Source organism: Mytilus galloprovincialis, chromosome 7, assembly GCF_965363235.1.
Source record: "Mytilus galloprovincialis chromosome 7, xbMytGall1.hap1.1, whole genome shotgun sequence".
In the NCBI taxonomy this organism is placed as follows: Eukaryota; Metazoa; Mollusca; class Bivalvia; order Mytilida; family Mytilidae; genus Mytilus; species Mytilus galloprovincialis.
Genome location: NC_134844.1, coordinates 15,243,283 through 15,382,036, shown reverse-complemented (window position 1 = coordinate 15,382,036; position 138,754 = coordinate 15,243,283). Strand labels below are relative to the sequence as shown.

The following is a 138,754-nucleotide window of genomic DNA, read 5'->3' as shown; positions in this document are numbered from 1 at the left end:
CACATAGTCACCAAATTTTGAATTATTTAGTGAAAGAACATCATCTATATAGCGGAAAGTAGAGTTAAAGGATATTGCAACAAATCATGACACGACTCCAAAATAATCTTAGTCTAGTGATACCCAATCTATCAGAAGACATTGACAGGGGGCGCTTCCTCGTTCACCGAACGCAAATGCTCTACCGACTTCTTGTAGATATATTTATATAGAGGTTGATGCCAGCGGACTTTCTGGAAAGAAATCGACCAGTGATGAAACTGGAAGAAGTGAATAAAAATTGAACATGCTAGCTTAAAGTTTAGTTTCTGATATGTTTAATTTGTGGACTGAAAAAAAATGCTGTCTCCTGATTTCATTGACATCTTACTTGGACATTAAATCTGTTTTTTGTTGACACGATGTTAACTGATTTAGACATGTTAGAAACTTTGAACCTAACGGACGATTATATATTTTTTATATTATGTTTAATTATTATGCTGACTTTAACGCTTCAAACGAATTAAATGCTTTCTTATATAAACCAGGTTGGAAAATCTTCTGGAACACATGTTCAATGCAAATATTAGTAAAAAGAAGGCTTCATATAATATCTTTTACTGATTTTTGCCTCGAAGAAAGCATATTTTTTTAATGCCTATTTCATCCTGTTGAGGCGACAAAGCTAGCACATGAATTAAACATAGTCCAAACGTTTTAATCCACCATTTTCTACATTTGAAAATGCTTGCACCAAGTCAGGAATATGACAATTCTTGTCCATTCGTTTTTTATGTGTTTTGTCATTTGATTTTGCCATGTGATTATGGACTTTCCGATTCGATTCTCCTCTGAGTTCAGTATCTTTGTGATTTTACTTTTAACATATACATATACTGTAACAGATACGAACCATGAATAAAACAAAGTAAAACCAGAAGTCCATTACAAGACTAGTGGTGGACTTCTGGTAAAACTCAATGTATTATGGTGCTCAACGTGCAGTATTTAATCTGTGTTTTCATACACCCGTCTAGGGTTATTGCCCCATTAAAACAATCTCAGTCTATTTTTGAATGTTCGAGCCTATTAGCCACTTATCAGGCGCAAATCCAGTCATTTTTAAAAGGCGGTTCCAACACTTTTTAGTTTAAATAGAAAGAGGGTTCAAACCATATGTCCCAATACACAAACATAAGTAATCAAACAAATAATGGAAGTTCAACCCTTGGCACCTCTCCCTTTTCCGCCACTGACTATTATGTGATTATTATTATGTTACATGTATATGAAATAAATTAATGCTTACAAAACTTCAAGAAATTTTGGTCTTCAATGTCTTTAACTTCGTACTTTATTTGCCCTTTTTAACGTTTTTGGCTCCGAGCGTCACTGATAAGTCTTTTATTGACGAAACGTAAATACAAAATTTAATCCTGGTATCAATGAAAACCTTACTTTGGCGCAAAATTATAAAAATGCTGTGTAATTCTAAGGGACAATGCTTAAAATTTGGCTTTTTACGAATTGGGAAGGTTGAAATCATCATGTTTTTAAAAGAATTTGGCCGATATCTTAAGAAAGCAGGTAAGTTAAAAGTCATTTAAAGGGAAACTTCGCAAAAAAATCAAAAATTGATATTATGTTCATTCTGTATAAAAATGCTCAAATTCATAGATATTTAAGTTTTATTCCGCTAGATAAGCGATCACCATCGATTTAAATTTAGAGTATCAATTCTCTGCGTTCGGCCATTTTGTCTTCTTTCCCGATTAAAAACAACGATATGTCTATAAACCACAAAGGAACACAACGACAGTAACCGATGTAGTCGTAATTGCGTGTCGATATCTTGTCACTCGTACGGTTGTTTTATCCGACTAACTAACTTGATACGGAAAATATTCTTATTTATTTTTAATTACCATGGTCTGTTGTTTTTAAACTGTTAATATTGGAATTAGGTAAAAAGTCAAAGTTGAAATCATAAATAAGTGTTCCGTGAAAATTGTTTTCGAAAATCTAATTTGTTCATAATTCTTTAAAGTAATAAACTTTTTTCAAATAAATTCTGATCTTCCCTCATCTGATCACCAGCATGGCTAAAGGTATTACTTCCAAAGGTATTGTGAGGTGTGTGAGGTGACACGTCCAGGTATTCAAGCGATTTCCTGTCGGGCTTGCAAGTTCATGCATCGTTTCACTTCTGCAGGTATTGTATCAGTGTACACGGCCGATAACTTATAACTTTCCATTTTGAACTATCAGATGTATAATATACAAGTCTGTCTTACTTGTCATTACTAAACTCATACGCTTGTTTATAAATAACATTTCTGGTGTAAAGAATATTATTATAATATAAAAATATAAATAATACCCAAAAAAAATAAGATTTGATGAAATTAAAATCTATTTAAATATTTTTTTCCAAGGGTGAATTTGGGAAAATGTAATATATACTCGTTGTCAATAGTGAAGGACAGAGTGGAACATACCAGAAATATTGATTTAAAAAATTAACGCACTTGTCGACGATTCATTTATGCGACTGGGTAGAAAGTTACAGAACTATAGCGCAATTTAAAATATATACATGTATACATTGAACATAAGAAAAAAATATATATTTTGAATAAATTGGGGTAAAAGTTTTGTAAATAGACTAGTCCACGTATGCCAACAGTATGTAATCATCGAATGTCGATAGACTATTGTATACCAAAAGAAGAAGAAGAAGGGAACCAATTTGATTTAAATACAGGTCGATGTATAACTTGCTTTGGTTCATCGAAGTTGTGGACATAGTAAAATCAAAGATTGTTCTCGAACAAAGGAAGAAATTCGTCATCACAATTGTTATATATGCCACTCGGCGGGACGGACACTAATTATAAAAATAAATTGCTTGTCCGCTAAATAGGGGTATTCTTGTCAGATAAAAGACTTTTAGTTATATTAAAACAATAGGGAAATATGACATTAAATTGGTTCTGTCTTTTTTTAAACATCGTTAAAAAGATGTGTGTCTAAGGTGAACGCCACAAGAACCCTGTAATACTAGTACGAGAGTATAGCATGTAAACATTCCTTCTCAATAATATGGTTGTATTGGAAATCTTTTCATACAGATTGACAACTCATGGTCCGATATGCATGTAATATTTGCCACACGACGCCCATAGTTCTTTCTACCATCATCATCTTATTCTTTAATATTGCTGTTAACATCGATGGTTCACACCCAAACAAAATGGGAGTGATGTATCTTCAGAGCTTCTCCGTGTTATAACTTGTGAATCTTAATATATAGACGAAATTTCGGTATTGAAATGAATCTACATCTCACAAACAGGATTTTGAGTAATCCCCTAACGAACCAATATAAACGTATGGCAAGATATAACCATGATTGAAGGAATTTAGTTTTTGTCAGACGCAAGAACTCATCACTATCATAAACGTATACGTATATATGCATGCAGTTTCAAATATCAAGAACAAGCGGTCGATGTCGATAGTCCGTTTTCTAACTGTTCAGAGTTAGACATGTCACTTGTTCATTCTTGGAAGCCTTCATATTCCGCGTCCAACGATTGGAACTCTTTCTGGTTGTGTTGACTATATATGCTTGTATGGTTATTCTGTCGTTCATCTGTACAAGTGGTTGCATTTCCTCTCCTTTCCCAACAAACAAACTAACGAAACGCTACTAGTCTGCTTTCTCTGGAGCTCATCCTCAATGGCGCTTATACGTCAGGAAACTTACAGGTATACTAATAATGATTGTTTCAAGAAAAACGATGTAGAGACGAACTATTCTAGTTTCGTCAATATCAGTTATGCATGACTAAAATATAAGTTTTATTACAACAACTGTATTTGGTCTCGAATGTATGTTAACTAATTAATGTGTTTTTATAGACTAGCTCAAATCCTCATCCAAATAATATAATCTATATGTAATAATCGTTTCCTACCACACCGAGATTTAATGCCAAGCGGTAGACATATTTATGGGCGTCAAGTTGGTTACCTATTCCCTATTCCCTATTCGTTGCCTATTCGTTACCTATTCCCTATTCCCTATTCGTTACCTATTCGTTACCTATTCCCTATTCCCTATTCGTTACCTATTCGTTACCTATTCCCTATTCCCTATTCGTTGCCTATTCGTTACCTATTCCCTATTCCCTATTCGTTACCTATTCCCTATTCCCTATTCGTTACCTATTCGTTACTTATTTGATTTTTAATATCCTTCCCCCTTTTTAATTATGGCATGGAATAGTTTAATATGGCTGCCGTTACCATGGAAACGGCACAATTGTGAAAAAAATGAGCTTTTGGTTTTTGGTGAACTGTTTGGATATGCTTCAACTCAGAATCATCATATTTTAAAACAATGTAGGTGCCCACTATATACAGGTGTTGGATGATTTTGGCGATCATTGGAACTACTATGTTGCCATGGAAACTACACCAAAATTTTCAAAATTCTCAAAATGCTCAAAACTTCATGAAACTTCACAGTAATGATGAGCAACATTGGAGTTGGAATTTCCAAAATAGGTCTTGTTACCATGGAAACAATGCAAAAAGGTCAAAAATTTCAAAAATAAGAATTTTCCGCAAACTGGATGAAACTTTACAGGAATGGTAACTGGCATAGGCAGAGTTGGATTTGAAGTTAGAATTTTCAAAATGGCCGCCGTAACCATGGAAACAGCAAAAATATCAAAAATTCAAAATGTTCAAACTTAATGAAACTTTGCAAAAATGTTACTAGACATCTGTAGATGCTCTCTTTGACTTTGGAATTGTCAAAATGGCTGTTGCTCACCTGGTAATAGGGGGAAGGGGCGCCTTCCGTTATTGCTAGCAATTACAAATCTAGTTGTTAATAGTCTTACATATGGTAATAGTTCTGAATTGGTTGAGGTAAAATGATCTTTTTATGACCTATTTATATGTGTTTGTGCTCAACCGATCCTTTTACTTCATGTTCGATACGCATTTGTTCCTTACTTGTTTTTTATACGTTCTACCTTTTAACTGCTTTATGTCCGTATGTTTGAAGATGGATCTTGGTTCGACGGGATGAAATCACCGTGTTAGCGCTTGCGTAAAAACGAAGATGTGGTATGATTACCAATGAGACAACACTCCACATTAGACCAAAATGACACAGAAATTATCAACTATAGTTCACTGTACGGCCTTCAACAATGAGCATAGCCCAAACCGTGTAGTCACCTATAAAAGGCCCAGACATGACAACCTCATACAATTCAAACAACAAAACTGACGGCCGTATTTCATATACAAAAAAATAAACGGAAATATGTAACACAAAAACAAACGATAACTACTTAATTTCAGGCTCTTGTCTAGGGACAGGCACATACTTACATAATGTGGTAGAGTTGAACATGTAAGCAGGGTGTACATCGTTTCGGAGCATGCTATTACCTTGTTTAATTCGTTCCATCACTCGCTTATAATTCGCTTATAATACGTGTATCTTACGTTGCACCTTTTAAAACATGATTTTCAATTGTTTTGTTGTCTCTGGTGGAAGATTTGGGCTCTTAGAGGTGATATAACTCTATAAGTGCATTTGTATCCGTTCCAGCGGTCGGATAATACCCTGTTAAATATTCGTTACTAATTCGCTTTTAAAAAGTTTGTTGTACGTTGCACCTTTTAGAAAAGGATTTCCAATTGTGTTCATATCTCTGGTGGTAATAATGTGTTCTTATAGATGAAATACCCCTATAAGCGCATATGTACTCGTTCCAGCGATCGGTTAATACCCTGTTACCTATTCGTTACCTATTCACTTATAGTACGTTTGTTGTACGTTGCACCTTTTAGAAAGGATTTTCAATTAAATTCATATCTCTGATGGTAACAATGTGTTCTTAGAGATGAATGACCCCATTAGAGCGCATGTACCCGTTCCAGCGCTCGGTAAATAACCTGTTACCTATTCGTTACCTATTCGCTTTTAATGCGCGGGGTATACGGTGCACCTTGAAATAAATCGTTTTTTAATTGTGTTCAGGTCTCTGGTGGTAAGAATGTGTTCTTAGAGATGAAATTACCCTATTAGCGCGCATGTACCCGTTCCAGCGCTCGGTTAATACCCTGTTACCTATTCGTTACCTATTCGTTACCTATTCGCTTATAATACATTTTTTATACGTTTCACCTGTTAGAAAAGGATTTTCAATTATGTCCAGGTCTCAGACGGTAACAATGTGTTCTAAGAGATGAAATGACCTCATTAGAGCGCATGTACCCGTTCCAGCGCTCGGTAAATAACCTGTTACCTATTCGTTACCTATTCGCTTTTAATGCGCGGGGTATACGGTGCACCTTGAAATAAATCGTTTTTTAATTGTGTTCAGGTCTCTGGTGGTAAGAATGTGTTCTTAGAGATGAAATGACCCCATTAGCGCGCATGTACCCGTTCCAGCGCTCGGTTAATACCCTGTTATCCATTAATTACCTATTCGTTACCTATTCGCTTATAATACATTTTTTTATACGTTTCACCTGTTAGAAAAGGATTTTCAATTATGTCCATGTCTCAGGTGGTAACAATGTGTTCTTAGAGATGAAATTACCCTATTAGCGCTCATGTACCCGTTCCAGTGCTCGGTAAATAATCTTGTTACCTATTTGTTACCTATTCGCTTTTAATGCGCAGGGTATACGCTGCAACTTGAAATAAATCGTGTTTTAATTGTGTTCATGTCTCAGGTGGTAACAATGTGTTCTTAGAGATGAAATGACCCCATTAGAGCGCATGTACCCGTTCCAGCGCTCGGTAAATAACCTGTTACCTATTCGTTACCTATTCGCTTTTAATGCGCGGGGTATACGGTGCACCTTGAAATAAATCGTTTTTTAATTGTGTTCAGGTCTCTGGTGGTAAGAATGTGTTCTTAGAGATGAAATGATCCTATTAGCGCGCATGTTCCCGTTCCAGCGCTCGGTTAATACCATGTACCTATTCGTTACCTATTCGTTACCTATTCGCTTATAATACATTTTTTTATACGTTTCACCTGTTAGAAAAGGATTTTCAATTATGTCCATGTCTCAGGTGGTAACAATGTGTTCTTAGAGATGAAATGACCCCATTAGAGCGCATGTACCCGTTCCAGCGCTCGGTAAATAACCTGTTACCTATTCGTTACCTATTCGCTTTTAATGCGCGGGGTATACGCTGCACCTTGAAATAAATCGTGTTTTAATTGTGTTCATGTCTGGTGGTAACAATGTGTTCTTAGAGATGAAATAACCCCATTAGAGTGCATGTACCCGTTCCAGCGCTCGGTAAATAACCTGTTACCTATTCGTTACTTATTCGCTTTTAATGCGCGGGGTATACGGTGCACCTTGAAATAAATCGTTTTTTAATTGTGTTCAGGTCTCTGGTGGTAAGAATGTGTTCTTAGAGATGAAATTACCCTATTAGCGCGCATGTACCCGTTCCAGCGCTCGGTTAATACCCTGTTACCTATTCGTTACCTATTCGTTACCTATTCGCTTATAATACATTTTTTTATACGTTTTACCTGTTAGAAAAGGATTTTCAATTATGTCCATGTCTCAGGTGGTAACAATGTGTTCTTAGAGATGAAATTACCCTATTAGCGCTCATGTACCTGTTCCAGCGCTCGGTTAATACCCTGTTACCTATTCGTTACCTATTCGCTTATAATACATTTAATTTATAATACATAATACGTTGCACCTGTTAGAAAGGGATTTTTAATTCAGTTCATATCTCTGGTGGTAATAATGTGTTCTTTTAGATGAAATACCCCTATTAGCGCGTATGCACTCGTTCCAGCGCTCGGATAATACCCTGTTACTGATTCGTTCCCTATTCGCTTTTAATGCGCGGGGTATACGGTGCACCTTGAAATAAATCGTTTTTTAATTGTGTTCAGGTCTCTGGTGGTAAGAATGTGTTCTTAGAGATGAAATTACCCTATTAGCGCGCATGTACCCGTTCCAGCGCTCGGTTAATACCCTGTTACCTATTCGTTACCTATTCGTTACCTATTCGCTTATAATACATTTTTTTATACGTTGCACCTGTTAGAAAAGGATTTTCAATTATGTCCAGGTCTCAGACGGTAACAATGTGTTCTTAGAGATGAAATGACCCCATTAGAGCGCATGTACCCGTTCCAGCGCTCGGTAAATAACCTGTTACCTATTCGTTACCTATTCGCTTTTAATGCGCGGGGTATACGGTGCACCTTGAAATAAATCGTTTTTTAATTGTGTTCATGTCTGGTGGTAACAATGTGTTCTTAGAGATGAAATTATCCTATTAGCGCGCATGTACCCGTTCCAGCGCTCGGTTAATACCCTGTTACCTATTCGTTACCTATTCGCTTATAATACATTTTTTTATACGTTTCACCTGTTAGAAAAGGATTTTCAATTATGTCCAGGTCTCGGACGGTAACAATGTGTTCTTAGAGATGAAATGATCCCATTAGAGCGCATGTACCCGTTCCTGCGCTCGGTAAATAACCTGTTACCTATTAGTTACCTATTCGCTTTTAATGCGCGGGGTATACGGTGCAACTGGAAATAAATCGTGTTTTAATTGTGTTCATGTCTGGTGGTAACAATGTGTTCTTAGAGATGAAATGACCCCATTAGAGCGCATGTACCCGTTCCAGCGCTCGGTAAATAACCTGTTACCTATTCGTTACCTGTTCGCTTTTAATGCGCGGGGTATACGGTGCACCTTGAAATAAATCGTTTTTTAATTGTGTTCAGGTCTCTGGTGGTAAGAATGTGTTCTTAGAGATGAAATTACCCTATTAGCGCGCATGTACCCGTTCCAGCGCTCGGTTAATACCCTGTTACCTATTCGCTTATAATACATTTTTTTATACGTTTCACCTGTTAGAAAAGGATTTTCAATTATGTCCATGTCTCAGGTGGTAACAATGTGTTCTTAGAGATGAAATGACCCCATTAGAGCGCATGTACCCGTTCCAGCGCTCGGTAAATAACATATTACCTATTCGTTACCTATTCGCTTTTAATGCGCGGGGTATACGCTGCACCTTGAAATAAATCGTGTTTTAATTGTGTTCATGTCTGGTGGTAACAATGTGTTCTTAGAGATGAAATTACCCCATTAGAGCGCATGTACCCGTTCCAGCGCTCGGTAAATAACCTATTACCTATTCGTTACCTATTCGCTTTTAATGCGCGGGGTATACGCTGCACCTTGAAATAAATCGTGTTTTAATTGTGTTCATGTCTGGTGGTAACAATGTGTTCTTAGAGATGAAATGATCCCATTAGAGCGCATGTACCCGTTCCAGCGCTCGGTAAATAACCTGTTACCTATTCGTTACTTATTCGCTTTTAATTGCGCGGGGTATACGGTGCACCTTGAAATAAATCGTTTTTTAATTGTGTTCAGGTCTCTGGTGGTAAGAATGTCTTCTTAGAGATGAAATGACCCTATTAGCGCGCATGTACCCGTTCCAGCGCTCGGTTAATACCCTGTTACCTATTCGTTACCTATTCGTTACCTATTCGCTTATAATACATTTTTTTATACGTTTTACCTGTTAGAAAAGGATTTTCAATTATGTCCATGTCTCAGGTGGTAACAATGTGTTCTTAGAGATGAAATTACCCTATTAGCGCTCATGTACCTGTTCCAGCGCTCGGTTAATACCCTGTTACCTATTCGTTACCTATTCGCTTATAATACATTTAATTTATAATACATAATACGTTGCACCTGTTAGAAAAGGATTTTTAATTCAGTTCATATCTCTGGTGGTAATAATGTGTTCTTTTAGATGAAATACCCCTATTAGCGCGTATGCACTCGTTCCAGCGCTCGGATAATACCCTGTTACTGATTCGTTCCCTATTCGCTTTTAATGCGCGGGTTATACGCTGCACCTTGAAATAAATCGTTTTTCAATTGTGCCCATGTCTCTGGTGGTAACAATGTTTTCTTAGAGATGAAATGACTCTATTAGCACGCATGTACCCGTTCCAGCGCTCGCTTTATACCCTGTTACCTATTCGTTACCTATTCACTTATAACACGTTTGTTGTACGTTGCACCTTTCAGAAAAAGGATTTTCAAATGTGTCCGTGTCTCTGGTGGTAACAATGTGTTCTTAGAGATGAAATGATCCTATTAGCGCGTATGTACCCGTTCCAGCGCTCGATAAATACCCTGTTACCTATTCGTTACCTATTCACTTATAATACGTTTGTTGTACGTTGCACCTTTTAGAAAAGGAATTTTAATTCAGTTCATATCTCTGGTGGTAATAATGTGTTCTTTTAGATGAAATACCACTATTAGCGCGTATGTACTCGTTCCAGCGCTCAGTTAATACCCTGCTACTTATTCGTTCCTTATTTGCTTTTAATGCACGAAGTATACGTTGCACCTTGAAATAAATCGTTTTTTTAATTGTGTTCATGTCTCTGGTGGTAACAATGTGTTCTTAGAGATGAAATGACCCTATTAGAGCGCATGAACCCGTTCCAGCGCTCGCTTAATACCCTGTTACCTATTCGTTACCTATTCACTTCTAATACGTTTGTTGTATGTTGCACCTTTTAGAAAAGGATTTTTAATTGTCTCCATGTCTTTTTATGGTAACAATGTGTTCTTAGAGATGAAATTACCCTATTAGCGCGCATGTACCCGTTCCAGCACTCGGTTAATACCCTGTTACCTATTCGTTACCTATTCACTTATAATACGTTTGTTGTACGTTGCACCTTTCAAAAAAGGATTTTCAATGGTGTCTGTGTCTCTGGTGGTAACAATGTGTTCTTAGAGATGAAATGATCCTATTAGCGCGTATGTACCCGTTCCAGCGCTCGATAAATACCCTGTTACCTATTCGTTACCTATTCACTTATAATACGTTTGTTGTACGTTGCACCTTTTAGAAAAGGAATTTTAATTCAGTTCATATCTCTGGTGGTAATAATGTGTTCTTTTAGATGAAATACCACTATTAGCGCGTATGTACTCGTTCCAGCGCTCAGTTAATACCCTGCTACTTATTCGTTCCTTATTTGCTTTTAATGCACGAGGTATACGTTGCACCTTGAAATAAATCGTTTTTTTAATTGTGTTCATGTCTCTGGTGGTAACAATGTGTTCTTAGAGATGAAATGACCCTATTAGAGCGCATGAACCCGTTCCAGCGCTCGCTTAATACCCTGTTACCTATTCGTTACCTATTCACTTCTAATACGTTTGTTGTATGTTGCACCTTTTAGAAAAGGATTTTTAATTGTCTCCATGTCTTTTTATGGTAACAATGTGTTCTTAGAGATGAAATTACCCTATTAGCGCGCATGTACCCGTTCCAGCACTCGGTTAATACCCTGTTACCTATTCGTTACCTATTCACTTATAATACGTTTGTTGTACGTTGCACCTTTCAAAAAAGGATTTTCAATGGTGTCTGTGTCTCTGGTGGTAACAATGTGTTCTTAGAGATGAAGTGACCCTATAAGCGCATGTACCCGTTCCAGCGCTCGATAAATACCCTGTTACCTATTCGTTACCTATTCACTTATAATACGTTTGTTGTATGCTGCACCTTTTAGAAAAGGATTTTTAATTGTCTCCATGTCTTTTGTGGTAACAATGTGTTCTTAGAGATGAAATTACCCTATTAGCGCGCATGTACCCGTTCCAGCGCTCGGTTAATACCCTGTTACCTATTCGTTACCTATTCGTTACCTATTCACTTATAATACGTTTGTTGTACGTTGCACCTTTCAAAAAAGGATTTTCAATGGTGTCCGTGTCTCTGGTGGTAACAATGTGTTCTTAGAGATGAAATGACCCTATAAGCGCATGTACCCGTTCCAGCGCTCGATAAATACCCTGTTACCTATTCGTTACCTATTCACTTATAATACGTTTGTTGTACGTTGCACCTTTTAGAAAAGGATTTTTAATTCAGTTCATATCTCTGGTGGTAATAATGTGTTCTTTTAGATGAAATACCCCTATTAGCGCGTATGTACTCGTTCCAGCGCTCAGTTAATACCCTGCTACTTATTCGTTCCTTATTTGCTTTTAATGCACGAGGTATACGTTGCACCTTGAAATAAATCGTTTATTTAATTGTGTTCAGGTCTCTGGTGGTAACAATGTGTTCTTAGAGATGAAATGACCCTATTAGAGCGCATGAACCCGTTCCAGCACTTGTTTAATACCCTGTTACCTATTCGTTACCTATTCACTTATAATACGTTTGTTGTATGTTGCACCTTTTAGAAAAGGATTTTTAATTGTCTCCATGTCTTTTGTGGTAACAATGTGTTCTAAGAGATGAAATTACCCTATTAGCGCGCATGTAACCGTTCCAGCGCTCGGTAAATACCCTGTTACCTATTCGTTACCTTTTCACTTATAATACGTTTGTTGTACGTTGCACCTTTCAGAAAAGGATTTTCAATGGTGTCCGTGTCTCTGGTGGTAACAATTTGTTCTTAGAGATGAAATGACCCTATTAGCGCGCATGTACCCGTTCCAGCGCTCGATAAATACCATGTTACCTATTCGTTACCTATTCACTTATAATACGTTTGTTGTACGTTGCACCTTTTAGAAAAGGATTTTTAATTCAGTTCATATCTCTGGTGGTAATAATGTGTTCTTTTAGATGAAATACCCCTATTAGCGCGTATGTACTCGTTCCAGCGCTCAGTTAATACCCTGCTTCTTATTCGTTCCTTATTTGCTTTTAATGCACGAGGTATACGTTGCACCTTGAAATAAATCGTTTTTTAATTGTGTTCATGTCTCTGGTGGTAACAATGTGTTCTTAGAGATGAAATGACCCTATTAGAGCGCATAAACCCGTTCCAGCGCTCGTTTAATACCCTATTACCTATTCGTTACCTATTCGTTACCTATTCACTTATAATACGTTTGTTGTATGTTGCACCTTTTAGAAAAGGATTTTTAATTGTCTCCATGTCTCTTGTGGTAACAATGTGTTCTTACAGATGAAATTACACTATTAGCGCGCATGTACCCGTTCCAGCGCTCGGTGAATACCCTGTTACCTATTCGTTACCTATTCACTTATAATACTTTTGTTGTATGTTGCACCTTTTAGAAAAGGATTTTTAATTGTCTCCATGTCTCTGGTGGTAACAATGTGTTCTTAGAGATGAAATGACCCTATTAGCGTGCATGTACCCGTTCCAGCGCTCGATAAATACCCTGTTACCTATTCGTTACCTATTCACTTATAATACGTTTGTTGTACGTTGCATCTTTTAGAAAAGGATTTTTAATTCAGTTCATATCTCTGGTGGTAATAATGTGTTCTTTTAGATGAAATACCCCTATTAGCGCGTATGCACTCGTTCCAGCGCTCGGATAATACCCTGTTACTGATTCGTTCCCTATTCGCTTTTAATGCGCGGGTTATACGCTGCACCTTGAAATAAATCGTTTTTCAATTGTGCCCATGTCTCTGGTGGTAACAATGTTTTCTTAGAGATGAAATGACTCTATTAGCACGCATGTACCCGTTCCAGCGCTCGCTTTATACCCTGTTACCTATTCGTTACCTATTCACTTATAATACGTTTGTTGTACGTTGCACCTTTCAGAAAAAGGATTTTCAAATGTGTCCGTGTCTCTGGTGGTAACAATGTGTTCTTAGAGATGAAATGATCCTATTAGCGCGTATGTACCCGTTCCAGCGCTCGATAAATACCCTGTTACCTATTCGTTACCTATTCACTTATAATACGTTTGTTGTACGTTGCACCTTTTAGAAAAGGAATTTTAATTCAGTTCATATCTCTGGTGGTAATAATGTGTTCTTTTAGATGAAATACCACTATTAGCGCGTATGTACTCGTTCCAGCGCTCAGTTAATACCCTGCTACTTATTCGTTCCTTATTTGCTTTTAATGCACGAGGTATACGTTGCACCTTGAAATAAATCGTTTTTTTAATTGTGTTCATGTCTCTGGTGGTAACAATGTGTTCTTAGAGATGAAATGACCCTATTAGAGCGCATGAACCCGTTCCAGCGCTCGCTTAATACCCTGTTACCTATTCGTTACCTATTCACTTCTAATACGTTTGTTGTATGTTGCACCTTTTAGAAAAGGATTTTTAATTGTCTCCATGTCTTTTTATGGTAACAATGTGTTCTTAGAGATGAAATTACCCTATTAGCGCGCATGTACCCGTTCCAGCACTCGGTTAATACCCTGTTACCTATTCGTTACCTATTCACTTATAATACGTTTGTTGTACGTTGCACCTTTCAAAAAAGGATTTTCAATGGTGTCTGTGTCTCTGGTGGTAACAATGTGTTCTTAGAGATGAAATGATCCTATTAGCGCGTATGTACCCGTTCCAGCGCTCGATAAATACCCTGTTACCTATTCGTTACCTATTCACTTATAATACGTTTGTTGTACGTTGCACCTTTTAGAAAAGGAATTTTAATTCAGTTCATATCTCTGGTGGTAATAATGTGTTCTTTTAGATGAAATACCACTATTAGCGCGTATGTACTCGTTCCAGCGCTCAGTTAATACCCTGCTACTTATTCGTTCCTTATTTGCTTTTAATGCACGAGGTATACGTTGCACCTTGAAATAAATCGTTTTTTTAATTGTGTTCATGTCTCTGGTGGTAACAATGTGTTCTTAGAGATGAAATGACCCTATTAGAGCGCATGAACCCGTTCCAGCGCTCGCTTAATACCCTGTTACCTATTCGTTACCTATTCACTTCTAATACGTTTGTTGTATGTTGCACCTTTTAGAAAAGGATTTTTAATTGTCTCCATGTCTTTTTATGGTAACAATGTGTTCTTAGAGATGAAATTACCCTATTAGCGCGCATGTACCCGTTCCAGCACTCGGTTAATACCCTGTTACCTATTCGTTACCTATTCACTTATAATACGTTTGTTGTACGTTGCACCTTTCAAAAAAGGATTTTCAATGGTGTCTGTGTCTCTGGTGGTAACAATGTGTTCTTAGAGATGAAGTGACCCTATAAGCGCATGTACCCGTTCCAGCGCTCGATAAATACCCTGTTACCTATTCGTTACCTATTCACTTATAATACGTTTGTTGTATGCTGCACCTTTTAGAAAAGGATTTTTAATTGTCTCCATGTCTTTTGTGGTAACAATGTGTTCTTAGAGATGAAATTACCCTATTAGCGCGCATGTACCCGTTCCAGCGCTCGGTTAATACCCTGTTACCTATTCGTTACCTATTCGTTACCTATTCACTTATAATACGTTTGTTGTACGTTGCACCTTTCAAAAAAGGATTTTCAATGGTGTCCGTGTCTCTGGTGGTAACAATGTGTTCTTAGAGATGAAATGACCCTATAAGCGCATGTACCCGTTCCAGCGCTCGATAAATACCCTGTTACCTATTCGTTACCTATTCACTTATAATACGTTTGTTGTACGTTGCACCTTTTAGAAAAGGATTTTTAATTCAGTTCATATCTCTGGTGGTAATAATGTGTTCTTTTAGATGAAATACCCCTATTAGCGCGTATGTACTCGTTCCAGCGCTCAGTTAATACCCTGCTACTTATTCGTTCCTTATTTGCTTTTAATGCACGAGGTATACGTTGCACCTTGAAATAAATCGTTTATTTAATTGTGTTCAGGTCTCTGGTGGTAACAATGTGTTCTTAGAGATGAAATGACCCTATTAGAGCGCATGAACCCGTTCCAGCACTTGTTTAATACCCTGTTACCTATTCGTTACCTATTCACTTATAATACGTTTGTTGTATGTTGCACCTTTTAGAAAAGGATTTTTAATTGTCTCCATGTCTTTTGTGGTAACAATGTGTTCTAAGAGATGAAATTACCCTATTAGCGCGCATGTAACCGTTCCAGCGCTCGGTAAATACCCTGTTACCTATTCGTTACCTTTTCACTTATAATACGTTTGTTGTACGTTGCACCTTTCAGAAAAGGATTTTCAATGGTGTCCGTGTCTCTGGTGGTAACAATTTGTTCTTAGAGATGAAATGACCCTATTAGCGCGCATGTACCCGTTCCAGCGCTCGATAAATACCATGTTACCTATTCGTTACCTATTCACTTATAATACGTTTGTTGTACGTTGCACCTTTTAGAAAAGGATTTTTAATTCAGTTCATATCTCTGGTGGTAATAATGTGTTCTTTTAGATGAAATACCCCTATTAGCGCGTATGTACTCGTTCCAGCGCTCAGTTAATACCCTGCTTCTTATTCGTTCCTTATTTGCTTTTAATGCACGAGGTATACGTTGCACCTTGAAATAAATCGTTTTTTAATTGTGTTCATGTCTCTGGTGGTAACAATGTGTTCTTAGAGATGAAATGACCCTATTAGAGCGCATAAACCCGTTCCAGCGCTCGTTTAATACCCTATTACCTATTCGTTACCTATTCGTTACCTATTCACTTATAATACGTTTGTTGTATGTTGCACCTTTTAGAAAAGGATTTTTAATTGTCTCCATGTCTCTTGTGGTAACAATGTGTTCTTACAGATGAAATTACACTATTAGCGCGCATGTACCCGTTCCAGCGCTCGGTGAATACCCTGTTACCTATTCGTTACCTATTCACTTATAATACTTTTGTTGTATGTTGCACCTTTTAGAAAAGGATTTTTAATTGTCTCCATGTCTCTGGTGGTAACAATGTGTTCTTAGAGATGAAATGACCCTATTAGCGTGCATGTACCCGTTCCAGCGCTCGATAAATACCCTGTTACCTATTCGTTACCTATTCACTTTTAATACGTTTGTTGTACGTTGCATCTTTTAGAAAAGGATTTTTAATTCATTTCATATCTCTGGTGGTAATAATGTGTTCTTTTAGATGAAATACCCCTATTAGCGCGTATGCACTCGTTCCAGCGCTCGGATAATACCCTGTTACTGATTCGTTCCCTATTCGCTTTTAATGCGCGGGTTATACGCTGCACCTTGAAATAAATCGTTTTTCAATTGTGCCCATGTCTCTGGTGGTAACAATGTTTTCTTAGAGATGAAATGACTCTATTAGCACGCATGTACCCGTTCCAGCGCTCGCTTTATACCCTGTTACCTATTCGTTACCTATTCACTTATAATACGTTTGTTGTACGTTGCACCTTTCAGAAAAAGGATTTTCAAATGTGTCCGTGTCTCTGGTGGTAACAATGTGTTCTTAGAGATGAAATGATCCTATTAGCGCGTATGTACCCGTTCCAGCGCTCGATAAATACCCTGTTACCTATTCGTTACCTATTCACTTATAATACGTTTGTTGTACGTTGCACCTTTTAGAAAAGGAATTTTAATTCAGTTCATATCTCTGGTGGTAATAATGTGTTCTTTTAGATGAAATACCACTATTAGCGCGTATGTACTCGTTCCAGCGCTCAGTTAATACCCTGCTACTTATTCGTTCCTTATTTGCTTTTAATGCACGAGGTATACGTTGCACCTTGAAATAAATCGTTTTTTTAATTGTGTTCATGTCTCTGGTGGTAACAATGTGTTCTTAGAGATGAAATGACCCTATTAGAGCGCATGAACCCGTTCCAGCGCTCGCTTAATACCCTGTTACCTATTCGTTACCTATTCACTTCTAATACGTTTGTTGTATGTTGCACCTTTTAGAAAAGGATTTTTAATTGTCTCCATGTCTTTTTATGGTAACAATGTGTTCTTAGAGATGAAATTACCCTATTAGCGCGCATGTACCCGTTCCAGCACTCGGTTAATACCCTGTTACCTATTCGTTACCTATTCACTGATAATACGTTTGTTGTACGTTGCACCTTTCAAAAAAGGATTTTCAATGGTGTCTGTGTCTCTGGTGGTAACAATGTTTTCTTAGAGATGAAGTGACCCTATAAGCGCATGTACCCGTTCCAGCGCTCGATAAATACCCTGTTACCTATTCGTTACCTATTCACTTCTAATACGTTTGTTGTATGTTGCACCTTTTAGAAAAGGATTTTTAATTGTCTCCATGTCTTTTTATGGTAACAATGTGTTCTTAGAGATGAAATTACCCTATTAGCGCGCATGTACCCGTTCCAGCACTCGGTTAATACCCTGTTACCTATTCGTTACCTATTCACTGATAATACGTTTGTTGTACGTTGCACCTTTCAAAAAAGGATTTTCAATGGTGTCTGTGTCTCTGGTGGTAACAATGTTTTCTTAGAGATGAAGTGACCCTATAAGCGCATGTACCCGTTCCAGCGCTCGATAAATACCCTGTTACCTATTCGTTACCTATTCACTTATAATACGTTTGTTGTATGCTGCACCTTTTAGAAAAGGATTTTTAATTGTCTCCATGTCTTTTGTGGTAACAATGTGTTCTTAGAGATGAAATTACCCTATTAGCGCGCATGTACCCGTTCCAGCGCTCGGTTAATACCCTGTTACCTATTCGTTACCTATTCGTTACCTATTCACTTATAATACGTTTGTTGTACGTTGCACCTTTCAAAAAAGGATTTTCAATGGTGTCCGTGTCTCTGGTGGTAACAATGTGTTCTAAGAGATGAAATGACCCTATAAGCGCATGTACCCGTTCCAGCGCTCGATAAATACCCTGTTACCTATTCGTTACCTATTCACTTATAATACGTTTGTTGTACGTTGCACCTTTTAGAAAAGGATTTTTAATTCAGTTCATATCTCTGGTGGTAATAATGTGTTCTTTTAGATGAAATACCCCTATTAGCGCGTATGTACTCGTTCCAGCGCTCAGTTAATACCCTGCTACTTATTCGTTCCTTATTTGCTTTTAATGCACGAGGTATACGTTGCACCTTGAAATAAATCGTTTATTTAATTGTGTTCAGGTCTCTGGTGGTAACAATGTGTTCTTAGAGATGAAATGACCCTATTAGAGCGCATGAACCCGTTCCAGCACTTGTTTAATACCCTGTTACCTATTCGTTACCTATTCACTTATAATACGTTTGTTGTATGTTGCACCTTTTAGAAAAGGATTTTTAATTGTCTCCATGTCTTTTGTGGTAACAATGTGTTCTAAGAGATGAAATTACCCTATTAGCGCGCATGTAACCGTTCCAGCGCTCGGTAAATACCCTGTTACCTATTCGTTACCTTTTCACTTATAATACGTTTGTTGTACGTTGCACCTTTCAGAAAAGGATTTTCAATGGTGTCCGTGTCTCTGGTGGTAACAATTTGTTCTTAGAGATGAAATGACCCTATTAGCGCGCATGTACCCGTTCCAGCGCTCGATAAATACCATGTTACCTATTCGTTACCTATTCACTTATAATACGTTTGTTGTACGTTGCACCTTTTAGAAAAGGATTTTTAATTCAGTTCATATCTCTGGTGGTAATAATGTGTTCTTTTAGATGAAATACCCCTATTAGCGCGTATGTACTCGTTCCAGCGCTCAGTTAATACCCTGCTTCTTATTCGTTCCTTATTTGCTTTTAATGCACGAGGTATACGTTGCACCTTGAAATAAATCGTTTTTTAATTGTGTTCATGTCTCTGGTGGTAACAATGTGTTCTTAGAGATGAAATGACCCTATTAGAGCGCATAAACCCGTTCCAGCGCTCGTTTAATACCCTATTACCTATTCGTTACCTATTCGTTACCTATTCACTTATAATACGTTTGTTGTATGTTGCACCTTTTAGAAAAGGATTTTTAATTGTCTCCATGTCTCTTGTGGTAACAATGTGTTCTTACAGATGAAATTACACTATTAGCGCGCATGTACCCGTTCCAGCGCTCGGTGAATACCCTGTTACCTATTCGTTACCTATTCACTTATAATACTTTTGTTGTATGTTGCACCTTTTAGAAAAGGATTTTTAATTGTCTCCATGTCTCTGGTGGTAACAATGTGTTCTTAGAGATGAAATGACCCTATTAGCGTGCATGTACCCGTTCCAGCGCTCGATAAATACCCTGTTACCTATTCGTTACCTATTCACTTATAATACGTTTGTTGTACGTTGCATCTTTTAGAAAAGGATTTTTAATTCAGTTCATATCTCTGGTGGTAATAATGTGTTCTTTTAGATGAAATATCCCTATTAGCACATATGTACTCGTTCCAGCGCTCAGTTAATACCCTGCTTCTTATTCGTTCCTTCTTTGCTTTGAATGCACGAGGTATACGTTGCACCTTGAAATAAATCGTTTTTTAATTGTGTTAATGTCTCTGGTGGAACGGGTACATGAGCGCTAATAGGGTAATTTCATCTCTAAGAACACATTGTTACCACCTGAGACATGGACATTATTGAAAATCCTTTTCTAACAGTTGAAACGTATAAAAAAATGTATTATATGCGAATAGGTAACGAATAGGTAACGAATAGGTAACAGGGTATTATCCGAGCGCTGGAACGGGTACATGCGCGCTAATAGGGTAATTTCATCTCTAAGAACACATTCTTACCACCAGAGACCTGAACACAATTAAAAAACGATTTATTTCAAGGTGCACCGTATACCCCGCGCATTAAAAGCGAATAGGTAACGAATAGGTAACAGGTTATTTACCGAGCGCTGGAACGGGTACATGCGCTCTAATGGGGTCATTTCATCTCTAAGAACACATTGTTACCGTCTGAGACCTGGACATAATTGAAAATCCTTTTCTAACAGGTGAAACGTATAAAAAAATGTATAATAAGCGAATAGGTAACGAATAGGTAACGAATAGGTAACAGGGTATTAACCGAGCGCTGGAACGGGTACATGCGCGCTGATAGGGTAATTTCATCTCTAAGAACACATTCTAACCACCAGAGACCTGAACACAATTAAAAAACGATTTATTTCAAGGTGCACCGTATACCCCACGCATTAAAAGCGAATAAGTAACGAATAGGTAACAGGTTATTTACCGAGCGCTGGAACGGGTACATGCGCTCTAATGGGGTCATTTCATCTCTAAGAACACATTGTTACCACCAGACATGAACACAATTAAAACACGATTTATTTCAAGGTGCAGCGTATACCCCGCGCATTAAAAGCGAATAGGTAACGAATAGGTAACAGGTTATTTACCGAGCGCTGGAACGGGTACATGCGCTCTAATGGGGTCATTTCATCTCTAAGAACACATTGTTACCGTCTGAGACCTGGACATAATTGAAAATCCTTTTCTAACAGGTAAAACGTATAAAAAAAATGTATTATAAGCGAATAGGTAACGAATAGGTAACGAATAGGTAACAGGGTATTAACCGAGCGCTGGAACGGGTACATGCGCGCTAATAGGGTAATTTCATCTCTAAGAACACATTCTTACCACCAGAGACCTGAACACAATTAAAAAACGATTTATTTCAAGGTGCACCGTATACCCCGCGCATTAAAAGCGAATAAGTAACGAATAGGTAACAGGTTATTTACCGAGCGCTGGAACGGGTACATGCGCTCTAATGGGGTCATTTCATCTCTAAGAACACATTGTTACCACCAGACATGAACACAATTAAAACACGATTTATTTCAAGTTGCACCGTATACCCCGCGCATTAAAAGCAAATAGGTAACGAATAGGTAACAGGTTATTTACCGAGCGCAGGAACGGGTACATGCGCTCTAATGGGGTCATTTCATCTCTAAGAACACATTGTTACCGTCTGAGACCTGGACATAATTGAAAATCCTTTTCTAACAGGTGAAACGTATAAAAAAATGTATTATAAGCGAATAGGTAACGAATAGGTTACGAATAGGTAACAGGGTATTAACCGAGCGCTGGAACGGGTACATGCGCGCTAATAGGGTAATTTCATCTCTAAGAACACATTGTTACCACCAGACATGAACACAATTAAAAAACGATTTATTTCAAGGTGCACCGTATACCCCGCGCATTAAAAGCGAATAGGTAACGAATAGGTAACAGGTTATTTACCGAGCGCTGGAACGGGTACATGCGCTCTAATGGGGTCATTTCATCTCTAAGAACACATTGTTACCGTCTGAGACCTGGACATAATTGAAAATCCTTTTCTAACAGGTGCAACGTATAAAAAAATGTATTATAAGCGAATAGGTAACGAATAGGTAACGAATAGGTAACAGGGTATTAACCGAGCGCTGGAACGGGTACATGCGCGCTAATAGGGTAATTTCATCTCTAAGAACACATTCTTACCACCAGAGACCTGAACACAATAAAAAAAGCGATTTATTTCAAGGTGCACCGTATACCCCGCGCATTAAAAGCGAATAAGTAACGAATAGGTAACAGGTTATTTACCGAGCGCTGGAACGGGTACATGTGCTCTAATGGGGTCATTTCATCTCTAAGAACACATTGTTACCACCAGACATGAACACAATTAAAACACGATTTATTTCAAGGTGCAGCGTATACCCCGCGCATTAAAAGCGAATAGGTAACAGGTTATTTACCGAGCGCTGGAACGGGTACATGCGCTCTAATGGGGTCATTTCATCTCTAAGAACACATTGTTACCGTCTGAGACCTGGACATAATTGAAAATCCTTTTCTAACAGGTGAAACGTATAAAAAAATGTATTATAAGCGAATAGGTAACGAATAGGTAACGAATAGGTAACAGGGTATTAACCGAGCGCTGGAACGGGAACATGCACGCTAATAGGGTAATTTCATCTCTAAGAACACATTCTTACCACCAGAGACCTGAACACAATTAAAAAACGATTTATTTCAAGGTGCACCGTATACCCCGCGCATTAAAAGCGAATAGGTAACGAATAGGTAACAGGTTATTTACCGAGCGCTGGAACGGGTACATGCGCTCTAATGGGGTCATTCATCTCTAAGAATACATTGTTACCATCAGAGATATGAATTTAATTGAAAATCCTTTTCTAAAAGGTGCAACGTACAACAAACGTACTATAAGTGAATAGGTAACGAATAGGTAACGAATAGGTAACAGGGTATTAACCGATCGCTGGAACGAGTACATATGCGCTTATAGGGGTATTTCATCTATAAGAACACATTATTACCACCAGAGATATGAACACAATTGGAAATCCTTTTCTAAAAGGTGCAACGTACAACAAACTTTTTAAAAGCGAATTAGTAACGAATATTTAACAGGGTATTATCCGACCGCTGGAACGGATACAAATGCACTTATAGAGTTATATCACCTCTAAGAGCCCAAATCTTCCACCAGAGACAACAAAACACATGAAAATCATGTTTTAAAAGGTGCAACGTAAGAAACACGTATTATAAGCGAATTATAAGCGAGTGATGGAACGAATTAAACAAGGTAATAGCATGCTCCGAAACGATGTACACCCTGCTTACATGTTCAACTCTACCACATTATGTAAGTATGTGCCTGTCCCTAGACAAGAGCCTGAAATTAAGTAGTTATCGTTTGTTTTTGTGTTACATATTTCCGTTTATTTTTTTGTATATGAAATACGGCCGTCAGTTTTGTTGTTTGAATTGTATGAGGTTGTCATGTCTGGGCCTTTTATAGGTGACTACACGGTTTGGGCTATGCTCATTGTTGAAGGCCGTACAGTGAACTATAGTTGATAATTTCTGTGTCATTTTGGTCTAATGTGGAGTGTTGTCTCATTGGTAATCATACCACATCTTCGTTTTTACGCAAGCGCTAACACGGTGATTTCATCCCGTCGAACCAAGATCCATCTTCAAACATACGGACATAAAGCAGTTAAAAGGTAGAACGTATAAAAAACAAGTAAGGAACAAATGCGTATCGAACATGAAGTAAAAGGATCGGTTGAGCACAAACACATATAAATAGGTCATAAAAAGATCATTTTACCTCAACCAATTCAGAACTATTACCATATGTAAGACTATTAACAACTAGATTTGTAATTGCTAGCAATAACGGAAGGCACCCCTTCCCCCTATTACCAGGTGAGCGACAGCCATTTTGACAATTCCAAAGTCAAAGAGAGCATCTACAGATGTCTAGTAACATTTTTGCAAAGTTTCATTAAGTTTGAACATTTTGAATTTTTGATATTTTTGCTGTTTCAATGGTTACGGCGGCCATTTTGAAAATTCTAACTTCAAATCCAACTCTGCCTATGCCAGTTACCATTCCTGTAAAGTTTCATCCAGTTTGCGGAAAATTCTTATTTTTGAAATTTTTGACCTTTTTGCATTGTTTCCATGGTAACAAGACCTATTTTGGAAATTCCAACTCCAATGTTGCTCATCATTACTGTGAAGTTTCATGAAGTTTTGAGCATTTTGAGAATTTTGAAAATTTTGGTGTAGTTTCCATGGCAACATAGTAGTTCCAATGATCGCCAAAATCATCCAACACCTGTATATAGTGGGCACCTACATTGTTTTAAAATATGATGATTCTGAGTTGAAGCATATCCAAACAGTTCACCAAAAACCAAAAGCTCATTTTTTTCACAATTGTGCCGTTTCCATGGTAACGGCAGCCATATTAAACTATTCCATGCCATAATTAAAAAGGGGGAAGGATATTAAAAATCAAATAAGTAACGAATAGGTAACGAATAGGGAATAGGGAATAGGTAACGAATAGGTAACGAATAGGGAATAGGGAATAGGTAACGAATAGGCAACGAATAGGGAATAGGGAATAGGTAACGAATAGGTAACGAATAGGGAATAGGGAATAGGTAACGAATAGGTAACAAATAGGGAATAGGGAATAGGTAACGAATAGGCAACGAATAGGGAATAGGGAATAGGTAACGAATAGGGAATAGGGAATAGGTAACCAACTTGACGCCCATGACATATTTTAGGTACTAATTAAGTAATTAAATGAACAATATTATTGATAACAATAATTAATCATTAATGTGCAAAGATTAAAAAACAACAGTAGTTTTTCTTTATTTGTACGTATTATATTCCGCTTCGGTAGAGTTATCTTCAAATAGTTTCAGATATTAATCAATACATGGGTTTCAAAAGTCTAAATGTAAGTATTCTCGTACATTTGTTTGCCTAATAAAGACAATCAAAATGCTTTGGTAAAGCTATTTCTAATTTCTAAGTTCCCCTTTTTTATGAGACATAAATCAAGGACAAGAGGTGTATATCATTTCATTCTGACACATGAATTAAGTTTCCCGTCTTTAACCGAAAATTGTTTATTTTTTAGTAAATTAATTTATTTGAATTCAAATAAATAATAGCACCAAATATAATTAAATAATTCCACGGCGATCTATTTTCATTTGTCACCAACTCGAATATGTATTTTAAATGTGTGTATTAAATGCTCCCTTGTTTTATAATCCACTGATCCGAATAGACAGTCACACCTGGCAAGGTGTGCACTAGAGGCGTAGTTAACATGATACCGAAGTGCAAATAACAATTTACCTTTCAACAAGCCATCTAAGAGTTTTGCCACAGAACCGTGAATACACACATCGTATAAACCTAGTCATAGCAGAGACAGTAAAAGGTCAATAAGAGTACACCAACATATTGTCTTTACAGATTATTGTACTTTAATTTGTCTACCTTATCAGTCCGAAAATGCATTAATTAAAAATAAATTTATAACTTTTTGTGTTGTCTAAAAAATTAATTTGAATATAGACGTTTAACATAGAAAATTTATCTCATGAATATGTACAATTGCACGTCTGTGCGTTTTATCTTCTTATTATCGGCTGGTTATTAGATAAAGCAGAAGTCATCGACGCGCTTACGATTACGTTAAAATATGATTAAAAACCAAGACTTTTAATGATTGTATTTTAAATCCCGGCATGCAAAAACCAGGAGAAAACGTCACGGCCTACAGGAAGTTGTTAATATTTTTTCATTGATTATTGAATTTCTCCTTTATTACTGCAATTATAGCGATAAAACTTTGTGAATATATATATTATGTCATAATGAACATATTTAAACCATAAGTAAAAAATCGTGAATTTTCCCTTTAACTTTAAAATTCAATCTACAAGGTGTTTTCCTATATGCGAACAAATGATGAACAATATGTTCTTGCATATGTATTTCTGTTTTGAATCTTGCTATTTCACGATTTTCCGTCATTTTATATGATCTTATATAGCAATTATACTATCATTACGCTTCCGATTTTTAATTTCAAAAGGCCGAAAGATTTCAGAGTAGACAATGTCCATTTGTACACGGACAGAAACCTAAAAACATGTACAATTCACCTATATGCGAAAAAAATGTTCATTCGAGATAGGTATTGGCATATTGGCATTTTAATTTAAGGGGCTTATATAATCCTATTGTAATGGCTGCCGTTATGATAAGGCAAAATGGCTGCTATGCAAATTAGCAAATTACCCCAAATTTTGCCATATGACATTTCACAAAATAGGAAATATATAAATTTATGTAACAAACGAAGAAAATACATCAATAAATTAAGAAATAAGTTAATAAGGTACATTTCCTAAATCGAGAAATGAAGAAATTCATGTTACGGATAGAAAAAGCGCATGTTACAAATAAAGAAATTACATTTTACAAATAAAGAAATTTATTTTACAAATGAAGAATTGAATAATTATAGCGGATATTCCCTTCCATAGATCAAGAGATCATAAGATCTCGCGATCCACAGGGGTCAATTTAACCATTTTGCTTCTTAGTGTTTATGATCTGAATCGTAGTCAAAAAGATTACATTGTTTCAAGAACATTTTCAGGTTTAATTTGATAAGTTGAAAATATATTTCAATCATTATCATGGTGAATCATAAACGAAGGGATGGTCAGTTTCTAGTTCGAAAACAATCTACAACGCCATGGCAAATATATATTAAACATAAACTAAAACAAACTAAAACTTAATGTCATCGTAACCTTTGACAATGACATTATGAATTCAATCAATTTTAATCTCCCTACCTGGCATTATTTTAAAAAAAAATTGATACAGGAATTGTTTTTGTCCGAAACCAAATCCAAAAAAGGTAAAGCAGTGATGCTATCTAACAAAGCTGTAATATCGTTACCTGAATGGGTGTACATTCACCAGCTATTGTTGTAAATCCGACAATGTCCGAAAAGTATATTGTAGCTTTCTCAAATGATTCAGCTTTAACAGGTTTACCTAGCTTTAGATCTTCTGCCACCCTCCTGAAATATTAATTTAACTATAAACAGTCTCATTGATTTAATTTTACATCACACAAATATTAAATTTATTAACCTTTGATTGGTAACTAAATAATCTGAAGGCTTAAAAATGATATATACCGAATGTCTAGCTTTAATTCATAACGCAGCAGTTTTGATTCCTGGTATGTTAGATTGGCTGGAAAGGTGTTCTTATTGTCAGTATTTTTACACTGAATGGTTCAGTTTTAAATTCTTATATTTTTATCAGAAACACTGTTATCTGGTTTTTGTAAATAGATATAAGAAGGTGTAGTATAAGTGCCTATAAGACAACTCTTCATTCAAGTAATAATTTATCAAAGTAAACCATTATAAGCCTAAGTACAGTCTTTAACACGGAGCATTGGCTCACACCGAACAGCAATCTATAAACGGCTCCAAACATTACTAGTGTAAAACCATTCAAACGGGAAAACAAACTGTCTTGTCTATATAAAAATTCAAGACGAAACGCGCCTGTACATAATTCTACCGACACGTATACGAATGCATTATTGTTTTCTAGATTTGATCTTGTTTTTTTCTGTAGTTTTATTAAAAAGATTATTTCAAATTTGTCTTTCTTTCGTCTATAATATTCTCCCCGATGTTTTTTTTATTATTTTCCCGTCCTAATATTCTAAGATTAACTACTGTGAATTCATTATTATTCGTTCGATACTATTTTTCATTGATTTCAAGGGTACACGCGAACCACGAATGCAACTGTTCAGCAAATATAATATTTTCAACAAGCTTTGGACACAGATATTGTCAAAACAACGAAATCAAATATCCACCAATATGCAAGTTTTCAGAAATCCACTAAAATTGATACCCACGAAAATAAATGAACCACATTACCTTGGTAACATCTGATATAGTAATGCATCTGTTTTTCGTTTTTCGTCTTCCAACTGTGCTGTCCTCTCAGCTACAAGTTCCTCCAACTGATTAGAATACTTCTCCATCATAACAATCATATTTTCTATCACATTTGATTTCCTTAAAAATATCATAGAACAACAATACACACATATGAACAATATTTTAACTAGTTAATGCTCTTCTACGTTTAGAAGCGTCACTGGTGAGTCTTATGTAGACAAAACGCAAGTCTGGCGTATTAAATTACCTTTGATAACTATGAAATGTTTATAGTTGATCAGGATCTACTAACCCTTTCCAGAGCACAAGTCATGTGATCGCCCCCTCCCCTCCCCGTTTTTTGCATAGTTTGTGTATCTCAGTCAAGGCTTCGTATTGAAGGTCGTACATTGACCTATAATGGTTTACTTTTATAAATTGTTATTTGGATGGAGAGTTGTATCATTGGCACTCATACAACATCTTCTTATATCTATTAAGTTTTCTATTTGTTTGGGTGACTTTTTTGTTTTTTCGTTGACTAATGTTGTTTTGCCTTGCCATTGACAGTTAATCTCGACTTATGCGTGTGAATGTACCCATGGTAACTTTCGATGCTATTTTTTATATAAAAACCGAAGATGTGGTATGAGTGGCAATGCGACAACTCTTCGCACGAGACCAAATGAACCAGAAATTAACAACTTTACGTTACCGTAGCATTCAACAATGAGCACAGCCCATACCGCTTATTCAGCTATAAAAGTCCCCGAAATGACCTAGAGGCTCTCAAGAGCTGTGTCGCTCACCTTGGTCTATGTGCATATTAACAATGGACACAGATAAATTCATGACAAAATGGTGTTTTGGTGATGGTAATGTGTTTGTAGATCTTTCTTTACTGAACATTCTTGTTGCTACAATTATCTCTATCTATAATGAACTTGGCCCAGTAATTACAGTGGGAAATATTTCCTAAACATTTTCAAAAATTAACAAAAATTTATGAAAATTGTTAACAATTGACTATTAAGGACAATAACTCCTTAAGGGGTCAATTGACAATTTTGGTCATTTAACTTATTTGTAGATCTCACTTTGCTGAACATTATTGCTGTTTACAGTTTATCTCTATCTATAATAACATTCAAGATAATAACCAAAATAATAACATTCAAGATAATAACCAAAATCTGCAAAATTTCCTTAAAATTACTAATTCGGGGGCAGCAACCCAACAACAGGTTGTCCGATTTGTCTGAAAATTTCAGGGCAGATAGATCTTGACCTAATAAACCATTTAATCCAGTCCGATTTGCTCTAAATCCTTTTGTTTCAGAGATATAAGCCAAAATCTACATTTCACCCCTATGTTCTATTTTTAGCAATGGCGGCCATCTTGGTTGGTTGGCTGGGTCACGCCACACATTTTTTACACTAAATATCCCAATAATAATTGTGGCCAAGTTTGGTTTAATTTGGCCCAGTAGTTTCAGAGGAGAAGATTTTTGTAAAAGCTAACGACGACGGACGACGACGACGACGACGGACGCCGGACGCAAAGTGATGAGAAAAACTTTCCAACGATCGAATTTATGTACTAACATGAACGGAAAACAAATATTCAACACATCAACAAACGACAATCAATTTATTACAGGCTCCTGACTGAGCCGATTTTTTTTGTTCTAGTTTGAAGCAGAACTCTTTCAAACCCTTCTAAAAGACAAACAGAAAAAGCACCTTGCGAAATTCTTTAATTTCACTTTCCGATATATTGATGATGTCCTATCACTGCATAACCCATATTTCAAACAATACTTTTGTATCTCATTTATCCCAGGAAACTTGAAATTAAGGATACTACTGATACTTGAAGGACTGCTTAATACCTTGATCTTTTTCTCAATATTGACACAGATGGACGAGTTAATACAAAAATCTATGATAAACGGGACGATTTCAACTTTCCAAGTATCAATTTCCCATTTCTCAGCAGTAACATACCCTTTGCCATTCGTATGGTGTTTACATATCTCAATTAATACGTTATTACAAACTAACTATGGACATTTTTACCACGTGTTAGATTGTGGTTTGACATTACGTCGTCTGATCTTTTTATTAACGAACGTGACTTATTCCCGAATGTTACTGTTTTTCTGAGTGTGAATTCGCATTGCTTTTTAAGACGTGGCACGATACTTATCCATCCAAAACTATTTTGTTGAGTTTTGATGTTTTGTTTGTTGTTATCATCGGATTTTTTCAAATGTTTTAACGTTTGTAGTTGTAAATCGTATTTTTTTCTGTTGTATTATTGTGTTGTATTGGGATAATTACTCATCCAGTTCATTTGGTAGATTTAATTTTGGATCAACGAACTTTACACTTTATTAATTAGTATTATAATTTTTCACTGTTATGAATATAAGGTAGATGAGTCATACTAATCTTATCTTGAATTTCATCCAATTGTCTTAATTTTCGGAACACTTTTGGCGTTGCATTGACTATGGGTAACAGGGCTGTGATTTTGTAATTTATTTGTTTTTATTCTACAGCTAGTCACCACTTCAGTTTAATCATGTATATCTATTATATAGTCATTTTATCAAATTTACTGTTTGCAAAACTATGTATTATTCTTGATAATAATGATGTTTTGTCCCAGGCGGATAACCCTGGCCTCACAACTTTTTGAAACTTTTGGTCCTCGGCGATCTTCAACTTGGTAGTTGTTATGGCTTTCAACCTTTTGAGCATAGTTTTGTGTGGATGTAACGCGCGTCTGGTGTATAAAAATATTTTTTAACCTGTTGCCTTTGGATGACTATTATTCGTTTGTTTCTCTGTCCTATATTTTCTCCCATTTATCTGTTTATTTATTGTAAACCTGTCGTGTAATGTTGTAATTTTAATGTTATAATTAACACTGTCATTAAAGCGGGAGGTTTGGCATGCCACAAAACCAGGTTCAACCCACCATTTTTTCATAAAAAGCCCTGTACCAAGTCAGGAAAATGGTCATTGTTACATTACAGTTCGTTTCGTTTCTCTGTGTGTTACGTTTCGGTGTTGTGTCTCTGTTGTGACGTAGTTCTCTTATATTTGATACTTTTCTCTCAGTTTTGGTTTGTAACCCGGATTTGTTTTTCCCCAATCGATTTATGAGTTTTGAACAGCGGTATACTACTGTTGCCTTTATTTAGTACAGGAACATACATACAGAATGTGTCGCGGTAAACAATTTACGCGGGATCCCAACCCTCCCCTAACGTTGGTCAGTGTAGCAGTACTAGTACAACAGAAGAACGAACTATAAAAAAGTACTGTTAATATCAAAATAACAAATTTTCTAAATCTGTCGGTTTTACTGCGTTTTATTTTCCCATTGCAACATTTATAATTGTCTATTTTGGTTATTTATACAATTTCAAAACAAATTATTGGTTTTTTTATGTCATTACGTACAAGTGTGTTTGTAATCTAATTTCATTGCATTCGAGTGCATTGTGATTTGGCTTTGTAGTTTTGTCGATCGAAATATTTTAAGAATCGGATTGTCTGTCTTTTTAAACTGTATTTTTTTTTGCACGGTATATATTTATCAACATAGTGTATCATAAAACTTACCGGATCTCACCACTCAGTGTAAATGTTAGGTCCGGTGTTATTGTCGTATTTGGAGAAAATCCTAAACTGCGGCTTCATTAGAAAACTACTCAATAGTTGTAAATTGGTACTTTTTACCTTTGATTTATCGTTTCATTCGGTTGTTAGATAGACCATACATTTGTTGTCATTGGTCCAATGTATTATTCATACGCTTTAACGGGCTTATGATTTAATGTGTTCACAAATCAAGGGTTTTCTGTAACTAGTTTTGATAATTACTAAGTATTTAGACCACTGAGTTAATGCCACTACTTGTGGGCTTTACGTCAACGAGAGAGTGACTAGCCCAGTAGTCAGCAATTCGGTGTTGACATGAATATCAATTATATTAACTCTATCAAATATATATTCTATAAATTCACAAAGATTATGTATATTCATACCTACTTTTTTTTTATTTGACATTTTTTTACTGAGCTGAAGAATATAACTCACTTAAAAGGGCTTATCGTGTTTAGAGTCTTCAGAACTCGTTTAACGGATGGTCTGACTTGAGGGTCCTCTGCCCAACACCTTTGTATTAAAGCTTGTATGGCTTTTGTTTGTTCCATTGCCTGGTTATTGTCCGACATGTATGGAAATTTTGGACGAAATGGTACTTTTGTTGTTGCTGCTACCTTACTTATAATTTCTGAAACATTGAAAATAACAATCATACAGATAACATACAACGACTGATAACCATTTAAATAACTAAAGAGTTCAATACAAGTAACAAACATCTTTAATATTTTTTATTAACGTTCAAAATTAAAAGATTAAAAAAAAGTAGTATAGTATCGAATTTCCGAATTATGTTTTCTATGGATCTTGAAACCAAGCATAAGCAATCTCAAATTATTAAATGTAAGACAAATATGTCAAATTTCACAAAACTAGATTATAGTTCTTTTCGAATCACTTGTGTATCGAGATAACAACACACACCACAGTCTGCTTGTTCTGTCTAATGAACGCTTATTTGTATTAGTAAGTAAGTAAGTAAATTATTTATTATTGTGACAGGTGTTTTTCACAAAATATTATATAATACAGTGATATATAAAAACAATAATTAGAACACCCGACCCTTTAAGTCTATAATTCACTTTAAATGTCAATGGTACGACGAACAAAAATAAATAAATTTTAGCGAAAATTTTCATATAAAAAGTTTTTTTCTCTTACTGAAAGCTTGCAATAGATATTTAGCAGTTTTTCTCGGATGTTGACATAGTAAATATTTAAACTATTACTAGTAGTTTTTATTTATCAAATAAAAAAAAACTTGTTATTGATAGTACTTTATTTCTCAGTCGATATCACTATCATAGAAATATATAACTTACACCGGACGACATGATATACGAAATGTAATATTCACTACAAGAGTTACTTGTATCAACATACAAAACACACTCTTTTGTGCATACCATTTGACGACATGTAAACTTCACATCCATATGGAGTATCTCTAGTAACAAGTTCCTTTGCAATAATTCCGAAACTATAAACGTCTCCCTGCACTGATCCTGACTTCTGATTTTGGGCAATCCATGTTCTAAGATGCTCAGGTGCTGTCCAGAACAGAGATTCTAAAACCAGTGGAACATTGTTTGGATTTTTTTTAAAAGACAAAATCAATATAGTTTAAGTATACTGGTGCTGAGCTATTAAAGTATCCTGACTACATACTTTGAACTTATAAATATATATATATATATATATATATATATATATATATATATATATATATATATATATATATTCATGTTAATTAGATACGGAGCTACAATGCGGAATTCCATTATCACTTGGGTAAAGCTGATGACCGTAACTGCATTCACGGTCATCCGAAGGTGTCGGATGAAAAATTAGGTCAGTATCTGTTTTGTCTGTTAAAGTGTTTCTTTATCATTTTCTTTACAAAGAATACATTGGTACAATGTAAATTTATAAAAGATTCACACGGAAAGCACAAATTACTACCGAGAAAAGTGTATGAAACAGGAAATTGGATTTGAAAAAATCTCTAAGATGACCGCAACATGCGTAACTTATCATTCAAATATTTTCAAGATGACCGTAACATATATAAAGGATGACCGTGATTGTTAAAAAGATGACTGTTATTTGTAAAGGATGACCATTATTTATAAAGGATGACCGTAACTTTTATTAAGGATAACCGTCATGCCTATTCTAAGAAATATCCGTTTTGTATTACCTTTTTTTGTATCAAATAATTAATCGTGTTAATATAAAAATCATTTATAAGAAAGCATTATCCTATATTTAGAAGAAAATAAGACGCACACGAGTTGGTTGACCGTTATGGAATAACCGTTTCACAAATTATATCGGATATGTTCCTTACGTCGTAACTACAATCCCCTTCCCTTGCATGAATGTGACCTACCGAATTAGACTATTTACCGGATTTGTTATCACATAAGCAACACGACGGGTGCCACATGTGGAGCAGGATCTGCTTACTCTTCCGGAACACCTGAGAGCACCCCTAGTTTTTTGGTGGGGTTCGTGTTGTTTATTCTTTAGTTTTCTATGTTGTGTCATGTGTGCTGTTGTTTGTTTGTCTTTTTTAATTTTTAGCCATGGTGTTGTCAGTTTTTTTTTTTTTAATTTTATGAGTTTGACTGGTATCTTTCGTCCCCCTTTCAAATACATAGTTCACCATATGTAGCCTCCAACTACAAGCCAATGTTCCTCAAATTTGAAAGTCAGTGACGGTTATGTCGAAGAAGGGTGTCAAACGGAATAAAACTATGAACTTGATGAAATATTGCCAAATATTGAAGCAAAACTAAAAGAGATAGGGATATATGATGACTTTATTTCCGTATTGAAACCATATCTAATGGAATATTATCTGTTATTATTGCTTTTCATTTGTTACTGGATGTCGGAAGGTTTTATTCCAAGTCAACAATATACTCTACAAGATATGCTCCAGAAACGATGGAATTCTGGATAACTATTTAGAAACTGTTCAAGGGTAAAGGAGTTAACCTTTTTAGAGGCTATAAAGCCCAAGGAATATCAGCTAAAAGCACACCAGTCAAACCAACTGAACTCTTAAAATCTGTCAGCCCCTTCCCCAAAATACGGCAAATAGTTGAAAACAAAATGATTAAACATATCTATATCCGCTAACCGAGCCCCTATTGAGACAACCTCAACAAACAGCTATGAATACAAATATGGATATTTTTTAGAATTGGCGGCCATCCTTTATACATTAAGGTCATCCTTTACAAATTACGGTCATCTTTTAACCAATAACGGTCACCCTGCTTATGAATCGCTGATCCTGTTACGGTCCTTTCGACTATAATGTACGGTCATCGTGGCGATAAATCCTTTTTCCTGTTTCATACACATTTATCGGTAGTTATGTGTGATTTCCGTGTGAATCTTTAACAAATTTACATCGTTCCAATGTATGCTTTGTTAAGAAAATGATATGGAAACACTTTAACAGACAATACAGATACTGACCTTATTTTTCATTCGACATCTTTGGATGACCGTGAATGCAGTTACGATCGTCAGATTTACCCCAGTGATTATGTTTGAAAACGTTCCTTTTATTTGAAATGACAGCGCGTTACTCCTGACTATCATTATACACATTATGCCTTTATTTATGATATTAAACTGTTCACATTGAACTGTAAGATTTGAACAGTTTTTTTCTTGCATATGGCACATTTTGATGCAATAACGTATTTGTAACCATTAAAGAACAATTGCAATCAATCTTTAATCTGCTACAACATATTAGGGTTTATACAAATAAAGTTTGAATCCACGTTCATTACATGTGTATCTACAATCAATTAACCCGGCGTATCATGTGCATCATAAATACTTTAATCATAAATTACTTCATGAAAATGAATAAGAAAACTGGTGGAATGATTTATTCAAACCAATGCAACAGTTAAATATATTAGATAATGTATGAAGGGAAATATGTACACCTAATTTGTGCATGGTCTAAACAACCTTTTGCTCGTTTGGACACTTTAAACTTTAAAATCATTAAACACCGATACCTAATATACATATACACAGGGGATTAACAGTGTTGTGTAGTACGGTTTATTTTATTTCTATACTTCATTGTTGCTCGAAAGACCTTTGGCTGCTTATCAACTTTCCAGTTGTATTACCGGAATTGCCGAATCGTGAAATTGATAAACAACCAACACAGAAGCATGAAGCACATAAAAAAGTTAAGATGATAACAACATGTTTAGTCGGTATCCTTTTTTTCCCCATGCATTCCCATTTCTTTAACTAACTTTGTCATAACAGTGAATAAAATTTACAAATATTTGCTTAATTATTAAAAATCTGTAAATTATAGTATGCGAAAATAAAACACAATACACAATACCTGCTTCAGTTCTCCAACTTCCAGTTTCTTCAATTAGGCTTTTATAAATAGTCCTTGGTCCAAAGTCTGACAGCTTACAGGTCCATCTACTATCCACTACACAGTTTGTGCTTTTCATGTTACCATGGTATTTAAGTTCGCTTTTGTTGAGGTATTCTAATCCCTTAAAGAAATAATGTACTAAGACAATTTCTAATTAATTAAGCTCTCGAGTGACTTAATTGGTTTAAAATATTCACCAATCAAAACCATGGTAAGATTAAGTGTTTAGCTTCAATATGCTTTTCTTATTTTGAAACACACCCGCCATTAAAATCATGTCAAACGTCCTTTATATAAGCGACTTCTAATAAATAAAGTGCTATGCCTACGACGAAAACAAATGTGTGTTGATGCATATATTTCAGAGTGATTCCAATCTATATAGATTACTCTAAGGATTAAAATCAAAATATTTTGCAGGTTTGTGATACAGAAATACAAGTTGGTTATTGGAATTGTACTTAAAAGAGTGTTTAAGTTTAGATATGTCTAGATTTGGGCCGCATTAAGCACTTGCGAGATAAAGGTTCTTGAATAAATGATGCAACCATTACAGAGAAAGATTGTGTTAATACAGTAAGGTCTTGTCCACAATCAATTGAGTGCTTCTCTACCAAATTCAAAATTGTATCATATTTTTATTGTTTTCCTTACCCTACATATATCAATAGCTATAGATAGCTTAAACATCGTATCAAGCTTTATATCATCATTTTCAATAATATCCTGTAAAAAATATACATTTATTTTAGGATAATTGTCCTAAAGCAAAAGCTCTGCAAGCAAAGCATAACATCATATTGATTGTGTATGTATTTTACATATTTCACATTAAAATCCTGTGATATTTCATTTGTAATGTAATCTGATAAAATGAATTAGATTACTTAGTCTATTATAATAATTTTATAAATGATATATATGATGAAGATTTATAAATGTGGTTGTAAAATTTAAGTTGTGATCGAACTAAACAGGCCATTAGCTTCTAATAACAGGGTTTTTTCATGCATTATAAATCAAACAGACACATCAACAAAAAAAGGATTATACAGTAAAGAGTGTATAATTTACAAAGACAAATAAGACACTATAACACGTAACTTAATGTCTTTTAATCGCAGATCTGAGTGAATGCCATATTTATTTCCTTTCTCTTAAATCAACATTCACCAGAACTTTCAAGTATTTAAGAAGCAAGTCTAATAATGTATACATTACGGAATGTCAAGTAGGAACATATATATAGTTTTTTAAACACTTTCATATTTTGATTTAATTACACTTCATTCCTTTTTGCTATTCCCAGTAAAATATTTTAAATATCGAATTGAAAAAATATCACAATTTATGAGATTATCTCCCTAGCTTACACGTAAACGTCCTTTTGTGCAATGTTCCCATAAAACAGAAATGCTGCCTTGTTCCGTACACATTCCAATAAGAGATGTTATATTCGTGTGTCTGATATCAAGCAACTGAAACAAATATGTTCATCTATAATCATGACGTGTGTAAATGATTATAAAGGCTTGTCCATATTCATATGTTGAAGTTTTCGGAATATGTAGTTCTTGTCTTAAGACAAAAAAAACGTGTTGTACATTGTTTCAATGATCTATGAGATTTTTACTTTTCATTTTTTTGCATTCGTCCTACTTAAAGTTCTATATGTAAATATACTCTCCAGATTTGCCAGGATTACAATACGGCAAATGACACATCGTCTATAAATAATCATCAGTGACACTCGAATGAAATCGCCAAATACAGTAAGAATTTGAAAAGCCTTGAAGACCCGAATGATACAATATAAAGATTACAATGGTCATGTATTTGATCCTTTAGTCTATATGGATACTTGTCTCATTGTAATCATACTACATCTCCTTATCTTTTTCAGATTACATTCAAAATATAATATTAATTATCTTATTACTCCTTTTTTACAATAATTTTACCATTTTCATTTCTTTCAACAGTTGTCTATCACTCTTAATCTTTTGTTTCTTTAAGCGTTTCACATATACAATTTGTCCCTTGTATCTAGCAGTATGGTCATTAATTCTAGCATCCTCCCTATCTCCAGCTGATTTAGCCCTAGTGTCGTTCAAACCATATCTATTAGAAGATGTCACTGTTGCTTCAGTAAAACACAACTGACTCTGTGTAAAGGCGACGGACAAGGCCTAGTGAAAAAAGAAGAAATTGGTTATCCATATTGTCGAATGCTGTTCACTTATTACAGATATACTGATAACTACGTCAGTTGGAAACTCCGTACAGTGTTCGTTTCCATTCCGGAACTATTTTCCATTACTCCATTAATTAGTGTAGAGTAGTATGCGTATCGGAGCTAGAATTGTTGGGAAGTTTACGTAATTTGGTCTCTATTGGAAAGTTGTCTGATTAGCAATCATGTCAAATCTGAGAGTTGATAAACCGACAGACATTTTTTTTTTATTTCAACCTGACATTACTGGAAATGTTGAACGTTTCGTTTTTGCAAGTATAACTATGTATCCATAACATACTTAAGTTATAATTATGTATCCATAACATACTTAAGTTATAATTATGTATCCATAACATACTTAAGTTATAATTATGTATCCATAGCATGCTAGGACCTTTTATAGCTGACTACCCTCTCGTCTAAACATATCAAAAATCAACAATTTAAAGGACAATGAATTGAATGTACGTCAAGTAATTAAATACAATGCTTACGTTCTACGTTTTTGCTAAGATTTTATTATTTGATTGTCAAAATTTAAAAAAAAACACCTTGTCTCACTTTTGATGCTTTTTTTCTAATACCGTAACGTTATTATGTACGTGACGTCATAGAATATTTTTTTTAAATAAAATTTATCTGTAAAAAACAATAATGATATGGTATTCAGTATAATAAATTAAATAACACATAGCTGAGAGGGTGATAGAGCAGATTGGTACCTCTCGAAAAAGCATTGTCAACATTGGCTTCGATTGGGATGATATTTTTGTCAATTTACTTTTTTTTATCATTTAAGCCAATTTTTTTCTATTCATGGGAAGATCGACTTTCCATTTACAATATAGGCAATGGATGGTCGGTATTTCCATGGATAGAAACAAGTGCCTGTACATTGAACCTTTTTATCTAAATGAAATAAAGACTTACTCAATGTTGTCGGTATATATCGATTCGTGTTTCTCATATAACTAACGTTAATTCTTTTTTTTTAAACTGTTGCCGCTGTTGCCACTATTGTTATTATTAGTGTGAGCATCAGTCGTTCTAGTTAATTAATTAATTAATATATGACACTTCATATATATATATAAGATCCTGGACATAAACTAAAGACGTCAAACATGTAGTTTCAAATTGGATCGGTTTTGGTTATTTGAAAGAAACTAATCAGGTAAAAAGAGCAAAAAGTCCTAATTTAAACACTAGTATTTAGAAACAGAAGACAATACTGTTATTTGATTCAAATAAAACGTGTTTATTTTATGTCCTGAATGTTCTTGCATTTGTTTGTACTGTATTTCTGTCATGTTGTGGTGTCATTTAAGTGTTACATTTAACAGTGCGAGGTTTGGCTACCCACAAAACCAGGTCAATCCTCCATTTTTTTCTTAAAATGTCCTGTATTAAGTCAAGATCAGAAAGCGCCATTGTTATATTATAGTTTGTTTCTGTATGTGTTGCATTTTAGTGTTGTGCTTCTTTTGTGTCGTATTTCTCCTCTTATATTTGATGTGTTTCTCTCAGTTCTAGTTTGTAAACTGGATTTGTTTTTTTTTTGTCTAAATCGATTTATGATTTTCGAGCAACGGTATATTATGTTGCCTTTATTTACATGATTATTAAAACAGACAGTATTATATGTAACGAAATATACTATACCATGAACGACTTGGCTGGTTTTGTGACCTTGAAATCTAAATCTTGGTACTTGACCTTCCAGATTGTATTATTTAGCTGGTGTTCTTTCCTCCATATTCTGATGAAATATTTTGTTAATGTTTTACTTAAAGGACATGAATTGATGAAGGTGAAGGAAAACGTTATGAAAGTAAGATATATAATATTTTGAAGTAAAACAAATCTTTTCATTGGCAATTTTTGAAAGTGTATGAGTTCATATGTTTGTCTATCTTTTTCTAATTCTAAAGTAAAAAAAATTAATTTTTCATACGATATATATAAAGAATGAACCTGCCGCTATAGTAATCCAGAGATTTGAAATGGCAAATAAAAAAAAAGTTTCAGTAGTAGAAGTTAGGGGGTGTAGAAGAAGATATACAAAGTAACAATCATACATATCAGATGGACACCCTCAGAGCAAAATAAAAGTCAACAACACAGAGCAGAGAATACTAATCTTGGCATCACTTTCTTGATGTCAATTAAATATATATGACTTTTCAGATTTTATTGTGGAGAGACAATGGAATAATAACTTACCTATAGATAAGGAATACTGTTAACATTGCAGCAAATATACCACTACTAATACCAGAATATAAGACCATTTTTGGTGCTGTGGCGAAAAACAATATTATGATAAACGATTTCGTGATATGAATAAAGGTAAAAGTAGAATTCGTAATGTGTAAATGCCTTGTTTACTATGGTCGTTCTTGTTTTGTTATGCTTTTCCTTTTCAGCTGCAATAGTATGTTCGTTACTGAGTGTATGGTTAGCACCGCTGTGTTACATTGCGAGAGATTGTTTAAGATATATTGAAGATCATCAGAAATGGTTATCAATGTTGTCCGCAACCATGTATTCATTTCGAAATAACACATTTTGAACATTCAAACATGGTTTCAGTGGTTGTCGTTTGTTAATGCGTTACATAATTGTTTTTCGTTCATTTTTTTTTTTTTTTTTTTATTATTAAATAAGGTCGTTAGTTTTCTCGTTTGAATTGTTTTACATTGTCATATGGGGGTCTTTTATAGCTGACTATGCGGCATGGGCTTTGCTCGTTGTTGAAGGCCGTACAGTGACCTATAGTTGTTAATGTCTGTGTCATTTTGGTCTCTTGTGGACACTTGTCTCATTGGCAATCATACCACATCTTCTTTTTTATATTGTAACCACTTGTTATTTATCTTTTACCTTTACTAGTGTTGCGCAAGTATGTATGATAAATTGACCTACTATTCAATGGACAAAATTCATTATAAAATCCACAAACGGGTGTATCTGAAGGTATAACAGTACTGCTGGTCAAACCGTTTCCCCAACGTATGTCATCAGCGTCTGCCACCTAAAAAAGAAATAAAACCAACAAAGAATTAGAAAACTATATATGCGGTTGAATTGGCTTGCCAGCTAATGATATTTCAATTACTGTTTTTTTCTCCTATGGCTCTAAAGAAGGGTTCAATACTGTTCTGTTCAATTCTGTATACAATGATATTTAGAAGGGAAAAGGGGAAAGTGTTACAGACGCAACAATCCGCCCAAAGATACCAATGGGTATTCAACACAGCGAAAACAAAATCCCACTCGGAAATCGCACTCTAGACGAGATTGAGTGTTTTCGTAGTGCTTGTTCTAAACTATTCTTTATAAAAAAAAAAAAAAATCTATTCTGTTCTCTTAAACATTTTTTTGTATAAGTCGATACCATATCATATATCATATAGAAATCTTTATCGATGTATGCAGCTGTCCATTGTTATTTGACTTTCATATAAAATTACTGAAAGGTACAAGAAACTGTACCATTTCCATATTTTGGAATGAGTAAACGTGAAATAATAACATTGTTTTTTCCATAGAAATCTTTAAGATACATTATATAGTAGGTTTTACTTACATGTCTCTCTGTTTTTATCTAAAATATTGGAAATTTTCCATGTTATTATTTACTGCACTTTTAAAAACACTAAAGCGGGAAAATTATAAAGCGGGAAAGTTAGGTGATTATGTAGATCTACATTCTTCAAGCAGTCTCCAAAAATGTCACTGTACATCAACTTTAAGTATATCAAATAGTATAAATATTTGAAATTGCAAGGAGTCTACTACCTCAAATGAGACCATAAGAAAGAAAGGACTGGTGCTGTTTCTAGTGTTTAAGAACAATTGAAAAGGAAATTCCCTTATCAAATGGCAAAATCAAAAGTGAAATTCGAAACTGAAAGAGTATAAAAAGATTTTCAATATCCGAAAATATATTTGGCACTTTATGTTACAAATTTCTGTTTTCATTTAATAAATTAGTCATCTTAGAATATTTAGTGAAAGTTAATTAGGATTTCATACGATTAGTTTATTCAATTATTTTTTCTATACAAGAAGTAAAATCACAAAAATACTGAACTTAGGGGAAAATCAATTCGGAAAGTCCATAATCACATGGCAAAATCAAATAACAAAACGCATCAAAAACGAATGGACAAGAACTGTCATATTCCTGACTTGGTACAGGCATTTTCAAATGTAGAAAATGGTGGATTAGACCTGGTTTTATAGCGCTAACCCTCTTACTTTGATTACAGTCTCATCAAGTTCCGTTATATTTACATTGATGCGTTAACTAAACAGACACAAGAAATAAAATAGTCAAAATATGGGTACATCAGTCATCATCGTATAACAATTTTAAAAGGAACAATTTAACAAAACAAAAAAAACATCTATCTACAAACACATTCATTGATTTGTGTGTCTGACGTCAGTAAATTTTATACGTCACATAGATTTGTCGTTCAATGTGAATACAAACAATTTTAAAATTTACATAGGCAATGTTAGCATATAGGGTTAAAAAATCAAAAGTAAGTAAGAATAAATTTCAGAAATAGACCGAGATTGAAAATGGTTTCTTGGATTTTTCAAATACATTCTGATTTCGGCAGTGATATTTTAGCAGGATTTATATAATTGAGTTAAAGATGAGTGTACAGAATATTATTCTCTAAACGTACATGTAATGTACAAAGCATACCGGTTTTGTAGAATCATTGTTCTTTGTGTAGTATTGGTAAGCAACTAGTGAAAACATTCCAGTTCGGTTCAAATCGTAAATGGTCGTATAGGGCAATCTGTCTGCAAATTTACTAATCAATACCTGTCCAGACAAACCTAAATAGAAATAAAAAACAAAAAGTTACAATGCAAGTCTAAAATCGTAACATATTGTGTTTTATGATATTAATGTTAAATATAAATACGCCACAAAAGAATCTAACGAGTGTCAAAATGATGTATAAGGCAAACCAACAGGCTGCTTTACTGGTAAAAACGTTAGAACAAAGCATGAATTTTAACTAAATATCGGGTAAGTTGCCCCTTGAACCTTTACCTTTTATTTGAGCCCTCATTAAACACAATATAATGTAAATACCAGTGATTTGCGGTTGAAACACATAATTCATAAGAATCTTAAGTGAAGGAATGAGGGACGAAAGATACCAGGGGGGACAGTCAAACTCATATATTGAAAATAAACTGTCAACGCCATGGGTAAAAATAAAATGACAAATAGACAAGTACAGAAGACACAACATAGAAAACTAAAGACTAAGCAACACGAACCCCGCCAAAACATGGGGTGATCGCAGGTGCTCCTGAAGGGTAAGCAGATCCTGCTCCACATGTGGCACCCGTCGTGTTGCTTATGTTATTACAAATCCGATATATAGTCTAATTCGGTCGGTCACATTCATGAAAAATGGAAGGGTATTGTACATAAGGAACATATCCGATATCATCTGTGAAACATACGAAATAAAAACATTGACTCTTAAGGTTGTAAGGTGTAAATCATCATTTAATTTTAAATCAAATAACTATCTGTTGTGTTTCATTGCCTCATATATCATCTTTCATAAAATGAAAATCGAACAAAAACTCTTTTTGGGGACGAAAAACGACATTTCGGAAACAGACTCTCATATATTATGGTTATGATGGTGTTGACTTTTTGGAATTTTGGGTCCTCAATGCTTTTTAACTTTGTACTTGTCTGTCTTTACAACTATTTTTATCTGAGCCTCACTGATAAATATGAAGAAAATACGCGCGTCTGGCGTATTAAATTATAATCCTGGTACCTTTGAAAAGCATTGGCTAGTAGTTTAGGCATATAATAAATGCATCAAAGTTTATTCCTAAATCAAAACCAGACATGATAGTATACCATGAAATGAGACTGAGATAGCAGCGTTCCTGATGATGGTTCCATTAACAGCAGTTGCATTGCCACCAGTTGAGTTTAGAGTTAAACCATACAACATTACACAGTCATGCAAGAAAATGGAATACGGATCAGGCTGAAATATAAATACGATAGTTCTGTAGATAAAACAAAGCTAGATTTATTTTACTTCTTACTATTGATAAATGAAGTTGATAATAGGAATAAAACCAATCTCTACGATACATAAACCACCAGCTACGTCTCATCGGAATAGAATAACAGATGCCCTAAGGTCCGATTATTTCGTTCTTCCGGAAAGTAAATGTCCGTCTATTTAGTTTATATATGGTTGAACGAACATACCTACCAGCCGAACGTAAATATCGGCAAACAACAACACACGATTCAGAGAGCTTGATTTGGTACAAGAACAAAATTTTATGGGTTTAAAAAAAATCATTAGTTTTAGAATGCTTTCAAAGCTGAATCTATATTCAAAATATAAACGATATGGTTTTGCGAACAAATAAGTACTAAGTAACCATATGAAATTAATTTAAACAATGTCGCGCATTATAATCAACTTATTTATTGCGCATTTCCAAAGTCAGAAGCCTCAGTCTTTTGTTTAATCTTCAATGTTTTTTATTTTATTTTAGTTCATTTATATGCTTTAGAGTTTAGTATGATGTCCATTTTCACTGAACTAAAAGTGGCTATAAATGTTTATTTAACGGCCAGCCGAAGCACGCCTCCAGGTCCTGGATGTTCTCACTGTGTTAAAGACCCATTTGTGTCCTTCAGCTGTTTTCTGCACTTTGGTCGGACTTTTTTCTCTAAATCATGAATTTACTAATCTTACAAACCTCAGCAGGATCAGGCATACTTATGTCGTTACCAAATAATGACCTAGCAGCAGACTTGGCTTCAACCATCCACGATTGTCCAACATCCCTGATATCACCTAATATTACCTACAAATAATGAATGTTAAAAATGAGGAAAAATATCCTGCAATATAATACACATAAAAATATAGAAGGAGAAACTTTAAACAATTACAAATTTCCTTTATTTTTTATTTAGAATTACTTGGACACTTCAAAATTACTTGGTACTTTATGCTTATTCAAACAAATAATCTATGTATGGTGTGGGAATCACCAAAAGATGCCCAATGGCCATGATGATCACTAGTAATATTATTTTACCTACATTTTGTGTACATCTGAATCGACATGTTTAAAGAGAAGGTGCGAGGAAGATGGTTAGGTTCTTTGTAAAATATGATAGTAACAACAATAAAGATTAAAACTACAAACCAGTTCAATGACATCATAGGTACGTATTTTACGTAGGCGAAATAAACCTGGAGGTTTCTATGAATTTTCTACCTGAATATAAATCTACATGATGTAAAACTAGTCCTTACAGTAACCAATGCTAGCATTTACCCACCAGCGTCGTTTGAATTTTGTTGGATAGTTACCTATCATACCAAAACTCAATATTTGATACATTATGGTTATAATAAAGATCGAAAGTAGTTTCCGGATTACAGATTATAATATAACTCCTCTATCTTAACAGACGCAAGAGGCAAAGGACCAGCCCTAGACAAAAAAAACATAAAGAAATTAAAATTTAATACAGAGGTAATACTCACATATAACAAATTTTCGAATCCTCTCCTTGCATCATCATCGTCTAAATCACCATTTTCCCATAGTCCAGTACTTTCCAGGCGATGTATGTCATTGGTCGATGGCATAGTTATTTTGACATAAATAAACTGATAGTCTCCATCAGACATTCCCAATTTATCAGCACGAATCATATACTTCCGCAGTTCATCATCAGAAATTACCAAAATAATAACTTTAAAAAAATAAAGTTCTTTATGTACTAAAATAATGTTGCACTTACGCGTATTTTATATGGTACAAAAACTTTGAAGAAATTCTTTATTTTACGCTTTTGAAATGAAATATAAAATAGTACTTATTGTTTGATTCGTTGAATTTAATATGAGAGTAATTTATGTATATTGAAGCATATGTAATTCCGTTTATACATTATAGGTTCTTTCAGCTGTGTAGTACTTTGAGTGTATGTATTATATAACCCATAATATATATATAAAGTAATGCATACGTACTTCTAGCTTCATACTTAATTGCTTGGAACTTTTCATCAAGGGTTTTAACATCTACTTCAGGAGCCACTTCATAACGATTAACCAGATTGAAACCAAGGATAGACCAAGAATCGATGGTAGATTCTAATGAATTTGCATAGGCAATGCTTTCTGATGCTGAAGTAGCTATCATGACTAAACGATGCCAGTTCATTTCACTGAGAAATAATCCGACGTTTCCTCCTTAAATAAAAAAACAAGTAAATCATATTTTATATTTTATGTAGAAAATATACTTATTGGCATTGGTTTGTATTATTTAAATATCAGTCATCATGATGTTTTGAACTTTTATGTTATTTTGAATATACAGATTAAATGCAATTATATTTTTCTTTTAGGTCTTTTGATTTTGAATTAAGTAGTCACAAAAGAAATTCAACATAAAATAATTAAAAATTCCAAAAATACTTTAGTTCGTCATATTCAAAAAAACAATATTTGCCCTTTTTTTACCTAGCTGCGACAGCGGATGAATAACACGAATTAATGTCGTCGCCTTGTCTTTGTTGTCAAAATTTTCATCATTTGCTAACCAACTAAAAACTGGTATGTTTTTGTATGATGCAAGCTCTGCAACCGGTACCATGGCTGAAACAATAATGAAAAACACATATTGTCTTAACACTGTATTTCATTTTTAAGAATCAAATGCATATGAAATTTACGGTCAAACTCATTAGCATAAGGACTATATATATATGGTACATTGTTAGATCAGGCTAGAAACATTGATATGTCTTATCATCTATGAAACAGCAATCTTTTTTTTTTTATCTAACGAATTATCTGTATCTTAAATAATCATAGGTAAGTAGTAGCGACAATTATGTTTTGATTTCCAAGTTATTGAAATCTTCAAATACGACACGACAAAACACTGGTCTTAGTTGTCATGTTCATCGCAACGGGAGCGAGTAGGAGCAGGTACTGCTTAATTTTCTGGACACCTGAGTTTTCTTCCTATCTTTAGAATAACACGAGTAGCAGAATGTACTTATGTGAAATAATGCTAGTCTTTTATTAACAGCATTATACATAGTGTTGACTATTCTCCATCAGCTTTGGTATCTCCTTATGTGTTTTCAAAACAATCGTTTAAGTTATAGATAAAGCGTAACCTCAAGGGGATTATTGTCGTAGAACACAGCGAAGGTCGACCAGATTGATTCCTTTTGCAATCATGACGCACCGGTGTGTGTTCTACGACAAGACCAACCTTATTTATGCATTATCTGACTTGAATAGCGTCAAATAAATATAATTTTGTGCAAAGATTTGCAGAATTAGCTTCCTATTTTACCAATCAAAGTTGTAATATTCCTTGTTATTGAGTTCACATTATTTGTTTCAAAATATAAAATGCGGGGTTTTTTTAAACCTATCAAATAATGAATTTTATAAAATGAATTCTCCAAATGGAAACATCAAAGCATCAAAGGAATAAATTTTGAAGTAAACTTTAGTTTGCATTTTTATGAAAGAAAATAATGACCTCTCACAGGTATATATTCCATTGAAACATGGTATCGTCCGGATTGATTCTTCGAACGAATGACCTACCGTTCTGAAAGAAAATAACTCCATATGGAAGAAAGATTATTGTTTAATAAGTATTTCATCACAATGTAATTGTGCTTATCTACTTGCTAGTTATGACCACCTATACTAGGAGGGGAGCAGTATACCTTCTGGTATGTGTCCGTTCATTCGTTTAGTACATTGTACACATTTTTCATATAAATTAAATTATAAATTATGATTATGACTCGATTTCTTGGTTTACTGTAAAATGAGAGATGATATATTATGAACAGCGATTGTTGTCCTTCAGATACATATTCTAGTTTAATTGTTTTCTTATGTGAAGTTATCATGTATTACAAATACACTACACATTACCTTCAGTACAAGGTGGTCCTATTATTACATCAGCATGGTGGTGTGTCAGGTAGTCAGTAAGTATCCCGATACTCTGTTTACTGGTACACCCAGAGTCTAAATAGGTCACACTTAAGAAAAAACGAGGTAATCGAGCAATTATTATATTGTATGTAAAAAGTCTTCAACAGAAAGGAAATAAGGCTGAAATACAATTTGTTGTGATTCGTATTTCAAAAATCCGTTCTACCTCTATACTGATGTCTCTCAGTTAAAAACATCTTCCCGTTTGATTTTGGATGTTCAATCTAATTAATAATGCATCATCTAAAATCAAACGGAAATATTTTTTTAACATGTTCCAGACCTGGGATAGGCGCATAAAAATGTGACGAGGTTAATAAAATTGAGAAAGGAAATGGGGAATGTGTCAAAGCGAAAACAACCCGACCATAGAGCAGACAACAGCCGAAGGCCACCAATGGGTCTTCAATGTAGCGAGAATTCCCTAAACATGTTTGAACCCTTCCCCGAACAATGGACAGTAGTGTATCAGTACAACATTAGAACAGACTATACATAAAAATCGGTTGAAAAGAGTTGAACACATCAAATCTATACAAAGCATAAAAACATATTACAAAACCACAGGCACGTGGCAAGGTGTTTATACATCACTGAAAACAAAAAAGACACAACGTACAAATTTGAGAGTACTTGCAGTCACTTACAGCTACAGAACTCCGCCATAAGTATTCGTAAAATAGCAATGGCGGTCACGTCACGGAAGGGTAAACAAGATTTGACCGTCGTCTCCATGTCACAATCGGGATTGCAATGAATCTTTATATATATGGTCATGTGGAAAAACATGTGATTGTCATGTGACACATGCGTAATGACGTCAAAGGCGTCTGCACTTACGTTGTAGCTAATGTAAACAAAATGGATCGCAAAGGAAAAGAACTGACATCTGATCAGAAAAGTCGTCTCGATGCATTAAATGATGCAGGTTACAGAAAAAGTGAAATAGTCAGATTGACCGGTATTAAATAGAGTACTGTTTACAGTTTTTTGAAGAGGTATGAGCACCAGGGTGATATAGAAAACATTCGGAGAACAGGCAGACCAAAATCCTTTCATGAACGGGACATGAGAAAACTTTCCCGTTGTGTAAAAAAACATCGCCGTAAATCTTTATCTGAAATTACTAATATTTTTAATGAGAGCATTGGTTGACCTTTCTCTAAACGAACTGTTGAACGTAAATTACATTCTGATGGGTTCCACAAGCGGTCAGTAAAAAAAATCGTATCCGTGAGGTCAACAAGAAAAAACGAGTGGCATATTGCAGGGGAAATTTGCATAAAACTGTTAATGCACACTGGAGTAAAGTAATCTTCAGCGATGAGTGCAAGGTATTCATTGGGCAAGATTCTCGTGTCAGTGTCTGAAGAAAGGTAGGAGAAGAGTGGCTGACGGATTGTATTTGCCCTCCATCTCAGCGCAAGTATAGTTTAATGATCTGGGGATGCATCACTTACCATGGTGTCGGAACTATAACTGTTGTTGAAGGGAACATAAATGCCTTAAACTACATTGACATTATTGACAATAACTTGTGGCCAGTGGTTGTTCGTCATTTTCCAGATGATAACTACGTTTTTCAAGATGATATGCCCCCGTCCATCGAGCCCGATCTGTTCAAGATTTTCGTAAGGAAACGGGTGTAAAAAGCATGAACTGGCCAGCTCAGAGTCCCGACCTCAATATTATTGAGAATTGCTGGTGGGTATTAACAAGGGAACTGCAAAAACGAACATAAATAATACCAAAGACCTGGAACGTGAAATTCGTGACATATGGGACACATTAAATGTTACTTACCTTAAATCGTTGTATAACAGCATTCCTAGGAGGATTTTACGAGTAATGAGGAACAAAGGAAACATAACAAAGTATTGAGGTAGGATATTTTTATTTTGATACTTGTTAAACAGTTCCAAGTTTCTTCAGGTGCAGTTACATTGCCTGACAGCCATTTTGTTTTTACGAATACTTATGGCGGACGACTGTAGTTCAAAGCCAATGACAACTTCTAATATGAATCAGTTCATATCAAACTTCCAATGACCTTGGTCAATGTCATGATATAGGTATCAACATATTGTAGTACAATGAATGTGCGGAAGAGTATAACAATGATAGTTAGTATAGTTTCAATTTACCTTTAACACAATCAATATTTATTCATATTAAAGTTTTGAAATTGGTAATCTTTTAGATTACGTTTATTCAAAGAATGGATTAGTTAACCTAGATCGAATCTACGTTTCCGAACTCGATAGACAACATCTTCATAAATTAAGGGTATGTTATTCCGTAAAAAAAGTTTTCTACAGGTTAGCCAAAATTGAAGCCAAATCTTTGTATTTATGGCATAATTTAGTAAAAGTTTAAGTAGTTTATGGAAACGAAATCCATGACTGAACAATTCATAGTTATAACATAGATTACGCTCATTGTAATATACTACGTCACTACTTTTATACACTTTTTAAAGTCTTTTTAACTTCTCTTGAACATATGCTCAAAAGTAAAATAACCACAATAACGAGAACCGAAGAAAATTCAAATCGGAATGGCAATATCAAAAGCTCAAACACATCAAACGAATGGAAAACAACTGTCATATTCCCGGCATGATACAGTCATTTTTTATGGTAGAAAACACCTGGTTTTATAGCTAGCTAAACTTCTCACTTTTATATGCCTATGACAATTTAGAATTAACTTGTTGTAGACTATCCGTGCTGGACATTAAAAAAATATAATCACTACTAGCTCGTGTGAATGCCGAGACGATTCTAAGGCCAGACTTTTTTTATTATCTGTTTAACGAGATCCGCCGACTCCACCTTTCCCGATTTTAGAATAAAAATAAAAGTAGTGCTTCTTACTTTTATTATTATTTTTCCCGCCGACTGTTACGAAATCCTCAGAAAAAAATTAAATGTGTTGTTCACGATACTCGCTTTCAGTCAATTTCGTTATCGGTAATATTTAATTTTTACCAAGTCAATGAAACAGCAATTTTCATTTAAAAGTAAAGAAATTCAAGGCATAAACGATATATTTTCTTCTAAAAGATTTTTAAGCTGGTGGCATGCTTTTCATACTTGTTACACGAGAGCGTACATCAAATCATTCTAACTTTCGGCAAAAATCAGTTATTTCTTCATCAGAACTTGATGAAATAGGCCTAAAGTAAACTTGTCATCCATGTATTGCATTAGAAACGTCATATTCCTTTCCAAATAGCGTATCAAACATCGTTTATTTTTGTAAATTTTTCTTCGTCCGACATTTAAATTTGTAGAACTACGGATCGGAATCGGGATTTCATCGGAAACGGACCCGCTATGACCGAAATCCGGATTCTTGCGATAATGACTACAGTCGCATGAATGGCACTGCTGACAGACAAAAATTGATTCCAAAGGGGAAAATTACGCATTCCTCACGCATTAACATACTTTTGGTTAGATCTTCTTGATTAATGTATATATTTCCATGTATAAGCATTGTTTCAATTTATAGGTTAAAGTTGCTTAACTCTGGGACTATTACACCAGAGACATATATACACATGTGTATATATATGTCTCTGCATACACTAAGAGGTTCCTGACTGGGTGACTGGTATATACATATATAGTGTATATGCAGCGAGGTTGATTTATTTGAGTGGTGCCATGGATCTATATTAATTGCAATACTTATATATGAAGACCCTATTTCAATACTGAACGAATAACAATGAGATGAAAAACAACGATCCAGAGTTGTTGACGTATTTTCTAAACATATTAAAACTTAATCAAGAGTTGTCTCCCTTTTTCTGTTGTGAATTATAATTCACAAATACCAAATACTAACTCAAGACTTTCTGTATATTATACTCATTTGTGTAGAGGTTCCATCCTCTGTAATTCATAAACAACTTATACAAAAACAATCCTTTGAATTAAACATACATTTTATTCCACCAACTTGTATTTACATTTTCATGACTAGAATATACATTTTTTACTTTTTGGCAATACTTTGGCTACAGAGTATTCTATGATATTTTGTTGAGGCGCCAGGGTGACTACTGATTACCTACACACAATGGCTATCAGCTGACCTATGTTGACATAGTGACATAAAACCCCTGGTAGTTAAACACGGTTACACCACCACCTACCATGGGGAGTGACCGGGGAAAACACTCGTATTACCAATGCTCCAGTTAGCGCCCCACCTGTTAGCAGGTGTAGGCCTCCCCTCTATGAGATGAGGTGGAGGAGGTCCCAGAGTCACCCATCTGTAGACCACACCGTTACCACTAACCACATTTTCCAAACCTGCAAATTTTATAACTTGTCAGGCCCAGAGCAAGGGCCGAGTGAAATAATCCCCCAATCACTACCAGTCTCCCTGGACCTCCCCCCATTCAAAATTGACTCTGCGCCTTAGGATAAAAGAAGATAATTGATTTTTTAAAAATGTCTTGTTTTCGTTCCAATTAATATAATTGTTAATTAATAAAAACTAAAATTAATGCTGGATGCTCAAATCACAATAGTCCATAATATGTTAATAAAGTGCTTAATAACAGAAATGTCCAATTCATAGAAACGCAAGTTTATTCGAAATTATCCTGTATTGGTCCAATACTATGAAGGTCCTGCTTGGATACTGGTAACCATAATATGCCAATCAAATACAGCAAACAGATGCCTGAAAATATAAAACAAAAACAGCAGCAACTATTCTCATAGGGAGGGCGGGCGGGTTTTAAAAGTTTAACTAATTTGTGTAACACCTGCTTTCTAGTCGACAGCAAATTAACAAGTGCCCGATTCGGGAATTCCAAAATTCTAATTCAAGCTGATACGGGAATTCCAAAATTCTGATTCAAGCTGCGAGCGCCCTCTATGGCCATGCCGAATATGGCAATGAGCTACAGGCTGCAACACCCACACACCCACACAAATATTTGATTGAATTAAACCAGATTATTGAAAATATGAAATTTTTATAATCTCTATTAATTGCAATACTCATATATGAAGACCCTATTTCAATACTGAACGAATAACAATGAGATGAAAAACAACGATCCAGAGTTGTTGACGTATTTTCTAAACATATTAAAACTTAATCAAGAGTTGTCTCCCTTTTTCTGTTGTGAATTATAATTCACAAATACCAAATACTAACTCAAGACTTTCTGTATATTATACTCATTTGTGTAGAGGTTCCATCCTCTGTAATTCATAAACAACTTATACAAAAACAATCCTTTGAATTAAACATACATTTTATTCCACCAACTTGTATTTACATTTTCATGACTAGAATATACATTTTTTACTTTTTGGCAATACTTTGGCTACAGAGTATTCTATGATATTTTGTTGAGGCGCCAGGGTGACTACTGATTACCTACACACAATGGCTATCAGCTGACCTATGTTGACATAGTGTCATAAAACCCCTGGTAGTTAAACACGGTTACACCACCACCTACCATGGGGAGTGACCGGGGAAAACACTCGTATTACCAATGCTCCAGTTAGCGCCCCACCTGTTGGCAGGTGTAGGCCTCCCCTCTATGAGATGAGGTGGAGGAGGTCCCAGAGTCACCCATCTGTAGACCACACCGTTACCACTAACCACATTTTCCAAACCTGCAAATTTTATAACTTGTCAGGCCCAGAGCAAGGGCCGAGTGAAATAATCCCCCAATCACTACCAGTCTCCCTGGACCGCCACATGAGAGCCCAAGTCAGCTTCCAAATCTGACATGGGTTCTCACCTCCACAAAATTTTCTTTACTGACTCTAAGGAAAAGTTGATTATGTTGTGCGTAGGACCGACTCCCCCCTACACAAACCCTTGTATATTATTCAAGAAAAACTGATTTCCAGTTTGTGACAAATAAGTTCCATTTGTTTTGTATAAAGACACTTCACTTGCCCTAATGTTCTCATGTAATATAGCTTTACCCCTCTTTTCCGTAACAAAGAGTTTTGGCCACTAAATCACTCTTTTTCTGTTCTGTTCTATTATTGCACCCACATTCAAGGGTGCAACATGCCAGACGTACTGTAGCAATAAAGGCCATATTATAATAACCTTTTTAAATAAAGCCTGGTTACGTAGGGTAGACCATTTTTTCATTTTCAATTAAACCATTTGATGTCAATTCTAAATATGTCAAATCAATAGCTCCACAGAGAATAATAATAAAATGGGGAGATGGTAAAAACAAATATTCTTTTTGCATCCAGTAGGGAGTTCAAATATTAAAGAGACTATAGAGACAATAACAAGTGGAAACAAGGAGCTATCGTTCATAAACTCGGAACAGTAACTTATCTAGAAGTGACATATTTTTCAGATTCGTAACTTCATACCGCAGGAAAATAAAAACATACCAAACATACTTGAAATTACCATATCTGATATTTACACTGAATTAATAACCTAACCAACATGTAATTCACTTGCGATACCGAAAAATCTGAAAATAACAATGAATCCGAACAAACTGAAATAACCGAAAATAGAACAATTGAAGATGCTAATGATACTATAGTTATGCACCGCACATAAAGAGTAAGAAAGGCACCAGACTGAGAGAGACTTATTGAAAACATATATGACTGTAAATAATTGTGGTTAATTAAGTTAGTGCAGTGATATAACTGTAGGTTTAGGATTTCATAATTGAACATTAAAACTTGTAGCTATTTAGTTCAATTGAGTGCAAATTGAATTTATTGCTTTCATTCACTGGAGATTAATCTTGTTTATCTTGATCATCTTAATTAAAAGGGGGAGGATTGTTATGTTAACAACAAACAAATGGAAGTGTTTAACGACCTTGTCTGGTTATGTTTACATTATACGTTATCACTAATTTATAGTTGAATCGGCTTATAATTAATACTGACAGTTAGGAATTTATAATCATCAGATTAGCGGATGTTGTGTATTTGTCCTTTAACCCTGTGATTGCACTGACACGCTGTTTTGTACTATGGGAGATGTGATGTGTAATAGCCAATATTCACAGTGTATATTTCCCCAAGATAAATTTGGATTCTTCTCTATTTTTAGCCTAAATTGCTCGTCATAGGTGGCCCAGTTTTCTGACCTCGTTGCCGCTAGTCTTATATCGCGCATATATTTTAACAATTCCTGTGCCCGTGTGCCGTATTTCTCAATGTAGACACTCATAAAAACCATGAATGCTGAAGTCCATTCATTTATGGACAAATTAACACTCGACGATCTTTTTTCAATTCAAATTTTTCCCTTTTTTTAATTTCAAATCGCCCTCGTCCACCTCTTCCATTGCTTTTTGCGTTCTCAAAAGAGAATGCAGCTCAATAAACTTTCCCTCCCAAATTTTTTCCTTAATTTTAAAAGGCACGTGTCATGAATGCTAGATTCTTGTGAAGGAGTGAAATCAATGGAATTATTTGCAATTTCAAATTTTTTGTGTAACGGGTCGTGCCTTAAAGAGGTGAACGCTCGTGCATCCTCCTCCGACTCATTACCTGATGAAAAATCAGTAGTTTCCACCGGTCCTTCTGCCACCACGTGTCCGACCCCTTGTGTTTCCTTTGCAATTCTTCTCCGGCCAGCTCCGTCCTTCTTTTGGGTTATTTCCTCGTTCTGCATTATCTGTCCGCCTGTCCTGTTAGCCGTTCTTCTCTTCTTTCCCATGGCCCTTGATGGCGATCCTACGGCATTTCTCTTGTTTGGCATCTTTTCTTTTTCTTTTAAAAGTTTAACTAATTTGTGTAACACCTGCTTTCTAGTCGACAGCAAATTAACAAGTGCCCGATTCGGGAATTCCAAAATTCTAATTCAAGCTGATACGGGAATTCCAAAATTCTGATTCAAGCTGCGAGCGCCCTCTATGGCCATGCCGAATATGGCAATGAGCTACAGGCTGCAACACCCACACACCCACACAAATATTTGATTGAATTAAACCAGATTATTGAAAATATGAAATTTTTATAATCTCTATTAGTGGAAATACAGAATCAAAACATAGTTTTTATGTTTATATTAATAGAAGGGTTAACCAGAGACATATATAAACTATTTGTATTTATATTTCTCTGGGTTAATATACTGCTCATCATTGTTCTTGTATTTTGATAAATTCTAAAAAAAAAAAAAAAAAAAAAGTCACTTATAATGGTTTTATTTTTATTTTTAGTGTCGACTGGACCAATTTTGCACTTTTATTTTTTTTTTTTTTATTTCGCCCCCTCGACCCTAATTTTTTACAAATTTTCTCGTTAAACAGATAAAATAAAAAGTCTGGCTTAAAGTTTGTCACTATTAACATTGATCAGCGAAACGGGAGCCATATCTGGAGCACGGACTATTGGTAGAGAAAGTATTGTCATGACATGAGTTATGCTTGGGTTATCGTCAGAATCCTTGTTCCATTTTTGCTTTAATTTGTGTTTTTTGAATTGGTCAGCAACCCAACGTTCGTATCAGATTTTGAATTTTCATATATGTTGACCTTAGAACAAAGGCGAAAGATACCAGATGGACTGAAAAGACATTGGTTGTTTAAATGCGCATCTGGTGCAGAAAATGTAGTGCCTTTAATGGTTTGTATGCTAGTTTTATCATAAGTATGCATTATTATTTGTTTGTGTAGTCATCACATGAAATAATCAGCTAAAAGGGAAACCACCAGAAAAGCCTATTAGATAAAGTATTGGAAGAATATTTCATAAGGTTTTAAAATGCTTAATAATTGATTTCATTAGATTAAAATAAATACAAGAAAGTAAATACAAGTGAGCACGTGTTAAATTATTGCTGTTTAGAAATGTCCTTTATTACACAGAGAGAAGGACACCTCACATAAGAATAGAAAATAAATCATTGGTCAATCTGTGTATTTCTATACAATTCTTTTTGCTGAAATTGGTCTAATCGAATACAGATACAAACCTTAAATAGCCAGTGAAACACTTTAAGTCACGTTTATCCAACATGTGGTACTAGTATATATACATGTATGTCTTGCTAAGGATATGACTACCAATATCAAATTAAGGCAACAGTAGTATACCGCTGTTGAAAACTCATAAATAAATAGACAAAATAAATCGGGTTACAAACTGAACTGAGGGAAACGCATTAAATATAAGAGGAGAAGTACGACACAACATTTAGATGCAACACACACAGAAACGAACTAAGCATTAGACAAAATCCGATGAGAATAACAAATATAATATCAAATCTAAATGCATGAATTTGGGATAGAAAAGTACCGTGCCACGTCTTAAAATAATGTGAATTCACACTCAAATATAAGAGGAAACAAACGACACAAAAGAACACAACGTTAAAAGGTGACACACACAGAAACGAACTATAATATAATAATGGCCATATTCCTGACTTGGTACAGGACATTTTTTAAAGAAAAAAATGGTGGGTTGAACCTGGTTTTGTGGCATGTCAAATCTCCGCTTAAATGGCAATGTTAAATATAACATTAAAATGACAACACAATATTACAGGACTACAGTACAAATAAATAGGAGAACATACTGGACAAAGAAACACACGAATAATAGCTAACAAAAGGCACCAGGTTTAAAATTTAATACGCCAGAAGTGCGTAAAAAAAAGATGATATGAATACTCTGTTCAGGAATTTTCATATTTTTTCCGTTTGTAGTTTATGACATTACGATTATTTGCACTCCTATACTTATCTTAACCTAAACTACGACGCTAAGAGTCAAATTTTGTGGAATCCATATTATTTTTTTTTTGACGAATAAAAAAAAAAAAATAAAAAAAAAAGAATAATGTGTTCCAACTTTAATCAAACAAATGTTGTTTTTTTTTAATATTGTGTTTCTTTGTTATTCTTTTTTATTGTCTCGAAAAATATATCCTTTTTTTATTTATATTTTTGAAACATAATGTTTAATGACATTTACCATCAATGTGTGACGAAAACACAAATCTCACTCCTGAAGCACAACTTTCGACATAACGAAGATTTTGAAATATATATATTTACCTCACAGAATTGTTCGGTAATACACGTTGTTTGTATATTTTCTGTAAAGCCAGGGCTAATGCTGGCAAAGAAGTTGAAGCATTTACTAAAACACTGGAATCTGGTTTAAGTTTATGTGGAGCCATCCAAACCATTTTTGTAGCATCGGTCACTGTTAATCCAGTTAATATTAACGAGATGTACACGAAAATATTGTCCCTCATGATAATGATATACACTGTAAAACCATTTGAAAATTTCTCAAATACAAGGTTATATTCTACTATCGAACAACTTAAAAAATTAAAAGTTCAACAGAATGATACTCAAAATAAAACCAAAAATTTGCATTAGAAATATCTTTGTTATCCTTCCAGAAAATATTAAAGATGTATTTATTTCGACAGTCATGATTCGTGTTATTTCATCAAAACGGTATGACGAATGTAAATGGAATACGCAATTGACCAATAGGATCATTGTAATAACATTACCTTAATGAAATTCAGACATTATCGTCTTATGGTAAGGATATGGTCTTGATGATGAAACTAAAAGATAACACAAATTAACAGTAAACGAAATAATACATCGTCACTGATAACAACATTATGATTTAGACATTGTGTTGTTAAAATAATCTTGATTGTAATGAAACGTGTAATCAAAAACACATTTCAGCTAATTGAAAAAGTCAATACTATTTTTAATTTTCAAACATGTGATATTAATATTTAACTTCCTTTGTAAGTGAGCGTGATTTTAATACGAATCAAACAAAACACTGCAAGCTGAAGGTTGTTGTCGCCATTTTCAGTTGCAAGAATTAGAAAATTGATTCCATACAGGGCAATCTAAAACCATTTTGTGAAAATAGACGGATAATCAACTGCCCACAAAGCATAACATCAATAAATGAAGAGTAAAACTAATTCTGTAAAAGAGAGGCCAAAGATTCCAAAGATGCATTCAATTACATTAGTCGACAATAGACTGACAATGCCATGGCAAATAAAGTCGACAATAAACTAACAACGCTATGGCAAATAAAGTCGACAATAAACTGACAACGCCATGGCAAATAAAGTAACAGACAAAAACGTAAACAATAGTACACAAAACACAACATACAGAAATAGAAATAGCTTGAGCAACATTATTCCAACCGAAAACCGGGGTGATATCTAGAATGGAAAGCCGATCCTGCTCCTATCTGGAACCCGGTGCTCATGTAAGTACAAACCCTATGATTTTCAAATTCGGTATATTAACTTTTATGTGTCATGGTTTTTTTTTCCTTTCTTAGTGCCTTTACAATATTTTGTTTTTAAATCTTGACTTTTGCAAATTAAATAATACAATAGATCATACCTGGTTTTGATCATGAGTAAACTTGGATGAGTTCGTAAAATTTAGGCTACCACTGAAAGACGGACTATAAAAGATACCAGTGGGACAGTCAAACTCATAAATCGAAAATAAGCTGACAACGCCATGGCTAAACATGAAAAGGACAAACAGACAAACAATAGTACACATGACACAACATAGAAAACTAAAGAATAAACAACACGAACCCCACCAAAAACTAAGGGTGATCTCAGGTGTTCCAGAAGGGTACGCAGATTCTGCTCCACGAAAAAAAGGGAATGATGGAAAGTAAAAGAAAATCAGTTTAACCATGGTTTTGACAGATAAACGTCGTCCTTTTCACTTCTGGTTTTATTAACAAAAGGTATATTAGTAACGTAGACGTAAGGTAGAATGTTTTAATGATTTCCCGGATGGTTTGTGTACGAACACCTACCTTTTCATTAGTCTATTTATTTTTTTCAGCTGATTTTGTTAGCTAATTTGTTTTGCCTATACCAACACAAATATACAGTTTCTTTGTATCGCTCTATTTTCGTGAGATTTTAATTATTCTAGCATTTTATTGTTTTTTGCATATTTTTTTTAAAATATTATCGAATACTTTTAATAGAAAAACTAATGACATTTATAAACAGAGTCAAGACAAGTAGTAAAATAACATGTCTCATTTCCACATGTAAAGATAATGAAAAAAATAACAAAATATCACATTTATGAACTGGAAAAATTGTTCGTTAACAATTGCACTAAGTCTTGTAAAAATGAAAGAACTTGAATTAATTGTATTAATGGTCAGCATCTTCTTGGTCACTGTCGAACAATTGTAAACTTGGAGTTTTGATAGAAAGTTGAATTAAATTTGCAGATGGAAGCTTATTCTGTCCATCTTGGAAAACGTCAGAGTGTTTGATTTTCTCACATAAATCGGGCAAAGTTTCTTCCTCTGAACTTTCTGTGTCCTCTATTGCTTGATCTATATTTTCTCTCAGATGAGAATAGTACTGTTTAGACGAGTCTTGACTAGATATATTTTCTTTCTTTATTCCTTCCAACCAGTACGTTGTCATACTGCCCTTCCCCTGAGAAAAATAACACATTTAATGAACCAGTAGGTTGTCATACTGCCCTTCCCCTGAGAACAAATAACACATTTAATGAACCAGTAGGTTGTCATACTGCCCTTCCCCTGAGAACAAATAACACATTTAATGAACCAGTAGGTTGTCATACTGCCCTTCCCCTGAGAACAAATAACACATTTAATGAACCAGTAGGTTGTCATACTGCCCTTCCCCTGAGACTAAATAACACATTTAATGAACCAGTAGGTTGTCATACTGCCCTTCCCCTGATAACGAATAACATTTAATGAATTATACTGCCCTTCCCCTGAGAGCAAATAACTCATTTAATGAACCAGTAGGTTGTCATACTGCCCTTCCCCTGAGAACAAATAACACATTTGATGAACCAGTAGGTTGTCATACTGCCCTTCCCCTGAGACTAAATAACACATTTAATGAACCAGTAGGTTGTCATACTGCCCTTCCCCTGATAACAAATAACACATTTAATGAATTATACTGCCCTTCCCCTGAGAGCAAATAACTCATTTAATGAATTCAACAAAAAGAATGTGTCCATAGTACACGGATGCCCCACTCGCACTATCATTTTCCATGTTAATTGGACCGTGAAAGTGGGGTCAAAACTTTAATTTGGAATTAAAATTAGAAAGATCATATCAAAGGAAACATGTGTACTAAGTTTCAAGTTGATGTGACTTCAACTTCATCAAAAACTACCTTGACCAAAAATTTTAACCATAACTTTAACCTGAACTTTGCATTATCATTTTCTATGTTCAGTGAACCGTGAAATTGGGGTCAGAACTTTAATCTAACATAACAATTAGAGAGATCATATCATTGGAAACATGTGTACTAAGTTTCAAGTTGATTGGACTTCAACTTCATCAAAAACTACCTTGACTAAAAACTTTAACCTGAAGTGGGACGAACGGACGAACGAACGAACAGACGAACGAACAGACGGACGAACGGACCCACAGACCAGAAAATATAACGCCCCTTTACTATCGTAGACGGGACATAAAAATAAATTGTAAGTACACGCTAACTAAAATATAATACTGTAACAATTTACAAAACTTTGAATTTTGAAATACTGAGGCTGTTGTACCTTAGGGACTACATTACCTTTGCTGTATCTGGCAAATTTTTTTGTAATCTTTGGACCTCAATGCTCTTCAACTTTATATTTTCAACGGCGTTAAATAAAATTTGCCTCACACTTATAAAAAAAAATGCGTACAGTAAATAAGTTTATATGCTAATATATATTGTACAAAATTCTGTTTGCAGAAAATCCATTTTGTAAGTGTGTTCATTTTGAAATACACTATGGACAAGTTAATAGCTGCCTACCCTTCCGGAGCAATTGAGATCACCCAAATCTTTAGTTTTGCTTGTGGTCTTTTCTTGATTGTTGTTTTACTTTTTGTTATTTTTTCAGACTATTTTGACAATGTCGTTGCTAGTTTATATTCGATTTACGAGTTTGAATATCCTTGCGACAGCCTCCACTTCTCGTTAGGTATAACGATAGGCATATCGTACATATTCATTCGGACAAAGTTTAATATGTTACTTTGTCCGAGTTCGACTTTTTGTTCTGGTTATTTATGAATGCTCATTAATAATATGTTTAATTTGAAGCGACTGTCGTACAAGTGAGAAGTTTAGCCTTATAAAACCAGGTTCAATCCACCATTTTCTACATTTGAAAATGCCTGTACCAAGTCAGGAATATGACAGTTGTTGTACATTCGTTTGCTGTGTTTATCCTTTGATTTTGCTATTTGATTAGGGACTTCCTGTTTTGATTTTCTTCGGAGTTCAGTATTTTTGTGATTTTACTTTTAAAATCATTTCATTTTACCTTTATCGTTAGATCACCTCTTTTCTGGAGTTCAAATAATCCGGTTTCCTTCAACATATTTGCTGTTGCACTACTCATATGAATTTTCAAAGCTAAAAAATAAGATGAAAAAATATTGCCCCTTATTTCAAATGAGTTAAGTTTTTGCTTATATTTTTTTGGTGGCTATAGGTACTCATAGAGAATCAAAATTATTTTTTTGAAGTGATGTCAACGAAAAAGAAGAATGTTTCCAAGTCTGTTTCTGTTTTCTGTTTGTTTTTTGTTTTTTTCTTATTTTTGTTGAAACTTACCACCAATCTTACTTTACAACAATCACGTAAAAAATCTATGAAAAGATCGTCAAAAAATTGAAATAGAAAATTTTAAAGTAGATAAAACTCTACCACTTCATCTTATTTACTTTTCTTGACACCTCAAAGGTTCCATATTTCTATGAAACTTCCAAAATTCTAAATTTTAGTTTTTAAGAGATTTCTGATAATTGATAAAGTAAATGTTTTAAAATGTATTTAAATGAAGACATTCGGAATGACACAGCCATGTTAAACAAAAATGCACCCTGTTTATAGTAAGAATTAACAGATACAGACACAGATACCAGGATATCATATCCACTGGGTCGATGCCACTGCTGTTGGACGTTTCGTTCCCGATGGTATCACTAACCCAGTAGTCAGCACTTCAGTGTTGACGTGAATATCAATAACAAGGCCATTTTTATAAATTTCCTGTCACAAAACTTTTCATTTTTTCGAAAAACCTAAGGATTTTCTTATCCACGAAATATATTACCTTAGCCGTATTTGACACAAAATTTTGGAATTTCGGGTCCTCAATGCTCTTCAACTTTGTACTTGTTTGGCTTTATAACTATTTTGATCTGAGCGTCACTGAGGAGTCTTATGTAGACGAATCCTGATACCTTCAATAACTTTATATCATATAAATTACCTTCCCCATTTGATTCCATTCTAGAAGCTGTATTAACTGTGTCACCAAACAGACAATATCTTGGCATAGTAAGTCCGACAACTCCTGAAACAACTGGACCACTATGAAGACCTGCACATAAGGAATTAATTGTAGTCAAAAAGTGTTCATCAAAATTTTCAAATACGTATTCTGTAAAAAACATTTCTTTCAAAATCGAATACCTAAAGAATCGTTACATGTATTTTAACTACACACAATATAGTAATAATCTAATATAAGGTTGTACTACAACTAAGTAGATAATTTATCACTTAATATGTTTTATTTTCATCATTTCTCAATCCAATCAATAATAAAAATTGTAGATCGATTTCAGATGGTTGCAAATCATCGATCCTCTTAAAAAATCACTCTATGACAACGCAGTCGAAAGAAAGTGGACAAGAGTGTGGTTACACGTAAAACATTTCAGGTGTCCTATCTGACATTAATTTGACCAAACGTTCACAAAATGACGATAGCGTTTGGTAATTGTTCGAAGGGAAGAGTTTGACATCTAATTTGGTTTAATATTTTCCTCTGTCAACAAAACCGATAATGGAAATGAAAACATCTGACTATGGACCTAATTCTTATTAATTTCTAAAGAACTTAGATGTCTGGAACAGGACCTCATCTCTTGTCGTCAATTTTTGAATAAAAAAAATAAGAAAAAACAAATTAATGTTACGATAAATCATTTCCAAGTAAATTTTCCAATTTTCACACTATTTTACCTATCCTAATACGTAGACAACCTTCAGGGTCATGAGGCATCCTAAAATTTCTCACACCATCAAGGAGGTCTAGGGCTACATAAGCCATTTCACTGGCATGTTTGTCGCCATTTCTTTCTGGTAAACCACTTACTACCATATAGGCATCTCCTATTGTTTCAACCTTTAATAAAATCATGTTTACAGTTTTTCTTTAAATAAAGGAAGTGAAATATGATTGTAAATGTAGATACCTTATTGTTATTGACAAACGTGTCCTTTAATTGTACATCTTTGTTTGTATATTTTTTTAATTTTTATATATACTAGTAATAATTTTCATTACATTCAATAAAATAAAATAAAAATATTAGCTCCAAAACAGCAAAAAAATCATAACGTGTCAAATCTCTTACCTTGTAAACCTCATACGATTTTATTGTATCATCAAATACGGTGTACAGGGAGTTCAATAGTTCCACAACCTAAAAAATAAATAGACAAGCAAATCAGATATAGCATATATCTATATATAATTACTTATCTATTGTGTGACACTAATATTATTTTTTTTTAGTGTTGCACTTATATTAATATAATGCTAACTAAGTATTAAACCTATTCCTAGGTTAAAACTTAGTTTGTAACTCCCCATTTGATTGCTATGTTGAATGCCTCATCACAGACTATGGGTAAGCAAAGGATTGTAAACGATGTCACTACTGGTATAAAACAGTCTACCGTTCTTAGTTATCTGAGGTTACCAAGGACCTCTGAGGATCATGATGATCAATTTTATCTACATAATAAAAAGTCTGCACCAAGTCAAGAATATGACAGTTGTTATCTATTTATTTGATGTGTTTGACTTTCCGATTTTGTCAGTTGATTAGGACTTTTCCGTTTTGAATTTCAATCGGCTTTCGGTATTTTTGTGACTTTACCTTTTGCTTCTAGTTTGTCTACCTATATGTAAAATTTGTTTTCAAATTTGCAAAAGTACAAACTCCTGAAATGTGGAACATCTTACATATGGTAATCCCAATTCACAGTTTAGTGCAATAGTATTTACAATGAAAATGCATTTGAAATACGAACTAGAGTGAATGATTTACCATAACTATTCTTTTTCCCACAGTAGCAAATATCAAAATGAAATGTAAACTTTTTATTTATAAGGATATTTTTATGTATGAAATAGAATAGATTTATGAATGCGTCGACTATCAGTTTGATTTTACCGACTATCAATTTGATTTTACCTGAATAGGTGTACAATCTCCTGCTATTGTTGTGAAACCGACAATGTCAGAAAAGTATATTGTCACTTTCTCAAAAGATTCAGCTTTCACTGTTTTTCCTAGCTTCAGATCCTCTGCCACTTTTCTGTAAAAAATAAAAACAGTTAATTATAAACTACAAGTGACTGACGCTCATTTTTCAACGGGAACGGTCAAAGTCGAATATTTGAAAACCAATGAAATATATGAACCGAGTTTACAACCAAAAGGGACACAAAACAAATGTCAAACCAATCAAATGTCAGATTTGCCCGACGGAGTTGAAACATGTGTTTCTTATTTACAGTTGATATAAACAACAACTGGAAGTGTTTAACGACCTTGACTGGCTATACAGCCCTCGCTCGGTCGGCTCGGTGTCCGAAGGCGATTGGTGATTGTTTAAATATTTTCTGCTGTGGGTCAGGAACAGGTGGTAAAGGACGACATTTTGGTAGGCCGCATTTTGGTTTTGGTGAGTTCTTTTAGGTTTGTTGACTATTTTGATCTTACTTCTTCACAACGGCTGCATTCAGGGCCAGTTTTATCAGCTTGGCAGCCCGCTAACCTCGATGATGGAGTATTGGTAGATGAGTCATGGACTTAGTACTAAAGATGACTGGAACATTATCAGGACCAAAGCCGTGATGCAGTGAAATGAAGGTCAATCATCTAACACCAAGGATACAGCCCTCGGACGTCAATCGGCATAACACTCCCCCATCTACAATGAGTTTTGGAGTGCATGTTGACAAGGGAATAAACGTCAACAACAACGTTTTCTGTACACCGTTGGATTGGTTTCTAGAATCTAAATTAGTAAGTCGTTGATCATCTAAAAGTAAACCCTAATCGAAGATAGCAGGTAAAGAAGAGCTGGTACAGCACGTCCGTTCAGCTGTAATGACTGAGACGTGGATATGGATTCGATATGTTGATATAAACTGAATGTCACATGATAAACCTTTAATCCATATAAGGTTTTAATCATATAACGTTTATTTAAAACACAAGTATATGCTTATTTGAATGATCAGCATACATTATCCAAACAATATTAAATAAGTGAAGGTATGATTGTAAATAACAACTATTCAAAGTTTCCCTTTTTTTTCGCATATTTTTTTTATATTTGTAATGAATCTTTTATTCTAATTCATTCCAATCTTTACCCAACTTATTTTATTGTCTTTATTTTTGTGTCATCTCTAAGTACAAAGTTATACATTGCAATCACCCTTTTCCCTTGTAATCTTTTTATATAATATACATTGCAATCACCCATTTCCCTTTTTTATAATGTATCAGTACTTATATTAAATGAGGTCCAAAGTATACGAATATATAGAGGATATGTCAGTAAAAGATATTAATCTAGCGATAAAAACGCTTCTATAAACATGATTAATGTACACATCTGATAATTGTATGTTATAAGAATGTATATTACCTTGGAAGCATTTGGTATAAAAGAGCATCTGTTTTCCGTTTTTCGTCTTCTAACTGTGCTGTCCTGTCAGCTACAAGTTCCTCCAACTGATTAGAATACTTCTCCATCATAACAATCATATTTTCTATTACATTCGACTTTCTGGAAGTAAAAAATGTGAACTGGGGTTTCTTATCATACTCATCAGTATTTGAAAAACTGCAATATAGAAATTATATTGAGTATGTACTGGAGTAACCTTTTTCATAAATGGAAGTCATTTTATCAATCTTGACTCCGCCCAAAACACCAGATGTACCAACAAAGACACAATATATATTACAAATGGATTGAATTGGAAGATTAACAAATTGTTATACGATGAAACCAGTTCTAGATGCACACAAACCTTTCCTATCCTTTTCTTTTGCCTATCTAGGCGATGTTTCGTTAGGGTATAACACACATAATAAAGCATTTCCACAATTAAGCTACCAACAGGTTGATCATCAACCAACGAGGTGTATTATAAATACCGTTATATAATTTGAAACCAGATACAGAAAGCACAGTAAGGTAGTCAAACGTGCTGATTGAATACAGTCGCTCAAAATAACTAAAAAATATCAAAAACAATAACACAGAGCACATGAATAACATTAACGGTACAATTTTCACTGCGCATTTCAATAATGTGGTCCCTACGATCATTATTATAACTTACTTAAATGGATTGATGGCATTCAAAGTTTTAAGAACACGCTTGATTGAGGGTCTGACTTGAGGATCTTCAGCCCAGCACCGTTTTATTAAAGCCTCAATAGCCATTGTCTGTTTCATTGTCTCTGCGTCGTCCGACATGTGTGAGAATTTCGGACGAAATGGCACCTTCAATGTAGCAGCTACTTTATTAATTATTTCTTAAAAAGAAAAACATAGTCAACGATTAAAATATATTAACAGACATGAAATTAGGCAAAACATCTATTCTGTACATGACAAAAATGTAAGCTTTCAAATATTTATTTTTCGAAAAAGACATAAAAACTTAAATCTATTGACTTCTTTTTTTTTTTTTTTTTTTTGCTTCATGTAACGTTTCAGATATTTAAATATTGTGTTGTGTATCCATTCATCAGGCTAGGACATAACTTTCCTTTTACATTTTTTTGGGGTTTTCTATATTTCATAAATATAACACCTATAATATAATTGGAAGATTGTATGGATAGTCATTCATAAAGGTTTTAAGTTAGTTCCCTTGTTTTAACCACTTTTATGGACTCTTTGGAAAGGCATTTATATTTTTTCTGTATTTTGATATGAACATCGTTAAAATATTTTGGTATACATTAAGCAAAAAAAGAATAATAAAGGAGTACTAGCTACATGATATATAAAAAGTTTAAATATAATGTTTGCGTTTAATCATTAATGAAAGTGAAATAGTGAAATTTTAATTCGAAGACAGTTAATAACGTACATACTGTCTGCTATTAATTGTCTGGGAATTAACATTTCACTATTTCATTTTATTTTGTTAATTGTTAATTTTGTTAAATTGAGCAAAAGAACAATGACGTTGAATTATTCGCTTGCAAGAGACCAATTCGATCTCATTGAATCTGTATGCATGAGATCTTCAATCTAATCAATTAGCGAGAGTTGTATTATTCATTGATCGTCCGTGTAAAGTTATTCAAAAGGACAAGAATGTTAAAGGGGTACTAACCATGAAATATATATAAAAAAATCTAAGTGTTCAATCATTAATGATAGTGAAAAAGTGAAATAATAATTCATTTTAGCAGCCAGTATGGTTCAATTTTGTCAAATTAAGCGAAGAGCATGAATTTAACAGCTAGTGCCCAGTTAACATTGAAAGTGAATATGATTGACTGATTCGATTCACAAAAACGCATTCTTATATAGGTGAAAATTATGATTAATGTATACTTTTAAACTATAATATGAAATTTAACAAATCCTATAACCTAATTGCACAATTGCTTTATATATTTATATCTATATTTATGTTTATATCGCTTATATGACCGTCGGCAGTCTCTAGTGTCAGCTCGATAGTTGATCAGGTGGTGTCTAGCCTAAAATACATACGAAACGATGATACAAATTACCGAGCTGATGCCTTGTAAATTGTTTATTTTGGACGTTTTAGGAGTAGGATATACGTTTTAGTATGTTATAATATAAATATGAAAATTTGAGTCAAATTGTGTAACATGAACTTTACATCCAATATCACTTGAAATATTTAACTTAAAATAGTTACCATCTGCTGGAATATAAGCTTCACATCCAAAAGGACTATCTCGTGTTACTAGTTCTTTCGCTATGATACCAAAACTATAAATATCTCCTTGTATTGATCCAGCTTTCTGATGTTGAACAACCCACTTTCTTAAATGCTCTGGTGCTGTCCAGAAAAGGGACTCTAAAACCAATTTTTTTGAAAGTTAAAATGTATTTTACATTTTCATGACGATTATATTGATTGTATAAAGTACATCAAAAAGTTACTAATAAAAGCTTTATGTGACATTTTTATCAATAATGCTTTAAATCAAATAACATTAAATATATAAAGCAAGCTTGATGATTTCAGTTTTCCTATTGTCAACTTCCAATATCTCAATAGTAATGTAACATCTGTCCTATATATCATATGGCATGTACATATAGCAATGCATACATTTACCCTCATAAACTGTGGTGGTGCTCCTGACACAAAAACTCCTTCAAAAGTGTAACGTAGCAGAACTGAATAAATCGACACTTTACCAAGTTTAAGGATTATCATCAAACATTAATTTAACCATAGATACCAGACAAGTCTGATTAGTCAATGTATCAATTGCATTATATTTTTGATTGGGACACTCCGATTGAGTGTGATTTCGAATCCGGGTGGCGCATACATTCCAGAGAATGTTTACCCTCTTGATGCACCTGAACTCTCGAGTACATATTATTATTTATAATCTTCGTTTTGTTTTTTTACCTTACTTTAAATCCTCTTAATAGACGTATTATACTAGAACAACAGTAAATAAACTCATCATAGATATCGGGATTGAATTTTTATATTTACGCCAGACACGTGTTTCGTCTCGTGAGTGACGCTCGAATCGAATTTTTAAAAGGCAAGTTAAAGTACGAAGTTGAAGAGCATTGAGGACCAACATTCCTAAACGTTTTGCCAAATATAGCTTAAATAATCTATTCCCGAGTTAGAAAAGCCTTCGTATTTCAAAAATTCAAAGTCTTGTTAACTTACAGTTAATTTATGATAGGAACATATCAATGATAAACAATTGTTTACTTTAATTTTGGTAAGTTTTGAGTGAAACCATTACGGAATGCTAATTAATATTTCATGTTCATTATGATTATAGATAGATAGAGAGATTTGTCCATATGGTAATATTTTATAAATGATCTACTGAAAGAGGGGCGAAAGATACCAGAGGGACAGTCAAAGTCATAGATCAAAATAAACTGACAACGACATGCCTAAAAATACAAAAGAGACAAACAGACAAAAAATAGTATCCATGACACAAAATAGAAAACTAAAGACTAAGCAAAGGAACCCCACCAAAAACTAGGGGTGAACTCAGGTGCTCTGGAAGTGTAAGCAGATCCTGCTCCACGAGTGGCACCCATTGCTCATGTTATTACAAACCCGGTAAATCGTCTAACTGATTGTATAATAACAATCTTTTTGGAAGAATTGTCAGATATTTCAGAGGTAGCAAGTAAACTTTAACAACTTTAGCTAACTATCTTTTAAGTAAAATGAAAAACACAATCTGACATTTCCTTGGAAACTGTATGTAATACCTGCTTTTGTTCTCCAGTCGCTGTTTTCGTCCTTGAAGTTTTTATAAATAGTTCTTGGTCCAAAATCCGACAGCTTACAGGTCCATCTACTATCCACTACACAATTGGTACTTTTCAAATTTCCATGGTATTTAAGGTCGCTTTTGTAGATATATTCTAGTCCCTGTAAAAATCAAAACGGTAATTCAAGGATATTTAAAAACAGAAGAAATCATCTTTTCACTTTGCTCCATTTGTATAAATTGTAAAATTTTATATTCGTTATTTCAAATGTGATTTAAAAACATGCCATTATAATTCAAAATGAAAACTAGGATAAGATTAATGCAGAACACTTCAACCATCACTCTCTTTAAAGTTTTGTGTTTTATTGTACTAGAAACATTTCCCGTAAGTAATAAAGTGAAGTAAGTTTTGAAAGACAAACTCTTTTAAAAAACTTTGTCTAATGACATTATGTGCAAATTTCAAAAGTTCTAGTCACCCAATGCTATTTTATTATGAATAAGTCATCATAAAGCATATGATGTTTTCAATTAAAACACTAGAATAAATCAGAGAACATAATGGAAATCATTTTATTTCAAATTTTAAAGTTAGAGGGAAATGTAGAATTTATTTCAGCGTACTTAAACATAATCCAAATAAGTGTGCAAAACAGCTAGTCACAACTCTTTAATGATGTTGATTAATAGTTTATTCAGCATCTCATACATGTGTTCCTACTTTAATTGCGTTAAAACCTCCGAAAAGATTTGAAATATGCACCTGTCTTAGTAATTGTATACTGAAAATTGGAAATGGAAAGAATGATTTTAATCTAAACAAGAATGTGTCCCCAGTACACGAATGCCCCACTCGCACTTTCATTTCCTAAATTAGAAAGATCATATCATCAGGAACATGTGTACTAAATTTCAAGTTGGTTGGACTTCAACTACATCAAAACTATCTCGATCAAAAACTTTAACCTGAAGCGGGACAGTCAGACGAACAGACGCACAGACCAGAAAACATAATGCCTACAAATGGGGCATTAAAAATGTTACACGAATCCCAAGATACTGAAGTAAATCTATATCGCTTAAATGTAATACCTTTTGATACTTACCTTGCAAATATCAATAGCTAATGACAACTTGAACATCGTATCAAGCTTAATATCATCATTCTCAAGAATATCCTGAAATTACATTAAATTCTTAGTTAAAAATAGGCTTTAAATAGGCTTTATATATATATATATATATATATATATATATATATATATATATATATATATATATATATATATGTTTTAAAAATTCATAATATCTAATAAAATTAGTAGATTTAGCTAACAAAGTCCTTATATTTGAATAAAGTAACATTCATTTTTCGTTGAAAATTGTTTTATTAACGTTACATAACGTCAAAAGAACCTAACAATTAATAATTAAGCATGCCAACTGAAAACAACTAAAGATTACACAATTATTTACCATCATTCAAACATTGATTTAAGTTATTAATCAATTACATTAAAAAAACGAACATGCAATCAATAAATGGATGTCGTCAGCTAAAATACTTACGTATATATATTTCTCTTGTTTTAAATAAGTATGCGATGTCTAAAAGTTTGTTAAATCGAACATAGCCGGTCAATATTTTAATCTTATTATCTGTGATAAGCTATTGAACAAACGTTATTTATAACTGTGGTATAGATTTGTTGATCTTTTACTTGCAGAAATGTTTTATTCATCATTAAAATGAAAAGGGATCGATAATTGTTTAAGTAAACTTATTCAATGCGATTATATAAGAAAGCCATGTGTGTTTTGATTTGAATAAATTGTTTAACTTACGCATAACCGGCCTTTTGCACAATGTTCCCATATAACCGAAACGTTGCCTGGTTCTGTACACATTCCAATTAAAGATGCAACATTTGTATGTTTAATACCAAGTAACTGAAAAACACATGTGTTATATGCGTACTCATTCCGAAAAGAGATTTAATATTATATGTATGTTTAAATCCAAGTAACTAAAAATATATGAAATGTGTTACATTTTATAGTTACTCTAATCAGGCAATAGAGGATCTGTGTTTAAGAATACGTCTGAAAGAGTTGTAACATAGAGAGGGCAAAATAGACCTCCAACTTTTCATCTCAAATTACAATGTTTGATCCCATAAATGCGCATTAACGCCAAAAACAAAGAGGTACATTGCAGGAGATGTTATGGTAACTAAATCATAATAATAAACTGAACTTTACTGATATTTAACAAATTAAATTGTTTGTTATTTCTCTTCCTACCAAAATGTTAACTTTTGAAAAATATTTTAATTGGTACCTGTTAGTTATTTTGAAAGCAAATTTTTAACTTTTGAAAGTACTTATTATAACAAGGATAAAGGAATTATTGCCACCTCAATATATTTTGCCTTGTTAGTTATTTAACAAAATCATTGATATAAGTACGTAGTTAAATTGTTCATTTAAATATTTTCTCACTGTTTTCATTTCTTTAAGAAGCTTTCGATCAACTTTAACTTTCTGTTTCTTTAATCTTTTTAAATAAACAATTTGTCCTTTCAACTTTGCTAGATGAGTGTTAGACTTTATAACATCGCCACCATCTATGACTGATTTTCTTGTATTATCAGTCACTCCATATTTTTCAGTATAAGAAGCTGTTCCGTCTGTTAAGCAACCATCACTCTGTGTAAATGCAGTGGATAATGCCTTTTAAAAAATGAGAAAATCTAATAACTAAAAGATGTGTGAGCGCTAGAATTTTTAAAATACTCAATTATAAGTTTTGAGTACTTTTAATAGGATTAACCCAAACTTTTGGGGGTCTTTATATACTAAAGTTTGCATTTGTACAGTTCAACATTTGTATGTTATCTGATTTTCTGTTCTCCTTACCTGACCTTGGTTCTTAACCTGACCTTCACTTGATTACAAATATAGAATCTAGAGCAATCCAAAAATTTAAACTGATGATAAGATAAATTTTATTTCGTTATTCAAATATTTGCATTTGACAGCCTCTTCTCGAACCAATGTATTGTCTATTTGCTTAGAAGAATACACGAATATTAACGTTTTTATTGTGCTTTTTCATACTAATATCTCACTTGGATCTAACTTTTAGGTGTAATGCGATCGTATATTCACGACCTAGAATTGTTATTATCAGTGCGTGCTTACTATCGGAAGTGTCATATATCGGTGGTGACCAACAAACTTCAAAGTTCATCTAAGAATTTCAATATGTATAGATGTGGTATGCTTACCAATTAAACAAACTATCCACCAAAGTTCAAATAAAGTGGATGTGAGCAATTAAAGACAACCGTACGGCCTTCAACAATGAGAAAAAACTATTTGGCTATGGAAAGGCCCAGACATGAAAAATATGAAACAATTCAACTGAGAAAGCTAACGGTCTAATTCATAACCAACAATTTACGAAACATAAATATGACAGACATGAACCAACGACAACCACTGAACTACAGTTCCCCGACTTGGAACAGGCACATTTAGAATGTGGCCGGGTTAAATATGTTGTTTAGATGTCTCAATCTTCCCCCTATCTGGGACAACGGAGTAACAGCACAACATAAGAATAAACTGTGAAAAAATAGTTGAAAAAGCTTTATTTGACTCATCAGATCGAAACGATATAAGTTTTACTGTGCGGTTTTACACTTAATGCCTGTTTAACTTTTCATAATATCTACTTTACCATAAATGATTTGGAATTTTTCGCGACCCTGAAATCCAAATCTTGGTACTTTACTTTCCATGTTGAATCATTCAAGTCTTGCTCTTTCTTCCAAATCCTACCAAAAATAAACGATATATGCTTTGTAATGATTTCTTTATAAATGAACTAATTATGCTTTTACTTATTTATGCAACTTTTATTTATTTTTTTTTTTTTTTTTGGGAGGTTTTATTTAGGACATATTTAACGGAAGAACAACTAAACATGTGGGTGTTTTCATATTCATACGCGAACTGCATCAGTCTAATTAAAGGGAAACTCCGCAAAAAACTCAAAAGTTGATATTATGTCCATTCTGTATAAAAATGCTCAAATTCATAGACATTAAAGTTTTATTCTGCTAGACAAGAGATTACCAACGATTTTAAATTTAGAGTATCAATCTCTGCGTGTCGCCATTTTGATCACCCTCTCCGTTTTTAACCACGATATGTCTATGAACCACAAAGGACCAAAACCACAGTAGCCTAATGTAGTCGTAATTGCGTGTCGATATCGTGTCAATCGTACGGTTGTTTTATCCGACTAACTATCTTGATACGGAAAATGTTTTTTTTTAAGTAACCAAGGGTCTGTCGTTTTAAACTGTGTATATGGGAATTGGTGAAAAAGTCATAGTTCAACGTCATAAATGATCATAAATAAGTGTTCCGTGAAAATTGTATTCGAAAATCTAATTTGTTCATAATTCTTTTATGTAATAAACTTATTTAAATAATATAGTTGTTGAGCAAGAAAGTATACAGGTGCAATTCCTGAATTTTCGTCAGGAAAAAGATGATTCTTTCACTGTAATAACTGTAGCATTATGTTTTATATGTTCATACAACTTTGAGTCGTCTGATTTTATGAATGATATTAGTGATTTTTTTTTATTACTGATAGATGAGAAATTCATTATTTTGCCATTTTTTAAATTTAAATTTGAAACATTTTCAATAACAAAATTCATAAATAAAACATTGAACAAAGCGAAAATATCTAAAATTAAATTTTATTACAGATATTGTGTTAATAGATTAGTGTGTATGTATTGCAGAGTATAAATTTGTTTAAAAAAATACATAAATAAAACCAGAAAGCATGACAATGTCATTCGTTCATTTATGGATATTTGTATGTTAATTTGATTGTTTTCCAATAACTTTTGTTCAATAAAAATTATAAATTACCGATATAGTAAAAATACTATCAACATGGCGGCTAGCATTCCACAACCAAGTCCAGCATATAAGGCAGTTTGTGAGGCTAAAAAAGACAAGTACATTATTTTTATATATAATTTTGGAGGAATTTTGGATGGAGATTTTTTATGTCAATACCATAAAGTATAGCTACAAACGATGAAAATTATACCACTTTTTTATAAATTTTTATTTTAGTTTGATATATATTGTGCAAATATTGTATGATCATATTTCAAATATACTTTACCTGGGATTGCATAACTAGTTAGTTCTAAAATGCAACATAAAGGCTCGTATAAATGTAAATAAGCTAGACATATTTTTATTTTTATCTAATAATATTGGATCAAGAAATCAATTTGAGTGTGTACGCTTTTTAAAATATAGACATTTAGAAACATAAACCAATGCATTGCCCCTTAATTAATACGAGACAATTCTTAAAGTTTAATCTGCTTCAAATTATATTTCAAGCATGCAAAAAATTAAAGAACGACGCAAAATCCCGTTTTAGCAAAAATCTTAGAATATGATGAAAGTTACCTGTCAAGTCTTTGACATGATTCTACTCCATAATGTATCAATATTTTACCTGTCGGTGACAATATTGATCGGTTGGTAGTTCATTGGAACTGTTTGCATATTTTATACTTCATTATTGATCACCTTGGATTTTAATTTCAATTGTAAATTGTATTCTTACCAACATTCTGTGTTTATTCTACTATAGCAAATCAGGATAGTTCTGACTCAATTTAATCTTGAATATTTCGTTTTTTTCCTCTTTTTTCATTTCTTTTAACATTTTCTGCGAAATTTACAATTTCTCCATTTGATTTTAAAATAGTGCATTATAAAAAAAATATATATTTTTAATTTTCCATATGTTAAAGCTTTAATTGTCACCCATACATGTTAATCAATAATTGATAAATTTTATTTCATCTGTCTTGAATAAAAGAGGGGCAAAAAATACCAAAAGGACAGTCAAACTCGTAGATCGACTAAACTGACAACGCCATGGGTAAAAAAAAAAAGACAAACAGACAAATAATAGTACACAAGAAAAAACCTCAGCTTAATTTAAGGTTTTTTAAATGCAAAGTCACACCTGGACTTTTATTTATGCGTTGTTTGTTTTCACAACCAGTTATAAATAAATATACAGAGATATGGCATTTTTATTAAACATATCATTTACAATTGGTTAAGTAATACTAGTAGTGCGATCGTTTCAGTAAATCAAAGCACGGGAGCGCTGTAAAGGCAGTTTCCATCTAGTCAGTGTGTTTGTGACTTCCATGTTCACTCTTACGAAAATCAGAATTATACCTGTTATGAGACGTTATAGATCAGTTTAACAAAAGACTTATGGTAAACGCGTTTTAAAAATTATATATTTAAAGTCATTGAATAAAAAAAAATGTTTATCCAGCCAAACGTTAGCTTTTATTTTACTGAATATTGTATGAGTCATTTGTTACGTTTTGGCTACTTGCATGTCTTGTTAACCGTCATGTTCATGTGATTCTGCAATTTGGTTAGGTTGTAAAGATGTTAATCAAAAAGATTGAAAACAGAAACAAAATGCAAGGAAAAATGAAATGACACACGATGCATATACGAATACTAACTGTTATCAGTTGGACATAACTCATTGTAGAAACCACAAGGAGGAGTGTCAGGTGGTGTATATGTTCTACTGGTTAAACCATTTCCCCATCGTATGTCATCAACATCTGTTACCTGAAAATATAGATTTATTTCTAAAACTACACAGGTTTCAAAACGTGTCTTATCGCAATAAACCACTACTATTAAACATTTGCTCACTGAATGGAGATAAATTTTAAATATTGAAATATTCTGTGCTCTTTTTTAATATTTCTTATTTCATTTTCTATACGTTTAATATCAAATTAAGAGGTTTCATTTTTCTTGAATATCGAATTCTCTATGCCTCTATCACAACGTTCTATATGTTCAATAGTTCAATATTCAATATTCAAAAACAAATTTCATAGGCTTCACCAAAAGGATTGCAGTGAATTATGATTCAGAGATCAGACCTATTACAAGATAAGAAAAAGGGTATATGGATTTATATATTCATCAAATATTTTTATTACATCATAGGACGTATTGTCAGTCATACGTGTGATTTTCATTGTTATTTTCTACCTCTTGAATTAAATAAGTTAAAGGGAAACTCCGCAAAAAAATCAAAAATTGATATTATGTTCATTCGGTATAAAAATGCTCAAATTCATAGATATTAAAGTTTTATTCCGCTAGATAAGCGATCACCATCGATTTTAAATTTAGAGTATCATTTCTCAGCTTTCAGCCATTTTGTATTCTTTCCCAGTTAATAAAATCGATATGTCTATAAACCCAAAAGGAACAAAACTACAGTAACCGATGTAGTCGTAATTGCGTGTCGATATCTTGTCAATCGTACGGTTGTTTTATCCGACTTACTAACTTGATACGGAAAATATTCTTATTTTTTTTTAAATAACCATGGTCTGTTGTTTTTAAACTGTTGATATTGGAATTCGGTAAAAAGTCAAAGTTGAAATCATAAATAAGTGTTCCGTGAAAATTGTTTTCGAAAATCTAATTTGTTCATAATTCTTTAATGTAATAAACTTTTTTCAAATAACTTTTAATCTTCCCTCATCTGATCACCAGCATGGCTAAAGGTATTACTTTCAAAGGTATTGTGAGGGGTGTGAGGTGACACGTCCAGGTATTCAAGCGATTTCCTGTCGGGCTTGCAAGTTCATGCATCGTTTCACTTCTGCATGTATTGATCAGTGTACACGGCTGATAACTTATAACTTTCCATTTTGAACTATCAGATGTATAATATACAACTCTGTCTTACTTGTCATTACTAAACTCACACGCTTGTTTATAAATAACATTTCTGGTGTACTGTAAAGAATATTATTCATAAAAATATAAATAATACCCAAAAAATAAGATTTGATGAAATTAAAATCTATTTAAAGATTTTTTCCAAGGGTGAATTTGGGGAAATGTAATATATACTCATTGTCAATGGTGAAGGACAGATTGGAACATACCAGAAATATTGATTTAAAAAAATGTACGCATTTGCCGACGATTCGTTTATACGACTGGGTAGAAAGTTATGGAACTAAAGCGCAATTTAAAATATATACATGTATACATTAAACATAAGAAAAAAAACATATATTTTGAATAAATTGGGGTAAAAGTTTTGTAAATAGACTAGTCCACGTATGCCAACAGTATGTAATCATTGAATGTCGATAGACTATTGTATACCAGAAGAAGAAGAGAACCAATTTGATTTAAATACAGGTCGATGTATAACTTTTGCTTTGGTTCATTGATGTTGTCACGGGAAATAGTAAAATCACAGATTTATATTTCAATAAGATTGTTCTCGAACAAAGGAAGGAATTCGTCATCACAATTGTTATATATGCCACTGGACGAACCCTTATTATCCCCAAGGGATGTGAATATTTTGCTGGGAAACTTTTGAGTATCAAAGTTTCAAATTAATTTCGGGATTTATTTTCTTTCTTGGTATTCAATAACAGAAAAAAGAATAAATTACTTGTCCGCTAAATAGGGGTATTCTTGTCAGATAAAAGACTTTCAGTTATATTTAAAAAAAATATGGAAATATGACATTAAATTGTTTCTGTCGTTTTTTTAAACATCGTTAAAAAGATGTGTGTCTAAGGTGAACGCCACAAGAACCCTGTACTACTAGTACGAGAGTATAGCATGTAAACCTTGCTTCTCAATAATATGGTTGTATTGGAAATCTTTTGATACAGATTGACAACTCATGGTCCGATATGCATGTAATATTTGCCACGGAACGCCCATAGTTCTTTCTACCATCATCATCTTATTCTTTGATATTGCTGTAAACATCGATGGTTCACACCCAAACAAAATGGGAGTAATGGACCCTCAGAGCTTCTCCGTGTTATACACTTGTGGAACTTAATATATAGACGAAATTTCTGTATTGAAATGAATCTACATCTCACAAACAAGATTTTCAAATTACGATTTTGAGTAATCACCTTACAATCCAATATAAAAGTGTGGCAAGATATAATCATGAAGGAATTTAGTTTTTGTCAGTCGCAAGAACTCATCAGTGATTCACTATCATACACGTATACGTATATATGCATGCAGTTTCAAATATCAAGAACAAGCGGTCGATGTCGATGGTCCGTTTTCTAACTGTTCAGAGTTAGACATGTCACTTGTTCATTTTTGGAAGCCTTCATATTCCCTGTCCAACGATGGGAACTCTTTCTGATTGTATTGACTATAAATGCTTTTATGGTAATTCTGTCGTTTATCTGTACAAGTGGTTGCATTTCCTCTCCTTTCCCAACAAACAAACGAACGAAACGCTACTAGTCTGCTTTCTCTGGAGCTCATCCTCAAAGGCGCTTATACGTCAGGAAACTTACATGTATGTATACTAATAATGATTGTTTCAAGAACAACGATGTATGGACGAACTATTCTAAATTCGTCAATATCAGTTATGCATGACTAAGATATCTATACTATTAAACGAGAAGACCTCATTTTGGGTGTCGCTTCTCTTCCTTCCACAATAAATCAATCATCAAGCCTCTGTGTCCTATAGGTAACATGCATAGTCGCATTTGTCATCCATTCTTATGATTATTCAGATTGAGCTATTTTGGGAGAAAAACGACAAAAAAGGAGTCCGGATATGATTCCGTCATCAGACTGACTTTTAGTCATAGATAAGACTTCCGGTTTAAAACATGCACAAACACAACCAATCGTATGATAGATAACAAAAAATGAAAAATAAATAAGCCAATCAAATCGTTCTCCATATCATGGTGTTTAGATCGCAAGAACCACAACTATTATACCTTCTTATAGAGGACAATTATTTTTATCTACATGTAAACTACGATTATACTACTTTAATATATAGAGACTCTCTGTATTCTGTCTACGGTTTTCTTTCGGTTGTTTACTATTTAAGGGGTCATACATGTACCAGTTGCATATATATTAAAATAAGTAAAACATGTGACACATTTTTAAAAAACCAATCAGTATGATAGATAACAAAAATAAAAAATAAATAAACCATTCAGAGCGTTCTCCATATCATGGTGTTTAGATAGCTAAAAACTATTATACCTCCTAAGAGAGGACAATTAAATAATTTTCGCGTTTCAAGATCGATTCTCTACTGTTTTCGTTGAAATGTTTACTATTTTAAAAGGGGTCATACCACTTGCATATATATTAAAATAAGTAAAACATGCTTAACTTCATCTTTAACTACCTTGAACACAAACTTTAACCTGAAGCGGGACAGACGGACGACCGAACGAACGAACGCACGGATGCACAGACTAGATGGGGCATAACAATTTATTGTTGAAAGTGAAAATAGTACCATTCAGAGCGTTCTCCATATCATGGTGTTTAGATAGCAAAAAACTATTATACCTCCTAAGAGAGGACAATTAATTTTCGCGTTTCAAGATCGATTCTCTACAGTTTTCTTTGAAATGTTTACTATTTAAGGGGTCATACCAAGTGCATATATATTAAAATAAGTAAAACATGCTTAACTTCATCTTTAACTACCTTGAACAAAAACCTTTAACATGAAGCGGGACATACGGACGACCGAACGAACGAACGCACGGATGCACAGACTAGATGGGGCATAACAATTTATTGTTGAAAGTGAAAATAGTGATTTGGCAAAAATGAAAGTAAGCCGTATAGAGATTAGAGAAGGGAGTGCCTTTTTCGGGGCGTCGGGATCGGGTGTTTTGAAGCTCGGGATTTGGGGATTGATCCTTACGGGATCCGGGAATATATTTTTCGATTTCGGGATTTCGGGATATGAATTTTTTCAAATTCTGCATCTCGGAATTTCGGGATCAGGACCCCTCCGACCACCCCTCAAATTAGCCTTAGTCGGTCTTAGTCATTTATACAAGATTGATATCCTACCATTGGCATGTTAGTAAGACTCTCAAAAGAAAACGCACTGATGGATTGTCCTTGAAGCATATTTTATTAGACTTATAATGGACTATATATAAGCAGTTACATTTATTTGATGTTTGAAACGGTGCAAATTTTTAATTTGATTTGTATTTTACCAAAAGAAGCATTGTAGCAAAAGAGACGAATAATTGTGGTCTGAGGCCAGAAACACGAAAATAACTGAATTTAACAGAAAGGAAACAAATATCGGACTTTCGAAAAAGGGAGAGGGCTTTTGATACCTTTTATAAAATTCTCCATACATAATACCCTTTTACAAAAAATCATCCTACAACAGTTCACAAGCTGTATGTGCCCGCGATTTCGCGGGTGTGTTCTAGTAAGTTTTATTACAACTACTGTATTACTTATTTGGATTAATGACGGCTATCATGTTCAACATTGCACAAATATTATCATAGAATTAAAAAAAAAAAATCCTCAAAAAAAATAATGCCTTAGTTGAGATAATTGGTATTCTTTTCATAAAAAGTTCGTGTAAATGATTGTCAAATGAATTTAATTATGTAAGAATAAAATGTTAAAAAGAAAAAAAAATCATGCATTTTGTATGTTGTATTTTTTTTTTCAATTAAAAACTTTAAAATTGCTTTAGTTTTATTAGCATTTAAACACAGCCAGATTTGAATACAAGTTAAAAAAAAATCCGGTAAAGTCAATGATATCAAACAGATTTGCAATGGTATATCAAATTGGGTAATATTGCATTCAGTTTTTATTAAAAATTAAAACTACTATTTTTTACTTTATTTACGCCAATTGCCGCTAAGAAAGTAATCAACAATTGTTTCATTTTATTTTTATACACTTTCGGAATTACGAATCTGAATTTTATTTTCAATTAATTTACACAATTTAATTATTGTATCTTTATTCTCATCGTGTATTAAATCTTAGTGTATTAAAATCGTGACAGCATACTATAAATCTAATCCTTTCTGTTTATCCTTTCCAAATAACAACATTTATACCTGTGTTCGCTTGAACTCACACCTGCGGCTAAATAGCTACAAGGTAAACAAATTGACCTCAAGCCGAGAAATATACAGTGACCTTTACAAAATAATATACACACTCTGCTCACACTTTAGTTGCATTGAAATGATTATCAAAACAATAACGGTAAATAGAACTGAAATATTTTCAGTTTAATATCAGTAAAAATGTTCAATAAATATTTTATGAAAAAAATCTCAACAATAATTAATGAAATTTATTCGAAAACATTTACTAGAGATAATTTAATAGGAGTTTAATTCATCAATACAAAACGGTATATGCATATTCATTTTCGTTCATTCTTATATTGTGGTTAATGACTACGACCATTCGTCAGCTGTGCGCTTTTAATTACGTATATTGTCGATAAGATATAAGAGTTAAACAGATTTTATTTTTTCCCAGAATTCAATAAATCGGGCTAATACGTCACGACCCACTCGAGAATTCAACCAAAAAAGTTACAAATACATGATTTTCTCTGTTATTAGAAGGAATATAAATTTAAAACTTTGCAAATGTGTTTTTTATGTTAAGATGAACATAATTAGATGATAAGTAAAAAATCGCGGAATTTCCCTTTAAGTCATTTTTTTAAGAATAAAAGATAGTGTTTACATGAATACAGTTTTAAATATATGACATTGATACTCGCAACACCAATTTCCTTAACAAATCAATGACAGTTACGTTATATATGTAACATAGGAACAACATAAAAGAGGTTGTATACATGTCAATGAGACATCTATCTTGCATTGTTAATTTCATTTTCTCAATCGAGTGAAGCTTTCCTCATTTTGGCCATGACATTAATTTATTTGCTTTTAAAGGTCTGTAGTTATTATATGACCAGCGGGAATATATTTGAATTGGGGCAAGGCGCGAGAGGATTGGATATTACATCTTGCAGGTAAGGGTGTGTAATTCCCTCTTTTGATTGAAAAGCATGGCTGCAGCGGTTTTAGTGTAAGCAGCCATAGATTTGTTTGAAATTTACGCATGGCATGAGCCGTGATTTTTGATAATTGAAAATCTGAAGCAAGGGAGGGTATGTCTTGTGTGGAGCTGTTCTATTTTATCCCTTGTTATAAAATCTAAAAAAATTCTAATAAATCTGTAGCTCGCATATACTTTTTCTGAAATAACAGCTCGAAAAAAATGTGTTTAAATCTTTTAATTCTCAAACTCAATATTTGCAACTTTTAATTTACATTTTTTCTGGTTAGCTACCGAATACTTTTCCGAGCTCTATTGCTATTATTATTTTTGTTAGGACTCAGCATAAGAATAAAGGTTCTGTAGGGTTTATAGAATGCAATTTTTAACACAACGAAATCGGCAAAAATACCGAACTCCGAGAAAGATTTAAAACGGAAAGACCTTAATCAAATAGCAAAATCAAACGCCTTAACACATCAAACGAATGGATAACACTTGTCATATGTTCCTATTAAACTTAAGCTTGGTACAGGTATTTTCAAATTTAGAAAATGGTGGATTCTACCTTGTTCCGTTAGATGAAACTCTCATTTGAATGCCAGTCGTATAACACCAATTATGTTGACAATGAATCGCACTTACCGTTTCAATGGTTCCGTTAATTTTTGTGTAGTACAGATATGCAACCAGTGAAAACATTCCAGTTACGTTTAAATCGTAGATAGATAAATATGGGAAACGGTCAGCAAACTGAGTGAGGATGATCTCGCCTGATAAACCTATATAAGTAAACGAAAAAGTATGTATGAAAATATATATTGAGATATATTGCTGACGTTTTTGGTGTTATCAGTTTTGTTTGACGTATATTTAAATTGTCATTAAAAAACGTAAGATTCTGACCTTTATCGTGTTTGAGTTATCATCAAAGCATTCAATGACATGATCTAATCTTCACAGACAACACGTAACTTTTTTTCTATTCCTGCTTCAGTCATCACATTACCTTCTAGATAAAAGAATATACTCAGCCTATGCGGTTGAAAACAATACCTTGAAACGAAACATCGACTGCGGCATTCCTTATACTAGTTCCATTAACAGCAGTGGCATTACCGCCAGTCATATTTAGAGCTAAACCATACAGCATCACACAATCATGTAAATAGATCGAATATGAATCAGGCTGCAATAGAAACATAGAAATTTCAACTCATATAAATTATATGAATTTGTAAATATAAAAAAGAAAATCACAAAAATACTGTACTCCGACGAAAATTAAAATCATAAATTCCTAGTTAAATGGCAAAGGCTCAATAAATGTCATATTCCTGACGATGGGACAGATAGGAGCTTTTAACTTGAAGAGTTTTTACTTCCCTCAAATTTTGTAATTTATCAATCTTTTTGAATGTTTGAATTGGGTGCCTACGATGTTTCTCATGAAGAAGTTATGTAAAAGTAAAAGTTATTAACTTTGAAAAATTCAATCTCAGAAGATCTAACTAAATCGTGAATGATCTCGTCTTATTTCAGTATCTGTATCTTGATTTAATTGTTTACAAACATTATACTATGGGTACTATTCAGTTTTTTATAACTAAAAAGGCTGAAAATCTTTTTAAATAATCATTTCTACAAAGACTTGAGAATGGAAAAGGGGAAATTGTCAAAAATTCAGCAACAAAACAAACGAGAACACAATATATTAAGGCTACCAATGGGTCTTCACTCTTCAACGTAGCGAGAAAATCACGCACCTAGAGTCAGGATTGATTTGGTCCCTAATTAATAGAAAGCAAACAAAATGCAGAATTCGAAAAAATGCGGACAAATTGTTGTGTCCACACATGAAGATGAATATTGGCATATTGGCGGGTATAATTCTATTGATAAATATTGTCAAAATAAGTATAGTTCTTTTAAAATTCTTCAATATGCTAAATTTCAATGCTGTTTTTTACTGAGTTTTACAACAACTTGGTGGATTTCAATTTATGTTTATGTTAAATACATTTCAATATTTTTACCTGCATTGCTTTCGGCATAGTGCTGTCATTACCGAACAACGTCTGTGCAGCAGACATAGCCTTCACTTGCCAATTCTGATCTGTTTTTGTTTCACCCAATATGATCTAAAACATTCATTTATGACAACTAGTGGTATCAAACAAACCATCTTGAACTGAACTCTTCCTATTTTGGCACGTTTCAAAGATTAATATATTGACTAATGATACTTTCAAAATGTATTCCGTTTTGAATTACTATGCGGTATGGATTTTGCTTTTTGTTAAAGGTCGTATTGTGACTTATAGTTTTTTATTTAAATGTCATTTGATCTCTTGTCGAGAGTTGTCTCATTGGCAACCATACCACATCTACTTTTTTTACAGTGAGACAGCTAAATCCATAAAGCTGTAATATTTCATTTTTTACCAAACAAATTGTGTTTCAAATCCAGTAGACGATTGCGAATTCTTATTTGTCACAATATATTTGCCAAAATAAACAAGTAAAATCAATTTGTTCAAAAGTACCAAAAGCAAGGTTCTTTGAAAATAATCTTACTTCTTTATGACATAAATAAATCATTTTTGTAGGTTGCTCTTTACAATGCAATGTTGCTGTTATATCTATTTTTCTTAACAAGCAATACAATTGAGAATGGAAATGGGGAATGTGCCAAAGAGACAACAACCCGACCATAGAGCAGACAACAGCAGAAGGTCACCAACAGGTCTTCAATGCAACGAGAAATTCCCGCACCCGGAGGCGTCCTTCAGCTGGCCCCTAAACAAATATATACTAGTTCAGTGCTAATGAACGCCATACTAAACTCCAAATTGTACAAAAGAAACTAAAAGTTAAAATAATACAAGACTAACAAAGGCCAGAGGCTCCTGACTTGGAACAGGCGCAAAAATGCGGCTGGGTTAAACATGTTTGTGAGATCTCAACCCTCCCCCTATATCTCTAGCCAATGCAGAAAAGTAAACGCATAACAATACGCACATTAAAATTCAGTTCAAGAGAAGTCCGAGTCTGATGTCAGAAGATGTAACCAAAGAAAAAAAACAAAATGACAATAATACATAAATAACAGCAGACTACTAGCAGTTAACTGACATGCCAGCTCCAGACTGCAATTAAAATTCCTACTTTTGCATCGTAGTCCCTATAAACTACCAAATGCTAATGAAAATTAAAATATGCTGATACCCTGAAATACAATTTGGAAATATAAAATTGCAAATACGCATGACGGTAAAGTTGAGAGAGCACACAAATGATTCAAGTGACAAAGACGTAACGACAAACTGGATTTATAGTTGAATTCACTCAAAATCTGATTTTGGCTAAATGAATTGCAAAAAAAAGGCGAGAGATAGTTAAAAATATTCAAACTCATTAGTCGATGACAAATTAACAGCACCAATGCAATAAAATGACAAAAAAACAGTGACTGTACACACATTACAAAATAGAAAAATAAAGACGGAGAAACACAAAGCCATCAAAAATCGAGGATGCTCCGGAGAGGTAAGCAAATCATGTTTCACATGTAGCAACCTTAGAATTGCTCGTGTAAGTACTTAATAATATTTCTAATTCGGTTGAGTCACATTTTTAGTAACTTCAATTGAAACATTACTGTCGTCGTTATTCCATAAACTATTTTCGAAAGGATGACATCAGATTTCTTACTTGGAACCATTGTTTTAATATATTCCCTGAAAGCATCAATGTTGTATCAATGAAATATTTATTGTAAGCTCTGGAATATTGTATCCACCTTGTGATTTTTACCATATATGCAGGCGACGCTGTAATGTGACTACATTGAAATGGAAAGTTAACGATGGGGACGCAAAATTTGGCATATTTGTCGAAAATTTTGTTTTTAACCGACCTTTATGGTCTATTTGTAGACGTATGTCAAGATATGAGGAATACTTAACTGTACCTTTTTATAATGGGCAAGATGTTTTCAGCTTTGAATAATTTAGTGAGAGGATGGCATCTTTAAAACAAAACGTGAAATATAAAGATAATACTAACTTCTGTTCATTCTGTCTTCGAAGTTCCTGTATTTTTTATACTTTTTTATTTGTTGCTGATTGTTTCATATTTGATTTTAGTTGATCAAACAATGAATTAAAGGGGCACTAGCTACGAGATATATAAAAAATCTAAAGTTTGATTTTTTTCTGTTCAATCAATAATGAAAGTGAAATAGTGAAATAACAATTCGCTTTTTGCAGCCAAAAAGGTTCAATTTTGTCAAATTACGCTAAGAAACATGGATAATTAGTAATCCACTTGCAAGTGAATGGGTCGACCTCTTTAAATCCGTATTCATGTGAACTTCAATTTTACCCCTAGCTAGAGATTGACAACGCATGCATTGTACGTGTACTGGTTTTTTAAAGAAAAAGAATGTCAACAATGAAAGTGAAACTACAATGAATCATTTGATTACTATTTCGATGCACATAAAATCATTCTTATACGATTAAAAACAATGTGAAACATCTATGTTTAATCTATAAAATAAAATCAAACAGACCTATAAAAATCCAATTGCACGTGTTGGTTTAATCTATTCATATCTTTATTTATGTTTACATCGCTTATATGGTCATCTGAGGTCAAATCGATAGGTAATTAGATGGCGTCTGGACTAAAATACACACGAAACGAACCTATATATTATCTACCCTATGCTCTGTACTCTGTTTATTTTAGACTTTTGATAGTTTGGATAAATGTTTTACATTGTTATAAATCAAATATGAGAATTTGAGTCAAATCAGTGACCATGAATTTGACAGCTAGTGCCCCTTTAAAATTGTTGTCAAATTATCCAATTAGACATATCGATCTTGAAACGGAATTTAACTTTGTCAGGAAACTATCAAAATACACTTAAATATATTTGACTGAAAGAACCAATGTCTAAACCTGATTTCATAATTTTGCGGGAAATAGTTTTAACCATGAAGATATTAGTTTACTGTTCTATAATATGTACCTACATACAACAGATTTTCAAATCCCTTTCTTGCAGCCTCGTCATCAGCATCCCCTTTCTTCCAAAAATCAGTACTTTGTAGATTTTTCATATCAGCTGGTGATGGCAAAGTAGTTTTCACATAGAAAAATTGATAATCTCCATTAGACATTCCAAGTCTTTCGGCGTGGATCATATACTTTCTCAGCTCCGAATCAGATACCACCAAAATAATGACTGTAATTAAATGAACAGCAAATTAACATGCACCGTAGATAATCTAGATGCTATATGTTCCATACTAGATAACTATGGATACAAATTAGGAAATTCCGCCAAAATTTGTGTCAGTTCTTAAAAAGTAATGAATAGGAATCTAACGTCGGTGGTGCATGATATTCAGGAATTTGAAATAATGGCAATCAAGGTGAATGCAAAGAAGAAAATTCTGCGACAAACTATTCAAAAGTGTATCCAGGACTGCTAAGGGTCAACTTAAGGTTGAGGGATGTTTAACAATACGTAAATATACATCTTACAATACATCAAACTGTAAATTGTAAATAAATTGAAGCATACTGTTCTGATAATTCCTGTCCTGACAGGCGAAGGAGTAAACAATTATTAGGTTGACCTAGCCCATCAGTTCGTTTTATTTTACTTTCTTTCTATGCAAAAGAAAGTGTAAAGCATAAATACTAGTACTAAAAAAAAGAAAATGTGGTATGATTGCCAATGAGACAACTATCCACAAAAGACCAAAATGACACAGACATTAACTAGTATTCATTCAAGAAATGAATTTAAAGAATCTTACAGTTATGTCGGAACTGCAAGCTAGGCGGTGTGTTAAAAGGTCTTTTGAAATGATAGTTCATTTAATTGTTTGAATTTCAAGAGGTTATGTCCTACACATAGTGATCCATGAATGGATGAATAAAACAATACCACACAAATAGCCTACTCAGTTTGTATTTAGCATAAGTTAGCACAGGTTCATCCCAATTGTCGGTTAGTCATTCTAATACAAAAATAATTGGGAAAGATACGAGAAGTGATCAAAAATTTCCTGTACAATAAAATATTTTGGCCAAAAATAAAAAAGACAGACAAACAAACAACAATTCTAATGCAACAACGTTTGTAACGTTCATTTTGATTGGATAACGTCACTTTCTTACATGGCATCAATTGACAATTGATGCTATGGGACGTACGCGCAAGCGCAGACGGCATATGACATATTTTAAATACATGTTTTAACGTTGTATTCTGTCAGTTTCATTAGAATGGATAAAACAATATTGTATTTTACAGTTATCAACTAATTTACAGAAACACAACAATACGATAAAATGAATCCACAAAACATTGGATTATACCCTGAGTGTTTCATGATATTTTTTTTTTTTTGATATAAGAACATATGATAGTAATTCTCATGAGTTAGGAGAAAGTACTCAGTGTACAAATGAAACAGTGGTAACAGCGGAAATTCACTATGATGAGATAGAATCGAGCAATGTGAGTACCAGTATAAATTACTCTTGTAATAACAGTAACATAAGAAAACGCCCAGCCTCTGGAAACTCTGATATATCTGATAATAAACGTTCTAGAAATCAAACACATGTGAGTAAAGATGAGAAAAGCAAACCAAAACCTAAACCAAAAGCTAAAAGTGAAATGAAAGAGCTAAAAGATATGATGCTAGGACTAACAGATAGTATGAACAATATGTGTATTTCGTTAACTCAACGCATAGACTCATTAGAGAAAAATATGTCAATAGAGTTAACACAACTCATTGAAGAAAAGGTAAAAGTAGAAATCGACCAGGTGAGACAAGATTTTAATGATCAATTTAACAACTTTAAAGATCAGATAAAAGGGCTGGAGGCAAAAGTTAGTACTCAAGTCAAATTGTTTTCAGATGTAGAAAAACAAAATAACTGTTATGTGATAATCCGTAATCTACAAGAGGACCCTAGAGAGGAGTCAAATACAAGTATTTTGAAAAAAACTGTTATTTCATTAATGCGGGATGGTTTAAATCTTAAGGGTGTTTTTATTGAAAGTGTCTCTAGAGAGAAAAGTCACAATAGTAAGCCGGGTGTAATTGTTGCAGCTGTTAGCAACAGTGACCAAAAAAGGGAGCTTATGAAAGCAAAACGTAATTTAAAGAACGTACATAAATTCAAGGATGTGTACATCGAGAATGATATGTCATACTCTGAGAGAAGAAATGAAGCAAACTTCCGCACTCTGATAAGAGCGTTTAAACAAGAAAATCAGGCTTTTACTATGAACGGTGGCCGAATTGTGAAGGTACATCATAACAACCAATCGTCAGTGGCAAGTGGTAAGAGCGGTGAAGGCAAACAGAACGAACCCGTCAATGGACGAAATGTACATCAAAATGAAGGAAACAACGGCCAACGACAAGGATACAGCAATCGTGGAAATATCAGAGGAGGTGGACGCGGAAGATGGCGTGGTAAAAAATTCCAAAACGTTACATGCGGATTTTGGAATGTGAACGGATGGAATTGTGACAGAAACAGTGATAAATTTAAACTTTTATGTGTTTGTTTAAATAATGAAGAGCTGCATATTCTGGGTATTGCAGAAACAAATCTGGTTAAGAACAATACAAATAGTGTTGATGGATATACGTGGTTTGGTCATAACCGAATAGGCATTCATATACGCGCAAAGGCTGGCTCTGGAGGAGTAGGATTTTTGGTTCGAAATGATCTGATGGAGCTTTTTAACGTTTTAATTATGGAAGACTCAATAGACGGTATATGTTGGCTAAAGTTCGAGGATAAGTTAAATTTGGACAATATTTTCTATGCATGTGTATAGATATAGGAAGATGTGGTGTGAGTGCCAATGAGACAACTCTCCATACAAATAACAATTTAAAAAGTAAACCATTATAGGTTAAAGTACGGCCTTCAACACGGAGCCTTGGCTCACACCGAACAACAAGCTATAAAGGGCCCCAAAATTACTAGTGTAAAACCATTCAAACGGGAAAACCAACGGTCTAATCTATATAAAGAAAACGAGAAACGAGAAACATGTATATATTACATAAACAAACGACAACTACTGTACATCAGATTCCTGACTTAGGACAGGTGCAAACATTTGCAGCGGGATTAAACGTTTTAATGGATCCAAACCTTCCCCCTTTTTCTGAAACAATAGCATAACATCACAACAAAGAAAAACATACGATAAAATATCAATTGGCAGACTTAACTCAATCAAAAAACGTATGATTAAACAATGAACGAATAAATTTGATCTGCGATATCTGAATACAAATGCACAGTTAATTAAATATTAGAGACAAACATTCATGACCAAAAAGCTAACAAACAAATTCAAACACAGGACATGACTGAGAAATATTTAACCAATCAATGTTCACTTTAGAAAAAAAAACCGGTTTTTTTATAATCTTGAAGTTTATACAAATGTTGTAAGAATAAGTGAAAAATTGAAGATATTACAAATAATCAAAGCTGGTGTACAGACAAGATCCATATAAATAAAAAATAACAAAAAAGCATTATAAACAGTATCAACAGGTCGAATTAACAAGAAAATACGATTTGAGAGTACTCGCAGTTACTGACAGCTAGTTAAAAGCCAGTTTATTTGCCACCAGAAAATTCAATGCGTGCCGTGAATGTAAATGAATTTTTAGAATCGCTAATGTCACAAATATATACGATTCCAAAGGGTAATCAGTTTTATTTATGTGGAGATTTTAATTCAAGATGTGGTGATTTAAATGACTTTGTTGAAGGTATAGATACCTTGCTAGAGAGACAAGTAGTTGATTATAAAACTAATAAATACGGCAGCATTTTCTGTGAATTTTTAGCGGACATTAACTGTTGTATGTTGAACGGTAGGAATAATAGTCACAATGACTATACTTATGTATCGACAAGAGGATTAAGTGTTGTTGACTATTGTATCGTGCCATACGAAATGTTGAGATCTTTTGATAGGTTTGACGTCAGGCGCGTTTCTGTGCTTATTGAAGATGTGGATATTATCGGTATTGTAGACCCGACACGGTGTATGCCAGACTATTCTTTACTTAGTTGTCAATGCACATGAACTTTCCTGTTGATGAAAACACCGCACCAAAAGCCAACATTGCTAGCTTTAAAACAAAATATGACTTTGGGAAAATACGCGATGACTGGTTAAATAGTGAATCATTTATATCGGATATAGATCGTATACTAGGTATATTAGAAGAGTCTGAAGCTAACCAGTGTGATATTGACAAAACATATGAAAGCTTTGTTAATAGTATCAAGTCGGAAATGTCGGAAAAAATCCCTAATAAGATCATTCATATTAGCAACGGTTCCAGTAATAAGCATCGGAGAATCAAGAAACCTTGGTGGAAGTACAGAATTAACAGACCTTTGGAACGAGGTGTGCAAATCGGAAACTTTGTATCTTAAAACCAAAAGTTGTCATTCTAAAAAACAGTTGCGCCATTTATATTGTCAAAATAGGAAATTATTTGACAAAAATTTACAGAAGGCAAAGCGTCGTTATTGGTATAAAATGCGAGATGATTTGACTAGTTCATGTGATAATCCGAAAGAATTTTGGCGTAAAATTGGTAAGATAGGTATTGGTGCAGAAAGTCAACGTAACATACCGATGGAAATAAAATTAGAAGATGGTTCGGTATCAACAGATCCAATTTCAGTTTTGAATAAATGGACAAATGATTTTTCTTTATGTTAAATGTAGAAAATTGTATACAGCCTACTGAAAATGTCGCCTCTGAAGATCAAGATAAATGTGATTATTTATTGGATTGTGAAATTACAAGTGAGGAAATATTTAATGTAATAAAAAAGGCTAAAAATGGGAAGGCGCCCGGTCTTGATGAGTTACCAGTAGAAGTGTTGAAAAACCAAACTGCTTTATCATTTTTAGTTCGTATGTTCAATGTGTGTTACAATACGGGAAAGGTCCCTGTTCTATGGGCCAAAGGTGTATTTGTACCAGTACCGAAATGTTCGTCGTCTGACCCCAGAGATCCTCTTTCATATCGTGGAATAACTGTAGCTCAAGCTACTTACAAGTTGTACTGTGGTGTTCTTGACTGTCGGTTGCGAGAAAAGTTTGATGCATCAGATATTATCCATGATGAGCAGAATGGTTTCCGAAAAGATCGTAACACCATTGATCACCTTTTGTCTATAACTAGTATAATAGAGTCTAGAAAACTACGTAAACAGTCTACATATGCTGCTTTTATTGACTTTAAAAAGGCATACGATACTTTAAATAGAGCATTATTATTTAACAAATTAGAGTTACTTGGTGTTAGTTCTAAAATGATAAAGGCATTAAAATCTTTGTATAATAATGTTCAGTCTTGTATTAAGTTGAACGGCATTTTATCTGACTGGTTCCCTGTTAATATTGGTTTGAAACAAGGGTGTATAATTTCACCATTATTGTTTATTTTTTTCATTAATGATTTAATTGATGAGGTCAAAAAGTTAAATGTTGGTATTAGCATAGGTGAAGAAAAAGTGTGTATAATGTTGTATGCAGACGATGTAGTTTTCTTAACAGAAAGTGAAAGTGAATTACAAATCATTTTGAATACTTTAGAATGTTGGTGTGATAGAAACATGATAAAGGTTAATCTAGAAAAATCAAAAATTATGCATTTTAGAACACCTTCTGTGCCATGTACTAATTTTCCTTTTGTTTTTAATGGAAAATGTGTTGATAACGTATCAAATTATACATATTTAGGTTTATTATTAACCGAACATTTGAGTTATGAGGATATGGCAAAAGCAGTTGCCAAATCTGCCAGTAGGGCATTAGGGTTACTAATAGCAAAATGTAAAGCTCATGGTGGTTTTCAATATGATGTATTTACAAAATTGTTCAATTAAATTGTATGGTCAGTGATTGACTATGGTGCCTCTATTTGGGGTTCTAAAGAATTTTCATGTATAAACGCTGTTAAACATAAGGCTATGAGATTTTTTATGGGAGTGGGTAGATATACCCCTAACTTAGCACTTTATGGAGATATGGGATGGAAACCATGTATTGTTAAACAATGGGCTTCCATATTTAGGACATGGTCACGATTTAATAAGATGTCTAATTGTAGACTTAATAAGAAAATTTTTCTTTGGAGTAATAATATCAGTTTTAATAAAGTAAAAAATTGGAACTCTAAAGTGAATACAAAGTTTAAAGAACTTGATCTAAATCAGTATTGTAATATTGAATGTATTTTGAGCAAGTCTGTTATTAAAGATATTGAAAACAAACTATTTATTATGTACCAAAATAATTGGCATTTAAATTAACTAGCTAATGAAAGCAGTAAATTACGTACTTACAGGTTATTTAAATCAAATTATTGTACAGAAAAATATTTAAGTATTACTATGCCTGGTAAAAATAGAAGTGCATATGCTAAATTTAGAGCAGGTGTTGCTCAGATTAAAATTGAAACTTGCAGATATGAAGGTATAGATGTAAATGAAAGGTTTTGTTTTAATTGTAGAAAAAATGATAAGATGAAAAACATGTTTTATTAGAATGTCCAGAATATGCAGATTTGCGAACGATATTTTTTAACAGTGTATGTAATATAGAAAAGTAGTTTTAGTAATTTAAGTAATGAAGAAAAGTTTTTATTTATGTTTCATGACGATAGAGTTTGTTATTTTACAGCCAAAATCTGCCATGAAGTTCTTTTTAAGAGAAAGTGTATTTTATACTCGTAATAAGTGTATATAATGTTGTTTGTTTTCTTTTGTATAATTGTTTTTAATAGTATGGTGTTTTATGCCAAGATATATTGATATATGTCTAGATGTAATATGAATGTATTTTGATTTGTGTTTTTAAAGTCTCTCATAACTCTTTTCAGAGTGGCTCTTTTGTAAATTGTTAATATTATATTGTGTTTTATATCAAATGTTTTAAAGAGGTGAGACTCTAATAAATTATTGTTTGTTTGGTTTGTTTGTTTTATGATACTACGTAAAGTCTAAATAATATCCCTTCAGTACTACTGAAATTAATACATTACCGGCGATGTGCGTTCGGTGTTCGATTTTTTTTTTTTTATTTCTAAGCATCATACATGACTAATTTTGCCGTCCGATATCTTCTATAATTTTTATTTTAACCCCATTATGACCCTTATTATTACAAATAGTTTTGTGACACTTGGTTTTTGTAGACCACATTTTAAGCTATATTTGTGTGTTTTGTTTTTTTTTATTTTGGGACTTGACTTACACAAACTGGTACCTACTTCTGCCTTCATATTTGATAGCATTAAACATTTCATCTAGGGATGTTCCACTGATGTTGGGGCTGACCTGGCTGTAATGATGAACAAGATTAAAACCAATGACAGAGAAAGATTGTACGGCTGCTTCTAGTGAATTAGCATAAGCAATACTTTCCGGCGCTGCAGTCGATATCATTACCAAACGAAACCAGTTGAGTCCACTGAAAAACAATATGCCAATGCCACCTGCAAAGAAATGTTCAAAATTGACTACAAATGGATGAATAAAGGCAACAGAAGTATACAGCTGTTCAATAGTATATGTGATTTTTTTTAATGAAACTAACTTAAAAGGTACATATCAAAGTGTTGCAGAATACATATTTGTACTATGATATAGTACCTTACAATGTTAAATAGAGGTGAAACTATAAGAGGGACATTTAAACTCAAGTCAAAAATAAACTGACAACGCCATTGTTAAAAAAAAAAGAAAAAACAGACAAAAAATATTTAACACATTCATCTGACAAAAAAACTTTAAATGTTTAATGAAGAATTCGATAATTCATTTTCAAGAAATCTAATTTGGTAAATGTTACAAATTAAGAAACCGATTTGGAACAAGAATTATTGCATTAAAACAAAATATATGTATACGAAAAAATAAAATAAACAAATTTTGTATCACGACATTTATTGCAGAAATGACTTGTTTGATAGGTAATAAGCCTCTTATAATTACAGACTAATCCCTTCAGCAAACTATTGTCGTCATTGATACGAAAATTACATAGAGAATAATACATGGCAAAATACGTATCATCTCATCCCGAGATACCGATGTCAGCCAGAGGGCCTATAGGCCCGAGGGATGATATTGGTCGAGAGTGATACGGCATGTGATACGGATTTTGTCATGTTTTATACGCTTTATCATATATTTCAACAGGAGAGTATTTATGAACTGCTTTCTGATCTGATACCTGGGTTACCTTTAGTTCTTCTTTTGTATTGTTTTAAAAGCTTTAAAAGAACTGCTCAATTACTCATCCGAAGCACCTGGGGTACCTTACAATTTGCGTGCTGTTGTTTTGAAAATACATTTTTTATTGTATTTTTTTTTTGTATGGTATTTCATTGAGTTCTTCTGTATAGTTGCACTTCGTGTGTCTGAAATATGAAAACTCGACGTTTGTGACGTCATATTCCAAACAATGACGTCATTCAATAAATTGCCTCACGCCCGAATAACCGTTAATTTAGGACCCATTTTGAAGAAAGTTTATGTAAAAATGAAAATAAAATAGTAGGAGTGTGATAAAGGGTGCGATAAAGGGAAGGCGTGTGATAAAGGGTGTGATAAAGGGTATGATAAAGGGTGCATATCAAAGTTGGGCAATGTGGATTAAACAGCAGGCTATTTATCAAATATTCCAAACTACTGTATTTACTACTAAATGTATGATAAATATTTTTATTAAAGCGTATCATAATTTCTTATTAAGGATATGAAATATAAGTTCCATTCATGAATAATTTAATTTTGGATGTAACGCGTCTTCTGATTGGCTGACGTTATTTTGTTATGAGCCTATAGACATAATTTAGTCATGTGACCGTGACGTCATCAACGTTTTTTCATGGTTTTCTACGGTTTGAAATGGAATTTAGAATTAAATTATAAGACATGACTGTTATATTTTTTCTGTCTATTCGAAATAACATAAAAAATGTGGTACACACTGTTAAATAACCCGCTACGCGCGTTATTCAGTGTGCAACAATTTTTTTATCTTATTTCTTCATAGACAGAAAAAATATTACAGTCATTCCTTAATAAACAAAGAGTAACCTTCGTAAAACCATTGAAGTATTAAAACCATGGAAGCATTAATATAATACTTCCATGGTCAAACTAGGACTGTATATAAATGCTTTACAGAACTGCTCAACTGAATCAAGTCATCAACATCAAATTCCCTATCCAAAATTATGTCAAGTCGAGTCGATACACATGAATAATTATTCTAATTTCTTGTTTTCAGTAATAAAACTTATAAAATACATTACAAGACATACAAAGAAAATTATTAAGCCAACAGTCTTTGCTTGATATAATTCGTTTTCGTTTTGGAGATAGCTATTCCAAGAGTACTGTTTCGCTTAAATTGATATCCTTACTATTGTAAATAGCAATCATTGTTATAAACCGATTTGAAACCCAACTAATACCACTTAAAAGATGCAAGATCGCTTTAGATGTTTTCAATTCATTTCTAAGTTGAGAAGATATTTTCCAGAGTTTCAAACTAACGTTGCCTGTTGTTGAACAAAGCCTTCACTGTGCAGATATTTTGAAGACATATTCTACATAAACGAGTCTATTATTCTTAAAAATGCAATTTATCAGGTTAAGTTAATCTAGCTTTATTTGACGGAACGATTGACTGATTTTGTTATGAAAAAAAAGCCTCTTGAATTCGAACAAACAATCATTTGATCCAAAGACACAGTTTTCCAGATAAAAAAAGTTCGAAAATTAGTACGTCTCAAGCTGTCAAACTGAATTTTTGACCCTCTCAACACAGAATTGTCAATATTTTGAGTTAGAGCTGGTTAAAGTTTCTATAATGATGATATTATGTGTCCCAATAGTAGTACACTACACTGTAAAAAAAATTTTGAGCTAGAGCAAGTGCGTTTTTTTTTTTAATTTGAATTCATTGTCTAAAGAAATGCGAAACTACAAAATAACTGTGTTCTCGGGCCATCTGAAATTTACATTATCAAGATGCTTGATTTCTTGATCGACAATATATGTGTTACGTTAGCCGCGGGGTCGTGAAAAGAAGCAGATTATCTTTAAACTTTTCATTCCTCTATTGTGGTGATGTCCTCTCACTGTATAAGTAAAAACGTTTGTTAATTATGTTGAAAATATCTATTCCATTGAACTCGAGACAAAAAGTACAAGAGATGCAGTTACAAATAAAGGCAACAATAGTAAATCGCTGTTCAAGAGTCAAAAATCGATTGATAGAAAACAAATCCAGGTTACAAACTAAAACCGAGGGAAACACATCAACTATAAGAGGAATACAAAGAAACAACAGAAACACTGAAGTGCGACAAAAAAAATAATGTCAGTGCAAAATACATTGATACTAAATCCCTAACGGGAAGGATTGTGCCTGATATTCATATGATGAAATCATAATCTTTCAATCAGTTTAATTGAAGTCTGGAGCTGGCATGTCAGTTAACTGCTAGTAGTCTGTTAGTTGTTATTTATGTATTATTGTCATTTTGTTTATTTTCCTTGGTTACATCTTCTGACATCAGACTCGGATTTCTCTTGAACTGAATTTTAAATGTACGTATTGTTATGCGTTTACTTTTCTACATTGGCTAGAGGTATAGGGGGAGTTTTGAGATCTCATAAACATGTTTAACCGCGCCGCATTTTTGCGCCTGTCCCAAGTAAGGAGTCTCTGGCCTTTGTTAGTCTTGTATTATTTCAATTTTAGTTTCTTGTGTACAATTTGGAAATTAGCATGGCGTTCATTATCCCTGAACTAGTATATATTTGTTTAGGGGCCAGCTGAAGGACGCCTCCGGGTGCGGGAATTTCTCGCTACATTGAAGACCTGTTGTTGACCTTCTGCTGTTGTTTTTTCTATGGTCGGGTTGTTGTCTCTTTGACACATTCCCCATTTCCATTCTCAATTTTATAGAAACTAACTATTAGACAACAAATGACATTTTCCTGGTTTGGTACAGAACATTTTAAGAAAGGAAAAGGTGGTTGAACTGGTTTTGTGGCTAGCCAAACCTCAAGCTTTATGGCATTGTTAAATACCGCTAAAAAGACAAAATTACATGACAGGTATACAGTACAAATAAATGCAAGATCGCTCAGGATAGGAAAGTAAGTACATAAATAATATAATATAATAGTACATCTCGACATGTTAACCACAAAATAACAACGAATACCTCAAATTAATTTAGGCCAGACCACAAAAACAGCATAACAGAATTACGAACTGTGTGTTATATGAAAATATCAACGCAACAAACAGAAACGTCACAGGTAAACTTTGAAAAAAATGGATATAAATCGAAATCAGGTTGGTAATTGTGTTATTTGGTGTATTCTATAACAATTACAAGAATATACATAATGAATTGTGGTAGTAATTGTGCAGCTAACTGCACTATCTATTTATGTCGGCCTTTCTTCTAAATCAAATTGTGTAAAAGAAATAAATCCAGTGCACATAGTTGCTTTAAACTAAAACCATACAAATGAACTGGATGGTTAGTTATCTTTACTTTTACATACGAATAGAAAATAATAAATAGAATTACAACTAAAATTGATAACACACAAAACAATAGTCGATCAGAATTACAAATGAAACATCATAACTAAATACATGAACGCTGGATAAAAAAATACCGAGATACTTCTCATAATTCAAACTAAGCAAAACCGTCATATTAGGGAAATGGTCACGTTCGTTACTTACAAGACCAGACGACGTTAATGGTAAATCATAATCTAAGGCGTGGTAAAAATGTCCTTAGTGAGTTAGTTCAGACACATCATATAGATCAGCCAATTCATGATAGTGTCCATAAAGATTTTAAATCTTCCCTCCTCATGACTTAATTTCTGCGTAAGGAGCACATTCCTGTATATGAAGTCCGTATAGTGTGAAATGGAGATATGATTTCAGCTTTACAGTTGCGAGTTTTCCATTTTTATGTAGCAACATTCCAGCTTGAGTGTGTGAATTTTTAAAGTATATATTTCCCAATTAATTTGATATTCGAGAGTTTCCATCACCTATCATGATTTCCTCTATATATGTGTTGCTGCTTACAAGGAAGATTTTTAACACGAGTTGGTGATAGTTATTATATATCTGTCTCAAATATGACGACGGATATGTCCAATCATTATAACAGTACGTCCTCTTTTCCTCGAATTTGACATTCCGATTTTATACTTATCACCTGGTTTTTACTCTCATGAACAACAAGACAGATGTCACATGTGTAGCAGGATCTGTGTATAGAGTTCGTGTTGCTGAGTTTTTAGTGTTTTAATGTACTAGTGTTTGTCGTTTTTTGTTATTTCTTAAGTCGGCATGGCATTGTCAGTTTTTGATTTGTGATAGTTTTTTGGTAACCTTCCGTTTGTCTAATAATTTCGAGTAACTGTTTCAACCCTGCCAAACTATATTTTCCTTTCTAAAATAAGGAACCTTGTCAGTGGACGACTATGTCAAATGTCAATATTTGTTTTAAGTAATTTGGAGATGATGGCAGATCGTTGATAGTCATTTTAAACTCACATTTTCCGTCATCAAGTTTAAGAGTAGAATTTGGAATAAAGTAAATGAATATCATATGAATGAATCAATCTTAATCAAATTTACCTAGTTGAGAGAGCGGATAAATAACACGGACTAGGGTGGTCACTTTAGTTTTATCATCCAGGCTTTCTTCGTTTGCTAACCAACTAAATACTGGTATATCTCTGTAGGATGCTAGTTCGGCAATAGGTATCATTGCTGGAATATTCAATTTGAAGAATTATTTCAAATATCTTTTAAAAAAGTAATTAGAAAACATGGCATGTCACGAAACTCCTCGACTTTTCCTGAATATTAATGAACTTTTGATATTTTAATGAGTAAATTGTGAACTTACAAGATTAAAAAGAGCCATTTTACATTTTGGCAATAAAAAAATAGTAGTAAATAACCCAAGTGGTGTATATTTTTCTAATTGAATTAAGAAAAAAACAATTCTGATACTAAATATTTCTTAATTATCTTTGTTAATCTATAATCAACATTTATCATTAATCTATGTAGATTCAGAAACTATTGCTACGTTTTTATTAATGCGAACATTGGGATAGTTTCACACTAAATAATAAAACTCGCATTTATAATTTTTGGTAGTAGTCTTGTCTCATAATTTTTGTATAATGCATTAATAAGGTATCACATATTTCCCAGAGGACAAGTATTTGCACTAATTTCTCACTGAAAGTAGCTCAAATATATAAGTTAAAGCATGCGACAGATTATATTATAAGATGTTTTATGTGAAAGTTTCTATTTGTGTCTTGATGGATTTGTTGAAATAAATAAACTCATCATAGATACCAGGACTAAATTTTGTATATACGCCAGACGCGGTTTCGTCTACAAAAGACTCATTGATCAGTGACGATCGAATCCAAAAAAGTTAAAAAGGTCAAATAAAGTATGAAGTTGAAGAGCATTGAGGACCGAAACTCCTAAAAGTTTTACCAAATACAGCTAAGGTAATCTATACCTGAGGTAGAAAATTTTACCAATTTATCGATTACACATTATTAAATGTTTCTAGTCAAATTTCATAACTTTCTCCTATAAAAGCTCTTCTTTCCACCATTATTTATTTATTATTCTATTTTGAGTTTTATACCCTGTTGACCATGTCTTTTCGTCGTTATTCTTGATTGTGCCATGCCATATCGGTTTCTCTTCGATTGATGAGTTTGAATGACTTTTCTATATAGTCCGTCTCCTTTTTTATCCATCTACTATGGGTTGTGTTTTTTAGTTAACATTTTACCTTCTGTACATGGTGGTCCTACAATGACGTCAACATGATGGTGTACGAGATAATCAGTCAGGATTCCAATACTCTGTTTGCTGTTACAACCAGAGTCCAGATAGGTCACACTTAAAAATGCATAAAAACTTATGAATAAGATTATTTCAGGGAAGATGGAAAATAAAACATGTTCTTTTCAGCTACACCTAATGATTGACAAAAATGTGTCATTTGTAGAATTCTTGATGTGTATTACAAAATTTGGCTTTTGGCTGATTTTAATGTAGATTTTTCAGTCAGGGATAACATGATTTATTCCATATTGGTATTATTTTAGTAGGTTTCTCTATATGAATTGGATTTTGAATAAAAAAGCATATTCACCTGAGAAAGTGTTATTCACCGCGCTAAACGTCACGCGCTTTTACATGCAACGTTATGGTTAGATTTTTCATGTTAAATTTATTTTGGTATATGTTATTCCTTAAATACATGTTCTTCTCTCGGAATATGGAATAAAACAATTACTGTCTTTTGTTTCGGTAAATATGGGGTTTAATTGACTTTTGAAAAACTGATATTCACTTCGGCCGTCGGCCTCAATGAATATCAGTTTTTCAAAAGTCAATAAAACCGCATATTTACCTCATCAAAAGACAGTATTTGTATAGTATTTATTAGTTTTTATTGGGTAGGAATTAGTTTCGGTAACTGCAGGTAGTCTAATATCGGGGATATGTGTCGTTTGTTTTACCTTAGTTGCTTTTCTTCCTTATGATCGTTTGGGTAAAGATAATTGGTTCGATGGTGTGCTAACAAACATGTTTAACTCCGCCAAATTATCTGTGTGTCTGTCCCAAGTCAGGAGCCTGCAGTTCGGTGGGTTTTGTTCGTCTAAGACTCTCATATTTGTTTTTCGTTACTTATTTTGTCATAAATAAGTCACTCTATTCTTTTCTAGTTTGAATTGTTTCACATTTTTTCATTAGAGTTTTCTCATTGCTGAAGCCCGTATGCTGTCCTTTAATTGCTTATATCCATTACATTGGAATTGTGGTGGATAATTGACTCATTGGAAATCATACCACAGCTCCTTATTTTTATACTACATAAAACATTTCGTAAAATATAGGGCTGTTTCCCTTTCTTGATAAGACAAAGTTAACAGGTATCACTTTATTGTCTTTGTTTCATTTTTGAGAGATGATTAATAAAAAGTGGGGTTTTTTTTATATTTAGATTTTCTTCTAGTCACAAAAAGAATGCCTTCTTATGAGTGCAGCGTCGGTGTAACTTCCAAGTATCAAACGGAAGCTACCAGTAAGTCATGAAGTAACCAAATGTACAAACACTCTCTGCAAATATCACATTGTCGCACGGAAAAATTTAGGCAGGCCACTACTTTAGTATTAATGAATGGTTGTTTTTATAATGGCCCTGTTATATGTCCAAGGTCTGTAATAATGGTCAAGGAAGTCTGTAATGGGCCGAGGTAACGCCGAGGGCCATTACAGACATCCGAGGACATATAACAGAGCCATTATAAAAACACCCATTTCTTAATACATTTATTAACCAACTGAATAAAAGTGTATGTGTTAATATATCAAATATCCAAGATATTAAGTTGACAAAAGTTATGTGTTGAAAAACATAATTTTTAATAAACAGTCATGTTTGACAATAATGTACTTAGTTGGTTAATAATTAAATGTAAAACTTTGAAACGTCATCTAAGCAGAGGGATAAAAAAAGTCAGTACTGCTTCAAGCTTACATGTACGGAAGCCGATAAGGGTCATTCAAAAAATATATTATGTCGTAATTACGACATAGCATGTCGTAATTTCGACATAACATGTCGTTATAACGACATCGCTATGTCGTAATTTCGACATAACATGTCGTAATAACGACATCACTATGTCGTTTTAACGACATAGGTATGTCGTAATAACGACATCGCTATATATATAATAGAATATGTATTATGATTTGCCAAGAGACTAAATGACACAGAAATTAACAACTATATGTCATCATAATGCCCCCAATAATTAGAAAAGCCCCCGCATAGTCAGCTATAAAAGAGGGACGAAAGATACCAGAGGGAGAGTCCCCGAAATGCTGTGTGGCAGACAGTGTTATTAATTAATTATTAGCTCCCTTGGTAAAACTCCAAATTTCATATTTTATGTATTTCATTGTTAAATGATTTACATGAAGCTGAATAATTATATATTTGTTAATTGCATAGCTTTTGCTATTTGAATTCATTGGTTAAAGATATTAATTTATATTGTAATGTTTAATATTTGCATCGTTGCAAAATCTTTGGTTACCTTCTTTGGTTACCTTCTGTGAGAAACTTATATATTTTATAGATCTCATGAAAGTGAAATATGATACAGACCGTGGAAGGGGTGTATAGTAAATCCAGGTCTATAAAGAACTATACGTGGCACTATACATGGGGATTAACATGCAGTCCTACCAACGCAAACCGAGCATTCCACCTCCCTTTTCATTAGTGCAAACTACAAGCCTTCGTGTAATAAGGGTTAATTGAAGTATTGATTGCTCTATTTCTACTTTCAAACGTTGGACATGATGTTCCTACAACCCATAGGATTTAAAGCAGAATCTTCGAAATTTCATCCGCAAAACAAAATAAAAATGTTAGAAAACACGAACCAATATTAAAACAAATTAATTCTATATATGTTTTGAATTATGTTTTTACATCTCTTGATCATATACTAAGTAATATCTAGTATGTTTGAGGATTAAAATAACAAAGCTATGTGAAAAAAACGGATGTCCAACGTTACATTTATGAATAAACAGCTGCGCCATGAGCGCATGATACGCCCGACGTCTTGTGTGGAAGTTTTATGCAATAATCATAAATAGTTTCTGAGAAAGTTTAAAGCAATAACCATATATTGTTTTTGAGACATGTGAAACCCCCCACCCTGTTTTTTTTTTTTTTTAAACTAAATATCATTAAAATAAAATTTTGAATCAAAACCAAAAAGAATACAGATCTTTTGATTAATATAACAAAGAAGTGTGTAAAGTTTTAAGCAATGATCATAAATTATTTTTGAGATACGGCGTGACATGTAAAAAAAAACCCTCCCCTGTTATACAAAATACTCAATAACTCAAAAATAAAATTTTGAATCATCACCAAAAAGTATACAGATCTTTAGAATAATATAACAAAGAAGTGTGTAAAGTTTTAAGCAATAATCATAAATTATTTTTGAGATACGGCGCGACATGTAAAAAACCCTCCCCTGTTTTACAAAATACTCAATAACTCAAAAAAAAAATTTTGAATCATCACCAAAAAGTATACAGATCTTTAGATTAATATAACAAAGACATGTGTAATGTTTTAAGCAATAATCATAAATGGTTTTTGAGATATGGCGCGACATGTAAAAACCCCCTCCCCCTTTTTTACAAAATACTCAATAACTCAAAAATGAAATTTTGAATCATCACCAAAAAGTATACAGATATTAAGATTAGTATAACTAAGAAGTGTTTAAAGTTTTAAGCCATAATCAAAAATCGTTTTTGAGATACGGTGCGACATGTGAAAAAAACACACCCCTGTTTTAGTTACAAAGTGCCGTAACTCAAAAAGTTTTAATCTTATTTCCACCAAAATGTATACAGATCATTTGACCATCATAAGAAACAACTATATTAATTTCATGAAATTTGGATAAGTCATTCTCAAGTTACGGTGCGACATGTTTACGCCGGACAGACAGACGGACAGACGGACAGACAGATGGACAGACAGACAGACAGACAGACAGACAGACGGACGGACGGACACCGGGCATTTGTATACCATAATACGTCCCGTGAAAATTTTGACGGGCGTATAAAAACTGTTTTAATTATTATGTATAGTGATCCCATTTCTTATTCTTTGATTTTCTTGATTCTTGGCAGTAACAACGACATGTGTCGTTTCTTTGTGGCGTTAAAGTCGTTATTTTCCAAATTTCATTTGACTCGGTGGCTGCATATTAAGCTGGAATAAGAAAATGTCCAAAGACGTTTTTTCGTGAACTCAACGACTGAAAGTGAATTTTATAAGTAGATATAGCAGCAAATGAATAAAAAGAGTAAGACAATAATAATATCTAACAAAAGTACAAATATTTGCCTAATTGTTCGTGAGTTCAAATATATTGCTGATTCAATAAAATCTTCTCTGAACAGTCGTTTTTCAAACGGTAGCCATTTTGTCCAACTTGATATTTCTTTTTTCAATGCAGTTAACGCGTATTTTTTATAATTGATCAAAATCAAAGTTAGATACACGAAGAGTAAAAAATGCCAAGATTCTTTTCTTATTAACTACATATTTGAGTCTTAAAGAAATAAAATGCTTCCACACATTACAAAACGGTAGCCAATTTGTCCAAACGTCTGAACACGTCTAAAATCCGAAAGACGCTAATTTCCTACGTTACATGTGCTAAAGTTTCAATTAAATGTTAATGACAATTAAAACTAATCGTGTTATGAAATTTGGAAAAAGAGGTTGATGATTCTGCCGAAAAAAAAAGAATAGTGCATGTTGCTATAGACTCCGCCCGGTGACATAGGGGCTAAGCGCGAGAAGGAAGACGTAGACACTCTTTCCGAATGGATCAAGGCAGTGAGGTCGTTGATACAAATCAGAATTAAGAAACTGAATGGGTCCATCAATGCCCATGCTACGTCAATCTTTAAAGACCCAAATGTTGCAAAACACCTATCCGACCTCCATGACAAATATGTTGTTGTCCCTGCAGATAAAGCCCCAAATAACATCGTTTTTGTGTGTAAAAGTCACTACATCAACTGCTTGATAAACGAATTAGGTATTGACAATTCACTTGGTAACTCAACATATACCCTCACGACACTTACCAAAGAGGAAATCCTGGATAATCATAGGTCTGTTCTATGTTCCTTTGGAATTTCAACCAAAGATGAAGAACTGGATCTTCCATCACTGTATTGGATACCTAAACTACATAAGTGTCCTTACAAACAACGGTATATTGCTGGGTCTTCCAAGTGCTCCACGAAACCTCTTTCTAAATTATTAACATCTATTTTATCAGCAATCAAAGACGGGCTTCAAAGTTATTGTGAAACTGCCTATTCTAGAGGTGGCGTGAATCAGATGTGGATACTTAAAAATTCAAAAGATCTTTTAGAGTACATACAATCTAACTCTCTTTCATCTTGTAACAGTATTAAAACATTTGACTTTTCTACCCTGTACACAAGTATTCCACATTCCAAACTAAAAGACAAATTGAAAGAGTTGATATTACTTTGCTTCATAAAAAAGAATGGCCAACGTAGATACAAGTATCTTGTCTTAGGGAGGGATAAATCCTACTTTGTAAAGAATCACTCTGATTCAAACAAAAAATTCTCTGAAACTGATATTATCAAGATGCTTGATTTCTTGATTGACAACATATTTGTTACGTTCGGAGGACGTGTTTTTCAACAGACTGTCGGCATTCCAATGGGAACAAACTGTGCCCCTCTACTCGCCGACTTGTTTCTTTATTATTATGAGGCTGACTTCATGCAGGAACTTCTTAGGAAGAAAGATAAGAAGTTAGCAATATCCTTTAACTCTACTTTCCGCTATATAGATGATGTTCTTTCACTAAACAATTCAAAATTTGGTGACTATGTGGAACGCATCTATCCAATCGAACTAGAGATAAAGGATACTACAGATACAGTTAAGTCGGCTTCATATCTTGACTTACATCTAGAAATTGACAATGAGGGTCGGTTGAAAACAAAACTTTACGACAAAAGAGATGATTTCAGCTTTCCAATTGTGAACTTTCCATTTCTAAGTAGCAACATTCCAGCAGCACCTGCATACGGGGTATATATCTCCCAATTGATACGATATTCCCGTGCTTGCATTTCTTATCATGATTTTCTTGATAGAGGTTTGCTGCTCACAAGGAAGCTATTAAACCAAGAGTTCCAAATGGTGAAGTTGAAATCATCCCTTCGTAAATTTTACGGACGCCATCACGAGTTGGTTGACCGTTATGGAATAACCGTTTCACAAATGATATCGGATATGTTCCTTACGTCGTAACTACAATCCCCTTCCCTTTCATGAATATGACCTACCGAATTAGACTATTTACCGGATTTGTAATCACTTAAGCAACACGACGGGTGCCACATGTGGAGCAGGATCTGCTTACCCTTCCGGAGCACCTGAGATCACCCCTAGTTTTTGGTGGGGTTCGTGTTGTTTATTCTTTAGTTTTCTATGTTGTGTCGTGTGTAATATTGTTTTTCTGTTTGTCTTCTTTATTTTTAGCCATGGCGTTGTCAGTTTGTTTTAGATTTATGAGTTTGACTGTCCCTTTGGTATCTTTCGTCCCTCTTCGACACAGGTTAAATTTTGCATTTTTTATTAAAGTTATAGCTTTTAACGATTTATTTAAAAGAATGGTGAAATGGGGGGAAAATCTCATTACATGAACTTCGTCCAAGTTTTGCAAAGACAAATTGGAGACAACAAGACAGTCCTCTAAATGTAAAATGTGAATTGAAATTTATGTTGCGGAAGTACTCCGAAATAGATCATTTAAAGTCGTCACTTCAGTAAGGTGCAATCACCAATATTAAAAGACTTAATACCAGTTCACGGAATGTTTTACTTCGAGATTTGTCCTGCTATTCATGTTATAACTGTCGTGATGACAGTAATTCCTGTACTAGCGAAGCCGGAACTTTTCGTCAATATAAACTTGTGCATGAAATGGAGGTAATTGAAAGACGAATCCCAAACAGTGACGAAAACCGTTTCATCGAATAAATAAAAACCCGGGATTATATTAGCCGTTTTCACGGACGATCCAGGAGAAGATTACTATATTTTAAAAAGTATATCAGAAGTTAAACACTATAGATGACTTGGGAAATAATTCTCAAGCCAAGGTTCAAGTAATTGAAGGGTTGTATTTCGACAACTTATGTGCCAGGGAAAATACAATTCTATTAAAATTTAACCAAGGGTAAAAATGTTTGATTTACTTGCAGAGTGTCAGATATATTTGTATTGGGGTTGAATTAAGATATAGAAATTTCACAATGACAGATGATATGCACCTTGAAAGTTAAACATCCTATGATAAAAGTTTTGTACATCTAAAAACATTTTTTTATGGAAAACCGTATACATGTACTTCCGTCCCATCTTTCCTTCCTACATTACTTGCGACAGTACTGCATTTTAAGTTGAAATAACTAAAAGGGTAAACATTATTAAATCGATTTCAACAACTTGAGGTATTTTATGATAAAATGACATCACAAAACGAACGGAACCAGAATCAACCAAAATATAAAAAAACGAATAAAACTTGCAAAAAATAATCGAAGTCAAAAACCCTCTTCGACTCCGCATTTTAAGTGTAACGTCGTGTTGTAGGAACATCGTGTCCAACGTTTGAAAGCAGAAATAGAGTAATCAATACTTCAATTAACCCTTAGTACAAGAAGGCATTTAGTTTGCGCTTTTTAATAGGGAGATGGAATGCTAGGCTTGCCTTGGTAGGACTGAATGTCTGTCCTCCTACCATTCACGGAAAATTCTTCCAACTCATTGAAGTTTAGATGGACCTGGACTTATTATACACCCCTTCCACGGTCTGAATCGTATTTATCTTTATTGAGATCTATAAAATATATAAGTTTCTCACAGAAGGTAACCAAATTATTAAGCTTCGTGTAAATTATTTAACAATGAAATACATTAAATATGAAATTTGGAGTTTTATCAAGGGAGCTAATAATTAATTAATAACACTGTCTACCACACAGCATTTCGGGGACTCTCCCTCTGGTATCTTTCGTCCCTCTTTTATAGCTGACTATGCGGGGGCTTTTCTAATTATTGGGGGCATTATGATGACATATAGTTGTTAATTTCTGTGTCATTTAGTCTCTTGGCAAATCAAAATACATATTCTATTATATATATATAGCGATGTCGTTATTACGACATATCAATGTCGTTAAAACGACATAATGATGTCGTTATTACGACATGTTATGTCGAAATTAAAACATAGCGATGTCGTAATAACGACATGTTATGTTGAAATTACGACATGCTATGTCGTAATTACGACATAATTTTTTATTTTTTTTTTTTTTTGGAATGGCCCTTTTCGGCTTCCGTATACATGTATGGTTTTTCATACTTGCGGTGACGAAAAAACATTTTTAATGCGCCTAAAGTTCAATGAGATAAAATAATCAAAGTTTTTTTTATTTGCAGACTATTACTGTTAGAAGTCTAAGACCTTTGTAAACGGAATCAAAAACATAGTAATAAAGCTCATTGGATATTTTCATTTTAATGGAAATTATATTTACACTGACTTATTATTTCATTTTTTTTCTATGACACAATTAAGACATTACCTTAATAATTGTTTGGTAGTATTCCTTGGTTATAGATCTCCTGTAAAGACAGTGACAATGCTGACAAAAATCAAGACAAATTACCTTATTGAATTATTTGGTAGTATTCCTTGGTTATAGATCTTCTGTAATGCCAGTGACAATGCTGGCAGTGATGTAGAAGCGTTGACTAGAAGACTGGACCCCGGTATTAGACTATAGGGTGCCATCCATACCATTTGTGTACTGTCTAGCATAGGCAGTCCAATACAAATTAATAAAAGACTTAAAAATAATCCGTTTATCACCATGTTTCGTGAGCTCCTTACATCTTTTAAAATTATTAATATATAATATAATATATATAGCTATGTGCTAATATAATTATCACTATCATTATCACATTTCTCTTTTTAGCACTATTCAACTTCACAATATATATGTTTCAATCAGTTAAATATTAAATATTATTTGGAAAAATAACACTGAAAAAACTTCATCCTAAAGTCGCAGAAGATTTTTCGCAATTTTCACATTTTACTCGATTAAGCAGCAGATAAAATATTAGGATATCCACTGTCAGATTATTTATACTGAGTATTATTAAATGATCTTAAATTTTCCGTAAATTTTCATCCGGATAATTATCTCTAATCATAAAGAATATCTCCAATGGACATAAATATGATCCCCGTAATAATAATTGATAAATTTCTATATCTGACTTCTTTGTTAATCACCAATCTCAATGATGGATCATTAATGAAAACATTTTACATAAATGACTTTGAGTTTCCTGTTCAAATAGACTTATTTAAATGTAAACAATCGTACATGGAACAAACAACCAAAAACACATTCCAACAAATTGTTAAAGTCAACATTGTCATTTGATCTCTATATCACAAGCACTTAATCTCTTAGTCAATTTTAAAGTTAAGTTCTTATAGAAATCTAACTAATTACCTAATAGCTGGTGAAATCCAGAGAGGTAAAATAACGTCAATTCTGCGGAAGATTTCAACAATTTCAATATACCATGGCTGTTTACTGGTACAACATCAAACTAAATATTACACAAGTTACTCAAACAAGTTTTTATGTTTTAAAAATGGTTGCACGAATGTCATTTAAAAGATCCACTGAATTGCAAAGAGAACAATATGTGTGTTTTTAAGAATTTTAAGTCAAATCCGTTGCAACGACTTTTTGAACCTTTCAATAACGCATATGTAATCATGATAATACGTTATTTTGGAAGTACAGCATAAACCATATTGTTTGGTTAATGTGTAATAAAATGTGAGATAATATGTTTTCGAAAACACACTCCTTTTTGTGATTTAAAATCAACACGACGAAATTGGTAAATATTTTACGTAATTCCTTACTAGTATCTAGTTTCAAGTCTTTGTTTAATCATTTTCAAACATATTTTTATTTTATTTTAATAGAAGACAGATTGTCTTTCCTTTGACTCCAATACTATGAACATAAAGCTTTCGTTTATCAAACTTATTTTCAGTTTTCTACTTTTAGTGTGTATAGAAATGTATATAGGATATGTTGAGAATATGCCTTGTATATGTAAAATCAACTGAATGACATCTAGAGTTTAATATGCTGTCAATTATTTTCGATGTATTTGTTTTTGTTTTTAAAAGAGGAAAAATTTACTTTCCTTGGATTTCAATACTATGAACATAAAGCTTTGGTTTATCTAACTTTTTTCAGTTTTATACTTTGAGTGCACATAGCAATAGATATAGGATATGTTGAGAAAACGCCTAGTAAATGTGAAAACAACTGAATGACATCTAGAGGTCAAAGTACTGTCAAGTATTGTCAATGTGGATCGTTACTGTTCATAGTTTCCACTTGACTTTAAGCAAACAATAATCAATCAATCCTGAATCATTTTATGTAAATTAACACTGTCGTTCCCATTCACAATTTGTTTCTGAATACACACGACTATTTTGTAGAACTTTAGTAGTTAGTTATTATAATCCCTTGTATAAAAAATAACTTTTAAGGACTCTAATTAATATTTAGATTCTTTAAAGGGGCACTAGCTGTCAAATTCATGTTCATCAATTTGACTCAAATTCTGATATTTCATTTATAACAATGTAAAACATTTATCCATAAAAAGTTTAAAATAAACTATTTACAGGGCAAGGACTCCAGAATATGTAACTTCTTCGTTTCGTGTGTATTCTAGTGTAGCCGCCATCTTATTAACTATCGAATTGAACTTCGGTGACCTCCGATGGATATATAAGCGATATAAACATATAGAGAGGAAAGAACTCGTGAATTTAGACTTTTCTAGGCCTGTTTAATTTTACATATTATAGATTAAAAAAAATGTTAATCATCGTTTTTACCGGTATAAGAATGATATTGTGGATCGAATCAGTCAATCAAATGATTTACCTTTGTTTCACTTTCAATGATGACATTCTTTTCCTTTAAATTTACTCTACACGGCACAATGCATGCGTTATCCATCTATAACTAAGGAGTTAAATTGAAGTTCACCTTAATACGGATTCAATTAGGTCGAATTTTTAACTTGCAAGTGAATAATTTATCATCAATGTTTCTAAGCTTATTTTGACTTGCCGCTTAAAACGAATTATTATATTACTATTTCACTTTCATTAAATATCGAACTAAAAAAATCATATCTTATATTTTTTATATACATTTCGAAGATAGTGCCCCTTTACAAAAAAAAAAAGACGACAGCTTTTTTGTCTCGATTAACCAAATTTCTACTTCCTTTCAATTTACAACTGAACGCGCTGTAATTCTTTCAATAATGCTTTTCCAAATCTAGGGGGAAAGGCGAGTCAAATGAACACTTTATTCATAAGGTTTGATATACAAAGAATTAAGCTAAGATTTTGTTTCCGTCAAGACAAGAATCTTTTGGCAATATTCAAATTATATACGAGGCAGACAATAAGAACATTGATATAGAGGGGGACGGGATGGGGTCACTAGACATTTTCTTGTACAGTCACATTCTTACTTGGGCAAGATTGATATTTGAATAGATGTTGACTTTGCACATTTGATCAATTTTCGAGTTTTTTTCATTATTGAAGTGGTATTTTTTTTCTTCTTGTAGCGTTGCTCAAAGTCCACATTGCACTTTAGATTAAGACAAGACAATATGTTATATAAATAGATAAGAAAAGAGGATCTCGATATGAAATTATTTCATAAATTATTTACCGTGTAAGGAACATTATGATGTAATATTTCACGAATGAACTGATAAACGTCATTCAAGGCTTCCACTGTCTTTAGAGTACAACAGAATGTACTATTGGATTTCCGTAAACACATGTGATATCTAGCCTATGCTTCTTATACTTTATTTACTGTTATTGGGAAATTTGTAGCGTGTACATATTTATAACATATAAACAAACCAGTCTTCGATTTACTTTTTTGATGTTATTTGGGACTTTTGCTGTGTGTACTATCGTGTTTACATGTAAACAAAACAAACTGTATTTTGCACGAATGAAATAACGACCCAGCAATGCAATGGAACTTGAAAAAAGACTATTCTTTTCAGATACTGATGATAAACTCTGTAATTCTACCAATCTGGTTCATATATTCAAATCAAATTACATTGGTGCAGAGCTTCCTGTATGTCTATGTTAGTAGTAGTCCATTAAATATTTAACAGAAATAAATATTGCACATTTAATCCCTTTCCCTTATTAGTGATTTACCCCGAATTTATTAACTAAATGCATACTGGCTTGTATCAAATTTTGCATTCTATGCATATGTTTGTTTTTTATGGTAAAGGGGTTATAAGTCTGTCTTAGGAGTTTTATACTCTTAGAAATAAGTTATAACAAAAACAACTAGTTAGGAGTCGGACTGTAATTCATTGGTTCTCGTAAAAACTTTGTTACTGTGTGACATATTTGTTTTTGGTTCATTTCTTTGTACATTAAGTAGGTCGTTAGTTTTCTCGTATGAATTGTATTACATTTGTGATTTTGGGACCTTTTATAGCTGACTATGTGGTATGGGCTTTGTTCATTGTTGAAGGCCGTACGATAATATCTAAATGTAAATTTGCGTGTCTTTGGTCTCTTGGAAAGAGTTGTCTCATTGGCAACTATACCACGTCTTCTTTTATATATATATATATATATAAACAGGCCCTGTAACTGGGTGTTGTGCGAAAAAATAATTAAATTCTCTTTCCTTTGTCTCAAAAGAATTATCCTTGTAGTTTTATACTTTTCATATATTTTGTTAAATATATCGTTCATTGACGGCAACACAACTTCAATGATAAGCATATGAAAAATATGAAATTGGGGATGTATTTTTTACCAGCAATGATATTTTGTTGGTGCATATTCGTTATGAAACATGTGGAGTAATGTAGGAAGAAATATAATTCTCATCAATTTCTTCGAAACTTTCTTTTTGAGTAATCCAGAATGACGCACCTATAAAAAGTTCGTGTCTGTGTTCATATTCTCTGATTTTAACACAAGTCACACTTCCCTTTCCTTTATAGTGTAGCAAACTTCTTACTATTTTGTTAGCGCATCCGAAGCAACATCATCATTCTGCTTGTTTGTTTGTTTGTTTGTTTACTTTCTTTGAAGGTTGGGTATGAAATGGTTTACAACCAATGATTACCCTGCTCATGAACTGTGCCCGCTATATTTTCTTCCAAACTGCCAAAGTTAGGGAAATCAAATCGTTACGAGAAAGAACTTAATACCCTACATGATAAGAAACGTTCGGTATATATAAGAGTCATACGGTCTTATAAATCATGTCGTAATGGGCCGACCTTTTAATTGTCTAGTGATTAAACGCAATAAATAGTCCACGTTAAAAGGAAAACATACATAAGGTAGGCTCTTCATATTTAAATAAACAAAAACACAAACACAAATTTTTACATAATTTTGGATTCTAACGATTACAGTCCAAAATGGCAAAAGTGTGTTTCAATTATACAAGTAACGACAAAACTAAAGGCGTTTGTGAACCGACAAAACAGAAAGGTCTCATTTAGACCATCTGTATTCAAACATTATGTTTAGTTAATTGTTATAATTTTAAAGATAAACCTAAGATGAGGACTTATAGCAATGTAAAGCTGCATAAGGACTCCTTTTACATTTATATTGATATGTGACAAATCTGAAATTTATTTTATTAAAAATTGAGCAACAAATTTTTGCAAAAAAAATCAATATTACTAGTTTTTTATGAGTTACTTGGAGTTATCCGATATATTTTCGTTGTGTGGAAAATTAGCATCCATGAATTTCAACAGAATATACAAGTACTTATTTACTATTCCAATTCAATTCAATCAATATTTTATTTAAGTCTCATCTTTCAATAATATGTAATACAACATTACATAAAATGTAAAATATTTTTACTTGCACTTTGGATAGAAAAAGACATTACATTTATATTATATTTGTATGCTTATATTATTAATTTAAAAAATAAACTTATCATGTCATATCACATGAAGTTTGCAATATGTCAAATTCCAATATAAATATATATTTAACCTTATTTATATGTAAACATAAAATATTAGTGAATGGATTATATCCGAAGTGTCAAACCAATGGTTCAATCCTACTTATTTTGACTCTCTGTCCCCAGATGAATAAAAACCTGCCAGGAACTCGTATCTGCATAAACTGCTTCTTGCAAAAACAAAACAAAAATCACACAATTAATTACCTGTTCATACAAATATGCATTTTGAAATCTAGCTTTTCTTCCGATAATTTCCATCAATATCCATAAACAATATCCATAGGAATATATTTTTACCAAAAAAGACTTGAAGGATATGTATTATGTTTTAGGAGAAAAAAAACTACTAAACTTAGCTGTGAAGACAAATAGTCGTTAACACTGAATAACCATGTTGATTGGAAAACCGTGCATAATATGTCTTTTTACTCCACAACTAGCTAAAATCTTCATTGGTTTCAGTATAGAATAATACACAGGATATTGGGCACATATAAATCTTCATTGGTTTCAGTATAGAATAATACACAGGATATTGGGTACATATAAATCTTCATCTAAAATTAAAATAAAAAAAGCAACAGATGTACTCTCTGAAATGAAGTTACTGAAGATATTGAACACATATTTTGGACATGTTATAAAATAGCAGATCTGTGGATAAGACTCGGTTACTGGTTTTATAATCAAACTTATAAAATAGCAGATCTGTTGATAAGACTCGGTTACTGGTTTTATAATCAAACTTATAAAATAGCAGATCTGTGGATAAGACTCGGTTACTGGTTTTATAATCAAACTTATAAAATAGCAGATCTGTGGATAAGACTCGGTTACTGGTTTTATAATCAAACTTATAAAATAGCAGATCTGTTGATAAGACTCGGTTACTGGTTTTATAATCAAACTTATAAAATAGCAGATCTGTGGATAAGACTCGGTTACTGGTTTTATAATCAAACTTATAAAATAGCAGATCTGTGGATAAGACTCGGTTACTGGTTTTATAATCAAACTTATAAAATAGCAGATCTGTTGATAAGACTCGGTTACTGGTTTTATAATCAAACTTATAAAATAGCAGATCTGTTGATAAGACTCGGTTACTGGTTTTATAATCAAACTTATAAAATAGCAGATCTGTGGATAAGACTCGGTTACTGGTTTTATAATCAAACTTATAAAATAGCAGATCTGTGGATAAGACTCGGTTACTGGTTTTATAATCAAACACAAATAATTCTTCCGTTTACATTGATATAATTTTATTTGGAAATTTAGGAAAAACACATAATAATAAAATAAAAAGTTTAACAACACTATTATTAAAACTGTGTGATATAGAACAACACTGTGTGATATTATCGAATAAATGTTGCAGGGCTCAAAAATTATCTCAAAGAAAATCTTATATTAGAAAAGAATACATTTTCTAAATAAATAACGGTTTTGTGTTTATAAGAGTTTTTAACAAAGGAAAACCAACTATGCTAAATTTATTTAATGTTGTATTTTAAAAGACACAGTTTTGACCAAAAGACTGCTGCCAAAAATCCTATTTTTTTATGTTTTTGTTTTATCGTTTCCTCTTCTGTCTTTTTTTCCCTCTGAAATAAGATATTCTCTTTATTGAACAATTTGGAAATAATGGATACATTAAAATTACTTGATATTTTGATAGTTTCAATAGTTTTCAACTTGCATATATTTTTATGCAGAAGTGTTTGACCGTCGTCAGTATCTTATCCGATACTTTTACTCGCAAAAAATAATATATATAATTCAACAAGCTTCTAATGCAACTTTAGTAATTTAGAATACTAATAATTACTTATTATTTTCTATCTAAATATACAAAAAGGTAAAATCACAAAAATACTGAACTCCGAGGAAACTAATCTAATGTTTAACGAGGCCGGGATAAGGTATCGGTACTTTCTGTATCTACCTAACAATTTCTTTTTGTCAGGAGTAGCTTACGACAGACAGACACCATGGACGCCAAAGAGTTTAGAAAACGTGGACGAGAAATGGTAGATTACATCGCTGATTACCTCGAGAATATACGAGAACGTGATGTGGTTCACAACGTTTCTCCTGGATACCTTAAAGATCTCTTACCAGAGGAAGCACCGAAAGATCCAGAAAATTTTGATGAAGTTTTCAAAGATATCGAACGAGTGATAATGCCCGGTGTATGTATTTCATGGAAAGTTGCCCTTCTAATATTTGTTTTATAGCACGTGTACGATACATCTATAGTTTAAAGGAGATGATACGTTCTTTGTTCTCCCCATCATCCCCGTGAATATAGAAAGTTAATAAGTGTTTGTCTATTTATTTGTTTTCTTCTAAAATAATGTCTTGGGTCGTAGCCTGGTCGTATCAAAGTGCATCTTTGACTTCGGTTGTTTTCCTGTTATCAATTCCTGTGGGTTTTTTAATTAACAATTAAAATTAGAAATAAATATCATGTTTTCATTTTTTTAAACATTGAAACAATAATACAGAAAAAAAGTTATTGAAATGCATGATAATATAAGACACTAACCAATTAATTTCACTAGAAAACTATATGACACAACATACATCCACTTGAGCTTCTGTCGCTAAATTTATCTTGCTGCAATATAACAGCTGGTTTTGTTACAATGATAATTTATAACTTTTGCAGGTAACACATTGGCATAGTCCATATTTCCACGGATACTTTGCTCCTGGAAGTTCGTACCCATCCATTCTTGGTGACATGTTATCAGACGCTATTGGTTGTATAGGATTTTCTTGGGTAAGTTTAATATTTCTTCAACATTTGTATGATTCATCTTGAATTTCTGACACATTCTTCTTTTCACTAAAACCTCCCTTTTTATTAGCATTTTGAAAAGAAAAGAAGATATCAATGGATCTAACTACAAAGTAGAAATCAATGCTTATAAATGCATAATTAGAAAATGTTTGAAGAAAAACTTATCTTGCTTTGGAACTTGCAATTACCTATCAAAATCAGAGTTTTAACCGGGACCGACAACACAATGCCTAGAATAACTAAAAAGAAAATAACAGACCGCATGATTCTATTCAAAGAACTAAATATTGTGCTCCTCGTAAATAAGTGAGAAAAAATGTGTGTCTATAACCAAAGAAACAATGTTTTAATGATCTGAAGCACTGTTCAATATTTGTTAATACTTTTTGTTTGGTAGTCTTTATCCTGTTTTCAGGAAATTATTATTGAAAACGTAAGCCCTTACGGATCGTTGAAACTGTTGGGTGTTCTTTTCATTATGAATACGCTGTTGAAATGTTTCTAACCAGTTCACAACGGGAACACTCATGTCTGTTCTTTTTACGTAATGTCTAATTTTGAATTCTCATTCTAAGTCAAGATTTGAAGCAGTCTAACCTAACATTTTAACTGTGGTATTGTTTCAAAAAAGAATTTTTTAGACTATAATCAAAAACGTCTATTTTGTTTTTCTTAAATAGTATATGTTTCTTTGTTGTCTTTTGAAAATGTCAAAAAGACGAAGGTTATAGTAAACTGTTAACATGTTTGTCTTTACAGGTGACAAGTCCTGCATGTACAGAATTAGAAGTCGTCACCACAGACTGGCTGGGCAAAATGATAGGTCTGCCTGAAGAATTTCTACACTGTACTGAGGGACCAGGGGGCGGAGTCATACAGGTCAGATACATATTTTAGATATCTTTGTATCTTTCCGTGACTGATTTTTACCCTCTTGCTTTTATATACTAGTAACCAATTGTAGTTTAAGTCAATTTTATTCCAAGAATAACGTTAAACAAAGGATACAATAACAGATACACAAATGTTTCCAAGAATTCTAAAGCAAAAATGGTTTTCATTTATTTACCAACATTCTTTGTTTTTCTGGCTACAAAGTTCATCTACAAAAATCACTTGCTTGTCAACTGTGCGCTTGTAAATTCGAAATCCGCTCATGGCAGATGAGTTTGGCTCCGGTTTTTATGGAATAGGAATGGCAGTTTTCCTGTCGAAGTTCTCTTCGGGGTCTGACTTCTTTCCCTAATATCAACTACCTACTATAATATTGCCAATAGTGTTGAAAGTGGCATTAAACACCAGCAATCAATTTATCAATCTTTTTTTCAGTCAACTGCCAGTGAAACAGTCCTGCTATGTCTGTTAGCAGCGAGAACACGTATTGTAAACAAATACAAGAAAGAAAATCCTGAAATGAATGAAGTAGAGATCATCTCAAAACTTGTTGGTTACTGTTCAACACAGGTAAAAGATTACGTTGAAATAGTGCAAATACCGAGAATAAAAAATACTATGCACCAAATGTCTTTTTAACACAATTCAAACCCTTTATTAATGTGTTTTAAAAAAAAATCAAAGAAGATTGTTGTGCCCATTTCCTTTCCTTTTTTCGTCTTGAACATGAGGACTTTAAGCAATCAACAATAAATTATTTCAGAAGGAAATGAAGACGCAACATACTGAGTTTCAGAACAATAATAATATATTTAATCATATTTCCAGGCAAACTCGTCTGTGGAACGATCTGGGTTGCTTGGAGCTGTACAAATGGTTAAACTGATACCTGACAGTAACCACAGTGTTCGAGGGGAGACACTAAGACAAGCTATAAAACGAGACAAAGACAAAGGCAACATACCATTTTTTGTAAGTTGTGTTATAAAATTGATTAAATATAAAGACAACATTAGTAACGAATCAGTGTAAACACAAAAATAAGAAAATGAGATAATAATTTAAGGTTTGATTTTGTAGTGGAAAACGAATTTGTAAATGTATTCAGTCGTCACAATTCTAATGTTCTTGTCCTGTTGAGGTTACAACTCCCTCTGGCAAAGGTGACCTTAGATCGATTGTTTTTATTCTTTTATTTCCTTTTTTTTTATATAATTATAGCCCTTCCACTGTCTAGGTTCTTATGCATCCTAGGCTTTCAAATATTTAGCTTTGAGCGTCCCGATGAGGTGAATCCAGGAAAGCGCTCCGAAGGCATTAAATCTATAACGTGCTGTTTTATTTTTTTTATTATTTTTTGGAAGTAAATGCTTTACGTTATGATAATTGTTGGTTGGTACTGGAATGTTTTCATCAAAGCAAATAGCCAAGTTACCTCATTTGTAAATTCATATCTATATTATATAATATATTATATCATATTATTTTTATCATAGATCTGCGTGTCTTTGGGAACAACAGGGACTTGTGCTTTCGACAACTTAGCAGAAATAGGACCTATTTGTAAGCACCTTTTTCGCTTTGAAATATATATATATATATATATAGATGGTGGTCGATCCACTTTAATGAGTGTGGTTGTGCGATATTAATAAAATAAGTTATTTTAAAGAAAAAGTATCAACATATTGTGTAAACATTTTCATCGATAAAATCAGATTCTAAACTTACTAAAGTGAAAGCATTAACTTACATATTACTTAAGTGGTGGCACACACTTTCTAACGTGATGGCATAAACCTTATTACACATTTCCTAAAATATCTGACCTTTAACATTTCAAAAACATTCTGGATGCATTTCTTAGAAATCATAATTACTTGTATCACTGTTTCGTATAAATTGATTAACAAAATCATTGCTAACTGTTGATACATATTACAGGTGAAGAAGAAGGTATATGGCTACATATAGACGCGGCTTATGCAGGCAGTGCATTCGTTTGTCCAGAATTTAGACATTACATGAAAGGAATAGAGGTAATATACAAATAGCTAATAAAAGAGGGACGAAAGATACCAAAGGGACAGTCAAACTCATAAATCTAAAACAAACTGACAACGCCATGGCTAAAAATGAAAAAGACAAACAAACAACAGCACACACGACACAACATAGAAAACTAAAGAATAAACAACACGAACCCCACCAAAACACTAGGGGTGATCTCAGGTGCTCCGGAAGGGTAAGCATATCCTGCTCCACATGCGGCACCCGTCGTGTTGCTTATGTGATAACAAATCCGGTAAATAGTCTAATTCGATAGGTCACATTCATGAAAGGGAAGGAGATTGTAGTTACGACGTAAGGAACATATCCGATATCATTTGTGAAACGGTTATTCCATAACAGTCAACCAACTCGTGATTGCGTCCGTAAAATTTACGAAGGGATGATTTCAACTTCACCATTTGGAACTCTTGGTTTAATAGCTTCCTTGTGAGCAGCAACCCCGCTATGAAGAAAATCATGATAGGAAATGCAAGCACGGGAATATCGTATCAATTGGGAGATATATACTCCGTAATAACACTCATGCTGTAGTTTGTTTGGATGTTATGTTGATGGTGAATTGTATTAGTCCCTTTCTCCTGGAGTATTAAACCACCATATTTTAATGAACCGATAAACGAAATGAATTTTATTGAGACAGAAATTATGCTTGTGTGTTAGAAAAATTATGTTCATTGTATTACTTCTTACATTCACTAGGCTTCTTAATTTTTCCATCATGGCCAAAGTAAAATAATGCCTTCTACCTTTCAGTATGCAGAGACTATCAGCATTAACCCACACAAATGGATGTTGATTAACTTCGACCTCTCTGTGATGTGGTAAGTCTGTCAGTAAACAAATTTTATAATTTATCAACAACAAACCGATGTAGCCTATGTTGGTATCAAAACTAAAGTGATATTCAAGCAAAGACATATAAAAAATGTAATAACGAAAATAACAAACTTAAAGGTAATTTTAAAAAGGGTAACTCCATAAAACTGATAAAACGGTAACCACAAATATATTAACTGGAAAAACTACTGGAATATTCCTGATTTATTGCAGATCCTCAATGTCAACATTCATCAGTGACCCCTCTGCTCCTTATTGAATGATCAGCCTTAACTACACTTATAATATTAAACTCTGTTTTGAATTCCCTTAATCAAATATTTTACTTGTGCCATACCTGTTGGCAGTAAACTACTGCTTTAATGTACATATCGCTGTTGTGGTGGACAGTTGCATATATAACAACCCACTGTAAAGTGATGTGATGATTTCGGATGTACAAATATCGTATCACTCAGTTTATTTCTAAACAAATAGGATGTAACATTTAATGTTGGATGATTTATTTTATTTTCATATTACACACAATTAAGGTTTTGTCGATATTGCTCGTCACATCTATCTACTGACTTTGCTTAAGTTTTTAACACATTTTTTTTTAAACTACAGGGAATGAACTTTTAAACTTCCTCCTTTATATTAATCCTGGTACTTTTGATAACTACTGACCAAGTTCTGCAGAAAAGAACTAATTCTTTACCAACTATTTTTCTATAGGATAAGAGATAGCACTCTGTTAGTTGATGCTTTTAATGTTGATCCGGTATATCTTAAACACGTGAACCAAGGAAAAGTACCAGATTACAGGGTATGTAGAGTTTGGCCAAATTGTCTTATTGAATGGTTTTACAAGTTTTCCTCTTTACGGTAATGATAATAACAGATATCAGTCCATTTATTCTTAAAAAAGTATGTTATTAATGTTTAAAAACTTAAATAGGAATTGCTCAAGTAAGTGCATTCTTGTGCAGTAAAATTGATTGCTATAAACACTATATACTAGTAGATTACTGAAAAGTGTGTTCGACAAAGATTACCTTCCGAATATCAGTAAAAATAAAGACAATAAACCAGAACGTTAAAGCAAACACACACTTTTTGGGACAGGTATCACCAGCCAAGTAGTCAGCACTTCGGTGTTGACATGAATATCAATTATATGGTCATTTTTATAAATTTCCTGTTACAAAACTTTGATTTTTTCGAAAAACTAAGGCTTTTCTACCTCAGGAATAGATTACCTTAGCCGTATTTGGCACAACGTTTGGGAATTTGGGGTCCTCAATGCTTTTCAACTTTGTACTTGTTTGGCTTTATAACTATTTTGATCTGAGCGTCACTGATGAGTCTTATGTAGACGAAAAACGCGTTTTGCGTATTAAATTATTGTCCTGGTACCTTTGATAACTATTTACACCTTCTGCATGAACGAAAAAAATGCCTATCCAAATCAAAAAAAGATTTTAACTTTCTTTAACACAAATACATTTCACTTTTATATATCTAGTGGATGCCAGGTCTTAAAACTTTCCAAACGTACCGGTAATTCTGTACTCAGAGTATTTTTTTAAATGTTACTACAGCCATTTTTGTCGATTTGTTATGATGAACCTTAATTCCTATAATAAAGAAAATGTCTTTATAAAACCGATTTATGTTTTGTTTTAGCACTGGCAGATTCCACTAGGACGCCGATTTCGATCATTGAAGTTGTGGTTTATGCTTCGTTCATATGGTGTTTCAGGAGTTCAATCTTACATCAGGAAGGTACGACTGTTTTTTAATTGTTGATTATTCAATTGTTCAACTGATAATGATTCCCCACACCACAGAAGGATTCGGTTGAAAGGAAGATATATCTAAGATTCATACTCCTTCGAGATCTGTTCCACGAGATTTTGATAGGCGTACTAAACTATAAGCCTGATAACTGAGATAAGTTTATGTGAAATACATATTCAAAGCAGAAACGAGCTTAATAATTTAACAAACAATTTCTCTCAAAAACTAGAAAGAGTTAAAAAAAAAAATGGTACTTTTCCTTGGTTCCATTTGTGTTTCCAGAAAGAAACACATTGTTCAAAATTTTGAGATACGTGTTACTCTTTTCGTTTTTATTTGAAATCTGCATGACTGTTTATATTTTATGAAACGTTTATCAAGATGATTGATTTCTGGATTGACAACTTGTTTTAATGACGTATTTTTCAACAAACAATCGGCATTCAAATAGTAACCATTTGTGCTCTTGTCGACCTTTTCTTTTATTCTTAAGAGGCAAACTTTGTAAACGAGCGTCTGTTGGAGTATGAAAAGAGGCTAGCTTACCGTTATGTTCTGCTACCTGTACATATATGATGTTATCTCATTATATAATTCAAATTGTGGTGACTATGACTATCACTAAGTACGCATCTATCGAACTTAAAATAAAGGATACACCAGATACGGTAAAAACTATGTCTTATCTTCACTTAAATCTAGAACTTGACAAGGGGAGTCGGAGAACAAAACATAACAATAAAAGAAGATGTCAGCTTCCATCATTGTGAAATTTCCATTTCTTAATTCCAGTGGGGGTTAACATACATATCTACCAGTTTATACGAAATTCCAGATCTTGGATTTCCTATGTATCACGATTTCCTCGATACAGGGTGGTTGTTTACCTATAAGCTGTTACAGAAATTAACCTGCATAGCATTCCTTTTTATTTTGAATGATTTTCTTAATTTTGAAGCATGTAAACTTGGCAAAGCAATTTGAAAAGTTAGCAAGAGAAGATGGACGTTTTGAGATAGTTGCAGAGGTTGTGATGGGACTTGTATGTTTTAAATTAAAAGTAAGTAAGGATTCAATACACGTGTTATTCCGTTAGTAATTTAACAAGTTATCTAGCTTTGTATACTTTATGGTCAAGTTAAGTGTTCATCCAACAACTTCAGTATTTATTCAACATTTTATAACTAACACCCTACATATTATTTTATTTTCTCTTTATCTAAAAGGATGACACTTTTGATCTTTCTTTGTGGATTTTAAACAGCACATTTGCAAAAACAAATCTTATCATTGTATGGTATAATTCGTTGTAAAATGCACTTTCACCACAAAATAAATTCTAAGCTATAAGACGTTTGGAAATTTGAAGCATTCTGTTGTATTATATATTGTACCTGACATAATTTGCAGTATTAATTCAAATATAGCGTTGTATATCTGTGCCATTGTACTGCAATTATGAATTCTCTGTGCACATTCCAAAAACTTCACAATGAGTTTGGCAACATATGGTTTAAAGGGAATCATCATTTATCAAAATCAAGTACATAAAAATAAATCATATGGTTAGACTGCTAGTGTGATGATCTCGACATATAATGGGTGAAATTTCATGAATTAAATTACAGACAAATTCTAAAGTTCTATGCTAAATATTGTCAATGTCTAATATTGTTATAAACCTGTGTTTCGTAATATATTCTAGGGTCCAAATGAACTGAATGAAAAACTGATGGAAGAAATTATTGAAGACAAGCGTATATTCCTCATTCCAGCATTCGATAAAAACGTGTATTTCCTCCGCTTTGCCGTATGTGCAGAACGCACAAATTCCAGAGATGTAGACTATTCCTTTAGTGTAATCAGAGATTGTGCTAATAATGTGTTAGCTGTGCATTCTAAGACTCCATTGAAACATACCCCAGTTGTTGTTGATATCGACCAACAGCCCAGATATAAAGGAAAGCTGATAAGTCACAATCACTACTCTGACGATGAACAGGAGATTTAGACAATAAAAAACACAAGGTTTATTCTATTCTGCCTGCCTCTCATTTTTGCTGAAAAACTTTGGAAACAAGTTAAATTTCAGAAATGATACATTTAAAGAAATACAGGAATAGAATTATGCACTTGTGACGAAAATAAACAAGCGCCGATGTCTATGTGACCTATATATAATATACGTCCTTGGTGTGACTTAGTAAGACTATAAAATCACCCTTAAATCATGGTCTTTTATTGAGTCGTTCTGGTTGTCCTTCACCGAGGCTGCTTAGAGAAAACAGTTTATAAAACCAAATCAGTAAAAGTATTTAGATCAAAAAACAAAATGCTGAACTAAAGAACTAAAAATTTTGGCATCAAACTATATGCAATGACGAAGTGAAACTTTTTTGAAGTATTATTACAAAATGTACTTTTTTCAATAGCTTCCAACATTCACCACACGGTTTCATTTTTCATCCAATTGTTTATAAATCATGTTGTGTAAGAATCTTTAGCAACACTTTTTTCGCGAGGACATGATAGTAGGGACGTAAAACGATTTACGAGTTCATGGTAATTGTGGCTTCATACTATCGCTCTAATTTGACTGGCACTGTCTTATCTCTGTTCGTGTAAAACGCTGTCAAAATTGTATCATCTGGCTACAAAGTCACGCATCTTAAAATCGGTCATAATTTTAGTTCGTCCTTATTTACATTGTCTTCATTTTCGAGTCCTCTTGGAAATCTGATAAAATCATTTGTCAAAATGTAAGTTCTTCATGATACCATGTTCTATGCAATAAAGAAATTTACTATAACTTTTTTCTCTTTTCATTTATAAAGTGTTTGTGTTAATGCTTTTTAGAAGTAGAAAGTGGTAAGCTGAAAGAAGTAACCTTAGCCTGATAGCTATAAAATGAGATAACAACACTTTATATATTTCAGCAAATAACTGAATATGATTAGAAATTAATGTAAAGTATTTATGAAATCTTTTAGTTCATTAACTTGTTAAATTGGCTTTTAATACATATGGTTACACAAAAAATAATCTTATCAATTAACTATTAACTTTTCGTTTCAAATAAAAGAAATATTGCTGTGCAAAAGGTACTAGTTCCGATGGTGAAACTGGCTAAATCTTTCACAAAAGTGCCAAAACAATTGTCAGTTCTTATTTTTAAGAATCCAATTTTGATCTTCACAGCTAGGAGAGCAGACTTGTTTATATGTATAACTGCATACGTTCTTTCACAAAAGTAATAATGAAAATAAAGTTTTTGTAAATATTTTTTGGTTTTGTTTTATAATAAGACAACAGAACTGACACTATAATAAAAATAAAATTCGTCTTTAATAGAACACAACACTAAATTTTGAAATATTGCCTCAATCAAAGATATTCTGTATTTGTAAAAACAGCCCTATTATTAAGAAGAAATCAGATTTAATTGAAGTGTTGCAAATGTATGTATCCCAGTCGCAAAATTTGATTATTTCATTAAAACTCTAGACTGATTGTCTTCTTGCTTTTGTGTTATAAAAGAGGCAATCTTACTACATTTAGAAATCGTGACAACCGCGACAGGACCAATATGAGTTAATAAGTCTTATTTATAATGCCTGATTGATTCAATTCATGGAGATAAGACGACAATGTGGTCATAATGAACAAATATCAAATGTTTGTATCAAAGTTGTATCAAGGTTTTTCTTTTTTCGCAGAATACTAAATATTTGTGTTTAGATTGTTGGCGAATTGAATATGATTAATAGTTATTTACTTTGGATACTGTCAGGCTGTGCTACAGCAGATGACAGCGTCGTGAGATCATACACAGCTGTTTAAATAAGTCAAACTTGGGGTCATTTATCTGACCAAATCTCTAGTTAAATAAGACAAACCTGGGGTCAGTAAAATTTATCTGACCACATTTCCACCAGTACCTGTGTGTGTGTCATTACAGAAAATAAAGTCTTAGTTGTACTTTCTGATCTTATTTTGTAGGGGTTTTGAGGAAGACAACATTAAAAGATGGCCCGTGCTTATCTAGATCTTCTAACGTTCGCTCAGATTTCTTCAATAATGTTTTCGCTTCTTCTTGCGACATTGCGAACAATAGCGTTGTCATCCGGTATGCCATGTGTACTATTATAACTATTATTGAGATATAGGAAGATGTGGTGTGAGTGCCAATGAGACAACTCTCCATCCATATTAGTCTGTTTGTCTTTTTCTTATTTAGCCATTTAACTCCAAATATGTGTTCGAATGTCCCTCTGGTATCTTTCAACCCTCTCTTATCAATTCTTTCTGGACAAATTTTTACAGACCACTATAAAAACGAGATTAAGGAGTTATTCAAGACTCCTTTTATGCTCCATCGTTTCGTTAAAAACATTATTTGTGTTTTAATAAAAGTAAAAAATAAAATAAAACAAAGGATATGGGGTATCAACTTTTAGTGTATCTAATTATATATCTAATGTTTAATGATTGATGCGTTTGCAATGTTTAAATTTGGCAAAACTAGTTATTTTACATATTTATACCCTTAACAATTGATAACAGCTAAGTTGTTTTTCCATCTTTTACATGTGAACCCCCAACCCCTCCCCCGAAATAAAAAAAACAATGAGCATGAAACATTACATAATAAACTGTAAACATATTGATGCCTTGACAACTCTTTTTGTAGAAAAATCAAAATAAGTAATATTGACAGATTGTTATATTTAATACCGCATGGAAGTGTATTTACATTAATTTCTGCCTGTGAAGCTTACCTGATTATATATCTCTGATTCGTTAAATAAACCTTTGAACATTGATATAAAATTAGTAAAAATAACAAAAATAACAAAAATGAAGAAACTATTCTTTGTACTAAGAGTTGTTTATTGCAACAGCAAACCAAATGTTCGAAAGGTGATATAGAAAAAGCAAATGTTTTTAATATTTTTTTCGGAAGTCGGTGAAAATTAAATATGGGCGTGACTCGTCGTGATCGTATCAAACGTAAACTGTAAGGATACAAATGGAACTGTTTTTTTTAAATACAAATGAAATATTTCTTCTTCAACATACCTGTTCAGATATGAGGCGAACACAGAAGAAAGTATATGATAAGGAATGATAACGAACCAAACTCGACCAAATACTATCAGTATTTACAACAGTCGCTAATTGGAAAAAATAAACGTTGATTCTATGCACTATAGCATTATATGGCTAAAATTGTGAGACATTTTCAATCAGATGTAACTAGGGAATCATAATATGGGCTTAAAAAGGGGTGATACAAAACGGATTAGCTCTTATCCCCACCCTCCCCGGAAAACAAAAATAAAAATAAATAGACAAAGAATACAGCAACGGCAAAGTACATGCTTTTGTCAGAAGAGATATCAACAAAAATGATTCAGACGATAAAAAAACAAAACATAAAGAGATGCATAAAATCATTTCTAATAAATGGTTGAGATTGTGAGAAAATTTTATATACAGTGTTTCCACTGCTCAGTTGGTCCATGATTAGGTGGATCCAATCTCCTCGACTGTTTCGGTGCTGTCCACGACAATCTCCAGAGGGGTGCGCTGACTGAGTTGATCAGGCTCAGTAAGAAACCAGCTAGCTCGTATACTGATTTTCCCTTTTCCTCCATGCCCAACCAGAAGCTTCCTCTGCCTGACTCCCAACTCTTCCAACCAAACTTTTTCTTACTGGTCCAGTAAGTCCTAGGGACAACAATGCTCTCAAAAGAGTTGAGAAACAAAGCCTCTACAGCCAACCTCCACTGTCCCCCAATTCTTCTCTTGGATATCTGTTACCGTCATGTAGTACGCAGCGGCTATGTGAAAAATTGTCCACATCCTGCTACAAGCATGAAATTTGGCATAGACCTTCCTCAACTATTATTCTTTTATTTCAGATAGGGAGGCATTTGAAAAAAAATGTCTCACCTCCGGTAAAATCCAAAATGGCGGACATCATACTTAAATCAATATCGATGGCTTGTATGTGAAAATGTGTAATTATCATGCTACTATCATAATATTTGGTACAAACCTTTGTTATGTACCACGTTTGGATAAATTATATAGATTAGATGTCTTCAAAAACCCTATTTCCGGTAAAATCGAACATCGCGGACATTTTACTTAAATAAGCTTTTTTTTAGGGAGAGTACTTGAAATGTGTTTTAAAGTATTGCTTCTATCATTATAATGTGCAGGAACCTTTCTTTGGTGCTTCCCATGGGTACAATTTATATGACTTAATAATGTCTTTAAACCCCCTACTTCCGGTGATATCCAATATGGTGGACATAGAAATATCAATTTTTTTATTTTAATATTCAATTTTTTCAAAATGTATTTTTTTTTTAGTACTGGTCCTTAAACTTTTGGCTTTAAGATATCCTCAAAACCACATATTCTATTCAACTGTAAATGTTTAAATACAAAGTTAACACTTTAGGGAAAAAAACAATACGGCGTAAATTTCAAAGATTAGTCCTCAATCCATATCTTCGATGTAGAGTTTTTGATAGATTGATTAAAACAAAATAAAATCACATAAGTACTAAAACATCTTTTGAATTACTAATTAATGGCCGCAAATACATGTTTATTCACAATCGGAGAGCTGAATTTCTACATTTACAAAGACCGTGATATTGTTTCTTACATTCAATATACAAGCTCCTGATACGATGAAGAGGCCTCACAAAGAGTTGTCCAAAAGGTTTCCCATGGATTCTATTTTTCCCTTCACCATTCATAAGCGTCTGGACTAGTTAGCATTGGAACCAATTCCAAGCTTGTTACTCATTCACAGCCGCCATGGTATATTGCACGTTTTACATGCTGAAAAAGACTAGACCGAGTCGTGTGAATAGCCTCAATAAGTCTTTCCTCTTCCCGAAACACATGTTTTCTTGCTTCGTTAACCCCGTCTGATAAATTTGTTCGATCTTACAACAAGACCACGTATCGTTTTATCAATGACATTATCAAATCCATATCTGGTGGTGTTGGCTAATCAATCATCATTCTAAATGATAAAGTCACATCTTCAAACCCCATCCATGTCACCAACGCAGTTCCTTTTCAAGCAAACGTGTAATCTCTCAATGCCTAGTGCATTTGAAAGGTCATTAATAGATATATATCTAAAGCCTTTGCCACTTCCAAATGCAAGCCAAAGTTCATCTGCCCCTATGTCACGGAAAAGCGAAACAGCAATGACAGTAACATCAGTATCGACTGTTCGAGTCATGACTTAGTTAAGTCTGTGTTTCACTGCATCAGACACATGCATCTTAATTCTAGTGTCATCCTCTTCATGTGAACATGGTGCTAAAAAGTTATCAAAGGTACCAGGATTATAATTTAGTACGCCAGACGCGCGTTTCGTCTACATAAGACTCATCAGTGACGCTCATATCAAAATATTTATAAAGCCAAACAAGTAAAAAGTTGAAGAGCATTGAGGATCCAAAATTCCAAAAAGTTGTGCCAAATACGGCTAAGGTAATCTATGCCTGGGATAAGAAAAGTTGAAACATCATCATGTGGTGGATAACACAGAGCATCCTCAAAATCTATTGAGCAGTCTGCTGTGAAGGTAAACTAAAAATTTCTTTCTTATTGCCGTCATCTCTCAGAAAACTTTGCCAATTTTGAGGAATTTGTTTTGACCCTGGATAAGCCTGTGTATTCCCTTTCCCCTAAATGTAGCTCTTGTGTTTTGAGACAGCTATAAATACCGGTATTGTCTATGTACGCCTCCGAGACTACATCCACTGTTGTTACAGTTTGTTACAGTAACGAGTATGCTGATAGGGTATTATGTCCTTACCTTAAAACATACCTTAAAATTGTTACAGGAGTGATTGAAGTCTTGGATGCTTATAGTAGTTGTAGCAACAAATCCCCAGGATATTCTATCTTATCCACCACGTGAAGTATTTCAAGTTTAGCACCATGTTCGTATTAAGAGGCTGGCACTAAAATCATGGTGCATGTGTCTGATGCAGTGAAACACGAACTTAAACGAGTCATGATTCGAACAGTTGTTACTGATGACACTGTCATTACTATTTCGCTATTCCGTGACATAGGGGTAGACGAACTGTGGATTATGTTTGGGAGGGCAAAAAGCTTTGGATAAATATCTATCAATGACCTTTCAAATGCACTAGGCAATGAGTGATCACACACACACACACACACACACACACACACACACACACACACACACTTATTGTGATCCATGCCTTTATCGGTTGTGATACGGGTCTATTTTCGCTTGAAAAGGAAAAAGACTGCGTGGGAGACATTGGTGGCATTTGAAGATGTGACTTTGACATAAGGAATGATGATTGATCAGCCTAAATCACCGGGGTTTTACTGAAAGATCGCACAAACTTATCAGATGGGGTTAACATGGTTAACGAAGCAAGAAAATAACCGCAAAAGGGAAGGCTAATTGAGGCTATTCCCTCAACTTTGTCTAGTCTTTTCCAGCAAGTTAAACGTGCAATATACTAAGGCAGGTGCTAAGGGGGACGAGCTTGGAATTGGCTCTTATGCTACCCAGTTCAGGCGCTGATGGAAGGTGAAGGGACAAAGAGGAAAGAGGATCACTTTTAAAAAACTCTTTCTGAGGCCTCATCATTTTGTCAGAAGCTTGAATATTGTGGATGTAAGAAAGGATGCCGTGGTTGTTGTTAATGTGAAAAACCGGGTCTCCCGTGCACTGTTTTGTGTGCATGTGGTGGTGACTAAACATGTATTTTTGGCCAAATAGTAGTAATTTTAATTTTTTTGTAGTACTTTTATTAGTGATTTTTATTTTGTTTTAATCAATCATTCCAAAACTCGAAGATATGGATTGAGGACTCATTTTTGATAAAAAAAAATTACCGGAAGTGTTAACTTTGTTTTTAAACATTTACAGCAGAATAGAATTAGTGGTTTTGAGGATAACTTAAAGCCAAAAGTTTAAGGACCAGTACAAAAAAAAAACATTTTCTTTACATTTTGAAAAAAAATGAATAATAAAGTTAAAATTTGATATTTCTATGTCCACCATTTTGGATATTACCGGAAGTGAGGATTTTAAAGACATATGTCTTAATCAGTGTATCCATGATAAGCACCAAAGCAAGGTTCCTGCACAAGGTAATGATTGTACCAATACGTTAAAACATATTTCAATTACCATCCCTAAAAATAAGCTTATTTTAGTACAATGTCCGCCATGTTGGATTTTACCGGAAATAGGGTTTTTGAAGACATCTAATCTATATATTATATCTAAAAGTAGTACATAACAAAGGTTTGTACCAAATAGTATGATAGTAGCATGATAATAACACATACAAGCCATCGATATTGGGCTGATTTAGGTATGATGTCCGCCATTTTGGATTTTACCGGAAGTGAGACAAATGACTCCGTTTCTGAAAAAAAAATAGTTGAAGAAGGTCTATGCCAAATTTCATGCTTGTAGCAGGATGTGAACAATTCGTCTGAAATATGCTTGTAGCCGCTGCGCACTATTAGCAATCTTTCTGTTGTAGACTTTTTGCAGTATTTTTCCAATGGCACTGTTAGCTCCACAAAAAATGCTATGTCTGCTGATTCTGGTCCACAGCACAATGTCAGGGTCGCGGTGTGTTGCTTAAACCTGTCTTGGGAAGTTGGTGTTTCCCCAAATATCGGCTTGCATCTCCCAGTCATTTGCTGTTGCAATGATACCATTGGCTTGTCTGTATGTGTTTTTGGATGACTCTCTACCTCCTTTGATGAAGTTGATGAACTTTTGATCCCTTCTCTATCTTAGTCTTATTCCTACTCTGTGTATTCAAGACTGCTGCTTTCTCCTGAAGGACTTGGTCATGCCGCCATGTATATATGCCATCCTTTAGAGCTGTCCTGCAAGACGATGAAACATGTTCTATGTTTGCTGGCTTACCGCTCAACTTAAAATTAGGGTCTTAATCAGTTTCCACATCGTAAGGTTTGTCAGTGTTGGTAGTACGTCGAATACTGGAGAAAGCTTATCTTCTGTTCGTCCGTCCATTCTCTACATCTCATGTCAACTGATCATTTTTGGTCTTGTTATCTACCATTTCATATACTACTAGTAGTACTGTCCTTGTGGTTTCATGCATACGGCTCTTACTTGACGATGTTCTACTTCCCCACAACGAACTTCCTGCTGAACAAGTTGTCATCCTTGCATCTGCTGACTGCCATAATGGTTGCTGAATGTTGCCAAAACCAAAGTCGTCCTAATGTTACCACAAAATGTATTTGTATAGATATAGGAAGATGTATTATAAGTGCCAATGAGACAACTCTCCATCTAAATATTAGAAACAATTTTTAAAAGTAAACCATTTTAGGTCAAGGTACGGCCTTCAACACAGAGCCTTGGCTCACACCGAACAGCAAGCTATAAAGGGCCCAAAAATTACTAGTGTAAAACCATTCAAACGGGAAAAACAACGGTATAATCTATATAAAAACGAGAAACGAGAAACACGTATGAACTATATAAACAGACGACAACTACTGTACATCAGATTCCTGACAGGTGAAAACATTTGCAGCGGGATTAATTAAACGTTTTAATGGTACAAAATCTTCTGTCTTTTCTGAAACAATAGTATAATATCACAACCTAGAAAAACACACTATAAAATATCAATTGGAAGGCTTAACTCAATAAAAAAATCTTAATCTGCTCTCTGTATCTTCAACCACGCTCTTGACCACCCATTTTATTCCTGTCCTGACATTAACATTTGCTTCTTTCACCTTGCATTTGCCATCTTTACTGTCTCTTAACATTATAACTTATCTGGTTTGGTTGACACCTCTGTAATAGAGGACAGTGGTAGTTGGATTTTTGAACTGGAGCTGTACAAACCAATGCTGCTAAAGCACTTTGGAACCCCAAGCCATTTACTTAAGTGTGACGGTGTCTCCTGCACATTCTCACTAAACTTTTAACTTTGGTAAGAGGTTCTTCGTACATCAACAGCTCCTTGCTTATATTCCATGCTGATAACACCATGCCTTGTACTTCTCAGGTAAACCAGACTTCTCAATAATGCCCATCCACTTTCCTGTCTGTGATACCTATTCATCTACACCTTGTCTGTCGTTCAAGGAGGCTCTTAACCACTTGCCCGATCATTTGAGCTGGTTTCACCATGATTGTTGGAATGATATCTCTCCAATTTGGATCCTTCTGTGCTCACCTTTCCTTTCTTCAATATCAGACTCCTTGACTTCGAAGGCTTGAACTTCGTGCGTGCCCAGTCTATGAGCTCACCAAGATCTTGCAACATCTACTTACCTCCAGAAACTGACTTTGAGGTTATTTTTATGTCATCCATGAATTCTTATTCTTGGTGGTCGACTGACTCCAGATGGCATTACTGGTCCTCTGTCCATCTTCTCTGTTAATTTTACCAGTAGATTCATTGCTGCTGAGAACAGAACTACTGATATGGTACATCCTGTAACGATTCCCACTTCTAGCCTTTGACACGCTGTTGTGTAGTCTACAACTGTAAACCTCATTACAAAGTTGTTGAAATAGTGCTGATGTATTTCTCTTACATTGACAGTCATGTGGTATTTATTCAGGGTTAAATCTATAAGATAAGGTCTATAAGCTTGGTATACTAGTACTTCCGTAAGCGTTTGCCAGGTCTAACCTAAGGACAGTCAAATCGCCTTTGTTCTCGTTTGCTTCCTGGATAGTCTTTGTTAAAAAAAACTTTTATGTGCGAGGCACCCTAGTACTCCTGGTACTTCACCTTTCTGAGTTGAGATTTCAATATAGTTTTGCAAGACAAACCTTAGCCTTGCGTTGAGAAGTGATATGGTCCTAAACCGTTCAAGCTCTATAGAATCTTCCTCCTTTGGAATAAAACAACCATCTGATTCTAACCACTTATCTGGTAACCGATGTCTTCTCCATATCACTTTGATAAGTCTCCATAGTTGTTTTGCGAGGTTTGGACAGTTCGTATGAACTCTGGATGAAATACTGTTTAGTCCTGGTGCCGATGCTGCTCTCGCTTTCTTTAAGTTGACATCATTTCATGGAGTTTGGGTTCTGACATATCGAACTTTTTATATATCGAATATTGTTGGTTCATCTGAACTTATCGGCAATATGTTTTGGTCTCCAAGATCTCTTTCTCTGTCTTGATCACTGTGAGTATCAGTCAAGTAACAACAATTTTAAATGTGACGTAATTTTCAATGCCTTTTCACCATCGTATGTGACGTCATTTTCACAATTTACTGCGTTGAGGCCTGGACTGAGTCGGGTGTGTCTATTCTGTGTTGGTCTTTGCATTATGTATTCGTGTTTGTTTTCTGTAATAGTTAATACTTCAGTTTCATTATGTATATCTGTTATATTCATTTGATAAAATTCACTGTTTGCAATAGCATTAATTGTTCTAAATAATAAGGATGTTCTTATCCCAAGCATAAAAACATAGCCGTATTTGACACAGCCTTTTTCAACTTTTGATCTTCAGTGCTGTACAACTTTGTACTTTTTTTCGCTTTCGATCTTTTATATCTGGGCGTCACTGGTGAGTCTTGTGTGGACGAGGTGCGTTTTTGACGTATTGAATTTTAAACCTGATGCTTTTTGTTATTCATTAATCATGTGTTTCTTTGTCTAATACGTTCTCCTATTTATTTGTATTGTAGTCCTGTAATATTATGTTGTCATTTCAATGTTATATTTAACATTGCCATTGAAGTGCGAGGTTTGGCATGCCACAAAACCAGGTTCAACCCACCATTTTTTCCTTTAAAAATGTCCTGTACCAAGTCAGGAATATGGCCATTGTTATATTATTGTTCGTTTCTGTGTGTGTTACATTTTAACGTTGCGTCGTTTGTTTTCTCTTATTTTTGAGTGTAATTTCACATTGCGATAAGACGTGTCACGGTACTTGTCTATCCCAAATTCATGTATTTGGTTTTGATGTTATATTTGTTATTCTCGTGGGATTTTGTCTGATGCTTGGTCCGTTTCTGTGTGTGTTACATTTTAGTGTTGTGTCGTTGTTCTCCTCTTATATTTAATGCGTTTCCCTCGGTTTTAGTTTGTTACCCCGATTTTGTTTTTTGTCCATGGATTTATGAGTTTT

The 138,754-nt window shown here is 33.5% G+C and overlaps 4 protein-coding genes across 4 annotated transcripts; 1 reads left to right on the top strand and 3 right to left on the bottom strand.

Moving 5' to 3' along the window:
* Window positions 1-45,170: 45,170 nt before the first annotated feature.
* On the bottom strand, window positions 45,171-46,201 carry LOC143084140 (uncharacterized). The gene is made up of 2 exons (XM_076260547.1): window positions 46,001-46,201; window positions 45,171-45,308 (listed from the first exon to the last, which is right to left on the bottom strand). The coding sequence occupies exons 1-2, from the start codon at window positions 46,169-46,171 to the stop codon at window positions 45,171-45,173; spliced, it is 309 nt and encodes a 102-aa protein (XP_076116662.1). The 5' UTR covers window positions 46,172-46,201.
* Window positions 46,202-60,457: 14,256 nt separating this feature from the next.
* LOC143082402 (atrial natriuretic peptide receptor 1-like) lies at window positions 60,458-89,375 on the bottom strand. Its single transcript, XM_076258052.1, has 20 exons — window positions 89,193-89,375; window positions 86,184-86,288; window positions 85,204-85,336; window positions 84,793-84,929; window positions 77,739-77,850; window positions 76,090-76,165; window positions 74,876-74,972; window positions 73,633-73,863; window positions 72,976-73,080; window positions 72,237-72,308; window positions 71,126-71,288; window positions 69,555-69,716; window positions 67,986-68,181; window positions 67,283-67,423; window positions 65,815-65,938; window positions 64,969-65,037; window positions 64,574-64,736; window positions 63,816-63,926; window positions 62,862-62,953; window positions 60,458-60,979 (listed from the first exon to the last, which is right to left on the bottom strand). Exons 1-20 carry the CDS (start codon window positions 89,361-89,363, stop codon window positions 60,686-60,688), a joined length of 2,754 nt encoding a protein of 917 aa, XP_076114167.1. The 5' UTR covers window positions 89,364-89,375; the 3' UTR covers window positions 60,458-60,685.
* A 7,090-nt stretch (window positions 89,376-96,465) lies between these two features.
* LOC143082403 (guanylate cyclase 2G-like) lies at window positions 96,466-112,031 on the bottom strand. The gene is made up of 4 exons (XM_076258053.1): window positions 111,707-112,031; window positions 103,140-103,249; window positions 101,948-102,082; window positions 96,466-96,743 (listed from the first exon to the last, which is right to left on the bottom strand). Exons 1-4 carry the CDS (start codon window positions 111,910-111,912, stop codon window positions 96,499-96,501), a joined length of 696 nt encoding a protein of 231 aa, XP_076114168.1. The 5' UTR covers window positions 111,913-112,031; the 3' UTR covers window positions 96,466-96,498.
* A 4,353-nt stretch (window positions 112,032-116,384) lies between these two features.
* On the top strand, window positions 116,385-127,599 carry LOC143082401 (aromatic-L-amino-acid decarboxylase-like). Its single transcript, XM_076258051.1, has 13 exons — window positions 116,385-116,513; window positions 119,136-119,361; window positions 119,841-119,954; window positions 120,735-120,854; window positions 121,305-121,439; window positions 121,698-121,841; window positions 122,366-122,432; window positions 122,814-122,908; window positions 123,696-123,763; window positions 124,497-124,587; window positions 125,448-125,546; window positions 126,520-126,621; window positions 127,267-127,599. The coding sequence occupies exons 2-13, from the start codon at window positions 119,161-119,163 to the stop codon at window positions 127,570-127,572; spliced, it is 1,542 nt and encodes a 513-aa protein (XP_076114166.1). The 5' UTR covers window positions 116,385-116,513; window positions 119,136-119,160; the 3' UTR covers window positions 127,573-127,599.
* Window positions 127,600-138,754: the final 11,155 nt, after the last annotated feature.

Excerpts from the sequence above, each read along its gene's own strand:
- LOC143084140 (XM_076260547.1), bottom strand. The coding sequence starts at position 46,171 with ATGATTCGTGCTGATAAATTGGGAATGTCTGATGGAGACTATCAGTTT. Across the intron at positions 45,309-46,000 it reads GATTCGAAAATTTGTTATAT|GTAATATTAGGTGATATCAG; the intron begins GTGAGTATTACC and ends CATTATTTGTAG.
- LOC143082401 (XM_076258051.1), top strand. The coding sequence starts at position 119,161 with ATGGACGCCAAAGAGTTTAGAAAACGTGGACGAGAAATGGTAGATTAC. Across the intron at positions 119,955-120,734 it reads GTTGTATAGGATTTTCTTGG|GTGACAAGTCCTGCATGTAC; the intron begins GTAAGTTTAATA and ends TTGTCTTTACAG. Across the intron at positions 124,588-125,447 it reads GAAAAGTACCAGATTACAGG|CACTGGCAGATTCCACTAGG; the intron begins GTATGTAGAGTT and ends GTTTTGTTTTAG.
- LOC143082403 (XM_076258053.1), bottom strand. The coding sequence starts at position 111,912 with ATGGTGATAAACGGATTATTTTTAAGTCTTTTATTAATTTGTATTGGA. Across the intron at positions 102,083-103,139 it reads AGGACCACCATGTACAGAAG|CAATGATACCTATTGCCGAA; the intron begins GTAAAATGTTAA and ends TGAATATTCCAG. Across the intron at positions 96,744-101,947 it reads TTATCCGCTCTCTCAACTAG|GTGGCATTGGCATATTGTTT; the intron begins GTAAATTTGATT and ends ATTTCTTTGCAG.
- LOC143082402 (XM_076258052.1), bottom strand. The coding sequence starts at position 89,363 with ATGATCCACGCCGAAAGACTTGGAATGTCTAATGGAGATTATCAATTT. Across the intron at positions 72,309-72,975 it reads GTGCAAAAGGCCGGTTATGC|GATATTCTTGAGAATGATGA; the intron begins GTAAGTTAAACA and ends ATGTAATTTCAG. Across the intron at positions 62,954-63,815 it reads AATGGAATCAAATGGGGAAG|CTTTGAAAATTCATATGAGT; the intron begins GTAATTTATATG and ends CTTATTTTTTAG.